Raw genomic sequence first — 144179 nt, forward strand, 5'->3', positions numbered from 1 at the left:
AGGAAGGGGGGAGTGAGTGAGTGGCTGCGTGGTGCTCAGCTGCCGGCTGGGGCTAAACCATGACACTGAGGAAAAACAGATTCTTTCCCTGGTGGTGAAGAGCAATTTGATATAGAAAACACCCTTTACACTTGTTTATTGCTCTTCCAATGGGTAGATTACTGCTACACCACATGAGCCAGTGCTTGGTGGCATCTGGTGAGTCTTATATGCTCATAACTCCTGTGATTTCAAGAAGATAGGTTACCAGGATTTCAGTGTAACTTCTACAGCACGTCCCCACATTTTGGGAGGATTGCTTAGCATATCTTCACGACCGCTCAAGCTCATCTAATCACTCATCACTGGCAATCATAGGTCCCTGTTGTTCCAATACAAGAAAAGGACAAGAAATTTTATGAAACATCCTTTTGTTAATAAGCATAGTTGCAGCCGAATTCAATTCTTTTAGGCTCCAGCCACTTGTACCACAAGTGTGTTTTTGCATGGCTTAGCTCTTGATCTTCTGCTGTTTCTGTGAATTACTTGATTGGACCTAAAAGCATTTCAGGTTAAGTTTCTTGGTGAGTGCACGCAACAAAACACTGTATCATAATCAATAAGTAGATGTCTGAATGCTGAGATAAACCTCAAACTACTCTCTTTAAGACCTTTGGCAGGAATTCTCAGGGAACAAGATCAGATAAGTGGCATTTATCCATTCTGCTCTGCTGAAGAAAAAAAACGCATCTGCGAAATCTGTTAGAGAGGAGCTATTCAAGTTCCTCTTTTTCTTCCTCTCCTTCCATCACCACAACAAAATACATTAAAGTAGCCTATTAAAACATGACTGTTTACAATACTGCAGTGGGAATTGACCAAATGAGGCCGTTATCCACTTAGGCTTTTCTGCAGTATTCATTTTTAAAAACCCAAATGTTTAAGAAAGAAAGGCAGCTTCAAAACCACATTCATCTGGCAGTTCTCTTTGGATATTAGAAAGAGAAGAGCAGATAAACAGAATAATCCTATTCCAGTCTTGTTTGACTTAAACAAAAGACTCCTTCTTTAACTGTGAGTATCCTTTTGTAATCTGAATTTCAAGTATTTCCTGGCAAGTAGTTATACAGATCAAACTATCTTGATGATTGTTGGTCACCTTACAACTGGTCCAATTATAATAACATTTATCGTTAACATCATGAATCTATCCTTGCTGTTGATTGCAATTAAACATTTACCTGTATTCTGGAGAGTGCAGTTCTAGCTTTTTGTATACAGGTTTATCTCCATGTTTGTATCTTTGCATTTCCAGATACATATTTACATAACATATGGATTGTATTTTTAAGCACTCCTTTCAGCAACATATTGTTTATAAGAGAAAAAAAATTTTTTTCGTCATCTTTCCCACCTGTGCTGTACTTCACATTTGACTTTTTTCTAAAGAAAATAAATCAAAGCTTAGAGTCATTTTTCTACCATTTTTTGTTCTGTGAAGATGAAAACATATTGGGTTGGGGGGCGGTGTGTGTGACAGATGATATTAGAATTCAAAGAAGGCACTTTTCAAAAGCATTTTCATACCTCAGGTATTAGTTGCAGAGCCATATCAGCAAAGTTGTTTAAAAGTGCAACTACAAAGCCTAACTGTATAACCTAATCTTGGCTCTAGACCTGAGGCTTTGTCCCTAAGCAAAAATACATGGAAGTAAAAGGTAATTTGCCCAAGCCAAGACTAGATGAAAATCAAAGGACTGTCCCTTTAAGAAAAATATATTATCCTTTATCACTCTGAATGATTGCATTACAGCTCTGCTACTTTTGTGCTTCAGTTGAGCAAGTTACAGATATTAAACAGAATGGCACATCACAATAGGACATGAAATGAATTATAGCATAATGAGTGAACACGTCTACTGTATTATTATACATAGTCACCTTTTATGTATTATGTAAAAGAACCCAACTTGAGAGATCTAGCTCATTTTTCATTTCAAAAGAATTTTGTACAGAACAGTTATAGTGTCAATTACTTCAGTATCAAATAGCAGATTTTTTTAGAGCTGTGAGGTGCAGGAGGGCCAAGCAGAGGTAAGTACATCACCAGTCACTTGGACAGCACTCACCTTAACACACAGCAACAAAAAGCAACAACGAATTTCAACCCTGTTTTGCTATCCTGCAGCATAACTGCTCTGCTTGGGATAAATGGCAACGCAATGTCAGGGCTCTGACAGGCTACACAGAGGTCTTACCAGTGTCTTGGGAGGATCTTCACAGTTATACCCACCATCCTGTTTTACAGGTAGCTGCCTGCACTGATGAGGGGTTTTTATTCAGCAAAACTGATGTCCTGCGGAAAATAAGGCAAAGCAAAGTGGAACAAAACATACCTTTCCAGGAGGAAATACTATTCCCAGTAGCAGCTTGCAAAAATAAAGTTGCCTGCAGCAAAGAGGGAGGCAGGTTAAAACTGATTGCATCCTTAAAAAGAGATGACAATGTTTTCAGGATTTTGTTACTTCTTCTCAGAACAAAGGAGCATCACAATCTTTGACTATCAGACGCATGTTCAAGCTAATGCCCAGGCTACCCATAGACCATCCTGCCCAAGCTCAAACCTATGTCCATCAAAATTTGCAGATGCTTATACAGAAAATAATATTTTACCTTAATTTCCTAAACCATAATGGCTCATATGACCTTGTGATGTTTCAGTTATTAAAAAAAAGTATTCAGCCATAAATAAGCAAGCCATCAGAAAAAGGTAACAAACAATGGAAACTGTATGCTATACATGGTGCCTTCAAATGAAAATTATAGCTTTTTTTGTTGTTGTTCAAGATAAAATATTTGGTTTATACATGTCATTCCTTTGTAGCTTATCTGCATGTAACTGAAAGGACTATTGTATAGGTGAAACTTTAAAATAGGCTAAACATTTTTATACATCTGATAGTGGTTTAACAACTGCAAGAAATACAGTTCTCTTTAGAGGAATAACTTCATAACCTTTTATCTACTGAAAACCAAATACATTTTAAGGAAATTATAAATATTCCTTTTATCTTACCATGATAAAGAGATTTACTGCAAACATTAACGTACCTACTCACCACACATAATTTATGTGAAATGCTTGAAATGCTTTTATGTAAACAATCATAGATTTTCCTATGGTTACTAAAATGCTGTTTAAAACTCTTTAGTAGCAGGGGACCTTGAAAAACACTGTTTCTAGTAAACCTCAGTGTTTCCTTTAACTTTTGCAAAATATTTACCCTGCTGACACCATTTTTGTCTCAAATCCTTACATAAACAATGTCTGTAATAAAAACAAATATATTTTTACCAGTTTCATATAAAGCAGGCCTTGAAATAGAAATGCAAACAAAGATACTGGTGTAAATTAATGGAAGCATCTTCCAACTCCTAGAGCTCATCAAGTACCTTCAAACACCTCCATGCACAGAAAATGCCACATTTACCCTAACTGACAGAACAGAAAATACACAGGACTCCAAATGTCATACAACAACGAGATTTCCACAACTACCATTACTATAACTGATGAGCAAGGATGCACTCGAAAGATAAAAAGAGACACGGTTGCACACTTGCTCTATGCCCCCTATTCACTTAACAATGTCTAGAGAAGGCTTTCAGCTATGATGCAGTCTTTTGTCAAAGTTCACCCATCCAGAAACTGGGTTCAGAAGAGGAGAAATGAGACTCCAGTTGTGATAATCTATTTATTAGAAGGATGTTTTGAGACTCAGAGTAAGCTTAATATTTTAAGTTTCTGATCTGCCTAGGAAACTACTACAACCCTCCCTGTTACATTAAGTCCTCCTAGAAGACTAGTACCTCCAAGAGTAACACCATACTGTGCAGCAAACACCAACTGACAGACATTATATCCCTCAGGGATGTACCTCATTTTATACATGATTCTGCATAATGAGACACAACATGCATGCCTTCTGGATTCTGAAATATCTATAGATGTGTCAGGTTTTCACACTAGCCTGTCTTTTGATCTCAAATTTCCTGAAGCTGATCAGTTAAAAATATGTTTCTTCCCTTTATGTAATCTTTCACAGAAATAATGTTACGTAGTTTATAAATGAATCCCTAAGTAAAAGATAATAGTTACACTTCCCACTTCTAATCCATAGATATCAAAGTGTCTCATAAAGAAGCATATTTATCAATGATATTTTAATAAGGGATAAAAGCTAAGTTAAAGTAGCTTCATAGAAAAATTTCTAAGGTTTCAATGGAGGGCATTATCAGAATATTTGATTAGGAGCCACTATAGAATAATCGATCCGTTACGGCCATTACAGAAAAAAGGAATATGATTTACATCAGAGTCTAATATCCCATACTCCAACTGAAGTCACAGCTGTAGGCATATGTAATGTAACAGAAAGCAACATCAAACATGTTTTTAAGATCTTCTAGCTTGGCCAGAATAGGATTGTAGGAGTTGATATTACATCACCTAATGCCAAGACAGCAAAAAAAAAAAAAAAAAAAAAGAGTCCTAGACCCACCAAAACCAATTGATCTGAAAGTTTATTAGAACAATCAACTGTAAAACAGATTAAGAATCTCTAGAGCCAGGAACCAGGACACAACTTTATTTGTGTTCTGATGAAGCACAAAGATCTCGGAGAGGCTCAGGCAGTGCGCACACAGAAGAGACGGCAATCCTCGCATCCAAAGAGGCTGCAGCCTCGGAAACGAGATAGGAAAACACGGAGACACACAGGTATGTATCTGATGGCTAGGGTCAACAGCCTGCAATGTTGGCCATAGCCAGCACACAAGCTCCAAGTTCAGCAGAGCAGGGGACTGCCACCCACCTCACCCAGGATCATGCTGCCCAGGATGCCCCTCATGCGGAAAGGGAGCTCTTAGTCATGAGAAAGCTTCCAGATGAAAATTTTCCATTTTAAAAAATGAATTAGTGTCAATTATCTGAGGTTTTCCAAGAAGAAAAAACATAGTATTTTCCTTGAGGTACTTTTAGTTTGTTTGAGGGGCTTTGTTTTTTCTTTTTTAAGATTTTAACTGGCTGCAATTTAGAATCAAAGAATCATATCATATCCAGAATCAGAAGGGACCCAGGAGGATCATCGAGTTGAACTCCTGACTCCCCACAGGGCAACCTGTAAGTTAAACCATGTATCTAAGAGCGTTGTCCAAGCACTTCCTGAACACCCACAGGCTTGAGGCCATGACCACTTACCTGGGGAGTTTGTTCTAGGGCTTGACCACCCTATCGGTGAAAAAACGAGAAACTGAACTTCCCCTGATGAGCTTTAAGCCATTTTGTCATGTCCTATCATCAGACAACACAGAGGAGATCTGCACTGCCTGCTCCACTCCCCCTGATACGGAAGCTGTAGACAGCAATAAGGTCACCCCTCACTCTCCTCTTCTTTTAGCTGAACAAAACTAGTATCCCCAGCCACTCCTCCTAAGTTATGCCCTCTAGTCCTTTCACCATCTTTGTGGCCCTCCTTTGGACACAAAACCTTTCCTTTATTAAAGTTGCAAAATGAAGCAAAAGACCAATAATAGAAGGACAAACATTCATCTAGTTGGGCTAGTAGATAGGACTATGCAGCATACACACTGTGACAGAGTAGCTTGAACAGTTAATCTGGAACATGAACTCATTTTTTTCCTAATGAATATATTACCAGAAACCAACACTTGTCTAGGGCCACGTAAAAATGTGGGGTAAAAGGCAGAAAAATGAAGTATTTTCCTTTACCTCCAATCCTTTGAATAAATTCAGTAACATTCTTAAAGGAATTAACTCTCTTACACTCTATAGTTCAATTATGCCAGTCCTTACAAAAAGACAAAACAATAATGAAAAGATTTCTACTTTTTGTTGAGCTGCAACTGCAGCAAACCCAGAAATTGCCAAGCTGCTGAGAGGCGTTGGTTGGACACAATAGAGAGCTGTCCCAAGAAGCTGAGCAGCTGCCTACATCAAACTTCCTTTTCTTTTCTTTTTTTTTTTTTTTTTTTTTTAATAGAAAAAAGATTATCAGGAAGGGATATAAAAGACAAAATTCCTTTCCTGAAAGACTCACTGAGACTATATCTCAGAGAAAAGTCATGGCTTAGATGAGGTGGTGATGGCTGGGAGAAAAGCCCTTGTAAGGACTCAAAGTGCTCCCATTTTGCAAACAATCCAGGCCAAAACTCTTTTAGATGCTTTAGCGCAAAGGAAGACTTCCTTGCCTCTGGTGCCATTCCCACAGGGGTGGGAGTGCTGGCAAGGTTGGAAGTCACAGAGCTGGTGAGGAGATGAGATGCAGTGGGAGGAGATCACAGGATCCTGTGAGGGTGAAAGCCGTGCAGTATGCCCCAGCAGTCAGAGTCCCTCTGTACCCAGACAGCTGGGATTGCCAGGCAGGAAGGACTGACAGTATGCTCCTTAAATCTCAAATATTTCACTGCCACCAAAGTGGGTCAATATTTCAGTAAGAGATAACAAGAGAAACCTAAATGCTCCACAATTATTTCATGTCCTTCCTTACTGCCACAGTGTGAACGACGGGGTTGGGAAACAGATGGTAATGAGAAGGGATTATCAAAACCTGCTCACATGATCAAGTGCATCATGGAACACATCCCTACTAACAATAAAAAGTAGCTATCCTGTATTTTCAAAACAGTATGGAGTTACTTGTCCCTTAGTGTGTATGCTTCCTCAGCTAAGTAGCTGCTCCCCACCAGTCCAGCAATAGCTGCAATTCAGCAATAAATAAGTTTTCCCTGGATTGTGCCTGTGGTTTGTCAAGTGCACTGGACAAAGGTGCTATATAAATGTCACTAGTTATTTTAGGTGACTCCCTAAGGGAAAGCTGCTATAAATGATGTCAGGAGTAAGTGTTACCACATGGTTAGCAGTAGTCACATTATCCTTTTAGGTCCCCAGAAAAGTCTTCAGCAGTCTCCTCTCATAAACCATTGCAATAGAGTGATGAAACGTTACACAGGAGCAACCAAGCACGGGTGCCTGTGCTCTATCATGTACATTCAAGGTGCAGGAAAGCAGAGGGTTGTTCTTGTCTTTTGATTTGTTGGGTGTGGGTGGGGGTTTTTTAATATGGCAGGTACAGTCAGCCTCATGACTATTTTCTGCATAAGAAAATTCAGCCATCCATTTGTTTTCATTTCTTCTGGGTGTTTCCCTACCAATTTGCTGCATTCTAGTTCGGTACCATTCCAGGTACCTAGCTTCAATTGCATCAGACTTTTTTTTCATACCTAAAACTGGTATGAGACCACACAAAACTCAGTTCAAAATTGTCTTGTGTGTTATTATCATTGCACATTGGTACATTAAACAAGTTCTTTGAAAAGCTATGCAGGATGGCCAACAAGGATTTCTCTGGCGGACTGATGTTCAGCTTCAGAAGATGAGGAGAGGAGAGGAGAGGAAAGGAGAGGAGAGGAGAGGAGAGGAGAGGAGAGGAGAGGAGAGGAGAGGAGAGGAGAGGAGAGGAGAGGAGAGGAGAGGAGAGGAGAGGAGAGGAGAGGAGAGGAGAGGAGAGGAGAGGAGAGGAGAGGAGAGGAGAGGAGAGGAGAGGAGAGGAGAGGAGAGGAGAGGAGAGGAGAGGGGAGGGGAGGGGAGGGGAGGGGAGGGGAGGGGAGGGGAGGGGAGGGGAGGGGAGGGGAGGGGAGGGAGGGAGGGAGGGAGGGAGGGAGGGAGGGAGGGAGGAAGGAAGGAAGGAAGGAAGGAAGGAAGGAAGGAAGGAAGGAAGGAAGGAAGGAAGGAAGGAAGGAAGGAAGGAAGGAAGGAAGGAAGGAAGGAAGGAAGGAAGGAAGTTGCTATGAAACAAGTCTTGTCATGATCCATCAAGCCTGTACATGCACATACACATTCTTCCAACTGCAGACTGGCCCGGCCCAAAATATACAAATACTTGTGGCAGGATCAGAAATTTTCCTTTTGCTAGGCATGAAGAAAAGAAATGCCTGATCTAGAAGACAAGGCTGGTAAAATTTAGCCTGGTGTCAGAAGGATGCCTGTGTTTCACATGGAACAATTTGGGTTTTAATGCTATTTTCCCTTCTCTTCCTGACATGGTAAGTGAAGGGATCCTTGGCAATCCTTGTCCTAAAGCTACATCTCTCACAGCAGTGCACAGTAGCAGCCAGTACAACTGACTACGCTGAGCTGTAATCATCTTGCCTCCCTCCTGTGCAGCCAAAATCATTTTCCCTCTCTTCCCTTGCTGTTATCCTGAGCAGCTTACAGCTATTCAGTCTGCATAGCTGCAGTCTGGTATACTCCACTGAACCCAAGTGCTAGGGACGTGACCAGTGACAGACATGGAGGAGAAGCATCGGCCACATCTCCAAGCTCAACAAAAATCCAAACACTTTGACTTACAAAAGAAACCAGATCACCTGTCTGGGCGGATAGAATTCAAGCACAGTGAGTCTAAGTAGGCTGGAACATGCTGCATTAGAGCTTGAATAATGTGTGGTTTACTTTTTAACTATTGTTTTTAGATAAGCAGTGTCATAATAAATAGACCTAGGGAGAAGTGCTCGTTTTTCAGCTGCAGCGAAACACTCTGAATGAGTGTTTTCTGTTTGACAGCCTTTCTCTCCCACTCTCTTCACCCACCTTCCGCCTCTCCCTCCCTCTACACCAAACTTTTTTTCAAAATAAACATCCCTTCATTTCATTACCATTGTACATCCTTTATACATGCAGGTCAAGCACGTAGGAGGGACTGGAGGAGACCTTATGGGCTATGGATGCCAGTGCCTGGCTATCACACTCACCTTGTCATAGATCTATCATGCTCCGTCTTAAAAGCAGTCTGCTTTTTTCTCAGCGGTCTCTGGATTGGAAACCCACTCCAGGGCCTCCTTGTTCTAACATGAGCCTCTAATTCCAGGCTACACTGTTTTCCTCACTTGTTTTTCATGCTCGCATTATCTTTCAGTTAATACCTTTTCACCCTTGATGAATAGACATTTGAAGCATTTTTAGATGACATTTGTATCTGCTCTTGGTCTGCCACTTTACTAGATTAAAAGGATGTAGGCTTTTCTTACATGCCACGTTCTCCATCCCCTTGATTTTCCAGTCTACCCGGTAGACCCTTCTCCCTGTCAGTCCCATTTTCAATTAAGTTTTTTGAACACAGGTGACCAGGTTTGTACTCACTATTCCAGGCAAGGTCTCGCCACTGCCTTGTATAATGGCAGTAATACTTTCCTATCTCTGCCGCAAACGCCTCTCCTGACACATCCTAGATCACATTTGTCTTTTTCATGGCTGTCTCCAGCTGGCACTCCGGGCCCAGCTAGGACTCCCAGCTCCTTCTCCTCCTCCGTCATTTCCAGCTGATGAGCACCTGTGAAACTTGGTAAAGCAGAAGGGTCAGCGAGACAGAGGACTGCTCCTACTGCATCTCTTTATTTAAGACTGCTCAGAGGAAGAAAGAGGCATAAATGAGTCTGTAACAGCTGTCACAGCAGTTGTTTCAGCCAGCCAAATCCTGTGAACGCTTTCCATTCCCATTTGCTGAGCAACTCCCGAGATCAAGACCAAGCCACAAGCAACAGCATCTCTTGAGCGCTGAACACCAGGTTCTCAGTCGGGGAGGAAGGAGTGAGAAAATAACAACGGCATCACACACAACCCCCAAAAAACCCTAAAATTGATGTGACATAGAGAAGCTATTCTGATCGCATCTTAAAAGCCTGAATGAAATATGCTAATTTGCAATGGAGGTGGGAATTTTTTTTAATCAGGCAAAGACATGTGCATAGGTAAATGGGAGGATGACATTAATGTTGCTTTGGAAAAAATATTTTTGTTCAAATATTAACATCACTGTCCACAATTAGGAGATTATACTGTAAAATGAGAAGACTTTTTTGTATAACACTGCTTCACATGTTGGAGAGAAGAAAGCGTGGTAACTATCCTCATTCTTTCAATGTCATTATTTTTTTGTAAGATTGCTAGCCATGCCATCATTAATATCACAAGAGAATTCACGTTTGTTTAGTCTAAAATGAAAGTAAATTGGACTTCATACCTAATACCTTAAAGCCATGCTGAAACACGGGAAGTCTATTATCTTTATACCATGTATTTTAGGATTTTTTTTCTCCCCACTCCAGCAGAAGGCTGACAGTTTATAACACAGCAGTGCAACTGCCTCATTTGCACACTCACAGTGCTGGATAAGGGGTTGGAACGCTTGATTCCCCAGAGGTCCTCCTTGTTTTTTCCCCAACAGAAAACATCTCCCTGTATTTCAATGCAGCTGTGACAAATTTTTCAAAATAATGGATATCTAGCCTTTAGATAATGCCTTTCACGCAGAAGAACGTAAAAACGCATTACACAGGGCTCATGCAAATCATTTCACTACGCACCAGGCAGCAGAGAGGGGAGCCTGGAATCAGGAGAGGAGCAGTCCGTTCCACATGGCACCTCCTGCCCGTGGCCCTGGGACCTGACTCATCCCTGTGCACCATTTCCTGCATCAAATGCATCCTATATTACAGTTTAAAAATCAAGAAAGAACTGTCGAATCTCCTCGAAGCTTCCCTATGCCATACTGGACAGACATCCAAACACATTCAAATATACTGCCCAATTGCTTTTGCTCAGGAAATGAGGTAACACCTTCGACCACCAAGTCATGCTGACTTTTTGTTATGTCAATAGCACTGTCTAAAACCTGGCTTTTAATAGCAGCTATATCACCCATCTCCATTTATAGCATTACTGTGGATTGTGCCACAGCACATTTGTTATAAAATTCTTCAAGAATAATGACAATAAAACCAAGACAATTACTCCTCCAAGCACTAGCGTTGGGGTATTTTTTAAAGAACAGATTTGATTGAAAGGTAAAGATTAACTTTAAATTCCTCCACCCCTTCTTTTATTTGAATATGAAAAGAAGGTGTAATACAGATGCTTACCTTGATATGACATTAAAAGACAGTTTGGGTCAATATAATTACTGTAGAAGAGCAGAATTTTTTTTTTAATCCTTAAATATTTGTACTTACTGATTTTACCCTTCAGATGCATTTTAGTATTCTGGGGTAATCAGCCAAGTCCAAACCACAGATGCAGAAGTAACTACTAGACAGTCCCTCCCTCAATGTATATATTGTGCATACAATATCACAGGTTAATCCCCCCCCAAAAAAACTAGAAAAAATTTATTTCTGCAACAACATTTTAGAATGTAACCATGTCAGTCAAAGTGACCCCCAGAAGAGCTTCTGTGCACTTGACGGCAGGTTTATGGACATGTTGTAAATGTCAGCCTACACCATTTTTAATAATAAAAAAAGACACTATAATACTGTTTCCTTGTATCCAGGACAGAAAATCATTTGGTAAGAGTAAGAACATTTATTGGTTTTGACATAAAAATTTCTTGCTGTGAGGTGGAAATGCTGTACTCCAAATACCGGAAGAAACGTGAAATCTCAAGGGTTATGTTCAGTAACTCTTGGTTCAAAAGCAGACGCTGCAGGTGCATTATTTAAGAGCTTGTCAGAGATGATCTTCTACAGCACACTACTCCAGGATGCATCTCTTGCTACAGCTGGGAAGGGGATTCTCATGTAAATACATGGCAGAGCTGGCTAGCTGCACATCAAGCCCATGCTGCCCAACCCTCTTCAATACCACTGTGGTCACTATAAAATGTTAGTATCAGAAAAGGTCTTCAGTACTGAATGCAACTACTCCTCCCATGTACCCCATGTAAGAGCAGTTCTTTGGCTGAGCTCTTCAGAATGCATTTGCTCTGAGAAATTCAAAGCAACATTTTTCTCAGTAGCCATACTTGATGTTCTAAAGTGTATTTTGTATTGCTGTATTCAGTGCTAATTTGGTGCCACAAAGATGTAGGATATTCAATGCAAATGAGAAACAGTTGCAGCCCAAGCTACACCTTTGAATTTCCCGACTCCTGCACATTCAGAAACTTGAGCATATTTTATTTAAACTTTTTTTTTTTCTTCATTTCTTTCAGAGCATAAATCCTTGAGTAGAAAGTAGTCACATCAAGATTTCAGTAGGGATGATCACAAACATGCTAGTAGAAAACCAGAGAGGCTCAAAGGACCAAACTGTTAAAAACCAAAACAAAAAAACCCTAATCCAAATGGGTTGACTGGGTCCTCTATGCCTATAGCAGTGAGCTAGATTTTCAGCTGTGTAAGCCATGGGAACACTGTCCTTAGCACAGATGAGCTCATTTGTGCAAAGGATCTGACCTGTGTTTCTGTGTAAGATACTCCAGACATATGTAAACCTGCAGAGCTACCTTCCTGTTACTCTTGCACACCCATCAACATTTCAGGAAGAAGGAATTTCCTATGCCTTTTGGGTGCCAGAGTGAAAACAAACACAAAATCCAATTTGAACAATTCCAGTACAGACTTAAAAATCCCTCACACAGGAAAATCACAGCTGGTAAAATATTTTTTTTCTTTTTTACATAAATGAGTAGCTTAGAAAGAAATAGGAGAGAAAAATCACTTTTGGCTAAAAAGAAGCAGGAGAAATACAATTTTAAATTCCATATTTTTAGAAAATGCTGTTTTGTGAGAAAGTGCTCGCCTTACACATGTTGATACTGGCCAGTGAGAAAGGATACAAAGATTAGAAAGAAATGGCTTTCCTAATGTATCATTGCACTAAACAACATTTGAGAGCGGAAGAATACAGAGAAAGCAATGGTTGTGCCTTGAATATGGAGTATGCTGACCACTTTTATGGCACAAAAAACATCTGTAACAAAACATTTTGCACAAAATTGTGCTCTGCAGTGGGGAGGGAAACTAAAGAATGAAAAAGGAAGGTGACCCTATGTATGATTAACTGAAAAAAAGAAAGTAGCTCTGTATCATCTCTCTCTTGCACTGAACCCTGAAGGGAAGAAAAATTAGGATGATTACACATTTAACTGCACTAATCCTGGATTAAAGCATTTAATTCCTAGACTGTTTACAAGCCATCAGTACAAACATTAATAAGCAGATATATGGCAGGCTGCTTTAAAAGTGTATTACTTTGCTGTCAAAACTAGCTGCAGTATGAATTCAGGAGTATGCAATGTTTTATTCTTTTTAAAGGCAGGCTTTATCTTAGGGGTTTTAAGTAATCTCTTATGCCTCAACCACTACATAAAAATATTACATCTTCTGCAAACATTAAGTAGGTGTTTTCTCTTTTGTTAGCAAATGGAGTACACCCTAGCCTTTTAAATTTTTGAATGGCTTTGAAAATAGAAGGTGTCTCCAATATAATACTTGTAACAGGTAAATTATATCTCTTCAGTCAAGAGTAACAATTAACAGAAAGCATCTACCATGTTTACCTTTATGAAGCATTATTGTACTAAGTAGCACAGAACCTGAATGCAAGTGAAAATTTGCATTATTCTGGGGGACATCTGGAAAACTTCACCGTTAACTCTAAGGAAACTGATAGCTCTGAGGGAAACTTGCCTCTACACTCTCCTTCATCAACAAGTATTACCCAGTCACTCACGGTACAGGTGCACAACCCTATCTGCTTAAGCCTTGTTTTGGCATTTCAAAAAACCCCAAAACCTTTCTCAGCCTGTGTTCATGTGCCGGCAGCCACCACGGGCTGGCACGTCACAGCATGACCAGCTTTCACGCCTCGGAATTTCCAACGTGCACCTTGCTTTTCAGAAATGGGTTACGGGAGAGAGATTTAATTCCAGTTTCCCCTCAGATTTTTTCCATTTATCCTGTTATGAATAGCACAACTCCTCCCACCACTCCTCCCCTCCCCAGTAGTGTATAAATTCATTTCCCCTAGTTCACTTTAACTTGTGTTTTAACTCAATGGAAGCTGGGTTCTTGATCTAAACCCAACTATAGTCAAGAAAAGTCTTTCCACAGGCATTAATGGGTTTTAGCTCCGCATGGGGAAACCCAGGTGTGACACTGCAGTGCAACACCATTTAATTCCATGTATTTCTGCAGGCGCAGGAGCAGGAATTGTCCCAAGTTTCACCCTCTCTAAGGTTTGGGATAATGCAAAGCTTTGTATCAGACGGGAAACTACACAAACGCGAGGTGGAAAACTTCTAGGTGACAGAATCGTTGCAGTCAGGTAACTTGGGAAACAATAAATTCATTGATTTCGCTAGCTCGGAGACATTTTGTGAAACTCTACATTGTCTCTCAGTGGCAAAACCGCAAAGTCTCTGTAGTGGCATGCTCTGTGATGGAATGCCCGTTGTTCTCACAGCATTCTGCACACATAACTGAGATTATCACGCACAAAAAGACTGAGAGAGGGGAAAAAAAAACAACAGAAAAAAGGCATCTTAGAAGTTACTTATGTTTAATGCTTAAAAGTCTGAATGCACAAACAATAATCTACCATTATAGAAGTACTGGTGGTCAATACAATGCATTAGAACTATGTACAATGACACAGTTTAGTATCAAAATCTTTCTACAATGTAGAGTATTACGAAACTGTTAATGACATCAAACACTAAGCACTTAAGACACCATTTTTTGCTACCACATTTTGAACTTCAATGAACAGTCCATTTTAACTTGCAGCATCAATCCATTTCTAGTATGAAATTAAGTAATTTTCTACTTATACAATAAGATTTATCTACACGGGTCTTTTGATTTTGATCCATAGCAGCAAAGGCACTGTACATCAGCAGATCCACAGACTTAAAGATTTTTCTTAAAGCATTCAAAAAAAAAAAGTCACAGATCATAGTTTAACAGCAACAACAACAACATAAAAAGATAACACGTTGTCTCTGGCACAATGGCTCAGTCTGCGTCCGTTTTAGGGACATCCAATCAAGACTTGGATTGAACTGCTGGCGAACAAAGCAAGTCCTTATCCCAGTAAGTATCCATTCCTTTTTGTATTTTGGAATGAGTACTCCTGTAAATCCTACCTTGGAGGTCATTGCTTTTGTAGTTTGTATATTGGTAGGCATCCATTCTTATTTCAGTGCAGTTTCCAAAGAACATATCAAATATTTTTCATAATCTCTTGTAATTGAAAAATTGCCCAAAGACACATATCCCCATTTTCAAGGAAACATTGCAAAAGTTTCCAGAAGTAACAAAGGTGATTCTTTGAGGCAACTTATTGTACTCTCTACAATATAACAAAGAGAGGTGTTTATATTAAAAAACCTAGCTTGACACCAAAATGCTTTATGTCTATCAACAGAAAAGCATTGAGAACAAATCTGTACACAAGATGCTATTTTAACATTGCAAATATATAAATTAGCACATTCTTACTTAAAGTGAATTTAATTTAGATGTGAACTGAATTTGCCATTCATCACAGGCATGTAGATTACTGGCTACAGTTTGCAATTTCCTAAGTTTCCAAGACTGTCTAAAATAGTTAAGATACAGCATCTTCCCACCAAATAATTATACTGTAATAACACTTAGAGGTCTCATCCAAGAACAGGACTAAAAAATATAACAAAGTTTATTTTTTTTTAAATAGAAACTACAAGTCTATTTAGTGTAACTTTAACTATCTCCTGAACATCCTTCTCCAAGATCCCCAATTAATCCACCTGCAAAAACACAAAGTATACAATGCACCTTTCAAACTAAAGCCGGGCCAGACAGCTTTATTTAGTCAGTTCATTGTTAGAAAGCCTTCTTTAAACAAAATAAATACATTACATGTATAATATATAATTAAAGAGTCAAGTTCACTGTTAAGTATGCTTATTCCATCTTCTTCCAAGTAGATATCTGACAATTTGGTATCACAAGTTCTTAATGAGCAATCACAAATCAATAGCAAGTTAAGAAGGTAAAAATAAATTCCACAACTGTGATGAGCATTTAAGTTCTCAGTTTAGAAAGAAAAAAAAAAGGAATATACAGCAAAGTGCTAGGAGAAGGAGTTCTGTCTGCATTCAGATTTGTCTCTAATAAATAACTTCATAGACTGTAGCTTTCTTGTCCCCAGAGCCAGTGACAATGTATTTGTCATCCACAGAGATATCACAGCTAAGCACAGATGAGGATTCTTTGGACTACAAGAAAGAAAAAAAAAAAAAAAAAAGAACATTATGTCTTTCCAATCTTTCAATCTAGAATGGCTTGAAGATTAATTAGAAGAGTTTATAGAAAGGGAATATACCAAAAGCTCATTTAAATATCAGGTCTGTAGTGGCAGCTTTTGTTACAAGACTGTTTCTCCAAACTTACTCCACCTAAAGCACTATAGCAATAAAAATCAGCAGCGGAAAGGGACGTGAATGTTATGGACCTAGAGATAATCTATGAATCAAACAAAAAGAAGGAGTCCTTTCTATAGGCTTTACAATCAATGAGCATTTCTTAATATTTTAAATGTTAGCTTTTGCATAAAAATGAATGAAAACCCATCTTCTTTTTCCCTCCCTTTTTTTGCCGTAAACCAGAAATCCATATGGCGAAGCACTACAAAGCCCTACCCACCCACAGGTATGAAAGAAAGAGACTCCACAGAAGTAAGTGTATCTCCTCTCTCTATTTCCCGAACACCGACAACTAAAGCCTTGCACAAAGGAGGACATTATTAGCGAGGATGCAAATATGAAAAGATACTGTGGCAGAATAGGATGCGCAACAGCGTACAGCAGGTGAATGGGAGACAGGATACACCAGGATGCAGTAGCTCTGTCTCTCCCAGCTTTTCTGACTTTTCTGAGATGATGTGTACATTTTACATGCTGGTTTGGTGCTCGTTTTCTTTATGTAACATTTTTCCACATTCTTTTCTGCCTGTCATTGCAAGAGCTAAGAACTTCCCAATCATGCTATGTTTTTGCCAAGAAACCTCTGCTGCACGGCACAGGAAGTTTCTTTCTCCAACCCTCATTAGGAAAGCTGCACAGGGGTTTTAACATCAGGTTTAAGGCAGATGTGTTCTTGATTTGGGCTTTCTGTGGGAGGTGGTTCCGGAGCGGAATAGTCTCCACTAAGAAAACTCAGACCTTTCTCTTGTCAAGGCAAACTGCGCTGTCCTCAAAGACGGAGACATGGCAGGGATCAGTACAGGTGAGATCTGACCATTTAAACCAGAACACCAGTTAAACTAATTCAAGAAATTCCCAGCCTAGAGGTACCTGGAGGTGAAAGAAGGGAGGACATGCCAAAAAATCCTACTTTTCTTTCATGGCACTGAAGTGCCACTAAAATTGGGCACTGAGGGTTTAAAGACTATAGAAAGATTACAACTTCCAGTTACACTCCGCAGGGCTCCTCCATAAGGATACACTCTTCAGCTCAGGAGTCCGCCTGTTCAATCCACTGACTTCATGCATCTCATCCAAGAAAAATACACATGTTGAATATGACTCACTGTTTCAGCTACACTTTGGACCTTCAGTGAATGCTCACCTAACCACATGACTTGGGTACTGTATTACAGCAATATGCACAACAAGGTGAGAAAGAAGGGTATTAAAAACAATTTTGGATGAAAGGGTTACTTTATTGTAAGAACTAAATCACTCAAATGTTAGAAAGGACAAAAGCATATCTCTCTTTAATTACAGACAAAGTCTTAAAGGAACATAGTAATTAACCAAGAATTTCCATTTAAAAACTCCTTAAGCTAATGACAGACCCTGAGATGTGCAGCTCTACTGCACTGTAATGTATGTGGAAAATAGCTTTTAAGAGATTATTACCTGGAATATACTGGCTCCATAAGGTGTTCTCCAGGCATTAAGAAGATTATCTTTTCCAGTGCTCACAAACCATTTCCCTGCAACAGATTGTTTAAATATTATTGTTGCATTGTTTTCAAGGAATGCACCCCAAGAAACAGATTAATCATAAAAACAATGCATTCACACATTAATGGAAAACATATCCGAAGAACAGTCACATTTTCATCGGGTTGCACTACGATGTTTGATCACAACATAAGCAGTTCACACAAAAAAGCAGTCGTATAAAATTTAAAAAATTATTTTAATACTTAAATTTAGTATCTAATTTCTAACTATAACCTTACTTTCATTTAAAGGTAATCTTGCACGGATTTCTGATGAGGAAAAACACTAGCATAGAAAGATTTGCTTACCACAGTGAGCAAATTTGAGTGACAGCACACAGCTCTCATGAAGATGCAGCTGATACTTGTCCGGCTTAGTAACATGCAGCACCTCGACGTTACTGTTCTCCATTCCTACTGCCAGCCACTCACCAGTTGGACAATAGCCCAGTGAGAAGATCTGGAATTAGCACAGCACATGCTTCAATCAAGTAAAGGAATGAGCTTGAGATATTCAAAACCGACTCTTGCTACGCTGTTAACACTATGCAAAAACACATTTTGGTCTACTACAGTTTTAAAAACATGATAATCCAATTACTATAGTAATTGAGATAAATTAGTTCATGTAAACAAAGCTCAATAAAAACTGTGATAGTAAAACACTGAATCAAGCTATAAAAGTTAATGTCCTAGCTAATCTGACAGCATTTTAAAATATTTTCATATAATATTTTTTGAACAAAAATCTACAGAAAAGGGAACAGATTGCACACAGGAACACTTTAATCTAGCAATTCTTTAATAAAAAGGATTCTCCACTACTCTCATGGGTAAAGTACTAATCTGTCAAATAGTCATAATCCAGAACGATTTCTAACTGCCACATCAAACAAACAAACAAACAAACAAACCAACCGTGAGACTAAGTGAAAAATTCTTTGGAGTTCTCTTTGAGCGTGCTTTTTTTACTTTAAAAAAACCCCCAAAACCCAAAAGTGCTTGTTTTAGAAAACCATGACAGGTTTTTCTTAACATGCCAAAGCTTCTGAGACTGAACCTGTGATGTGAAGTCATGCTGCTGCAGCTGTCTCCCTTCTCTGAGATCCCACGATCTCACTGTATTGTCCAAGCCTCCCGTCCAGAGTTTGGTGCCATCATTAGAAATGTCAATACAGCTCGCTCCATCTGTGTGGCCCTGGAATTGCCTGAAAGTATTGAAAGAAGATACGCGCGTTCTCACACTGGAAAGAGTCAGTTCTGAGCACGTATACTAAATACCTCCCTTTTCTTTCAGTCCCTGAAACGCAGCCATTAAAGACAACAGTAACGTAGATTCCAATAGCAATCTGACATTAATATAAACTCTGGGACAACCACGTGAATTCTGTGATGAATTGATGAAGCAATCAGTCCAGACAGCCAAGTGCTAATCTGATTTCAAAACGCACGCTTTACGAGTCACATACTCTGGGGATCTTTGCTGCTGACTGTGCGATGCCCACTATTTGACTGAAAATACCCCACTCCCTCCAAAGGAACGTAGAACGATTGTCAAAATTCACTTAGTTTAAGAAGAATCTGCAGGTCACCAACAAAGCTGGAAAAAAAAGAGCAGTCTAAATGGTAACATGAGGGAGTAAAAGCCTGCCTTTACATGCAATACTGAAATATTACATGTAATAACATACACACAGTACAGTGCACAGAGAAGCTCTGTATGACTGGCTCCTAGCTTATTGTACATGAGTGTTGAGCAGCAACCCATATGCCCGAGACGCTAAGTTTGCAATGCAGTAATTTACACACATCTTTACACAAGACATATTTGCTGGAGCACTGATTAAAGAGATTGGAGCGTGAGCACAGTGTATTGCATGGAAACAAAGAAAACCATATGTTCAACGAACATACAGCAGTGTCAACACCAGCTGATCTTAGGAAATTACAGTTACGGGGCTGCTCAACAGGCCTGAAACTCTGAAACTCCGCAAACCTATAAACAATTATATAGACTTTTGTCAAGGTATTACCACAGCTATTGCCTAGCAATGACATACTGGAAGCAGCTATGCAGACACTGTGGAGAAAATAGCATACGTACGCAGAAGAGCACGTAAGGCCTTGTCTAATTAATTCTTCACAACCTGATGAACCTACCTCACTAAAGTCTGGTTATGTAGATCCCACACTGCAATGTTCCCATCGCTGCAGCAAGAGAAGCAGACCTTGGAATCAGGGCTGATAGCTAGGGCATAGCAAGCCGGAGCAGAAGACGTCAGCTCTGCTTTGATGCGAGGAGTTGGAGCTGCCAGGTCCCAAATGGATAATGTGCTGGCTTCCCCACCAACAATCAGGGTGCGGCCGTCAGGGAGCAATCTGCAGGAACGGATGTAGTTATCTCTGTTCTGTGGAGACAGAAGCCATCAAGAGATTACTCATGAGGAAAGGAAAACAGCATTAACATGAGAGCAGAAATCCATAAAAGTATTGTATTCCCTCCTGGTTTTAATGAGCCATTTATACTTATGACAATGATAAAGTGTATTAATGCCAGAAAATTACATGACATTAGGGAAGTACTTAAACTTGATCTACAAAATTCAGTAGTGAGAGATATTTAATCTTAATTAGCATCAAAACGCAAAGACCTGAACCCAGCCCAAAACAATTCAAGATAGCTGTATTTGACAGCTTGTGTAGAAAGTTACATTTTCATACTCTGTTTATTTCAGCACATTAACCTCTCGGCATGGGGGAGTACCAAATTCCCTACACACTCCCCCCCCTCTGTTCCAGTGAGACTTGCTGCCACCATCTAGAAGATGTCAGAGGAAAATATTTGGGCAATTTTCTTCATTTGTGTAGCAACTTGTGTAGCAATTCATTATATGTCTACATGTGCTGCACAGCATTTTACTGCCTCTGTAACAAGAAGCAACATTTTACCAAGAACTAGTAAATGACACGAGAAAAGCTGCTAACAATGGTTCATCTTGTTAGCACATTCAAATAATTTGTGAATAACACTCAGAGATATTTTTAATTGTCACATTAAGACAGGGCAATGCATTCACACACATACACAGACACAAAATACGTGACACAGTCTTCAAATATTCTCAGAGAATACAGCTGCAAGACAGCAATTTTTAGCATGATAGGATATCAAGTTTTAAGATTGCCAACAAATGTCAAAGTTTATAAACAATATTTGCTCTGCTGTCTTTGATCTTTCCCCCTACCAATACAATTTTAGGATATTAAAGACGTTTTGATTTATTGGGGGGGGGGGGGGGGAACCACAAGGAAAATACTTCAAACTCAGTTCTAAAAGAAACAACAAAATTACAAATGAAATATCAAGCTTGATACCAATGACAGCACTCAAATAGCCACTGTTTTTTGTACCTTAACGGTATCATTTCAATCTTAACACAATCTGCTATCTTCTTCTACTGTCGTATGCCCGTGTTCACCTACCAGGCAGTCCAGCTGAGAGACAGGGCTCTTGTTGCCAGGGTGGCTGATGTCCCAGACTTTGACGCACCCCTTCCCGCCCGTGTACACATGTCTTGTGGGGTTGCTGATGGTAACTGCACACACAACTTCCCCGTGGTTCAGAGTGTTGATCTGACGGGCATGGCGAGGGATTCCCGGACCGATGAGGGCGTCAGGAGGGAAAGGAACCGGCTGCATCTGACCATCTGCACTTACATGAAATGAGTATGCTCTGAGGGGAAAGAAAAAAGATGGGGGTGATTTAAGAAGTTCTTCAAGCCTATTTAAGAAAACAGAATTAAAGGTGTGTTTCCACTGTGGGCATTCAGGTTGTGCACTCAGCTCCTTTTGCAATCTTTTTATCATGTGAAGAAGAAATTATTTATTTATCTATAGCTTGGCCCTCAAAGCATAAACTTAGGTACTCTTTTTTAACATGGAAAGTCAAGCACCATGTACCAATCAACCGAGCTTTTACAACTCAGGCAATGATGACTGCTGGCATGGGTGAGGATACACAATGCTACTCTTAAACTTGGGGCACGGGGAGATCACCGCATGCAGAGAAGGGAAGGAAGGTCGGGTCAGGGCCCCCTGGAAGACAGAAACAGTTGGCTGGCTGTGGCAGAGCACAGCGGGTAGTTGAGTACCCGAGGGGGATATTTGGTTGCTCCCTTACTGACTCTAATGTGCAAACTTCAGCTGGACTGCTGACAAGCTGCTCCAAACGCACCATGGGTCCCACGCCCCTCAGGTTAAACTCCAGGAATGCTTCCTGACGTCTGACAGGATAGACCAACAAAAATTCGCTGGAATTTTTTTTCCTTGTTTTTGGGCTTGCTGTCTTTTCTCCCTGCCCCCCCACTTTTTTTTTTTGTGTGTGTGTGTGTGGACCTAACACAACTACAAATCCCAATTTTTCTTGCCAGAATCAGGGCTCTCGCTGAGAAAGAATGTGTGGTGTGACTGCAGTTATGCCACCTGTGAATAACCTATCAACAGCTTCATCTCAAAATATTTTCCAGGGAGAACAGTTAGGTTGTGAAATTGTCTTGTTCTGAGATGCTACCTGACACATCACATCTATTACAAGAGCACAAACTTTATAAGACGGTTCACCTACACATACCAAGCTATGCTTAACGGAAGGCTTTAATTTCCTTAGACCTAAAAAATCATCATAGCAGTCATGAAAAATCCATTGTCACAATGGTGGGATGAGAAGAGCTCACAAAAAAAAAATCTTTTTATGAGAATACTTAGGAAGATTGCTTGCTTAATTGTTGCTTCAAAGTCACTGAAGAAGGCAGTGTCCAGGATTCAACTATTGAATTTATTATTTAATATTCATAGTGCATTAGCACTAGAACAATAATTTTCAGAGGGACAAAATGCAATTGCATTTTCACCTTTCTGCCCTGTTCCCAGAGCTTTACACACTCTTCTCATCCTGCACTGTTTCCTGTTCTGGCAGGTCTGAGTGACAGATCATATCATCATTCTCCATTTTTTGACATTAAACACATTCAGAAAAGGGTAGGACAGATTTCTGCGGTTGTCAGAAGCAGCCAACTGCCTATATGAGCAGAATCAGGGTTTGATTATCACTGCAGACATTGGAAATATCTTCCTCATTATCTCCCTAATTCCTGTTTGCTGCAGTAAAGTACTGAAAGAAGCAGCTGATGGTCACAAGAAATCTCTAACAAAACAAGTGCAGCTTCATTATCATCTTTTCTGACTTCTGTATGCAGCCGCTCTCTGCAGAGCCAAGTTGAGCACTGAGTGCATGATACTTTTATCAGCCAAAGTGATTTTTAGCACGCTTGTAAAGTACATAGGGAACGTATTTAACAATTACAGAAATAATGCTTAGATCTGGACTAATCAGTGACTACATTATTCTCGCTCTATCCATTACTCCATACCAGCACGTATGATTAAACTGTTGCTTTGTTGTTTGGTTTTGTGGTGGTTGAGGGGTGGGGTTTTTTTCACTCTGAGAACTAACACTGCATGTTGCTTATTTGAAGTACTCTAAATATCTTACAAATATCTGACACTATAGACACCTGGCGAGCACTTTTTTTCTTCTTTTCACATTAGCTACCTTTTTTATTTATACATTGTACAATCCTCAGCATTTGATATATCTCCAAAGTGAAAAGACAGTTATTATGGGCCAGATCCCCGATGTGCCACACGCTGCCCGCTCCATTTCAACAGACACTCAACAGTGCAGAGAATTTATATAATTTTTGCTCCACAGGGAAAGGAAGAGTAAATGAGAAAGCAACAATCCCGAATGATAGCTGTGAAAAGTACTGCACTTAAGATGAAGAAAAATCAATGCAATCATGCTAAAACAACCACAGATTTCAAAGGTTTCAGGCCCTACAGCAGACAAATGACAGTTACATTTAAATGTTTTAAACTGTCATCAGTATGTCAACAACATTCAAACCCCTTGGAGATGCACCAGTATTGAACCAGTTTTATTTCAGTTCGCCTCACATTTTATTCCCCCCCCTCCTCTAACACAAGTGAGATGTGAGCATGGAGGTCTCAGCCACCCTGGTATTGCCATTTTTCAGACCACAGCAAGCAAAGCCTGGTAGAGCCGGTCATTCTTCCTTCTGAGTGACCAGCTCCACCAAGGATGAACTTGAACCCAGCGAACATTTGAACATTAAGTCAAGACATTTCTAAGTGCCCACTGCACGTGTAGATGAAGATCTGTGCCACACAGAATTTTTAATGCAAGCAGCTGGTCTGGAAGCTGTTGCACACCAATTTCCAAACTCGCTTTATGCACCCACCTAACAGGGCAGCGTAACTAGTACAAAAGTCAACATGAGGTGGTAACTAGTGTGTGAGGTCTGAGAGAGCTGGGCATGGTTTATCATACGTGTGACACATATGTGCAAGAGGAGTTACAGGCACTAGGATTGATCGCTTGTCACCACGATATGTTATTAATCCTGCATGTCCGTAAGCTCACTGGCAGGCAAGCATATGCATTTACTCACATTGTGTGCAAGTGTGTGACTAACCCCAAACACTCCTCCACAAACACGTTCATACATACAAGAGTGAAAGAAGAATGGCACAAACATCCCCTGCCTGTCAAACTCTTCAGTATTAGCTGGTCACAGTTTCCCATAAATGTCATGAAAGAAATGGAACTGGAGGACCCTTACATAAAATCTGGATCAATATGGTTTGCATCGCTGCTTTTTTCCCCTCTCTAACTCAAGAGGGATGTGAGCACAGAGTTCTTCATATCTGTGTAATTCTTTTTCCGAGGCTCACAATAAGCGAAGCCTGGTAGAGCAGGTCACCTTTTACGGTCAGTTCCATCAAGGATGAATTTGAACATTATGATACAATAATTCTTTCCAGTCTTTTCAATCAAACAAAACATTTCAGTGTTCCTTTCTCTGCACACTGGTGTTCATAGCAGCTGATAAGTTTGCAAGTAATTGCAAGGTTTTTGTGAACAAAGAAATCTTTTTTTAAAACTGAGAAGCAGAGTACAGTAGAGATGGAAAGCCGAGATCCCATTCCAGTTTGCATTTCCATATAAGACCAACCAGTCAGATTCAGCATTTAACACCTCAAAGTTCAGCTCCTTTTTCCGTTTATTTCTGTCTCCTTTACTCTTTATCACCCAGTCCTTCTCGGCTGCTATTAGCCTTCAAAACAAATTTACAAATGCAATGTTAAGATTAAACAGTGTTTCTCCTGCCCTTGCCAAATAGCTATATTTATTTCTATTCACAGAATAGCTTCCAGTAGCTAAGGGGAATTCCAACCAGCAAGGGAACACAACTTCAACAGATGATTGACTTTTAAAGTTGAATGTTTGATACTCACGGTTTTCCTCCTGGGATGCCTGTGAGATTGGGAGGGATGCCTGGGACTCGCATGTGATGATGTGGATCAAAACCAACCTATAGTTTTCCCCAAGTAAAAAAAAAACTGTATTAACGAAAGAGTTAGGCAAAGGAAGTAAATTCATGTTCTCCATAGCATACTCCTCAAATTTCAAAGAGACTGAACTAGATTTAACCCCGCAGGTCTTACATTTAACATAAAGTGCACCCAACACTGAACGCACTAGCAGCAAACACTCACCACCGGAGATCTCCCATAAGCTGCCGCTGCTGCTGCTGCTGCAGCTGCTGCACTCATTTGAGGGGAAATATTGTGTAGACCAGCGTAGGCAGCTCCAGGGCTGGTCAGCTCCCCATTCATACCAGCATGTGGCACGATCCCAAATGGAGTAGGATAAGGACACGGCACTGCCATAGGTGTCCTTAAACCTGAAGCTATTGAGTGGAGAAGAAGAGAGAAGTCACTCAGCCAGCCCAGACCCATCAGATGAAATATGAGTCTGGCAAACAGTAATATAAATATACACACACACACACACACACACACACACACACTGCCTGATCACTGTAGATTTAAAGAGAGCCTGGTTAGGGACAAATGGCCACCGTTTCACAGCATCAAAATATATGAACACTAACCTAGTGGGTCCACACCTGGAGGTTTGCCAGGCACTGGCCTCAGTCCAGGAGTGGTGTTGCTGCCTGGAGTTGGGGCATCGGTCCGTGGAGTTGGGGTATTTGATTTAGACACTGGAGTGGTAGATTTCTCATTCTAATCGCCAAAAAGGAAAAAGGAAGACAGTTTGTTAGTTATTTTACTTTTTTAGCTAGTGGTTGGAAAGACAGCCAACGACAACCAGAGTGTATGTGATTACTGATATTTAGCTTTGGGTTCGAGTTTCAACAGTCCCTGGCAATGAAGAGAAGCTGCAGAGACACTGAAAAAGACAGAATGGCTTTGGGAATTAACTACAGCCTTCACAGCTTTCCTTGTCGGGGCTATACATATGATTCAGAATGAGGTCAATGACTGAAAATCATTGCTGTCCGACAATTACATTGGCACCATATGTGAAATCTGTCAGTGGTCTCACACTGCTCATGGAGGACCTGCTCCTATTATGATTATGAGGTTCTGTGAAAGGCCACTGCCAGGTGGACAAGAAGAGCGAAAAAAAACCCCACAACTCACCGACAACTCATGCCCAAATGAGGTGCTGGGAACACAGGATGGAGACAGTGATGGGTATGAAGTCAGGAACTATGCAGTGCCACTCCTGTGACAAGCTTGTTCATCAGACCAGCCACTGACTCCTGGGCCTGAACCTGTCATTCCATCACCTTTCCTGAGCACTACATTCACTTCAAGCTTTCTTTTTATTTATTTTATTTCTTTAAATAATCACGTACCCTGACCTGTGAAGAACTGAGAGGGGAATTACTGTGCAGCTCAGGAAGGTGATTAACTGTGGTCACAAACAGGAAAGGAAAGAACATCCCCGACTTGCAGGCAGCTCTTTTTTTTGCATTGTGATTTGCGATGCAAGTCAAGGAAGGCTCTTGTAAATGACAGATTACTTTTTAGATAGAAAATAAAAATTATTGTTGTTGTATATGGCCTGGTAATTCAAACAAAGCTAACAACCAAATCACATCCAAGCAGAGAACTGAATTTGCTGTAAACCACAGCACAGCAAAACAGCTCAAGGAACCCCTGTGTACTTTTATTTATTCTCAGAATGACAGTTTTTCATATGGGGGAGGAGAAAAACATCTCTCAGCACAATACATCTATCATCTACCCACACCACCAGTGAAAATAACCTCTTCCTATCTCAAAAAAAGGCTGTGAACTTTCTTCTTACTATTTTATTAAATTCCCTTGAAGAGATAAATTAAACAAATTTTAAATTGATGCTGCATAGTGCTTTACTGATAGCTGTGGAAATCCAAATTGTGTCCAGACAGAAATACAGTAAGTATGTGTTTCAGCATATGATCATGGGTCAGGAGCATTTTGAAGCACTTACAAGGCTAAGTTCTTTGGATTTGGAGGAAGGAGTACTGCTGGAGGATGCAATAGATGCTGGACTAATTGGTGCATCTTTCTTCAGCAGTCGAGTCTTGTCCAAGCCATTCTCCCGTGGAGAGTGTGCTGGGCTCCCTCGAGGAGAGGAAGGATCCTAAACATGAGCAACGTGGGTTAGAATAAAAACTTCGTAATAGCCACTGGTGCTTGTCTTGAGCAATTCGCATTTTGGAATGAAGATCTGTCCTAAAAAGTGACATCTTCCTTCAGTTCTTAATTGATTTAGCTGATAAAACTGTAAAATCAAGATGAATAATGAACGACAACTTTTTTTTTTTAAAGAAAGTTTTAAAATTTGATGCCATTAACCATGAAAAATGTTAAAAATCTATGAAACAGGCAAGTAAATCTCATTTTCCAGGTGACAGATTGAAAAGGTTTGAACCTGATAAAGTTCACAAATGAAGTCATGGCCAGAGTGAAAGAAAACATAGGTACTGTTACAAGCTGCATCCTATCTGCTGTGCTGGGCTGTCTTCAAATATCTCAAGCAGACTTTTGGTTCATACAAGAAACAAAAAGGTCCTTTGTAGAAATAAGTGTTACAGACCTGATTTGCATTCTAAAGAAAGATGACCTGACTGGATTCCCTCAGGCATTTCAAGCTCCTTTATGAAGGCAAAGGCTGTAATCTTATTCATATACCCAATATGCACAGAAACCACTGAAGACACCACCACAGCTGTAAGGTACAAAAACCAACATTGTGTTTACCTCATTGGAAACATCAACCACCAAGTTGTCATCGCTCTTTTCACCATCACTGTCCTGCAATGACACATCACAATGTGTTAAAAACATTTATTTAATATCCCAATGTCCCTTAAGCACTAAGAAAAAATAAACCAACGAAATGCAAGGCTGCTCACAACTATGCAACAGAGCATCTACTTTTACCAGGCTTTATGTGGTAATACAATTGTAATATTCACATCTGCTACAGGGCTTCTGCTTAACAGGTTGCCACAGCTAAAGCGTTCTTCCCAGTTTTCACAATGGTGAACAAGGACACAGGATGAAGATCGTCATCCAGAGTTGTGCTGCACTGAGAAGCAGAGTCAAGCTAGAGTCCAGATCTACCAAGTCCTCTTCTCACACACCTTCCAGGTGCTCTGTATTGTTAAAAACACTATCAATCCTACACACCAAAGCCTTCCATGCAGCATAGATGTCAGAGGCAGGCAGTAAGAACCTGTTAAAAATTTGACTCTCTAAATTTTAAAATTAGGTATGCAGCAGGAATCAGGTGAAATTACAGAGGAACATTTAAGTTCGACAACGCACAATGTAGACAATTTACTCACATAACGAGCTGCTATTTCCTTCTCTTCTGTTTTCTGTTTTTTACTATCTGAAGAATAATCTGCTGAATTCCTGTGCTTTTCTGCTGTTCTGAAACTGGCTGAGGGAGATACAGAAGAGCTCTGAAGTCAGAAAAGAGATGAAGAAAACACCATCAGATGCTCATTCAAAACAGTGGTTCGCTTGTCACTATCCCTCAATACAACTTAACCCGGTAATATGATTTTACCCCGATAATATGATTTGGAGCTGTTCTCACAGATAACACTTTGGGTTTTAATCAGTTATAGCTACCCAGCAAGTGTCTTGTATTAAAAGTGCACAATGCATTGCAAGAGACAGATAAAGGCAATCAGCCGATGGATCATAGTTGCTATCTGCAGTGTCAACGGTATGAATGTAGAGCTACTTGGGAGCATTTTATGAATACCGTGCATTGGCCTGGTTTTAGCTTGTTTCCTCTAAAAATGTGCAGGGTTAAATCAATACTCCCAGAAGAGGGGTGGGGTGGGGTGTATATGTGTGTGTTTGCCTGAGTAAATCAAGAAGAACAAAGTGGCTCAAGGTAGTCACACTTCAGCAAACATTTGAATGAAGATTTCTAGCAGAGAAGCAAGCAAGTTTCTGAACAGTCACGCAGCAGAAAAGAACAGGGGAAAACACCTATACTCATTTCACTTTGGCACCTTTTGTAATTATAGGCTGCGCCTGCAGTAGATGGAAACACAATGCAATGGCTCAGGATTCTTTTGCCAACCTGCAGCCCTCGCTTCGTAGTGATCATTAAAGAGCATGCATATGGGACAGGAGAGAAAAGAAGATAATATGTGCTACCATCCAACAATTTTTCTCTACTCCTTTTAACAAGGCAGGCGACATTTATCAACTCCTACCATATTTCCAAAGCTTGGTGGACCCTGTACTTTGGTAAACAAAAAAAGAAAGTAACGAAAGATGCAAAGTTCCCTCTAGGATTGATTTTAGCAGCAGCAGCAGCTTTTGGCCCTAGTTCAACAAAGCATTTAAGCATGCGCTAAACTTTATCTCACACTGAAGTCAACAGTTGAACGTACGTAAGTAAGGATGTGTTCAGGCATTTTGCAGAATTGGAGCTGACAGGAATGAAGATGAAAGTAATTCTCAGTTGAAATCCTGCTGACTGTTTCTATCTCTCTGTCCTCCTTATACAAGGAGGTGGGAGGAACAACAACCAAAGAAGTCCTTACTGCCAGATTTTAGATCCTCCCATTCATCCAGAAACTTGGGGTTCTTCCTCCACGCACTACAGACAACACAGCAATTTGGTTTGGGGGTTTTCAGTGCACACCTCCCTAGGTTTATTTTATAGCTACTACCAGGAATGCAAACCAAGAAATTAGCATTTACATTATGCAATTTCTGTTCCATCGCTATCACCAATTACTTTTTTTTCCTTATTACACCACAAACTTCTGGTAAGGATTAAGAACACTTAACCACAGAAGTTCAGCTATGTTCATTGCCCAAGTCACATGAGAGAATATGTCTCCCTGCTGGGACAATCAGGTCCTCCTCTCCACTTTTCTAAATTTCCAATTATTGCCCACAGCAGCTCAGATTAATGAGTGGTGGAATTTGCAAAAATCTTCCATCTTTTTGACTGGTAATTGTCAATTACTCTCTAAGTACACCAAGTGGAAACAAAAATTTTAGAACAAAGCTAGTGCTGAACACAGTCTGTACCCTTCCCATTTGCCTGCCCGCTTCTCTCTCTCTCCCTGATAGTATAAAATAGGTAGACAAGGATTTCCCACCCTGATCAAATACATCTTAAAATACTTTCACTGATTTAGCTTTAAAACAGATCATTAATCAACTATTATACTAAATGACACAAACTAACAATGCTATTTTTTGCTCTGAAGAGACAACACATGTTAAGACATGAGGAGACAGTACTGGCAGTAGGCACAGAAGCTCTTAAAATAAAGGCCAAGTAGAAATGCAACATTAAATGAACTGACGGCTTCAAAAATGTATTTGTTTACTGCAATGACATAGCATAGTCTTTTGCAAAAGATTTTAATAGTATGTTCCTATTACATTTATATTCATTTACAATTTGGGAGGCAGTAGCTTGTAATGTGAATTCAATTCATTATTTCTCAACTTCACCCTACAGAAAGCAATTTGCTTTAAAACGAAGAAAAATAATCACCAGTAAACTACAAATTAGAGCAGTGTCTAAAGAATTAAACTACTGCACTTATTTAAATAGAAATATTTTCGTAAATTTGAAACCATATAGTTTCATTTTTCACAATCTAGTTAGCTATGTGCTATAGATACCATTTTAATCTTTGATTTCACTGCTTAATAAAGTAATAAATTAAAGCTCCCTACTAGAATGATAAAGTAGCTAATTATCACTAGCACGTAAAGGATGAGCACCACACTGGGCATTGGGGCAATACACATTGCTTAATGGTTTTATTGCTTCAAAGATGGATCAGACCTGATACCAATATGAAAAGACCTTGCTGTGGTATCTCACCTGACATTAGCAGAAAAACAGAGGCAACTCATCTATTGACAGCAGGCAGATTCTCATTTCCCAAACTGAAACAGGACCAACATTATTTTGCCACAAGAGTCAATGACTACAGAACAAATCTGAACATTTTACCTGTCTGACCCCTTCCCTTGCATGGAGCCAGTCAATCAACAGCCCTGGCTTCTTTTCCCTTCAACATGTAGTGCACCTGCCACATAAAGATCTCCAGCTTCATGGGATCTCTGGTACTGGTGCTGACAGACCTAAATTTATCTTTTATGCTAAGTAATAAGGATAAGTCACATATACAGCCAGTGAGCTATGGTCTAGATCTTCCTATGGACGTAACACCTAGTATTTTCAGTGTGTGAGGGACAACATTATTACCCATACCAAGTTACCACTATTGTTTGCAATAACTTTTCAGCCTATAAACACTTGTAAGGATCTACCTTCAGTGAGAAATGCCGGGTTGTAACAATGTCCTCATGGTTTCCACTGACATCAGATTCCTACATATAATCCTGTACACACCCACACCTTGGTTCCTGGGTGTGCAAGCCTACATACTCCAAGAGAGGTCCTTGTATTTGCAGACTGTGCAAGAAAACCTCCATCGAAGCACGCTGTTTAGCTGTCAGACTCTGCCTTGTGTCTTGATTAAAACATTGGTGCTCTCCTAACAGCTGCCTTTAAGAAGCTGGAATAGGATAGCTACTTAGAGAAATTAAGTGATTCAGCATTATGACTTGGCAGGCTGTAACTTAATGGGCTGGAGTCCTCATTTTAGTAACTATTAAAATTTATAGAGAAATAAAGTCTTTTCACACCGCTGTTTTCTTCAATCAAATGCGTTAATCTACTAGAGAGTAGCATTTTCCTACTAACCAACACTGAGTTTGCTCATATATAATTAGATGAGACATAGAAAAAAATACTCTTTGGTGAAAGTAGGTTATATTTAGTTTCTGTTTTAGCAAAACGTACTCATTTTTCACATTCTGCTTAGGTAGAACATTTTTACTCATGTTAAATACACCACAAAATGCTGACAAAAAAACAACTGAACATATACATTTATAGAAAGGGTGAGACTATTGCCTTGTTCACATAATTTGCTTAAAAAGTGGAATAGTGTTTCTAGTGCTGGACCCACAGTACATTTTGCACTAGGCTGTAAAGCATGGCATGCTATTCTGCAGTCTCTGTTTTGGGCAGTGCGGAGCACAGTGCTAACCAAGAGGATCTCCCCCCACAAGGACCGCTCTGTTTTCTCTGCAGCATTGGCAGGGTGCTGCTGCTGGTGGAGTACCAGTGCCACAGAGGCGCAAGTTAAATTAATGTGAAGAGGGCCATACAAGCTTCTTAGGCAGAAGTAAAATTATGACCAGTAACAGAGCAAACATCAGCGTGCTCGCTGTGTATTTGGGATAATTGATACTTCAAATTGCTAGGAAAAGAAAAAAAATTAAATTTACCATTTTACTCTCAACTTCCACTGAAAGTTACTTGCATAACATAGATGACTCACACTGTAACATGACAGAAAAGAAATCAATACGGTCAGATTACACAGCCATCTAACTGCTCTCAAATCCTGCATCCCAACTCCCCATATGCTAACTCCTGCAGATGAAGACCTGGCCTGAGCAGACTAAGTGATAATTAAATGAAATCAGTGTTAAAAGTAATGACTAGAGATGACAGGATGAAAAGCCCTCCCACATGATAAAGCTGGTAACTCTTTAAAGCATTCACGAATATGACCATTCCCCAGCGTACCCTTACTACTATGCCAAAATGATGTATTTGGAGTGTAATAATTAAAACAATAATTCCCAACAAAGTGGGAATTACGAGATAATTGACCATCCTGAAGTATTAAGCAAACTGCAGTAAAAGCCAAGGATGCTCGACGCTAAGGTCAATTACGGTATAATTATCTGAATGACATTATTGCTATTATAAAGTCTGCTGAAAGTATAAAAGAAACTATAAAAATGGTTACCATATGCATCACAGGGAAACGACCAGGCAGTAATGCTGCTTGGTTGGCTGATACCAATGTTATAAATGGATGTACCAGAGCCACAGCTTGGACTCAGGTTTTGCTCCAGGCTTGGGCTTGGAGCACTGAGCTCTCTAAGATAGAACCGTATGCTTAAATTAGAAAGGAAAGAAAAAGGAAAAAAAAAGGTGCCGCAACTTCTAACACACCAGGGATGGGATGGAGACCACTCTAGTGAGTAATGAGCGATATGAGGTGGGAGAGGTCCCACAGGAGAGGTGACAGGATAGGGAGTAAGAAATACTCAGGCGAGAGTTAGGCAGTCCAGCGCAACCCAGCAAGACCAGGGAGAAAAACTGTAAACAAGAGCTCCCACACAGCAAACCTCCTGCAAGGCTCTAACTATAAAGCGACATCCATCTGTCTACAAAAATGCATTAATTTACATACACCCATAGGCATAGGTACATTACTTTTATTAAACTGAGGGAGATGATGTGAAAAGTTGTGGGCTGCTCTGTAGACAACATATGGAGTGTTTGCACAGTGGTTGTACTCCTGAGGTCACCCACACCTATGCTGCTGCTACAGCTTTTTGTTGTTGCTGTTGTCATTATTACTATTACTACCATTGCTATTACTACCTGCCAGTATCCACTTCACCTCACAGATTATATGCTCTTTGCTTTAATTTTCCAACATCGCCCCTCTGTTGTCCCTAGTTAGGCAAGCAGCTTTTCCTCACCATGCTGTTCCCTTTATGTATATGCAATGGTCATGATCAGGCTGACACAGATCAGGCTGACACAGTCAGGCAGTACAGTACAGCCCAGAGAACATCTCTTCAGAAATCGCTTGCCAAAGGAGAGGAGGCTGGTAGCCAAGCATTGTTCTCATATCTATATCGCCGGTCACAGTGAACTTTGCTAATATTTTTTACCTTGCCTTTTTCCAACTTGATTTTCTACTTATCCAAACTGAAACCCAACTTCGACTCAGCCACACCGTGATCAAATTTTTATTTTTTTTTTGTCTCATTCACTGCTTTTTCCCTGTAGCTGCATTTTCAGATACCAAAGTCTCAGTAATTGTTAGTGAAAAATGCTACTAACTAGCTAAGAAAGATACAGAACAAAGTTGGTTTTAATATCACATGACCCTGTCTGAGCTAACTGGATTGAGTTTAGTAATCAAGCATGTGATAATTATTTTTAATACAAACTATGATTAAAATGCAAACTTTGAAGTTTTATATAGCATTTTTACCCACTAATTAACTTCACTAATTGCAAAATTAATGAAGTTAATTAGTGGATAAGAGTGTCATAAAAAACATCAAAGTCTAGATGTGCAGTGTTGCTGCAAGAACGAGACAGGCATAAAGAAGTCCAGAATAAAGAGAATGTGTAGGCTCAGCACTTAGTCTTTGAAACACAAGTGTTCTCAAAAGTTTTTGTGAATAGAAGTAGATATGTACATAGATTATGCATATGTGTGTGTAATTTCTCTAAAAACATCCGTGTAACTGTTTACACCGGTGATCTGCTTGCCCTGGTGGTACCACTGCCATATGTAAGCTAAGCTAATTAAAAGCATCAAAGTCTAGATGTTATGAAATGGGTGATAAAATGAACAGTAAACCACTACGGTTGTACATGTTAATTCCAGTCGTGTATTTCAACATACACATCAATTTGCTGGAAAAGCTAAACGGGCCACACAGCAGAAGCTGGAGATACCTAGTAATTTTGACGTATAATCCTATCAGCATGTGCTGTTGTTTCTCCTGTCTCTCCTGGAGTAGAGGTACATGGTGGCTGCAAGAAAAGTAGGTGTTTTAAAGCAGCGGTGAGGGCTGCTGGCTAGCCTTTCACAGATGGATTTTTGCAATAAATCCTTTAAAATACAGTTTCTCCAGTAATCACTGGCTGAGGGACATAACACACATAAGGCCTAATCACTACTGACACTGTGAGGGTCAAAGGATGGAGAGAAGAACCGATGCAGCTTAAGTACAAGCAGTGAAGCAGTAGAGGAACACAGCTGTGAGGCAAAAAGGAAAGACAGGTTTAGGTTAAAGTATATCTTAGCACACGCACATGAAGGTAGTGAAATCAAGGAGTGTGGCAAGAATAACAAACACCCTTTGGTAAGCAAGACAGTTTGAACAAAGGACCTAGTTTCAGCAGGGAACAAAAGAAAAAGAAACAGATGGGCAGGAAGAGGAGTTAAACACTTCTGATAGGTTTACAGAAGCTTCAAAGTTCACAGATTACATTTACCATCAAGTCTGCTCCCATCCACATCTGCCAACTCGTAAATATTGAATTTAATTGATGGTAACAGGACCCAAGCGCTGTCAAACATCTTCCCCTTTAATCCACAGAGCAATTCACCTGATTCATTTTCCATTCACAGCTCCGCACTTCAATCTCCTCCCCTCTGAACAGACCCCAAACTAAGACCATATGCTTCAGCACGCAGCAGAGCAGGTAGCTCAGACAGAGTGAAAAGATTTGCGAGAAGGTGCTAAGGCACAAATTGCAACTGGTAGAGGCAATACAGCGGGCGAGCCTCAGGGCATATGCAGGCTGCAAAGGAGTTCTGTCCCTAATGAGACCTGAAAAGATGACTGCTCCAACGGCATAAGCATGACAATGCTACCAGTCAGAGAAAAACATGCAGCTGGCATTTTAGAAAATAAATTACAGAATCCGGGACAAATCTGCTTGTTAGTCATCACATCATACAAACCCCTAAATGTTACCTTAACCAAAATCAGACACTCTGAAATGGAGGGGTCAAAGGCCACCGAGTTACAGCGATTCAAAAGGACTGAGGATAAATATAATCGTCTTCAGAAATCTGAGGAGCAGAGCAGTGCTGAGGAATCATGGAACTACAGCTCTCCTCTCCCCAAATATTTATTTGGGGTTCCAATTACTGATGTTTCATGCTATTTCCTTCAGCAGAGACCTGAAACAGTTTGAGCAGCTCTAGCAAAATAGAAACAGAAACAGAGAGGAGAGTATTGGGAGTTAACTAGAGAAAAAGAGTGAGGGATAGCACGCAATCACAGGCTAAGAGAAAAAGCTCAACCAGCCGGAGCATTCAATGCAACAATTTAATTGTGGGCTCACCACCATGAAAGGGAGAGAGCAGGATAACCACCAGCCTGCAGTACAGGCTTTGATTCAGCGGCGTGCCGTGACGCAAGGAAAAACAGCAGCGCTCTGTGAGTGTTCTTCAAAAGCCGATGACGGACTTACAGAGAAAATTCCCAGCATCCAACATATCTCCAGAATATTAACACTAATTACATTTTCATAGCGACTGAATTTAAACAGAACACGCAAGGTAATTTGGTTAGCTTTCAGAATAGTAAGAAAATGCTAAAGAGGCAATGTTTTATGATAGCCATTAAAGGCCTGTGTCAGTATGCTTTACACTTTGTTAAAAAATATCTGCAAGAATCACGAAATCCCTCTGAAGAATAACCGGCTTTTGCTTAGAGCCCTCTTTTCAGACTGAGCACCACAGTAAAACTGTTATCCTTTCACTTTGCACAGTGATTAAAATGGACTGTGCGGCACCGAGCCAAGCTGAACGCAAACACTTTCCTGCAGCGGCTCAAGCCACGGGGGTTATAAAAATCTCGTCAGCACGAGCAACAGAGGTTAGGAGGTAAGGAATACACACACCTACACCCCCCGTATTTTCCATGTTAAAGTAGTAATGATCAGGCTTTAAGAGTGGCCTTCTCCAGGGACAGCTAAGTGGATTCAGTTTTCATGTGACAGGTCCTAACAACTTTCTCCTGGGATTTACGTTCCCTATCTAATTCTTCATTTTGACCGGAAGGACATAACCTAGCACTAATTAACCTTTTTTTGTTGCTTTAAAACCACAGAGATCATGTCTGAAGATAGTCCCATGAGACACTCCATTTAGTTGCTTTCAATCAGATATCATGACCCAGTGCCCCACATTTTTAGTTCTGGTTACATCTAACGTAGACTATATTCATGGCATAGGCATCAGATTGGAGTTTTCACATTTCTGTTCCCTTCCAGTCTATCCATATGTATCAACCCTTCAGGGAAAAACATTTTCATTTTCTTTCCTTCTGCCTGTTTGTCTCTAAAGGATTTTATAGTTGGTTTGCTGCAGAGATGACCTCGAAGATGATAAGAAAACAAAACAAATTATTGTTTTAACTAAATATTTCACAGATAGAGCTGATCATCTCTTTCCACACTTTCTGACTTGTTCCCTCCCTTCCCCCCCCCCCCCCCCCATTTTTAATCCTACTTGTTCCTGACTTGATCAGTAGAAAAGTGATGGGACAAAGAGGTAGTCATCAAGGAGGTACCACAATTACAAAAAGCACCCTAAAATTGAATAGAAACATTCACTCCAAATACCAATTACTTCAGGAAGCAGAAACATAATCAAATGTTTTCTCAGGTCTTAACTAAGAGACTGGCAATTCACTCGTCTCTCCCCCTGTCAGATCTTGTGTGGCTTCTGAAGACTTGATATATTTTATGCTTTTCTAGTACCCTACATGATTTAGGAAGCCAGAGCCACTGCTAAATGCCCAGTGAAAACAGAATTCATTATCCAACCCATCTCTTATTTGGGCAGGTGGATAAAACATGGCCAGGTGCTATTAAATATTTGCAAATTCCAATTCATGCTGATTCAAAGCAAAACATTCTCTCAACCATCTATAAAAATATCTTCCAGAAAGAAATCTTTGAGCACTACCGTTTGCGCCTCTGCCCAAATAACATCCAAGCCCATTATATCTGCCTCACTTCATCTACACTCACTTACTTGTGTTCCCAAGACCCTTGTTCAGGAAATTATCCCATTTCCTATTCAGGAAAGCACTCGAGCAGATGCCAGATTTGAGGCACATGCTTTGATCTCAGAAAAGTCACAAGGCAGATAAAGAAATCAGAGGAACGTACATATGTGCTGAACTTTAGATGCCTACTGCACACTACCCTGAATCTGGACCTCAGCCTGCTGCGAAAATAATTGTCCCCTCTCTCATTCTTCAAATCAAAGACTCTGGTAAGTGGAACGGATGGAGGAGCGGTGGGAACACAGATCCTGCAATCAGCCTTAAAGAAGTTACATCAGTATATAATAACACATTATAAGTACAACACCTACTTTGATGACTGGAAAAATAAAACACACAGTCCTTTCTGCCAGATTTTTAGATGCATTACAACTCCTGAACATCCTAGAGCTTTGCCAAGAGAAGCAGCAGTAGCTTTTACTTTTCTGGGGCTTCCATTATTTATATTAGACAGGTCACGCTGTTAATTTTTTAAACGTTAAAAGCACAATCAAATACTAACTTCAGGCTAGCTGGAAATGTTTTGATGTCAGCAATGAGTAGCCAATACATTTTTAATTCAGGCTAGAGGAGAGGAAAAGCAAAAATCTCCCTCTTGTACTCCCCCTATACTCTGCCAAGTAGTTAAGTGTGATAACTGGTGTACACACACATGACCTTCTGTTCTATTCAAATGAGTTATCTTAGATAATTTGTGAAGACTGTTCTCTCTCATTTAAGTACTTCATAATACAATCCATCTTTTCCTTTGCTTTTCTTAAGGGAAGACTACAGTAATCCCCCTAAAACAGCATTCTGGCAAATGCTCCTAAATTATGTAATTCACTAGGTTCAACTCTACTGTTACAATCATTTTCAAGGAAGACGGGTATAATACATTATCATTATAGCTATACAATCCTGAGTTGAATTTTCCTTGGCTGGATTCCTAACCCTTTAATGCTGAAATTGATCTGTTTTAAAAACATCATGTGAAAGGTTTTTTAAATACCATACACGCTCAAGCTCTTTATTTTAAATGGTTTAGAAATGAGCTGGTGGAAGCAGAAGACAAAAAAAAAAAAAAAAGAAAAAAGAAAAAAAAGAAAAAAAAAGTCTTATGTTCTCTAATCTAGCATTAAGTACATTTTAAAGAATAACAGACATGTTTCCAAACAAACTATTGCAGTGTACAAATTACACAGCAGGGATAGAGATAACAATACCTATGGTGTGGGTTTAGATCTGAGAAGATGTTGACATTTTATCAAGGTTGTCTAGGAAACCATTTTTAAAATTTATTTTATAAAATAAAATGAAAGATGTTTATTTCCATTTGGGATGCCTCTAGAGAAGCTGGCAAGTAAGAAGTTTATTAAAATGACAAGTTCAAGGTACTTTTCTTGTTGACAGTAAATAATCTCCCTGTGAACCAATTAAGAGTGTGGAGATGAAAGGCCCAAGCAGCACTACAAACCCAGGAGTTACACAGTTATTGGAAAGCCTCCCCGAGATTCCTCAACACGGAAAATTTCCTCTAGCCACCATTCACTCTGCAACAGCAAAGACAAGCATTTTTGCTTTGGAGTATGTTGAAAACCAACAACCATATTTTAACGGACACTCAACCAAGCAGCTTGATTTATGCACAGTCAGGAATTATTTTAGCTGTTAAAGACTGATCCAGATGAGACTGAAGCAGCTAGACGGTGAGAAGGCAAAAAAGGAGCTGGGAAGGATGCATGGGATAACTTGTAAAATGGGTTTCTCGGTAGGGAAGCCTTATTAAATCCCAGATTGCAGCAGTTTGTCAGTGCATTTCTTCTCCTTAGTAGCTGTCAAAACCATGGCTTTTCAAGGCAGAAGTCAGAACAGCTAGCAACATGTCTCCTACTGCAAGGCTTGACTACTATGATGATCTCTGCACACACCATCTTAAAATTTGACATCAACGTAGGGCCTTCTTGTCCTGATGAGTGAGTGGGAACCTTAGATCAAATACACAAAGCACTGCCAGCAAGTCTCTCGTTATAATTTAAGGGGCTCAGTTGTAAGTCACACCACTATTTACTAACCAACATCTGGGCTGCTTGAGCAACAGCAGACTCTGCTTCCTTGCAACACCACCTTGCTTGCTCTCAGTAATGAGCTAAATTATGCCCCAAGACAGCAAAAATCTTGAATTTTTAAGTCCGTCTTCATTACTGCCTCCTACTATGATGGGGTCCATCCCCATCCATTTCACTCTCCTTCCCTGCTCCTTATATTACAGGGTGGGAGGTGAAGCAAAGGCCTTCAGCATTTGATGTGACTGGTAAGACCACCAGACTGCCCATTGTGCCTAGATTTTAGTTCTGACAGTAAACGTAAATTTCCACTTAAAGACACCTAGAGCACCAGATGGAGCCCTCAGAGTGAGAAAGTGTAACAAGCTCTTTCACAGCAGGCACAATTGTATCAGGAGCTCCAGCCCGCAGATGGAAATCCTTCTTCCCTGCCTACACGCTCTCCCCACAGGGCAGTTTCACTACTGACAAAAATCACATTCCCATATCCACCCCTGGGGCTGCTCCCTCTGCAGCAGCATGGAAGGAAGCCTGGGAGAGTCCTCCAGCAGCCCGCACCAGACACCTTGCTGGCTGAAAGCGGAGCACTGCGCCGACAATCCTGATCCACGGCCGAACAATCTTGCTCCACGTATGGGAAGCGGCAAAGCCCTGCTAGCACGGCCCCGGGCCAGAGGTAACACGATGGGGAACAGCTCAGGCACAGCGCTGGGCTGTCGGAGTCATGCTGCTGGTGGGTGGTGTGCTACCCAGACGGGTTAGGGTTAGCGTTAGCCCCAGGGATTCTGCGGTGTGGTTGTATATATGCTATGTGACAGCTGGTTAGCCCGGGGGGCACACTGCGCACGTGCTCCCCTTGCCGTGACCCTCCCAACAGCGCAAGTGGGCTTCCAGCGATTCTGCTACATCTACAGCCCCGTGCGGTGTTGAAAGATCTACACCACACACAAGAGTAATGTTATCAAAGCCCCAGGAAGGATGAAATTTCAACCAAAGCTTCTCTTCTGAAAAAACATACAGAGATTAGGTAGTCAACTGAAATCAGAATTAGCCCAAAAGGACTGAGCTGGCAAACTAGCTGCTACCAGAAAGAAGCGTGCGTGCGCTTGCCATGAAGGGGACTCAAATCCACTGAGAGGTTTCTAAAGGAGGAATTGAAGGTAAGGCTGATGCCTGAGCAAAAAACTAAAACTGGGAAGGATGGAAAACTGTGTTTATATTTGGGAAACCTAGGTTCAGTAGTCTGCTCTTTTATCTGATTGTGTGAAGCCAATTAAGCCTCTTCATGCCTCAGTTCATTATCTATAAAATAGGGATAATTTCAGAAGCCTAGAGAGCGTTTCTTTTCCTTGCAGGGTTGTTGTGAGGATTAATGTATTGAAGATTTGGAGGTACTCCAGTATCAGAGGGATGGATCCACTAAATACGCTAGATTGAAATGGAAATATAAGGGAGGAGGGGAAAAATAAAAATCAGTCTCCCTTGTATCTGCAAAAACACAACTAGATTACTAGAGCAAACCAAGTACTGTAACAGAGTGCCTGCCTATACTAAACTCCAGAAACTAATACGTCTACAAATAATAACTTTAGCTCATTCTTAGTTTGCATAAATCCGTATCACAGAGACAGAGGAAACGTAAAAGAGGTAACACTTTTGTATCAGATGTAAAACTGTCATCAGCTAAACTCACAAGAACTTAAAGCCACTACATCCGAGATGTAACTAAGTTAATACTCTGAACAAAAAATCATGAATAAAATACTGCTGCTGGTGGTGTGGTTGTTGTTGTTTTTTAAATTACCCATGGGTAACAGGATTAACCAAGAAATGTGCTATCTGCAAGCCTGCCTTTGAAATTATTTTTTTCTCAAATTAACCTTATGTATTTGAAATGTGAACAAAGCCAAACTTGCAGCTGCCTAATAAACTCAAACCTTCAAAATGTGTAAGGCCTTCTCAAAGACAGCCAGATGTCAAATAAACCTCCCTGATTTCAGAAATGCAGAGCCGCTCTTCCCATCATCAGTCCTTTTACTATAACCCACCAAGTACACAGTCTTTTATTGCTTTGTGCTATGCAGTGTTTGCACTTAAAGCACTCCATAAATAAGAAAAACAAACAGGGTGTGTGCTTATCTGATTAAAATCCAATGTAAATTATATGCAAAATAGGTGCAGCCCACTGGCTCATGGCAAGTTGCCAGTAAAGACATTCTGTGCTGAAGGTTGTGCACCACTGATTTAGGGCATCATCTCTCTGTCATACTTCTACATCTGCCTTATTATTTTACAGTTTCCTGTGCTACATTATTGAATGCTCTTCCCCATCTCCACTCTTATTCCTACCTAGCCAGTTTAGCACTCCATTTTCTTACTATCTCACACTAGACTATGCAAAAAAAAATCTTGCGCCGTGATGCATAATCACTTTATGATTTGGCAAGTTCAATCCGATCTCAGCCAACATAGTATGCCACTTCTCTGTCTTCTTTTTGCTCCTGTAATCATTCAAAACTATTGTTACTCCAATGCAAATTCTTTCCAGAAGCACTTTCCTACTTCCAGCTTTTAGCTTCCTGAAACGCGTGCCTTCTTCTGGTAACGCACAGCTTGGGGCCTTCTTACAGGTCTGCAAGCAAAGCAGATTAGCCTAAAGAGCTAACTCTGTGTGACCAAGTACAGGGGAAAGTGCATTTCACATGAAATCAGAAAACTACCCAAGCTTGATTAAAAAAGCATCCAGGCAATGCCGTAGAACATTCACGAGCTATTTCTTCCGAATTCTCACACAATTCAGATGATCCAAAACTGGTTTTCCCAAATGCTGTGCAGACATGATTATGGAATATATTTGTTTTGGTTGGGCTTTAAGTCCCTACTTTTCAGAGATTTCTCATTTTTCCTTCATTCGAGGTTGAAATTTGCTATGAGAATTTCTTCAGCCCCCTGTACAATTCTTCAGGGTATTCCCCAAAGAGGGAGACAAAAAGAACTGGGGATTCATCATGCACAAGCTGATATTTACAGTAACACCACTCCCAGTACATGTTTGCTGGAAATAGCATGATATTTCTTCACTTTCTTTTAATATTTGTGGGATTAATAACAAATTCAGGCTCTTATCCCACAGTATTTAACATCTGGGCAAAACGCTTCTTGCTGACGTCCACAGGGCTGTGGTTTGGCACAACAAACATGCTGCGTGTTACAAGAAACCTTAGCAATGGCAGCAGTAAAAGGCAATTTCATCCTTATCTCTTTTTGTGCTTCTCTTCTTGTTGTGAAGAGACTAGGAACAATATGGCAACCATAACAAAGGGGAATAAAGAAAACACTCACAGATGATTGCTTAAAGTGGGTCCATAATCGCCACGATTACTTTGCTACTATGGCGTATGGTTTTAGGATGATTCGAAGCTGCATGCAGGTGCTCCGAAACCCTGTGGGCACCTCAGATGCCACCAGATACACAGGCTACAGCAGAGGCAAGGAGTATCTTTGTATGCCTTCAGACAGCAATACAAAATCGTGCCTTCTCCTTTCATCGCAGTGGTGTCTTCACCCCTGTGAACTCTATTTGCCACTTTCCAGTTGACCAGCACAACACTCTGAGGTTGATTGCTACAAGAAAACTATAGCCAGAGTAACAAATACAAAGCATCTCTCCTGCCAAGCGGTAAGACCTTCCAGATCATACACTAACTTCCTCCATGATTGGCAAGGTAACCATATTTCACAACACATTAAATGCATTAAGGGTCCCAAGCAAACAAAGTTCAGGCACAAAACTCAAGAGCCAGAAATGGCTAGAACAAATTTGCAGCTCCTCCAGGGCCAAATCTGCCTTTTCAGCAAAGATATCCTGATGCAACTCTATTCTTCTGCCTCTATGCTCTGCCATCCCTCAAGAGAGACTAGAAAAGAAAGGACAGCTGGCAAAAAAAAGAAGCAGTGACAAAACCGTGAGTCAGACAGAGGTAAAAAGGTTAGTCTCCAGGAGCAAGAAACCACAAGGATAGGCATCTCAGACACGTATTTTTAAATGTTTTATTTCTCCCTCCTCCTTCTCATCCTGAAAGACTAAATGCAAAATGAAATAATCTTACAGAAGGACAGCTGCTTCCCCCTGTGCTCAATCATTCCAGTCACACTATGTTGTCCAGTAACCTGCATTGATAATTCCTCATGAATAAAATGCCAACATTATCATCCACAGCTATGTTGTTGACATGCTTTTGCTATTTCACTAAAAATACCATTAATTTTCTGGCTTCACAACAGCTGAGCTACTCCCCATTTGAATATACAAAAGAGTATTTTGTTTAAACCAAATTAAAAGCGTTCCAGTAAATGACTTCAATTTTGCTGGCTATACTACTTAGTGTATACTGTTCTATTTAATCCTCTCTTTTCTCAACTCTAACCCTTCTACCTCCCCCTTCTTTTCTTTTTTTTTTTTTTTTCTCCCCTTCCCTTTTTATACTTAATCCTTTCATGCCAGGAACTGGATTTGCCCAGCAAGACATCCCACAGCCAGAAAGAGCTACAAGAACGTGGTGCCAAAGAGTTAAGGCAATGGTGAAATTGCCTCCACTCTGTTTTTATCCACCTGTGTTTGCCAAAACATATTTAGCAGTAAGGAAAGGAAGGCAAACGGGAGAAGGAAACACACGAATGCTGAACACACCTTCCATTTCCCTTCCAGAGAAGTGTCGACATTCCCCATTTAAGTCGGAATGAAAACCACCATTACTGCCAAGCCCTCCTGGCATCTCACCACTTTATTTGTTCCCATTTGTATCTAATGCTTTTGTCAACAGTTCAACAAAAGTCAAAGCAAACAACTCACTACAAACACTGGGGGTAACAGCAACAAGCATGAATCCTTCACAATTATCCAGCCCAGCTGCTCAGTGCCTGTCCAGGCTGCTTTCATTTACAACAGTGTCAACAAAAGGCTGAAACCCAATAACTAGGTGGGTCAATACTACCACTGTAAACCCTCCGGAGAAGGAAATGCAGTTCTCCTGCTCTACTGCTTCAGCAAACATGCAGAATAATTCAGTTAGATAGACAAGTGCTTGCCTAATCATTTGTTGTGTGAATTATTCAAGGCTTTTCCCGTAAACTACTAAACGATGGCTCTTCAAATATTTCCGAGGAACCACCAGATGTCCGACAGGAGAAAAGGAAACATTAGGCAAATTCTGACACATCAGAGGACAATGGTAACCTATGATCTGGGAAAGTGTTAACGCTCAGAGGATTAACGCCTTCCTACGCCTTGCTTCTGGTGTCACTCTATAGAGAGCAAACAGCTTTTAACATACAAGCGCTAGGCACGTATCGGTCTACTAGCTGCCTGATCTTTATACAGCATAATCAAGGCTGCTGCCTACGATTTTTCTTCCTCTTTTTTTTTTTTTTTTTCTCCTGCGAGTGGTAAAAGAGTTCTCTCCTGAGAATATGCAAAATGTGGATAAAAATAGGCACAGTAGTTAGTCAAGTGGATGCAGAGAGGAAACATGCATTTATTCCCACATCTCTCTCTTCCTCCGCATCCCCCCCCCCCCGTACTCATTTGATCTTAATCACCCGCCTTCACGTTTCTTTCTCTGCAGCCACAAGGCGAATGCTCAGGTGCTTTTCTCCAGAGGTTTCACCAGGGTTCATGTTTACACTTTCAAAGAGCTGTGCAAACCAGTCATACAGCATAGAACCAAGTGCTAAGCATTACATCTTTTACTTCAATTGCCTCTTTAGTGTGGGAAACAGCCACCTCCAGATGTCTGCTTCCTTGTTTTTGTTGGCTTTTGTCACAACCATATCATTACATTAACATATTCTTTTTTAAACTTTAAGTAAACTTCAGGAAAACGGGCAAATTAGATCACAAGTGGTGCTTGTTTTGATTTAATCTCACTATTGGCAAGAACAACCCTGGATAGGAACAAATGTTTTTTCCCAAGACCAGTTTACATATATAGCACGGTGCAGTGTTGGACGGATACATATATTGAGCCAGAACACAGTATCAAATACACTTATAAATATTTTATTTTTGACATCTACAGTAGCAGTTGTGCATGCTGACTAACTAGTATTCCAGAGAGAATCCCTGGCAGTTTTAAGACTTAGCAAAATAGTAAGAGAAATTCTGTCTGTATGTCAAATTAAAGCACATATTTTTGTTTTTATAATTAGAATCTGAAACACATTTTGTTTGTAAACCAAGCCGTTTTACAGTAATTTCACTGTAGCAATCTCTGGAGTCGTGTGTTGTCAACATAAAGAGCCTTCTTCAATCAAATAAAGTATTCTTCCTCTTTCTGTCCAAAGCAATTACGAAACACTTGTCTACCAAGCAGCAGCAGCTCCATCACTTTGTGATCAATGCAGCTGTTAGTACCCATTGCAACCCTACTCCACTTGGTGGGAAACGTCAGTTAAATTCACTATAATAAATCTATTTATTGCTATTTGCCATGCTAAGTTTGTTTATCAGTATTAGCAGGACCGTTACAGTCATTAGCAGTATTTGCACAATGTTTTAGGGTTCCATGGAGACCAAAGGCACAACAGAGAGGTACTACAGCACAGAAAACATTTGATTTGATACCAAAAGGGTTGCAACTTGCACAGATTAACCGGGAAAAACCCACACAGTTTGATACTAGATACTCTAAAAAGAACAGGGAAAAGAGACGACACCACACAAAAAATATCCCCTCTTCTTCATCCCCTGGAGCAGGAAGAAAGGTCCAAAAGTGGCACCTCCAGCCTTTGCCATTGCTGAAAGCAACACAGTTACCAGAAAACCTTCATGAAGCGCGCAAGAGTCTTACAGAAGGTCTGCTAAATACTTAATTGCTTTCAAATACCTGTGGTGTGATATAAAGCTTTTAGGCTACCTTGGTGATGAGCATACAGCGCTTTTTATAAAGGCACCAAACTGACCCCGGACAGGCTGCCTTTGTGCTGAAAGCAGGGTGCCTTTGCTACTCTAATGCCAATTATGCATCCTGACAGGGCACTTGGAAAGATAGCGTACTTCAAGGGAATGGCAGAAAAAGGGTTTCTCTCACCCCACAAGGTTTACTGTAATTGATTTTAAAGGGATTATTTTACAATTATCCAGACATTGAATTCCTCTCATATTTTGCAGTACGGGACAGCAAAGCTCATTACAAAATAGTATTTGCAGGTCATTGCAAGACACTTTTCTCAAAGCAGGGGAGGAAAAGCAAGACATTCATTTCCTTGAAGGCTAAAATAAATTGCAGTTTGGTATTTTTAAAAGAAATAGAGAGGTGGGACAGAAATACAGCATCAACAGCTATCATTTAAGTAAACATATCAAGGAGAGTCAAGAAATATAAACACACAGCTATAATTACTGCAAGCCAAATACAATGATTTCCTAATGCCCAGTGTTGTAACATCACAAGGCAAAGCTTCATGTTATTTAGGTCAGCATTGGCTTTTCAACTACAATACAAGCAATTATTTGTATATAGTCTGGTCACTTTGTTATTAAAATAAAATGAGCAAAGGACTTCAAAATATGTTGGTGTAGCTGCCAAGTTTTGTGTTGTGTGTGGTTTGTGCCAAACTCATACCACACAACCCTTCAGACAACCCTTCTTCTAGGGATAGCTGCAATTGGGAGACACCTCTCCTAGCCCTTCTTCCACTCACCTGCACTGCACCTCTGCAGTACACACCAGTCTGACAAAACAGGACACCGCCAGTGAAATCAGCGTTACTATTTACGCTTTCAAAAAATACAGTGGCTTGAAATATGCCAGCTTCACTGCACGGAGAAGCTACAATAGACCACTCACCCTGCTAACGCAAAAAAGGAACAAACCGTGTCACAATTTTTCCCTTCTTCCCCCCGCCCCGCTTCACCCCACTTACGCTAAGTACGTATTAAGTAAACTCCCACAGCTGCATTCACCACCTCTCGAGAGGCAGAAAACCAGAGGTACAGCTGTGCCTGCTAATATTCGTATGCAAACAAGTAGCATCCGACTGGCTGCAATACCTCACTTAAAAAGCACCTCGGTACTCTTTGATAAACTTGCAGCTCAGAAAGGAGTGATACAGAGCAATCTGCCGTCCTCTTAATGCAATTAGCAGATTAAAGCGGCATTTCACTTCCAATACCTCATTAAAACACTGATTGCCTCCAGCGTTAGCTGATGATACGGCATACACAGTGTTCCCCCTACAGTCCTCCCGGAGACTCGGTGCAGAGCAGCCAGCGGCCGGCTCAGCGCCCGCACCGGGACACGAATCCGCACCTCGGCGCGCCCGGCGGGGGGCGAGGGGGGGCAGACGACCCGCGCACCGGCCGGGGCGCTGCCGGGACCCCAACGGCCCCTGCGCTGGCTCCTTGCTCCGGGAGCCCGTGGAAACTACCGTGCCCGAGGCTTTGCGTCTCCCGAGCGCAGCCGGGCCGGCTGTCACACCGCTGATTTTTGTCAAGCGTCTCCATTTTGCGGTTTGCGCGACAGCAGCTACCCCTCGACTTGTGCTGCCGCTACAGTCCTGTGAGAGCAAAGCACCCGAGTGGTGAAGTCCAGTAAACTGTGGTGCGGAGACGAGCGCTTATTTCAATTTTTCCCTCACGTTATTATTTTTTTTTTTTTTCACGGCAGACCGACAAGCCCAATAACGCCTCAAATTAGGAGAAAAAAATTTTTATTCGTTCCCCCGTGCAGCCAAAAGCAAGCTAACAGCATCCCAGCAAGAGCGCCGTCAAGCCGAGTCCCTGAGCATTCCCCAAGAGCGCTGACAGGAGGGACCCGGCTTCACCCCCTCTACCAGGCGCTGGGGGCATCCCTGGAGTCCCTCCAGCTCAGCCCTCGCTGCCGCCAAGGAAAGAACCAACCAAAAAAGATTAATTCGCAGATGTTCATGCATTTCACACACAGGGTGCCCTGTGGTCCGTTGCCAGGGCAACGGGAGACCACCGGCGCGCGCTTTATTGGCTTTATGAAGTGCGTCTCGGGGGCTATAGTCCGAGAAATGCTGCATGATAATCGTCAGGCTTTTCAGAAGCCTTGTTTTGTGTTTATCCACATTTAACCCTCTGAGTGTTATTAAGAGCATCACTATGCACTTCTGGTGCTGCGAGGAAAGCGGAGACGGCGAAGGGAGGAGATGGGAGGGAGGGGAGGGACACGCACCCGGTCTCCGCTCCCAGCCTTAGAAACCCTGGAAATCGGGTCCTTGGCACCTGTCCTCGCCTGCCCGGCGCTCAAGTTTTCGGCCACAGGTAAGCTGGTCCCCAGGCTGTGGTAGTGCAGGGCTCAAGCACAGAGGGGTCTGGGGACAAAAGTGACACGGTCAAGTGCAAAGGCAGCACAAGTGTCGCATTAGACTAATGGACTACTGACGGCAGGCACAACACATTTTCTCAGAAACTTCAAAAGAAAAAAAAAAAAAGGCACACCAGCTTCCTAGGCACATTATGAGAAAAACCAATCCCAACATGTGACACCAGGAAGCTGGCCACCCCAAAATCTTTACCACAGCCCCTCCAAAGCTGCGGTCTCTGTGAAAAAAGGAAAATCCCGGGTCCAGACAATGCTGGGTCTCCCCGTGCAGAAGGCTACATCATCATCTATAAATTCACACAAACGAGCTGGAGCGATAAGCCGCCCAGGACTCGGCTGCTCCGCCTCCTCCATCCTCTCCTCGCTCCAGGCCAGCATCAGACGTCTCCTCTGGCTGGCCTCCCTCACCAGCCACGGCAGGGCTGGGGATGGAGGGACGGGGGGTTACAATCACAAATGCCACAACGCCCCGAGCAGCAGCCGCCGCTGCCATCAAGCGCTAATCCAGCAGGGGAGGAGAGGGAGAAAGCGAGGGTGGCAGAGGGGATCAACAGAAGAAATGGCTTGCATTCAGGCTCGCAGGAGAAAGAGCACGGAGAGACAATAATTTCCTGGGAAAAGCTAAAGCCTAACGAGAATTTACTCTGCCTCCTTTATTCAGACAACCAACCCTTTTGTGGCAGGGGCTTCCTGAGTGACAGGAACCCAGGGCCCCTTAATAGGATTTCCATATTATTTCCAACACCTGCCTAGAAGTTATTTGTTTACATTGAAGGAGGCGAGATTTTCAAATCAGACATCTGCTTCTGGTTCAGGCATATCTTAGGAAACCATCTAGAAAGAAGCTTTGTTGCTATGGAGACATTTTTATTTTCTTCCCTTAGTTGGCTGAAAAAAATTAGCATTTCCAATTTTTTGTTCTTCAAAAGGCCAAATGTCGCTCAAGAAAACACAGAACTTTTCAAATTGCTATGCAGAATAGGCTAATCGAGCTTTAGATATTTAATTAATTATTGGACTCAATTAGACCTGTACCAGAGAGAGGCGGGAGACACGGTGTAGCTTTCCCGCAAATTCCCCTCAATGGCCGATTCCTGCTGGTCAGCCTAATTGCTTCTTCCCTCAAAGCACAGCTAAAACTTTGTAATTCATGATGCACTCGACAATCTTGCATAATAACTTGGGAATCAGTCAAGACTACTCATTTCCTTCAACTTCTTCTAAAAATCAACCTAAGACACTGACAACACTTCGACTAGAAACATGCTTCTTTCTCAGGGCCAGGAAAGAGACAGGAAGAGCAATACAAATATTACTACAAATATTAACCTACTACTACCCTTTGGTGACTTTAGCCAGAAGATAGAAACTTCTAACACGTCATCCATGTCGCTGATACCAGAAGGTAATCTGTCTTGCTTCCCTCCCTTCACCAGATAATCAGCATGCCCAAGGAATCCATTGATTTGCATAAAAATAAGGGATGTTTCAAGTTACTTTTGATCTAAGAGTTTTAAGGACAACTCAAAATCAAAATGGTAAGTGCTGAATACAACAAAAAAAGAAAAAGTATCACATCACCAAGAGAAATCTGTAACACAAAAAGCAGCCATCTAGTTTGTGTCCTACTTTGACAAAAAATGGTGAGTATTATTTTCTCCCGTTACTTTGACTAACACCTATTTAACCTAACCTGCAAACGTTCTCCATTCCAGACATGTTCACCATGAGTAAACTGGTATAAGACATGAATGCCAGTATCCGAAGTATGACTTTAATTGCACACTTACAATGAAGAGAACTTCAAAAGAGATAATAAACAAATTAATTCCCTCCCTTTACTTCTTTTACCCCAGCTATTACATTGTCAAAGCCTTTGCACTGGAGGAGACCTTTCCACCCACCTCCTCACCCCAGCAAACTTCCTCTTCCTACTCTACAATGTGAAGTCATAATCCTGTGTTATCAACATCACAGTTTGTTGCCTTGGAAATAATTAGTCATGACTGCTCAGATTAGAAATTACAGCCCATGTAAGCGTTTGCCTCCTGGGTGAAGAGAGCATCTGGAGAGAGAACATTTGAGACACCCTAAATCACCAAGTGGCAAAGTTTCGTAGTGAGAAGCAGTGCAGGAGTTTGTCCAACTGTGGTCACACCACCATGTAAGAGTCACCCTGCGGTAACCGGCAAAAGTGTGCAAAGTAGGAGGCTAGCGTACAGTTAATATGCAGAAGTGGAAACAGCTATTGGGTAAAGGAGGTGAAGCCATTAAAAATGGCAGGAGCAGCTAATTCTTTGATACTAGAGTATACGCTGTTATTTTCATATGAATACACTGAATTCAAATTCCCAGATGACCACATTAAAAAGGCAAATGATGTGACACTGAATGAAAGAAATGTAAAACTCTGTTTGGAGGGGGAGAGGGAAGAAAAGGAAAAAATGCACCAGGAAGATATATGTACCTGAGGTTCAGTTTAGTGTTCTAAAAATCTGTTAAAAACCACAGGGCTTGAATGACGTGCTACACGTCTAGCCATGAAAAGGTTATTAAGAAAAAAAGCAGTGCCAAAAAATCCGCTCCATAAGATAGACCGAGACAACAAACAGGACCCTGCTAATTAATATTTGTTCTGCTTCAGCAGACAGTTACTGGACGAGACTGCAACAAACAAGCATGTCTCACCCAATCACATCATTAATCCATTCACGTTCACCACCTGAGGACCAGCTATGCCCCACAGATATTTATTCATCTGTTCCACAAACAAACAATTACAACACATTTTCTGGAATTAGGGCACCTGTTACATTCGGCACAGCTTACATGCCCAGAGGCAGATATCAATTAATACTGAAAAAAATTATTCTATCACAAGCCAACAGAAGTTACTCATTATATTTTGATAACACTACCCCCAAAACACCAACAAAGATCAAAAACACAACTCTTGTGGAGCAAAGTTTAGTTCAAATATGCTCAGCTTAAAACTACCACTTCATGATTACAGAAAGCAAAATACACGCAATGCCTTATTTCCAAATGGAGAAAGGCATGAGCAGAATCCATGACAGGAGTGTGAAATGTTTGGATTTTAACAGGCTTTTCAGCTGAACGGTATTAAAGTGGCAAAATAACAAAATGATCAGAAAATAAATTCTGTAAATTTCTTTAGGTGTGTAACAGATAACTATGTTTCTTTGGCTCATTAAATACATACTGAATGCAAAGACATTTGGCAGGACACTCATGCCATTGGAGGAAGTCTCAGTTAAAAGGAACCTGACAATTAAGACAAAGTCCACAGTAGTACATCGTGGCAGTTTATGGGGTGTTCCTCTACCAGCACAAGAACAAAGTCTGAGCATTGTGAGTACATTTGACAATATCCAAAAGCATTATATGTTGGGCATTTTGATTTTAAACTACCTTGTTCTTTCCAGAAGCATTACACTCACACAACTTTTTTTATTTTTTTTTAAATATCAGATTACAGCTGCAGGAGTAAGCAGCTTACGCTTACTTACGTACTAAATGAACAGAGGTCTAAACACTTAATAGTGGCTAACAGCTCGAGAAGCAAAACTGAGAGGCACCGGAGCACCTGCCACCACAAATGTACATGGAACGTGGGAATCGCACCCGTCCGCTTTCCCTGTATCTGCCATATGTGTAATTATTAGCCTTCACATAGATTAAGGCAAAAGTGATCTTATTGCTAAACCCACTTGAATTTGCCCAGACAGGCTTCTCCTAGTTCACTAGCATGTTGGACAGAAATTCACCCCTAACCTGCATTTGATGCATTATTGCAGATCTTTTAATTTAAAACTTTTTTTTTCCCAGAGGAATCTCAAACAAGCTATTTTATTCCTGCCACAAAACTGCAGCTTTTAATTACTGGCACTTGTTGCTGCTGAAACAGTAACTCCCAGCATCAAAATGAACAGTATCCACTGCATTGGCAAGTCTTACTATGGGCACGGTCTCTGCCCCAAATAATTTACAATTCACGTGAAAAAAAGAAAAGAAAGGCAACACACCACCTGAGTATAAAGAACAACATACCTGGATTAGCAAAAGATGCAGTAAAAAGTTAACATGAGCTGAATCCTGTGCGCGAGGCAGTGAGTCAGAAGACCAAGACTCCTGAAGAACCTGCTTGAGGACACGCTGGCTACCTCTGGCAGTCCCGAAACCCAGCCAGCATCTGGGGGCTCCTTCACTCCAGCTGCTGCAGCGAGAGCCACAGGAAGAGACTGCTAGTGCTAGACTACTTTCTGCCAGGTGGTGCTTTCGCACACAAAATGCTCCCCTAGCTTCTTCACAAGGTGTGTTTTACAGAAAGGGCTTTGTTAGGTACCAGAGAAACTTTGGCCACATTTGTCCCAGAGAGGGTACCAGGGCTGGGAAAAATGACATGTCTCCTGCATCAGCAGTTATTGCAGGAGGTGGGAAAATTCTTGTGAGGTGCAATTAGCAAGCAAGAATACACTGCAGAATAATTTTATTTTTTTTTAAGAAGTTTTACTGCGTTGAAAAGGGGACATACCAACTTCTCTGTGAAAAGCTGCTCAGCTAACTGCAGAGCTGTTTGTCTTTCTGTCTAAACACATTATATTCCCTCAGAGCCCTTAAGCCAGGGCTGCACTTTGAGCACAGCCCTGGCGCTTGCCACCCTTCCCTTCCCTTTGTCTGCTCCGCAGCCTTGCCGCTGCACAAAGAGCGCTCCTGTGACCCAGTTTGCTGCATCTAGAGTTTTCCCACACTTCAAACTTTGCAAAGGATTTGGAGGACTGAATCCAGCATAAAATCAAAGAGCTCCCAAAGCCACCCTTCTCCATGGCACTCACTGTGCCAATGCTGATTTATTATTTAGGAACAGCTCCTGGACAACCTCATGTTATCTGGAAGGTGACTGCTCGGTGTCGGCAGTGAACCGCTCACTCTGGGGAGCTGCTGGGAAGGATGCGAGTCTGGTCTGGCCTGCCAGGCAGAAAACATCACATTTACAAGAGTGATGCAAACTGCCTTTTCCCTGGCCTGAACCAGGAGGAGAGTTGCGACCAGCACACCTAGAGACAGTGAATTTCACCAGGACAACTGCCCACTAAATCCAAAGCGCTGGAAGTGGTGGCAAGAAATGGGACACTACAGCCAAACTCCTTTCTTTGTGGAAATGGGTAGGGTACCTTCATTATCTGAATTGTACACTAAAACGTAAATTTAGACTTTATGAGCTATTCTAAAATCTGCCCTGCTTAATAATCTGTATCAGCAAGAAAACACTTTAAAGTGTCTCTCACAATTAAACTCAGGCACAACCTTGTATAAATCAAAATTTTGCTACCATATCAAAACGTTACACTGGGGCTGTATAACATTGCCCATATCCTCATTACATGCTACACTAATTACTACCAGCAGATTCAGAATTTTCTGCACATTAGAGGCTTTTAGAGGAGCTATAAAAAATTTCAGGCACCATTAATTTAAATTTGTATTGAAATTTCCTTTTGACAGATGGCCAAAAATTACTTACTATTTAGAGTACCAGAGCTGCCTGTTTGCACATTAGAAGAGGAAAGGGAAAAATTAAAAGCAAGAAGGAAATTTATGTCACGTTCATTACCTGTTAAATGTTAAGGAGCATTATCCTGCATGAATAAATTATTTCATACAAGCACACAGACTGCAGCTGCTGGCAACTGGCACGTTCTGGCTGACAAAAATCATCTCAAGTCACACAGTAGACAATCATAAAATGCCTCTCTTAACCAGGAGCCACTTAAGGGAGGACAGATCGATCGAACAAGCAACTAACTGCTACTCTGGGCATCACTGAAAACATTTAAGGAAATTAGCAAACTGTTTCACCTTGCAAAGCTGGCAGCAGGCCCCATAATGCTGACACAAGCCAACTCACAACCTGAACACTGTGCAAGACAAACATCTACTTATCATTTCAAAGTAAATTGGCACAAAGTAGTGACGCCCTCCTCTGCCTCTTGAAGCTGTATGAATAACAGTGACTTTGAATCATTCCCAGACAAAACCAGCCTTTTTGGTATAAACACTCCCTGTTACACCCATGCAGGCATAAACACCCCAACATCTCACAGATATTACAAAAACATGACTTGCGTATATTTTGTTTAAAAACAGTGATTGGCATTTAGTAGCAGTTCTCATTTACTTTCTTGAGTGAAACATTTATGGTTCCAACTGTACAGGTATGTAGACGTGCTAAAGAAACCAGGTGGGTTTGTATTCCACATTTAGGTATCTTCCCTACTTGTACTTTGGGTGCAGGGAAAAAGAAAATGGACTAAAACTACCCGTTCGCAGCGAACAGGGGGGTGTTTTAGGGAAGTTATTATTAATCTGTGCCCACCTTGCCGCATAATACAATAATCCCAGTTTGTAGCCCTCGTGACAAGGAAGCTGAAGTGAAATCCGATGCGCCGTTGTCCTATGTCGGCAGATAGACAGCTTCAGTGCCTTTGCTGCTCACAGTGAAAACTGACAGTTCCTGTCAGCTCCCGGTTGTTATGCAGAGCCATGTGGGTAACAGCAAAACTGACAACCATCGGCTCAGCTGCACTCGGCTGGGACGTGGCAGAGTTGCCGGTGGCAGAACGGGCGCGCTGGGGAAGGCTACAGGACACATCCCCACCTGGAGCTGCCGGAGAAGCAAAGGCATAGCTCCTTGCACAGCAGCCCCGGCCAGAAAGGTCTCTGGTGGGGCAAAGCCTGTGCCTGGCACTGTGCTCCTGCCGACACCGTCTAGGGCACACCCGTAACACCTCCCTGGCAAGCTCCTGGTAATCTTGTCTAAGGCACCCAAGACTCGTGCTGTGAACACCTCTTCTGCCATTTGGCCAACCCCACAAATAAATTACGTCCTCCTGAAAAAAGCACCACTAAAACCTTGACAAATTGGTTGTAAGTGCTTAATAAAGTGAGCATAGGTTTTGCCCTTTGTAAGAGAAGCATATCTTTAATTTCACACTCACCATCACCTGAAAAGGCTTAATCTTATGCTCCTGAAAATTGTGCAAGCCACTCAGGCTCTACTCTGTAACTACATCCAGCTACCTGGAGCTGGGCAGGTAACTGAGTAGCTGGTAACAACTGGGACTGCTGTGAGTTGGTAAACCACCAGCAGCAGCCAGGAGAGACTGATCCAGGAGAGGGCAAGGCTAAGATGCACCCCTCAACTTGCAGCACTGAAACTCCAGGAGCCTCTGAGAGACTCTGGTGGCCAACCAGTACGGACAAGCATCCAGGCACATACGCTGAATCGTAGTCGTATTCATCACTGAACACTCAAAAGTATATGAGCTGCAAGATGTGTATTATGCCTACTTATAAACACTACCATGCACAGGATGGTGCACACACGTTCACTGCAGTCATTCACAGCCTGAAAATTAATTTTGGAAAAAGAAGGCAGGATCCTCAGTGCAAGTACCACCTTTCGTTGGAGTAGGGAACGGCAGCTTGGTCCTCTCCAACTGCTTCGGCAATGACGGCAGGCAGCACCCCACCTCTCCCCTGAGAGCAATAGAGCTCTCCTTCCATAACTGCATTATTAGGATATATCGGAATTACAGTTTACAACCACCGAATGACTTAAAACTACTGGCTAATTCTTTCTGTCTCATAAGGTTGGGCAGAGACCCTGGGCAGCCCTTTCTCTGTACCCAGGAACAGCCTCAGTGCTGTTCCACCAAACCCACTGGGCAGCACATCACCTGCAATCCTGGCTGCCCCGCTACCAGCCACTTTCCACGTGTAAAACACAGTCTGTGGCAGGGTTCTGCTGAGCAACAGCAGCATCACAACCCGGTTTCACTTGGTGACTTTTTCCACCACTCTGGGCCTTACTTCAGAAAAACACAGCGCGCAGCTCTTTCGAGCCACCCCTTACACCTATGAAATGGAGTCCTACCTTGATGGAGTCTCTGTCTGCACGCAGAGCAGCCCCCATGCACAAGGAGGGGAGGAGACGGTGGCAGGGGATGGGGAGATGAGGGAAGAGAAAAAGAGAAAAGTACTAGTTAGTTTATATAAAATTGTACATTTATCATACTCGGAAGAAAGAATCCTGATGTCTGTTAAATAATAAATTGCACAGATGTTAACTTTTCTGTATAGTTAATTATTAATACTGTACAGCCAGATTTATAAAAACAGATTTGTAGCATTTAAACACAATTTCTGGCTACCACTAGGTAATAAATATGGAAGCAATTAGCTAGGAATTCTTGTGAAAATTCCCTTTTTTGCCTCCTCCCCACTTTTTTTTAAGAGAAGACTGAAAAAAAAAAAAAAAGAAAAGATGAAAAGAGAAACCAATGAAGCTACACACTCGTCCAGCAGTGCCTACCTCTTTGGTGATCGTTATCATGGTGCTTCTTCTCGTCTTTAATTGGGAGGTGGGACTGCCCCCCCAGCGCACTGGACAGTGCCAGGAGACCAGCACTGCTGCCAATGGGTGGGATGGTTGGAGGCTGCAAGCCTGAGGGGTGCGGAGTGAGCGGCACAGGAAGACCATGTCCATGTGACAAATGCTGGGCCTGGAGTTGTTGCTGCTGTGAAAAAATGAAACAGATATTGAATTTGTTCAGGGAGCGGGGGGGTTGTCTGATCAATCATGTACATCAAATGTGATTGATCAGATCAACCAATGCATCTGTTGAATCCAGATATCAACTCTCAGAAACATCCTGACGTTTTAAAAATGTCCACGTATTTGGATGCAACACAATTGGTAAACTTCAGGCTGAAGTAAAAGAACAACAAAAAAACAAAAAAAAAAGACTAAAGGAAAGGAATTTTACAGTTTTGGTGAAATTTTTATTGCTCTGACAGAGGTATTACATTTTACTCTTTCTAGCAGAAACGCACCACGTGCACATCTAATCAAAACATATGTAACTATAAAAGCAGTTATATAATGAAAAAAAAAAAGCTGAAAATTGAGAAAATTAGTGTTAAACAGTTCTCCCAGCGCTACTGCACAGCATGCAGTGAGAGTTAATTTGAAAGAGAAAACCTGAATTAACAATCCAGAAAAGGAAACTGGTTGCAGCCATCGTTTTAAGCCCTTTAAGTGTCCTCAGCGGTACTTGAGCAAATTACTAAAGAAAATCTAATGTAGCAAGGCTGGGGTCCTCCTGTAGGCTTGCTCAATAATGCTGAAATAATTGGGCACTCTGTGCACGTTTAGTGATGCTCGAATGAAAAGCTAGAGGCCTGCCCTTGTACTCTTCTCTAGCTGCTGACTCTGTGTTGTGACAGGTTTATTTGAGTGGGACTGTGATGCATGCACCAGTAACTGCGCTGACAAGAGTTTAAAGTCATTTTTACCAGTACACTGGCAACACATAGAGAAAGCCCTTGAGAGGTTCGAATTGGAGTGCTTGACCTCAACCAGGGCTGCATCAAGCTCTGTGCTGTACTAACCATTGTGGGTAGGTAGATTGCTTATTTCTACTCAATGGGAAGGCAGGGGGGGAAAAAAACCCCACAAAAACAGGTGAAAAAGTTATGTTACATATATCCCAAGAGAGGGTCTAAGGTTTGCCATCTAACCGTCCAACTAACTTCTGTTCATACAGTATCTAGATTAGCTCTGAAATTTTTGTTTTAAAGCAGTCACTCAGGGTAAATTGAATCCTAAGTCCTCTAGGATTGCTCTATACCCCGTGTACATCTGTATAGAGGACTTTGGAAGAAGAAGAAATAAAAACTTAACTCGGTTCACATAAAAACATTCCATTTTAAATTCCTTGTTGCAAAGATTCAAGTCCTACTTTTGTTTGTACCTAAATTCGCTTCCTACCCTGCAACCCAGCTCTTTACTCAATCAGGAGATAACATGCTGTTCACTTGATTTTTCCTTCCCTAGCATGAATCTTTACATAGAGGTGAACTGAAAGTAAAAGACTGCAAGTCACATACAGCACCCTAGGTAACTTGTGCAGCACACTGCACGCACACCTCTGTGAAACCCCACACTGTGAAAGTACAGATCCTTCTTTTATTCTTGGAAAAACAATCCAGGTGGTGGAATCAGAACTGGTAGTGGCACGCACATGTCATCTGACCCAGATCAGTAAAGGAGGTGAACGATCCAAAAGGAAGGTGAGAAAAAAAAAAAATTAAAATACAAAAAATAGGGGAGGAGAAAAAAGGCACCCAAAAAAAAAAAAAATCAGAAAGATGATTCTTCCAGGTGGAAGAGGAAAGGCTCAATCTTTTCTGTGCTTGTGAACCTGTGCCATTCCATCAGGTGCTCCTTCTTGTAGAAAGTATCAAACACATTTTGCTTGCCTATGGAAGGATGCTTCGTTTCTTAGAATTTTAAATTAACTACAACAAAACGAAGCAAGTGCCAACAGTGTATTGTTTAGCTTCAGGGTTTGAATTGGGCAGCCTTACAGCAAGGGAACAATCTGGCACGCCTGATTTGGGGAGGGAGGAGGAGAGCGAGAGAAAGAAAAGGAATGGCCAAAATAATCTGTGTTCTGGAGTCTCATTTTAAACAAGGAATTTCCCATTCCTGTTTGAGAATGTGCTATAAACCACTGCAAGAAGATGTCTGCTTGAATCTGCCAGTGGCTTGAAGCAAAGCCTTTAAGAGCCCGAGAACAGCAACAGTGACAGAGCTTTCCCCTTTTTAATTATTTCACTGTTGAGCGGAGTGTACCAGGTAAGGGATACTCATTGCACAGTACTGTACAACCCATACAGATCTGCCTACTGACATACACGACTTGCATTATATGACCTCCTCTATGGATACAGGATGGTTTCCGAAGAGCTTGAAGAAATCTGCAGTGTGAATGCAATTCCCTTTTTCACTGCTCTTTGTTGGGAACCTCTCCACATAGCTCAGCAAGACAGCAGCACAGACTGCACCTTGGATGTACCGAACATCGTTACTGCCTCCCAGACATCATATAGGCATTAGGAGTACTACGGGTAATGACACCTCAGTGCCTAGCAGCTTGAGATCACCCAGAACAGCATAGCTGGCCCAGCACCTCTTGGCTGAGAACTGACACGTTTTCACTGCAAGTTGAATTGCAGAAAGCTCTGAAAATAACTGGAGAGAGTAGGAAAAAAACCCCAAGCCCATAGCCTTCCTGCCATAGAGAACTTTTCTGAAGAGATCAAGCTCTTCTATGGAAAATTATGGGAAACGTGAAATCTGGAAAAAACACGGCCCCCACAGTCACGAAAGTGTCACTCCCTGATACAGCAGAAATTTGGTGCAATTTAGTCCCATTGTAATGGCACAAAGAAAACACTTTGGCATGAAAACGAGACTGTTAAATAAATCTAAGCTAACACCCAAAATTCCAGTATAGCCCCACGTGCCTGTGCCACACAGTCACGGGTAATGTTGTGTGTGTTGCTGGACTAAAAGTTCAGCACAGGAGGAGGATCATGGACCTGGATTGCATGACTACAGGAAAGGACCATGAGGTCCTCCAATGCGATGAGCAATGTTGTACAGCAAAAGTGAGGCGCTGGCTCAAAACCAGAAATGAGAATAATTCAACGGAACACTGGGCAGGCTTTTGCTCTCAGAATATGAAAGAGCAAAAGGAAAAAAAAGTGTATGATCACATAATTAAGCGCTGTTTGCTAACAGGCACACCCAAGATGGTAAAGGTAAAGTGACAGTGCCTCTCTAACTGAGGCCATTTCCGGACTTTTGAAATCTATTACTATATTCAAATGCCCACGACATTCACAGCTTGGTTTTGCCCATGAGTGTCACTGGTGAGCATCAGCTTCCCGGGTGGCCTGTACACAGCTGCTTGGTTACAGGGAAAGTTACAAAAACATGGGCAATTTCTTAACCCACTGGGCATCAGGTTAGTGCTACAAAGTGGTAAAAAAAGGTGGCCTCCTTTAGTCATCAAAATGCCAAAGATATGGAGGAGTAAGACAACTGACAGATATTCTCCCCACAAATAAATATTCCACTATGGAAGAAAGTTTATGTTTGTTTCTGCCCATACCATGAATTTAGATCATAAAACCTGACACAATTTAAAAACTTGCAAGGAAAGCCTGAAAATGAGCCAACTGAGCAACCACATAATTTTTTTGATGTTGCTGTAATGCTTTCACTTCGCACTCCTCCATCTTCTCTTTAATTTGTTATCCTTAGTCACGTTATTTATGAACTCTTAGCGTGTGGTTAACTTTAGACAATCCCATCACAGCTGACTACAGTATGCATAAAGTCAAGCATACATTTTCAGCATCGATGCATAATAGGTGAAAACTTGCAAAGGCAGTACACTAGGCTTTATTATGCTGTAAATTTTCCAGAACTATTTAAAAATAAAACCAGCAACAGTTAGGTACAAAAAAATATGCCCTAAAGAATTGCAAAATAGATTGCAGTGTTTTTAAGAAACAGTGAACGCACAAAAATATAAGGGCAAGGGTAAACCCAGCAATCAGAAAGCAGCCAAAAAAGAAGATGACATCCTTTTTGGTAATAACTTTAGGAAGATGATCATTTAAATCAGCTCAGTGGTAAAAACTGAAGTAAAACTTTCAAGACATATTAATACATGTCAAATAAAGATAACATCTGGTTGCTATTAATCTGTTTTGTCTTTTTTTTTTTAATTTTCTCTATATTCTGCTAGACAGTCTACAGTAAGGACTAAAATAACTCCAAAGCCATGTCCCAAAGCCATGGGTTTGCAAAAGGTTCTTATCTGAGTATTACTATTTTTTACAACTGCATTTCTAAATATTGATGCTTAGCTTAATTCTTTTCCCAACACATCTTAAGAGATCAAATTTGAAGTAAAATGTGATAATAAACTCACTAACAAATTAGCTTCTAATGCTCTCTTGTTATAGTCAGCACATTCAAAGCCTATTTTCCTGGAAAAGGTTCAAGTTTTTACTGGATAATTTCCAAGCAGCTCTCTGTAGCAGTAATCTTCTAGTATTCCTCTTACAGACCCTGAAAGCTCACAGTCATTACCCGAACAACCCGAACACACTCCTCTAACCTGAAGACATTTCTGATGTTAACAAACTAACATCTCAAAAAGATATTTTATATCTATACACACGTGTGCACTACCCATACCTGCAATATTACTGGGAGGGGACCTCAAAAAATCTGGATAAAATAGCTTGTTTGTTTGAAATTCATTAGATGAAGTGATTGATTACTCCAGTGACTCATTAGTAAGATAGCATACAGATAAAACAGTAACCAACATGAAGAGGAAATAAAGACATAAAAACAATGGGTCGAGAGTACACAATATCAATGTCAATGGTTTAAAGACCAGCGAGAAAAGGAAGTCCTTTGGCACACAGAGTTATAAGTGTGCTCAGAATGATATAAACACTTTTCAATCATGCTTGTTCACACCCCTGACATGGTGTGCACTGTTTGTACTTCCTTTATACAGTTCTCTCTCTGATGGCACACTATTATAAAAAAAATGTTTTCCTGATGTTAAAACAGAACACGGCAAAACAGCCTACAAAGAGAGCCATGCAGCAATTCCTGTAGTGGAATGGTCCTGGAGCTATATGCATTTATATCACATGACTGGTTTGTCATAAAGAGACCGTGGTACAGATGTAGGGGTAGAGCAACCTACTGTCCTTAATCTTTCAAGGGAGAGCGATCATTTTGCAAATGAAGGTGCACAGTGTGAAAGAAAGGTATCAGAGATTGACGGGAACTCTAAACCCTCATACCCAGCTGATCTACTGGAAAACACAGATGTCGTTTCTGTTCACAAAGGGGAGTGAAAGCATAGGTTAGAAAAAAATCTAGGAGAAAGAATGAAAAGCAGTAAAAAAGAAGACAGAATAAGGAGGAGACTGATGATAATAATAAAAACCTGGGAAAAAAACCCCAAAACCCTAAAGAAAAAAGGAAATGCCAAGCTTCTTAATTTCTGAGAATCAGTGATTTCTGCCTTTGAGGAAGCTGAATCTACAGAAGCAAAGCAAGCCTCACTGAGAAAACTATAGGGGGGAAGGCAAACAAAATCAATAGCTGTCATTAATCAGAAGGAGAGCATTTAGAACTCCCACATAAATAACAAAGAAACTATCAGAATTGTATCTCTACAAATTGCCTCAAAGATCTTTTAAGTGATCTAGGAACAAAAAGTCATCTCCCGAATCATATTGTGGGATGAAAGGCAATATATGCAGAGCACATTTCCGTTCTTAATCATATATATAAGAACATCTGTCAGGATACATGTTTCACCGTTTGTCCTTCCTTCCCCCCTGTAACTATTTTTCCCTCAGTGAAACAGTGAAGCCAGAGGACAAAAGTTAAAAAAAAGAAATAAAAATACAACCCACTAGCAAATAAAAGATTTGTGGTAAAAAAAGGCCAGCATTTTAATAAAGGGAAAACCTAGTCCCCTGCAAAAGGCCAAGTGCACCTTCTCCCAGAACCTTGGAGTTCAATAGTTCCTTCTTCTGCTTGCAGCACACTCCTCTGCATCTCGATTTCACACTGGGGGCGGAGGGAGGAAGAATTAGGCTCTTTAGAATCACCTTCTATTAGCATTTAATAAAGGGCAGAAATTCTTGCATAAATCATGCCACTTAAGCTCTCTTTTCCTTCCCTCTCCCTCATCAATTGCTACCTAGGAAAAGAAAATCCACGTCTCTTGCAAGAGAAGGCAGAAAGCACCAAATGCAAGTAAGCTCAAGGCCTTACCATACAGAGCACCGGTCGCATGAAATATGCACACATACAAAACCTCCACTTCAAAAACCTTTTCACAAAGACCAATGCAGAGAAAAGAGTAATGATGGCAGCAACTGGGTGTCTTCTGTTACAGAGGAACAGATAGCAAAAATCAGCTCTGGATAAGTAGGTGCACACTGGTTGAAGTACCTTATTTACCAAGTGCTCCCCTCATGTCCTACCCACAGACACTGGGGAGAGATTTTTTTCTCCTCTGGACTGACAGTAAGAAAATGGTGTCCTTGTTGTGACCTTGTGAATCTTGGTCCTTCTCTTTAGAACTAGAAAATGAGAGTAATGCCTACGTTTTTCCCAGCGGAGTCCTAAATAACCTTCTTCTACGGTCCTCATATGAAAAAGTTTCTGAAACCCTAGGCCACATAAACATGACTGAAAAGTGAAAAAAGTACCATTTGAGATGTATAATGAATCAAATGATAGATGCTAGAAGAAAAAAGTTAACTAATGCCACTGGTCACAGAGAGTTACTAAATCTATAAGCAATTCTATCACCAGAGCTTTTAATGTGGCAACGATAACTCACTTCTAAGCTTCCTCACAACATATAGTTTAAGAGCCACACAGTCTCACCATAAAAGAGATGCATGTTATGCATCTCACATGTGCATTTCTGTGATGTATCTTTTTAAAGTCAATCCTTAGCAAGTCAAATTTCTGGACAGTAACTGCTGAGAAGCATAGGCTCCATAACTCTGTAAGAGGTCACACCAAGTTACATCATGCTTACAACACACAAACACACTGTGTTGGATTTCACCAAGTAGTCTTTGCTTGGGATAAAAACCTGGGTTGCTTGGATTGATTCATTCTTTCCAACTCATTCTATGTCTTTGAAGGCTGCCATTTCTGGTGCAGCTCCGGTCCCGTGCAGAGCACTGTAATGCCTGCTCTTCTCGGTGGTGAGCTACCTTTTCCCCACAGGTCAACGTTAGGTGCTAGAACACATGGATACTATTATCTCTCTCCAAGCAGATTTCATTGAGACATGTAGTGTGGTGTCTCTTTAATGTAGTGCCTATTGGTCAAATAACTGAAACTTAAAGTAATTTCTTTTTCTTTAGTGCAGTTTCCCAGTTACAGCAGCTTTGATAAAGGAAGGCCTTGACAAGGATCAAATCACCTGGATTTAAGTCACGGCTCTGAGACAGCAGAAGGACCACTTGTTCTCTTTGCCTCAGCCTCTTCCACAGGTAGAACAGGGAAAGCACTACTCCCCTGTTTCAGAAACATTACTGGAGTAAGTTCATAATGCACGCTCATAACGCATTCATATACTAAGGAAGTGTTTGTGAAAAGTTCACCAAACAAGAAGCAAGGAACTGTCTCACTAACAAAAGTCACGCACTCTGAAATATCAGACAACTTAAAGATTTAAGACCTCTTCAATTCCTTCGTCATGGATGAATAAATATCTGGAAATACTCTCTTTATGAAGTGCTTTAGTGTCCATCGCAGTTAAGCACTAAAGCCCTTGCTTTAGCCTATGTTTAAGACACCAAAAGAACTACCCACGTACATGAAGAAAAGCAAACGTTTAACTGATCCACTCTGTGGAGTCCTGGTCCTCATTCACAGGTGTAGGCAACAGCCTACAAAGTGTGGCTGGGAAGAAGTCTAGATGGCAAAGACGAAGCCCTGTTTAGGGGTGATATCAGAACTCTGTGGTATGAAACCATGACACAATAATAACCATCTTTAGGCTATACTGTACACTAAGGGTACATATTTAAATGGGCTGCATCTCTAGTAAGTACATAAACATTGCCGATTTTGCAATGAAGGATTTTTGGGAAATCCCTACCTTCACAATACTTCAAAAACAAACAGATCCTTCATATACACTTTTTCTTCTTTTCCAAAGCACCGGTATAAGGCTATCACTGAAGGTAATATATAGCTCATAATGGACCAAGAGTCTGGAAAATCTGTATTTGGTTGGGTACAGCTTCCATGCATTGAAGTACAGATCACCTTGGCAGCAGTGTTTTCTCCCTTCCACTGGGTGCGAAGTGAGAGCATACAAAAATAAGTCAGAAATAAAATATTGCATGTGTTCATGTTGCAGAACATGAAGAAAATTCTCCATACGACTCCTCATATCTGCACTGATTAATCCTAATTTAAAAAAAAAAAAAAAAGATACATTGGTCACATAGCTTTGGTGCCAGGGTTTGGAAAACCTTGAGAAACATGGAGGTAGAAGTCAGCTCTCCTGCCTGATCAGATACAGTATGTGAGCCATAACACTCATGTCATATGCACTTACTTAAGCATAACGAGCAGGGCCTCTGGCATCAGCATACTGGCAGTGAGATGTAGTAAGTGGTCTGCACTTCACACTGCAACGTTACTGACTGCTCATATAGTGATAGACTATATAGATATACATTCAGTAGATACCACAGCTACTGAAAACAGGAAGAAAGCAGGAATACGGTGGCAGCCCATTCCAAGTGTAGCAACACTATTTAAAATCCATCCTCGGAGCTTTTTTTTTTTTCCCCCCAGTAAATATGGAACCTGGAATTATTTACATTCTAACTAATTCCCTCAAAAATCCGTAAAAAGATCCTGTGCCTCATTTCCAGCTTCTTTAAATCAGGATTATGCTACATATGGAAGAGATTTACTTAAATTAGGCCTCACCTGCAAGGCACACTCTGAAGCTGGGACCTGGGAGTAAGGGGAGAAGAAGAAAAATCCCTACAAAACACCTCTTTCCCCCTAAAAAACAAGGTGTCTTTAACCTAGCTAGACTTCAGATGAATAATTCAAACCCAAAAGTGCTCACCCCAAAGCCTTCTATATCTACAATTCCTTCTACAATTCAATTTCAGGCACTGGGCAGCGTCCAAAAATTCGCAGGACCATATCATCACACATCCTCAATATACAAACAGTAAACAAGAGTAATTAGATGGGGAGGAATGAATTTCAACATTTCTTTAGGGTGCACAAATAAACACAACTCGAAGCACATACTAAGTCAAGCTCCTCTGCCACCTCCCCACAGTAACAACCTGTACACAACATACAGCAGGTGGCCAACTTGTTTTACAGCATTTAAGCTTCAACCACCGCTTAATACACCTTTAACAGGCAATACAGAAGGGCTGGAAAGACAAGTGACTGTTGCCCCCACGCTGCAACACACTTTCTTGCTCTACCGCCCTTCCCCATCCTCCCTGAATGTGCCGCTCCTGACCGCACACAATTGCCAGGAACGACTTTGCCGTACGAACCGGAATCAAAACATTCCCCCTCAGTTGCACTGGTTCAACCAAAAAACCCCTCGCTCTTCCTCGCAGTGCAAGCACACACGAGGCGCGAAAGCAACCCACCCTCGGCGAGGAATGGGAGATACCCCTGTACGTTAAGCACCAACGCAAAAAAGTGCCTTGGCATTTGGCGGCAGGAGCCTGGCTCACCGGCACCGTGGCAACGATAGCATCCACTGATGCCAAGTTTTCATTACAACTTGCGTACACTTATCTGTACCACACCACTTTCAAAGGTTTCTGCACCTGCAATGGCATACTATTATTTTTTAAACAGGCGTTGTTCCCCACAGCTGTAAAATGGACTACTCGCTTGAAAGCAACCAAAAATTACACACCTTTCAAGATGGGTCAAACAAGCGCCTCAGCCTTAAACACAGGGTAGACATTGTGACAAGCAGCATATTAAAGAAGGAACTTTATAGCTTGATGATTGTGTATGGCAATACAGAAGGAGTCCTTTCTTCCAGTAACTGCAATTTGCTTATTTTTAAGCAAGATAATAAAAGTGACATAATAAAACAAAATACTTAAAAATTAAACCAAAACTGTTTTTGTTTTGTTTTTTTTTTCACTCAGATGTATAGAATGGTAAAGGAAAAATAATTTAAATAATTTCCTTAGTAATACAAGTAATATTTAAATAGATTTAATAGTGCTGCTCCAAACCAATGAATTATGAGTTTAAAACCTATTAAAATGTAATGTTTTTTTCCTGAGCTGAGGGGAGAGAGATTTAAATCCACTGAATTTTAATATTTCAGCTTGAGCTGCGGGAGGTAGAGAAAGTCCAAATGAACTATTCCATCAGCACCATTCAAGCATGAACATTTTAATCAGTTTTACTTCCTTGGAGTTCTCCAACACAGTTTACGCTGTCATTCTGAAAGCACTTAACACAGAGGGTGTGAAAAACCACCAAGGCTTGTTATTGCCTTCACAATTGATGGCAAATAATTTTGCAGACTTCCTATCATTAAAATGTCACTGCTAAAAATTGAGGTTCAGCATTTCTTGTGCTAAACTGCATTTTCTTTGAACACCATCACATACCTGTTCTTAACTTTTTGGTACATTTATCTCTCTCTGTGTGATAAACAGGCACACAAGCAGTAGCCTCCATTTCTGCCTTACTACCCAACTGCAGTTAAAAACTGACTATTTTAAACAGAGAAAAAAAACCCCACACTCTGATAAAATTCTTACAAAGTTACAAGTTAATTCCCTGTTTCCCTTATTAAAACGTAACCACATTCACACAGCATGTTCTGATTATATAGTATAATGGATTAAAAAAAAAAACCAAACAAACCAAAAAACCCACCCCCCCAAAACATTTTAAGAGAGTTAGATGACTGAATTTAATAATACAGGAAATGAAAACATCATTCCTAATTAGATCGTATTACTGATTTAAGGCTACAATTTGCATGTTGTTCCAACAGTGTGATCTTGCAGATTATAATTTAAAAACACAGCAGTTATGACATATGACAAGATCAACTGGATATATCACAGTGCTCATCCCGATACACCCAACCTGGAAAGGAGCTCTGGATGTGGACTACAAATTGCTCTGAGCAAGAATGATGTAGCAATACTGTTCATGGCAAACACCAGAGGCAGAGCCTGGATGCCTGCAGATTCACAGTCCTCCTGCAGCACGCTTATTATACCTAGTTCTGGTTTAGTTTTTCTCCCTGCATTTCTCCAGAAGAAGATAGATGATATTTAACTTGTTTCAGCCCGTCAACAGTTTTAAACTGAACATGACCTGTGAAAGAAGTCATTATAACTGTGTTTCATTCCATTAAACACAACTAGTTTATTGTCAGGAGAACAAGCAGTCTCTCTGGGTTCCAGGCTCACTTCAGTATTTTGCATTTAAACTGCACGGATCAGTGATTTGGTTCATTTACCAATGAAGATAGAATAATATTGCAAAGTTAAAAGGTGCTTCATCAGATTCCATTAAATCTGAGCACATTCATACAAAAATATATACATGTGAAACAGAGAGAGAGACATGTTTTGTGCACATTCAATTCTTCCCTTGTGCCATGCTCCATTCTGGTAAAATCCATTTTAAACTCAAACCCAGGGTTTCTCTGTTAGAGCCAAAGGGATTTAGCATGAATGAGGGGAACTGAATAGGGCCCCTCAAAGCACAGGGAAAATTAAGTTACAGTTGTGTTTCAAAGATTCAGATACTGCTTCTGTCTTCATCTGATACACAGCTCACTGAGTAACTAAAAGATACTTTTTTAAAACTGTAAAAAGCAAATTAACTTCAGAAGCTTTTAAAATATCACAGGGTTAAAAGAACACAAACTGTCAGACTTTTCAAACAGCAAAGTAATATAAGACAACATAATTAGAGATACAGAAAAGCCATGATTTCTAATTACATTCTTTGTTTTATTTTTATCGGTATTCACCTGACAAAGTATGACAAGCCTTTTCTAGTCCCATGCTATGTTTTCAGACTTCAAATCTCTCTAAGTGCAGACATAACATTATCATGGGTATTCATGCAACTAGAACTTAAGCTTTTTTGGTAACTTGCTATCCTATTAATTCCATTTTTTAATGAGTCTCTTAAAGATTGGATTGGATTACTTCCTTTTAAACCTGATGAACACAAAAATTTTCAGTCTGTATTGCTCCTGTTTCTCTAAAACTAAAGAGAGGGCTACACAGCATGTCCTAAGTCAACATAAAACAGGAGAGTGAAAAAAAGGCAGTAAAGCAAGGTAAAAATCAGTCTTCTGAGGGAGGTGAAAGCTGTCCCATTTTAATGTACGAAACCAAAATTCAGATATGATGAAAATTTGAGGCAACTGAATTTCAAGTGACTTGAAAAGATAAATCCAGACAGGAACAAACAAAACAGAAAATCTACTTCTGTCTGCTGGGGTAAGAGCAACAGAAGTTACTGCCAGGCTCCCAGACAAGTGTCTAGTCTGTTTATATATATTCTGCGTGGTTTAGTGGTTCATGAAAGCAGGATAAACTTAAATAACGAGTGCAATAGCCAGTATCTGTAACATCAGGTTCTTCATCAATCAACTTATTCTTTACTATAAAGCAAATAGCTTTTTGCAGTCTCCTTCATACATGCAAAGGTGAATGGCAAAAATGTACACAAGTGGGCTGTGAAGTATTCATACACATGCGTGTGTACCCCCCCCCACACACACACAAACAGTACAGGCACATATACGCACACGCTACGTATGCACATGCAGCGCGCACACATAAAAACTTCCTTTACAAAGAAGCCAACCTTTAGGTACTTACTTTATGCAAAGAATGTTAATAGAAGGCAATATTTTTGGTTAGGTAATGAAAACTAATTGGGAAATTATTCATCTCCCACTCTCCCCACTGGAGCGTAAAAGACATACAACAAATGTTATTCATGATTCTACACGACTCGCTCCGATTCACCTCCTTCTTCCTAACGGGCACTTCAGAGGAAATAAAGGTTACTCTTTTCCATTTATATCTTCTAATTGACTACCAGTGTTTTCTCGTGGTCAGAGGGATACAAAATAGAGTTAGAAACAGCCTATTAAAAAGAAGCTACAATCAGAGGGCTGCTCTAGACTACCGTCAGCAATGATCAGAGAGTCCTGATTTCCTTGTTAAAAGACAGAGGCATAATTGAAGCAATATCTTCACTTCAGATTGATTATTTGGCGACCCTTATCCACATCTTCACTCAGCAATTTGAATTTTAATGAAAGTAAATGGAATAATTAGCATTTCAAAGTGTGTTTGATACACTGAATAAAAAAAAGGAAAAGACTTTTATGTATAATCTATACACAAAAGAAAAAGCATTTGGGAGGGCGCAGAAGATGGGAAGTACAGTTGTAGTGTCTTCATTAGAATAACTTAAACAACTGCTTGCACCAGCTGCATAATTATACATGTGAATAATGTGCTACTAAGCTATGACTTCTCACCTTTATTTTATGTAGTGTGAACAGCGACAGCTTTCGTTGTTATGCCTTTCCTCTGTAGCTGTAAAATGTAAACACTGTGACTGCCCACACCCATAAAACCTCGCAGGACTGCTATACCGGGCTAATACCACTGGCAGTAAAGCTTTTACAAGAGAGGCTCCCTACACACGTATTTTTAGATGACCACGAGCAGGGTGCCTATAAGCACACGGGTTATGAGTCGTTTTGTCATCGATTTTGGTTGGTTGGTTGCAGATTTTCTTTTAAAAGTAACTGGTATTTTTAATGTAAAAATAAAAAGTGTGGCAAATATTCATAGTCTTGAGCCACCAGCCAGAAAAAGAAGTGGGCAGCAGGAACGGGAAAAAACGCTCCTGAAGTACCGCATGTCGCATGAAGGCTACCTGTTACAGTGGCTGCAGAAGCAGCCTGGCACGCGGCACGCAAAGGACACCAAAACCACAGATACTGACCCAGCATCAAGGAATGGATACAACACAGACTTTAACTACTTTGGTGGTCTTCTCAGCACAGTGCAAGCAAAAGTTTTCAGGTAGTAACCTACTGCTGTTGAACTTTACTGCCCACAACTTCTGCCCACCAGATGGAAATGAGTTCATACAAGAGAGAAAGAAAAAGAAAAGCTAGTTACAAACAGTATTAGAGCTAAAACAGAAAGACCACGTACCCCAATGATTGCGTTCAGTTCTGCCATGGTCACTTGCTTGGCACGCTCCACAGCCTGCACCACTTGTTGCTGGTGCTATAAATGAAGATCAAAAACAGAATAAAATCATTTGTTTTCTAAATTATTAAGAACAGATTCTTCCTTTTATCTTTTTTCTTTGCTTTTCAAACACATGCAGGGCTTGAAATAACTGTTCTCTAGTAGACAGTCACATTCTGCGTTGAAACTTTTTGATTTAAAAAAAAAAAGGCATACTGAAAAATAAAGGTATGTATTTTCCACAGTGCATGGCACCCACATCACTGAAGGATATACAGATTCTCCTTGGTACATTTCAAAGCAGCTCAACCGTAAGAAAGAAATTTAAAATGCCATTCACAATTCTGTCAAACACGTGAAAGAGAACTAATTATTTCAATCCCCAACATGTAAATTTTAATAGCTTTAAAAAGTCCATCAAAAACACATGGTCTAATTAACAACACAGTTTACAAGCTTCAGTGGTTATATTATCTCAGTTTGAGTGATACTGTATTCCTGCAGTAAATTCAAAATTGCTGTATGCTGAAAACTGATTGATATTTATTTGAAAACATCAACTAGAAATAAAATAAGGTCCTCATCTTGCAACCAGATCCATGCCTGTTCAGAGCTCCACCAGTGGCAAATTCATCTGCACAAGGCAGCCTCGCAGGATCAGGAATACACGCGACAAATTGGTGCAAGGCGGGGGTCAGGGAGAATTGCGAGTAAGTTGTGCAGTCTGCACTGGGAGCTATTCGTCCCTGATTTACAGCCACAGGTTGAACACGGAGAGGAGTGAGCTTTTGCTGATCTTGAGAGGTGCTGAAACCCTAATGATGAAACGTCAGCTCTTTATTGAAACCAACGTCTAGATGTTCTCTGGCACAAAGCTTCAGGAAAGGGCTGAGAGGGTCTCTTTAAAGCCCCCGGTTTGCCCCACACGGCTGTGTGTACGGGCCAAGCAGAGCAACACCTCCCGTGCATCCTTAACCAGAGGCAGGAAGCTGCATAAGGTGGGAACCCAAATCCTCAAGACTTCCTCCAACATAAGAGTAGGTGAAGAGCATCGGAAAGGGTCCCCAGGCAGCACCCCGAACCCCGCTAGGACAGGGGGCCGTAAGGAAGGGCTCTGCTACCTCAGGGGCTTGGCGGTCTCAGACTTGCCAGTTCTCGGTGCAAAGCACAAACAAAAATGGCATTTTCACTTACAAACTTTCTCCCACAGAAGCCCCCATGGAGAAGAAAAACAAGCCTAAAAATCCACCCATAACTGTAAGAAATGCTGATATTAACTATGAAAAATGGATAAATGCGAATAATGAAGGAGGAAATTTAGAAACACTCTTGGAAGGAAGTAAATGGTTTTAAGGTTTGTTTGTTTTTAACCAAAGAAGAATTAAATGAAGAAAATGCTAGGAGAGCAAATAACATACTGTTGCAAACAGAATCACAGCAGTACCATTTAGAGTTTTGTAAAGCTACTGTGTCAACATAAACCAAATCTGTCACTTAGAAGCAGGCAATATAAAGAACAAAAAGCAGGCCGAACACAAGCAAATGTATTCTTGGTATTCAGAGAAAAAAAATATAGAAAATGCAGTGGTGTACCACCATCACAGTAAAAAGGAAATTATGATACCCAAGCCTCAAGTTCCTGATGATGTGTTATCATCTCCAGGTCAGCACATGTTAAGGACAGGGATGGCAGAAAGCCTGGTGACACACGGCTCTATACGGCAATGAGGTGATCACAAAAAATACACTACTATTTTTAGTGGCGGTCAGCCACACCACAAATGGGTCATAGCATTTTTGATCAAGTCATCAAAAAAATACCTCAACCAAAAATGGGTTTTAGATATCTTTAAAATGGCTTTTAAAAAAGAAATAACATAATTTACTTAGAGGTTTACAGTCATCTTTGCTTTCCTACCATTTCCTAGGCAATTCTTTTTGCACTGAGGTAAAGAAATGGACCTAGGTCTTGATTTGTATATATGAGCATTCAATTCCAACACCTATTTACTTAAATCCTGTTCTCAGGGCCATGGGCAGCAGAAGAAAAAAAGCTTCTGAGACACTTGCAGAAAGCCAGACTGAAAACATCAAAGTTATTGTAAAAATTATTACCATTTTCATCCACGTTTTGGAAAAATAAGTCACCCCACAAGAGTATGAATGGTTTCCTTTCCTTTAAAGCAAACATACAAAGAATGGCTCTGAGAAGTATTTGGGAAAAACATGATTTCACTCCCAGGAGATGGGAAGAAGTGGAAGGGTAAGTACCAAAATCTCACTCTAAGATTTCTGCTGGAACGCACTGTAAGACAGAAATTCCCTAAGCAGCCATACAAGGCATCTTTCATTGATTCTAACAGGTTTGGGATCAAGCCTTCATAGAGAGGAGAAAACCCATGGGCCTTCTAACACTGAACCTAAATTAGGTATGGTAGTGACAATTAAAACTCTCCTACTGCTAGGTGCTTTAACATTGATTCAATCTTCAATGGCATACTATGCAGAAGACCCAAAATAGACGCTCTGTAATTAGCCTCTCTGTCACTTCCACCTCGTCGCAGCAACCGAGCAGAGTCCCGCTCAGCTCCCCAAAACCCCACGGGGGGCCTGCCCCGAGTGACCCCGGGGCTGTTTCGAGTCACAGGTGCAAACCACACACTGCGGTGGATAAAGACACAGGAAAGCAGAGTCACCCTGTGGCACGGCAAAGCGCCGCGCAGGGTTTGAAGAGCCCACCGGCTGCCCCCAGCGTTTCTGAGCTCAGGGTGGGTGGGGGGCTCCACACTACCAACCCCGGCTCTGGTGATGGGTGGCTATCTCTACACACTGAGAAAGAGCCTGACTGGGCTACGGGGACCCACTGCAACCCAAAAGCCAGGTGAGGGTCAGGGGCCCACCGAGCAGGACAGCAGCTGGCTGGCCCAGCCCGCGCGGGTACCCAGGAATGGATGGCTCCAGCGCTTACCGTGTGCTTGGATGCCTTCCCTGGCCAGCGTGCCGGTAACAAGCAGCATTATGTTAAAACCAGGCAGTATACATTAGCCTGCCCATCAAGTGATCACATAGTGATTTACAGCCAAGTAAAAACAGCAACAACAAAAGAAGGGTTACTTTTTTCCCAATCAAATATAGACACAGGGTCGAAGCTTTCACACACATTTAATGTTAGTCTCCCTCTGTACACACAAGAAAATGACAGACACATTTTCTTCAGTTATGGGAAAACAGTATTTTGCATTGCATTTAACAGGCCTGAGCAATGAACACAAAATCTTGCCCTACCTGTCGTGCAGGCTAGTATCGTTTCTCCTTTTTAACTTCTTCCCCATCTCTTCTCTTCACCCCTTCTGTAATAAGCAATGTATCTACACTTGCCTTGTGTTAGAAGATCACCCCATTTCAGTCTCACGGTGGGTAGCAAAAGAGATCACAAGAAGGATGGAGGCTTTGTCACCATGACATTGTCTCACCACACTGTCCTGTCACCTAGCCCTGGCTCCTGCAACCAGCTTGTAGCATAGTGGAAAATACTTGGGCTGTTTTTACCATGTCACAGCTCCCCACGGCTCCCAGGGACGGGGGAGCCATGCCGACAGCAACGAAGTGGCCGAAATTCCCCCTGGTGCACACGCACAGGCGCTGGTGTTAAAAATGCCGAATTTCAGCATGTCTCCAACACCGCCAACAACATCCAAAGCAAAACTCACTGAACAATTCACTTTGCAGAAGCAAGCAGGCTCTGCTGTGTTTTATTCATATTATTTCGTTGTTGTTGTAGTATCTCTTTAGAGGGAGGACAGACCAGGCTTGCTTAAGAACTGCAGCAATGCCATTCTGAAGAGCCTGATCTAGAGATGGCATAATATGACGACGCTACGCCAAAGACACTAGTGAGAACTGGAGAGCAAACACACATTTACAGTGGAGTACAGCACACACTTAGAAAACTACAAGAGACCAGCAGGGTCACTGCATCCAGGCACCATAACTCAGACAAGATATAATAACCACTTCATAAAAACGTAAGAACGTTATTAGCAATATATGCATAAATTGCTAATAAGATGCCCTCCTTGGTAGAAGGATTACAGGTATCTGACAGCTTCCTTGTACTTACTGTTTCAGCTCTGGTCTGGGGCAAGTCTAAGATGGAAGAAAATAATTTTGTCTTTCAGCCTCTTACATCTCAGACCAACAACTATTTCCTTCCGAACGGCATGAAAGGACTCCCGCTCTGCTTCCATCTAATGGATCTCACTCTTCATCCAAATTTACTGAACTTCAGAAGCATCTCTAAGGAATGTATGTACAGAGGACAGCAAGCACGTTATGGACTATACCTGTCTTGTAAAAAGAAAACCATCAACTAACATTAAAGTGTTTCAAAGGAAAAGACTGTATGCAGCATTTCCTTTTTGTATGTTTGTTTGCATGTATTCACGCCAGTGCTTGCCATTTATTGTACTTCTAAGTATACTGACCACCTTAGCGTGCACAGGGAACTGAAGATCTCTATTAAAGAGCAATCCTTCTAGCTTGTTATTAGCTAGTTCACTGGCAGTTGGAAGGGAAAGTGCACCTTCCTGCAGCCTATGTAATGCCTGCAGTGTGGCATGGAAGCTGACAGGGGACAACACTGTGAACATTCGTCTGGCTTCTCAAGCAGCTTTTGCAGGTTGTGCTGAGCTCCAGGTTGCCACAACTACATCGTTAGCTGTAAATCAGCCAGCCTGCACGTGTTTCATGAACATAAACACAGTCAGTATTTACTCAAAAGAAGGTAACTGCGATATATGAGTATCTCCAGCCACACTGAACAAATACCACTATCCAGCACATGATGTTGTTCAGCACTCAATAGCCCACAGGGTGCCACAGCGATAGCCAGAGGCTGCAGACAGCCACACACACACCACCATGACCAGACAGGAACCAGCCCCAACTTGAAAGCCGCAGGGTTATGCAAGTGTCACATGGTGCTGCAGCTGGTAAATTCAGTTGAGAAGAAGCATTAATTAGCAAAGGCATGATCTACAGCTTTAGACCCAAAATGCATTGCATCTTACTGGCTAGATCATTCAATGATGTGAACATCAAACTATCTATACCAGCTGCAGCAGATTAAAACTAGGTTATCAGAGCGCTAACAACCTCCGAGTATTTACCTACGACCTTGCAGGCACTCCCTTCACCTTATGCAATATGAACTACTTGGAGCACACTGGTATCTCACAGCATCACAGGGAGGTGGAAAATGACTGTTGCAACACAGGAAGACTACAACCACAGCAGAAACTGAACACACGTTGCCCCTGAGGTCCACCTCATGCCTTGACCACAAAGTCACTCTTTCCTATCAAAATGGGAAGCTAGTATTTCTTGGTGCTGTTTTTTACAGTCTGCCTAAGTCAGAGTCAACATAAAAACAAGGTACCACTTGGCTGCATATTTAGGCAGGTTAGGAACTTTGTTTTCAATATATGCTTAGATGATGTACAACACAGTAAAACTGACTGAAGCCTGGAGAACTTCCTGAATACTTTACTGGATTGTGCCCTGAAACAAAGCAGGCACTAGTACACAGTAGGGTGATGTATTATAATTGCATCCTTCTCATGAGATCTCTAGCGATTTTGACCACGATTTCTTACTTCTAAGTGAGTTATCGCAAGCCATTGATTCCTTACAAAGTTAACAAGCAATAAGACAAGTTAACCTGGTGCTATTATGAGGCAATAATATTGCCATCAGAGCATGTAACCACTGTATTTTGTTCATTTTTCCCTCAGGCACAATACAAAGGAGCCTGATCACATTTTTCAGCCACTATTCCACAATTAGAGTGTATACAAAATGCATAAACAGCAAAAGTATGCTGCAATTCAATTCTCTATTAATCTAGATGACGAAATAAAGAAACTTCCATTAAGACACTCACTTTTGAAAGACACAAATTAGATAGAAAACAAGACTAGCAGAATACTTAAATCTGGAGACCAGTTCTCTTTTGCCTCATCAGCATATGCCAATATAAACTGATGTAAATAAGTGTTTCTACTAACAGAGGTCAAACAGTTATTAGGATTTTCCTAACCCCAATGAGAAAACTATCACAATCAGTGGCACTGTTGAGACACGTGAAAAGTTTTTTTGTGTTTCCCCTTTCAATCCCTCTCTGCTGTCTAGTCCCCCTTCCCTCTTGCTAGGTGAGCTGAAAAGCACACTCACTTCCACGCAAGACAAATGTGTACATCAGCTTTTTGGAAGTGCTCCTTTTTGTCTTCATCAATGCATGTAAAAATGCTGAAGTTGTGAATTTTTTGACCTCTCCATCTCCTCCGTAGCCCTAAGGGCTTTCACACCGTGCAAAATGCACAGAGAAGCTGTATGACTTGGAAAACAAGACGTGCAAACAGGTGAAGGAAACTTCATGGGCCACGGATTTAAAAAGCAGAGGCTCACTAGCACAGAAGCCATACGAGAGCCTGCTTCCAGATCTACAACTGTTTAGCTCAAAGCTCTGATCTACAACCTAACAAAGCAAACAGCAATCATTAAGCACACTGATGCTGGTGCATCAAAGCCCTCATTGGGTGGTACTGTACCCACGACAGAAGTGGGACGATATCATTTTCTAAATTTACAATCTGGATCATCTCAGTTGTCTACCTACATAGTTCTTGCAACTAGCACATTAATGACAAGCTACTGCAATGGCTAAGTCCAGAATTACTTCAAAATTGCTCTCTATGCCTAGCTTGGAGGTTGTTACACAGTGATCAGGGCCCAAGGGCTCATAGTTCACAAGTTGGATAGATCAGGGCTCATAGTTCACAAGTTACTGCATGTGAGCACCACGTGGGAGATTCTCCTCGATGGAAGAAAAAAAGGAAGTACAATGATGTGCAACCTTCACACTGCCTCCTCCCTCTAAGGCAGGGACTTAAAATGTACCATTATCAGCTTTCAGGAGAATGTCTCCAGGGCAATTTAGCTCCAGGGACAGGAGAGCATGATGCATACAGAGCAGAGAAAAAGGAGAGAGCCTGTGCTCACTTGACTGGGTGCTCAGAAACCTACAGCCTTTATTTTTTTCTTTCCTTCTCAATTCCATATGAGTATATAGAGGTGGTGGAGGCTAGGATTTCCAAAATCAAAGGCCAAAATCTATCAGTCACTGTGAATCAAACACATCTTTCTTCAAGTGCATTCTAAGCCCACGTAATCCCTTTGCTTGTCTATTGGCAAGAAACACCTACTGCAAGAAAGCACATGGGCTGGGTTTGTGGAAGCAGAGCAAGCAGAGCAGTGTGACTTGTGTACGGTAATAAAGTTGGGAGGTTTTTTTGCATTTCAGCTGAAAATAGCAGTACCAGTACCAGCACCAGCAGCAGTATACTGGTACAAAGTTTCTAACCACAGTATCGCATACTCTAGAGAAGATGCCTCTGTCATGGAAATGCTGATCCTATGTCTTTGCCAAGATCACAGCTTTGCCTGCCAAGTACTCGCCCCTGCCTTTGTTTCAAAATTGTGTCATTTTAGTGCTCACTTTAGCAGGAGTATGAATCAGCTTTACACCTCGTTTTTATATGCTGTGCTATTCCTGCACAGCAAATAAAACCCTGTAACTAGATGTATAGAGGTTCTGTAGCAATCAAAGTACAAAATCAACAGCTACTCATATTAGATCCATGCAGGACTTGAATTCTGGTCCCCCAGCGATGTAACTAGATCATTACACATCATTTAGTTTCCACACATCCATCTTTATAAGCAGAGGGTACAGCGGCCTCATGAACATTGTCAGGTTCCAGTTTTGATAGCGTGATTCTCATTTCAAACACACACAGATGCACACGCACGTGCACACGTGCAGTGTGTTAGCCGAATGCTAATACTGAGCACACAGCCTCTTGTTTGCAGCAGGATGAGCAGCGCTCTTGAAAAGTGACTGCACTTTACAGAACAACTGAAAAGGTGGGAGAAAGAATTGCAGCCTTTTCTCAAGCACAGTGTTTTACGGATGCAATGCACAGGAACACACCTTCCAAATTTGACCTCTCAGCTGCCAGTTCTACTGAAATGAAACCATGCGTTAAATAGATGCATGCCAGCCTGTGCCAGCAGACCCCAGTCTCCAGCCCCCTTCCTCCAGCGAGGTGGGCAGCAGAAGCCGTTGTGCACCCAAAGTCTCCTTTCATGAACCACACTTTCATTTTACTTCACAGATGCCTTTGGTTCCTAGGCCCCCTCTCTACCTCCCATCAACTCCTCCAAATCCCAGTACCCCTCAAAGCATGTACAATGCACTGAAGATCATACCAGCAAATCATAATCTGGAGAAAATTAACGCTTAGAGAAATTAGCTCACAGCGAGTTTCAATCTTCTGTATATATTCCCCAAATACACAGAAAACATAAAAGGATTTAAGGTAATAAGTAATCTCGGATGCAGAGGGGAAAAAGGCAGAAAAAAAGCTGCATTTTTATGCTGTGTTGGGCGTCATTACTCAGTATACCAAAATATAAGTTTCTGATGAACTTTAATGCCTGCTGCCAAGAATGTAGCACAAATCATGCCTTTCTAGCATTTTTGCAAGCTATCCTCTGATTTCAGACTGACAAAGTCGTAATTGTAAGAAAAACTGCACTGTACATGACAGCAAAATATTTAAGCAACTTAAATTTTGCTTAGCGCATTACAACACATTCCATTCCATAAATATATTTAAACGAAACAGGCGACTTCATTACCCAGGATATGGAGAAGGCTGAGGTACTCCATTATTTTTTTGCCTCAGTTTTCACCAGCAAGGGCTTGGGCTACACTGTCCAGGTCACAGAAGGCAAAGACAGGGACTGGGAGAATGAAGAACCACCCACTGCAGGAGAAGATCAGGAGAAGATCAAGAATACCTAAGGAACCTGGAGGTGCACAAGTCCACAGGACCTGATGAGATGTATCCGTGGGTCCTGAGGGAACTGGCAGATGAAGCGGCCAAGCCACTCTCCACCGTATTTGAGAAGTCCTGGCAGTCTGGTTCCCACTGACTGGAAAAGGGGAAACATAACCCCCATTTTTAAGAAAGGAAAAAAGGAAGACCTGGGGAACTTCAGGCCAATCAGTCTCACCTCTGTGCCTGGTAAGATCATGGAGCAGATCCTCCTGGAAACTATGTTCAGGCACATGGAAAATAAGGAGGTCACTGGTGACAGCCAACACAGCTTCACTAAGGGGAAATCATGCCTGACAAATCTGGTGGCCTTCTACGACGGGACGACAATGTTGGTGGAAAAGGAAGAGTGACTAACATCATCTACCTGGACTTGTGCAAAGCATTTGACACTGTCCTGCATGACATCCTTGTCTCTAAACTGGAGAGACATGGATTGAAAGGATGGACCATTCAGTGGATAAGGAATTGGCTGGACAGTCGCCCTCAAAGAGTGCTGGTCAACGGCTCGATGTCCAAGTGGAGACCAGTGATGAGTGCCCGTTCCTCAGGGGTCGGTACTGGGACCGGCACTGTTTAACATCTTTGTCAGCGACATGGGCAGTGGGGTCGAGTGCACCCTCAGCAAGTTTGCCGATGACACTAAGCTGTGTGGTGTGGTCGACATGCTGGAGGGAACGGATGCCATCCAGAGGGACCTTGACAGACTTGAGAGATAGGCCCGTATGAACTGCATGAAGTTCAACAAGGCCAAGTGCAAGGTCCTGCATGTGGGTCAGCGCAATCCCAAGCACAACTACAGGCTGGGCAGAGAATGGATTGAAAGCAGCCCTGAGGAGAAGGACTTGGGGGTGTTGGCGGATGAGGAGCTCAACGTGTGTTGGCAATGAGACTTGCAGCCCAGAAAGCCAACCATGTCCTGGGCTGCATCAAAAGAGGCGTCACCAGCAGGTCAAGGGAGGTGATCCTGCCCCTCTACTCCGCTCTGATGAGACCCCACCTGGAGTACTGCATCCAGCTCTGGGGGCCCCAGTACAAGAAAGACATCGAGCTGTTGGAGCAACTCCAGAGGAAGGCCATGAAGATGATCAGAGGGCTGGAGCCCCTCTCCTATGAGGACAGGCTGAGACACCTGGCATTATTCAGCCTGGAGAAGAGAAGGCTCCGGGGAGACCTAATTGCGGCCAGTTCCTGAAGGGGGCCTACAGGAAAGCTGGTGAGGGACTGCTTACAAGGGCATGCAGTGACAGGACAAGGGGTAATGGCCTTAAGCTGAAGGAGGGTTGATTTAGATTAGGTATTAGGAATAAATTCTTTACTGTGAGGGTGATGAGACACTGGAACAGGTTGCCCGGAGAACCTGTGGCTGCCCCCTCCCTGGAAGTGTTCAAGGCCAGGTTGGATGGGGCTTTGGGCAACCTGGTCTAGTGGAGGGTGTCCCCGCCCATGGCAGAGAGGTTGGAACTAGATGATCTTTGAGGTCCCTTCCAACCCAAACCATTCTATGATTCTATAATGAACTTGGAGAAGATAATGAAGTTACAGTGGTAACAGCACAGTGTCAAGTCATCTACAAGCACCAAGACATTCATAAGGAAACAGTCTCAACACAAAGTCCTGCTTTTCTCATAGATACAATGAGGCAATCGTTTAGATCAGCATCAGTACAAACCACTACGTACCTCTTGGGACAGGAAGGGAATGACTTGTGCACATATAGCATTCAGCCTCTTCACAATTTCCGCCTGCAAGTGACAAGAAGAAAGAAGCTCAATTACACAAATTCTCATATGCGATTGTTACCCATGAACACAGAAGATACATTTGTTTGGGGTTTTTTCATCTCTAGTCATCCTCTGGTGAGGACAGATTATCAAAATGACAAAAGTATTTGTACACCAGTTCAACAATACCTAGGACGCTAATAATTTCTGGCTAAAAAGTTTTCCTTAAAAGACACAGTTTAGAACTGTGAAATTTAGAACTGTGAAATTTTAACTGTGAAAGTTAATTCTGATTATGCAATCAAAGGCATTTAAAGAAAAAATCTTCAGGATATGTAACATAAAAAAGATAAAATACTGTGCATCGAACTAAACTCTCTCCTATGAGGCAAAAAGAAGGGTAATTTCAAATTACAGTAATGCCACTGTAAGCGAAGTGAACAAACAAACCAATTGCTTCTATACTAACACTGCATATGATGAGAACATTAGCAACACAACATACAACTTCACTGATAATCGTTCTACCACGTATTCCAGAAAGGAGTATGACAGTTTTGTGTCATATTTATGCTGTTATCAAACCCGAGATTAGTAGTAGTTACTTTCATGTTGCAATTGTGATCAGAAATGAGTAATACACAATGTGTTACTTCCATACTGAAGATCAATTCTTATTCTGTGTATTTAATCTGCAAATCTCAATAGAGACGGCGGGATTTGGAGAGATAACACAAGAATTACAGGTCTGGAAAAAGAATGTTTAAAGCCACATAGACCTTCTTACAGTAAATCATAACCTTCTTATAATAAATTGTAACCAGGGTCAGTTCCTCATTATATGGTAGGACAGAATGCTCTTCCTCCTGCAAAGTCAGTAACCATACAGCGAAGACATACAAGCGTTGGCAACTTAGGCTTCCTTCTTTTAACAGCAACTCTCCCAGCCTTTTTGCTATCCTGTCTTTTAAACTGCGAACGCTTAGAAAACAGTCTATCGAGCAGAATGGCTCAGGACTAGCAGTAAAAAAGACAGAACCCCACATAAAATAAACCTGGGTGCAAGGAATATTGCAGTTACACAGGTACATAACCAGAAGACATGGTCCACTAGAGGTGAGGGTACATGTGAAACTAACTCTGCCCCCTTGTGCATACTGTGATACACTCGGGTTCACACTCGCTACTCCGCAACACAGTTTCTTCATTCCTCTGAATTCCATCTCAGCTCCTGCGGGTTATTTATGCAGTGATTTCTATGTTACGCTGCCCCAGTATCTTCCCACTGGTCTTCACTGTTTATGCAAGTCCTCATCTTGTTAAAGTTATGCATTTTAATGCACTTTTTACATTCATCTACTACAATTTTTCTGTTTATTCAGCAGCATAGCTACCTTAGAGGACACTTGAGAATATGTTCTTTTCACCACAAAGCTAAGCTACCTGCTAATTTCAAAGGTCTATATGTGCCTGTAATATTGGTTATCCCACAATGTAAAACTTAAATATCCCTTTAAACAGACAGTGTTCACCGTATTAGCTGACGCAGAGATTTATGAACTGCTTGTTACACCGAGCGGTACAGGGAGCGACAAGATGTGTGCCTCTCCGCTTCAGCCAGAGAGTCTGCATGATCCAATACAGCATTACTTGAGAAACAGTATTTGATTAAGGAATTGTAGACTGTAATATAATGCACAGCTGTGAAGTACCTGTGCTGTAGTGGTTCAAGCACCATTAATTTAGTCATTTCCAAATTTTGAGTCCTACCCTCGCTGCTATTTCTTTTTTTTAAAGGAATCGCCTGAGTACTTTAAAACCCAAGAGAAAACTACACGTCCTGCTCTTCGAGGATTTTCCCTATGAAGAGAAAACTCAAAAGTGCCGCCGTCTTGACTTGAGCTGAAGCCCCTCTGACCTGCCATTTAGCACACATGGGCCTTAGCTAAAGAAAAAGGCATGTGATGCTCTCCTCCCCTGCAAAACAACTCCTCCTACTCATCTTTAAAATGCCTGACGCAGCCATACCAACCTCCCGCTCTGCTCCTGGGGGAGCCTTTGCCTCGGCTGCGCTCAGCAGACGACCACTCTTATGACCACTCTTCCATCACAGCCAGGTTAGCTGGACGCCTCAACGGCACCGCTTAGGAACTGAGGATAAAACTAGCTCCAAGTGCCATGCTGGAGTTCAGCGTGTAATTTTAAAAGGCTTGTAGATTCAGAGATTTTTAAGGCCAGAAGGGACTGTTACAACTGTCTTATCTGACCTCCTCAGTAACGCAGGCTGTAAAACTTCACCGATTTCTCCATCAAACCCGTAAATTCTAGTTCAGCTGGAATATAGCTTAGTCAACAAAAATAATTTTATTCAACTCACTTTGAGACATTTCTTCTCAATTAAGGTACGCAACCCCAGCCATTTCAAGCTATTTCAGCTATGATGTTTTTCTTTTGATCACTTCCCTCCCTCCCCAGCAGAAGACTTATATGTCTCTCTTCTACTGCTCTTCTGGCCAAAAAAGTGGTTGAAACTTATTTGCGCAATATTTATACAAAAATTCACCTCCGGCAGATTCTGAGCCTGGGAAACGTTAAGCTAGAAAGCATCCTCCAAAAAGCTGTAACTGAGAACAGGTGACTGAATATGAACACACTTGATACCAATCCCACTGGAGTGCAGAACAGCGAGCCTTTCCATGCTGCGCGCAGGAAGGCGAGCTGATGGAGACAGCACCCAGCTCAATCTACGGAGAAGAAAAAAAAAAGAGCTGGCTAACAGCTTCGAGAGATGCCAGGACCTTCCCCAGCAGCATTTCTCAGCTAGGCAAGGGGCTCACGGGGCCAGTCACAACAAAGCTGAGAAGCCCTTGCTACGCCAAACCAGGTCTTTACACTCTAAACCAGTCTTCACTCCCCCAAACAACCAGCGTCCCCCGTTGCGTGGCTGTGTGTATAGTTGTGTTTTATCACTCCCAACACTTGGGCGGCAAGGACATGGCCCGAGCGAGCAGCAGTGGACCGTGGAAGCACAGCACGGCCGAGACATCAACTGCCCACCTCTGGAGACCGCAGGCAGCAGGAAGGCACGAAGGAAAAAAAGCACAATTTCATAGAATCAGGCAGCCAATTCCTCACGCAGAAAACCAAAGTCACCTCGGAAACACGGCTGCTTCCGCGGTTGTCTGATTTTGCCTCTGTTGTCCCATGGGACCAGGCTTTGGAGAAGCATCATTTATTTACAGGCCTTTCCACTGGGCGTCGGTTATCGGCCAGTAATACTGTGGGCACACACACACTTCTAATGGCCTATGTTTTGAAACCAAGTCTAATCTGATGGCGCAGCGCCCAAACTCCTTTTCCAGCATAGCCATTAAAGGATGTAGGTTATTGCTATTGTCACCATTGATATTTGTCATTGTAATGTAATTAGGGCCCTAAAATGATGCATTACAGCCCTTGGCACAGCTTCTATTAAAATCTTTTCTTCTGCTCACTGAACTGCGACCTGCTTTCTGATGAATAACAGACAGACAGCTTTAGGGTGAGGAGCAGATTCATCAAAGAAGTATTTTTCAGCTCTGGAAATAAAATAAATAAATAACAGAGGGCAAACTAAGAAGAAAAGCGCAAGGAAGGAACAGAGAGGGGAGAAAGAAAAAAAAAGCGCACAGCGCATTTGAATTTCATCTGACCACTTGAAATTCTGATTGCATCTGATGAATCTTTCTTAGGACAATATATTCCCAGCCTGTGAATCACATGGTTAATCAGGGCTCTAATCTGCTATCCATCAGCCTATGCCAGCACTGTAACTTCCAATCAAATTTATAGGTTATGTGGGTCACGCATCCCTGAACAACTACATTCACGGATATCCCATTTAAACCAGCACAGACTCTAAAATGCTGTTGTTAGGGTTACTGAATGTTATAATACTATTCAAAGCTTTATGAAAGCTCCTGATAAACAGCTGCTAAATTATTGCCTGTGGATACAGCGTGATGCTCTGAAATAGCATTAATGGCCCAATAAAAGGGCGATTGTTCATGCCAAAATATAAAAAGGATAGCTTTTGCTGCCATAGTTTGTCAAATATGTTAACAAACACCGACACTTCTATTACTCCTTTCCCTAAACACAAAAGATGTTTGGTTTTGCATAAAAACACACCAGCATAGAACCAGAAAAGATGAGGAAGAGGCAGGCAGGGAAGGCTCAGGCTGGAACTGTCTTTTTACTTAATCTAATGCAAGCTTGTATTGTTTGCATCCTTTGGGCAACACCTACAAAAGACACTATTTTTAACAGTTTTGATCTCTGTTCCTAGCCACTTACGTGGAATCTCTTTTAAAAAGAGAAAGATTAACTACAGAGTTAATAACTTTTCTGTTTTGTTATGCATATAAAGAGATAACCATAAAATCACTGTGCCAGAATTGGACCCAAGTAAAGGAATGAAGACCCATACCAGCCAACAGTCCCTCAGCATCACTGCTGGGATACTGCACAAGAGCAATAGCTTAGGTCCCCGACTCAGCCAACAAAATCCGGTGGTTCAATGGTACTTAATTGCCTAAATATGCCTAAAAAACCTACCTTTAAAAGCATACTGAAGGAGATAAGCCTGTGGGCAAGGCTACGCCTCAGGTCTGACGAGGTAAGCCAGCCCCTGAAGGGGGCTCAGCAAAGTTGGTCCTTGGGGTACAACCACAGCCCCGCAGCTACCAGCTGTACGCAGAAGGGAGCATGTGACGGACCATTAGACTCCTAAATCCCTTTGAGGATGGCAATGTAGGGGTTTAATTCAATTTAGCCTTGCCACACACAGCTAAAATAGGACATAAGCACACGGTAAAATATGGGAATGTGTTTAAGTGCCTTGATAAGTATGTTAGCATATGTCCAAATTCTTAGCACAGATGGGGACTAAAAGAGAAGCAAGAATCATATAAACTCCAGATATTAAAATATTCAGCAATGTTCTAATACATAAGGAGTTCAGAATCAATTTGCTGCTTAAAAATCTCCATTTGCATTCTTTTTTTGGCAGAAGGAAAAAAGAGAATTGGAATTTTATTTATAGTATATAAACTTCAGGAAAATATTTCCACTATATTTCACAAAGTTCCATAGTTATTACAATTATAAAAAATTGCTGGTAAAGAATTACCACTGGAGGCTGTAGGTCTGTCAGTGGAATGGAAACAAAACTACTATGTATGTATTGTTGAAATAAAACAGAATAATAAAACACTATTGGGAAACCCATTTCAGCAGCCAGTAGGAAAAAGAATATATGCAATTACACTTTCAGAAAAATAATCTGAAACAACTGTTATTTCAGGTTTAATTTGTTCTACACAATGCAGCCTTTGCCAAAAAGATCAATCTAGTTTATTAAGTGCTTACCAAGAACACATGCACACACCCATAATATCTAAACAAGCATTTCAAAAATTAGTGCGAACAAAAACATTATTACACTGTACAAGACATATCACAATTCTGAATGGAGCGAGCAAAAAAGCTAATCTTAGTATTTCATAGAAAATTAACTCTTCTTTCATAAAGAAGAATGTGTTTTGTTTTAATCACAGACTGTTGCCTGGAAGTGCTTACTCCATTTCTACAGAACTGGAGGAAATACCGCAAGCCCTGAATATAAAATTTCTCTTCAGCCCTAAAGGAACGGTGTTTGGAAACTGAGCCACAAACAGTCTAATCTTGTAGTCGAAGAGAGTGGAGGGAAAAATTCTCTGGTGAGAAGGATATTAAACAGAAAACAACTTCTTCACCAAGCCAATTGCTCAAGTTTAGGAGATTGAATTTGAGCAATGAAAGTAAGAGTTGATTGAACACAGGCGGGACCACCAGACTTTGCTGAATAACCATGGGTACATTCTCCACCTCACTTTCCTATCAACCTCCTTTACAAACATCCCAGCTAAGCTCATGAAGTACTGTAAATCTGATACTTACCCTTTGTAACTTAATTTAGGTGCTTATTTTGCACAAAATACTGCAGACAGCAACATAAGCAATAAACCAGAGTGGCAGAATTTTCAAAACCAATTTTCTAATGTACATCCCAATCCGTGGGCTGCTGAAGTGAACTGATAAGACATGGCTTTTATTTAATGTCTCAGGAACCACGTGGAGCTCAACTGAGCAAGAAAGGGTACATATTGAATCATTCATGATTAAGACAATAAAAAGCAAGTCAAGTAAGGTGACATATAAACATGCCTCAAGACTGTCACTTGAGGAAGTCGACATTTTTTGTTAATATCGACTTCTACCAGCAAGTAGGGGAATAGAAATGCACAGCCTGGAGATCCCCATAGCCTTTCATTTGTTCAGGCTGCCAGCAGGTAGCAAGCTGTGCCCTGCCCTGCCCTGCCACCAGCACCTACACAGCATCCAGAAAAAAGGCTGCAAGTGAAACTTGGTGGCAGAGACTGGCTTCGATTTCCCTTCCTCAAAGGCAGCAGTAAACACTTGCTGGAAAAGCAGACAGGAATGAGTAAGAAAGGGACACTGCCATGGGAGGTGCTGTTTCCATCAGTAGAGCTTTGAAGTCCTCCGTAAGGTACTGTCCCTTCACCTACCAGCAATCCTCAGAATTTCACGGCAGTACTTGTTTTGTGAAATACGCCCTCATAACATAGGGATGAGAAATTTCCACTACTCTCCACCACCTGAAGGAATCTGACTTCATATCAAAAAACTCCCAAACAAACAAAACTTTTTTTTAAGCTTATAAACCTGTGGCATTGCACTAAGGCAGCTGCAGCTCCGAATTCAGTCTTTTGCATCTGTCTTCTAGCTGCAATTAGGTCAGAATTTCCCATTTTAATCTTTCTCATTAACAGCTGAAATACGGCAGCACACACACAATCACCACTCTCTTACCACTCGATTCCTCCCCTCACACATCCCTCCAAAACTTCTGACCACAGTTCTTCAGTGCCTGCTGGAAACGACACAAGCCAGTCTGAGCCTGTCCTTGCAACTATATGCATACAGTGGTTGTAGTGCACAGTTTTAATTTAAATGGATGTAGAAAGTCCTCTGTTTATTTACACCGCAATTTCATACTCTCTTTCTGAGAAGTAGCAGGAAAAGTAGTCAGAAAGAAATACTACGGGTCAATAGTTTCAATGTATACATCGTGAAAAACTGGGGAAAAACAAGGAAAAAAAAAGGAAAAAAAAAAAGAGAAAAAAAAAAAGGTCAAATCCTGTTCTCAGTAGGCTTATGTTTAACTTGAGGTGTCCTTAACTGCCCTGGTAAACATTAAGGAGGGAGTATTTCAGGAAAAACCCAAAAATCTCTAGCAGGTGAATCTAGAAGAAACATTTTTTTTTTTTTTAAAGTTACATATATAGTACTTAGAAAAGGGGGTTCTGCTGCTCTTTTTAAATGTTACCACAAAATAAACACTAAAATAGTTTTCCCTCTGCAAAGTAGAGCTGTCAGTGCCCAGTTCTGACCCCCACCAGCACTCACCTTTCATTTACAAATACAATGAAAGGAAGACTCAGAAGTAGCTGTAAGCACCTCATTACCTACGCCCACTCTCTGTATCATGGCTACAGTGCTTACTCTGGAGCAGTATGCTCCAAATGTTAATCACCAAGAAGCTGATAGCTATCACGGCTGAAAACTGTGAAGACTGTGCCAGACTTCCAGCTACATCTACAAGGTGGTACTGTTAGTCTTGAAGCTTACCTTAAACACTGCAACCAATGGTAACATCTAAAAGTCTGACAAAAAAGAAGGAAGGAAATTTAGTTTGTCCAGCAAGTGTGGTGGTGTTCCAGGTTTTAAGAAACTACATAAAGCTGATCAATAAACTTTTAAAAGTGTCTGTCAGAAGTCCCCCATAAAAAACAGGAAGAGCAATGTGACTGCTGAACTAAATTTATTTTCTTCCAGAATCATCTGGAGGCCAGGAATCAGCCCTTCTGCATCAGGAACAAGGTTACTTCTTCTCTTCCACCTCTGGATTCCTTTGCCTCAGCCCTGCAGGTCATGAAAGGTGGAGCCCATCGATTACGTTTGCTTCCAGAAAAGATAAATACTAGGAATCAGCACATTGATCTATTCAGTGGAATTTTTAGGTCTGGTTACAAGAATTCTTACAGTGTTTGAAAACTTTGTCATGTTTCGCCTTCAGTCTCTCATCTCTTCTTTCTACCTAGCAATTTCATACCACGTGGTGAATAGCTATCAATTAGCTTAAGAAATCCAGCAAAAAAACCCTGGTATTTATTTCAAGGAAAAGTAGTCTACACAAAGGAAACAACATTTTAACTCCTTTTCCATTGTGACTTCCTGTTGTACTATGAAAATGAGCAATACTCAGATGCAATTTCCATAGATTAAGGTAACAGATTTTTGTATATGACATAATAGCCCAAAATCCTGCCCCTTTTAAGCCAGTACACAAAAGCGTTATTTTTCACAACACCGTGAAAGAGATGAAAGAATAGTGTAGTGGATTTTGTAGCAATGCTATAATAAAGCTTCAATTTTGGATCCTTGCAATCGTACAAATTCAAGTAAAGCATGTTACTATCTCAACTTTTAAACCATTTGGAAGTATGATACCTGTTAATTCTTTCTGAAGATAAATAAATGTTTCATATGCCTTGGTGGTATTTATCAAGTCCCAGTTTCTGGAATAAAATGATCATCTGAGAATCAGATTACATTTAAGACATTTTTTGCCTTTTCCTACCTAGAGAGTTGTTTTTTTTTTTTTTTTTAAATCAACACTCAACAAGTGAATGTTATCTAAAATAGTCAGGTGGTATAAGGAAGGCACATTTTCTTTTACTCTGAATTTAAATGCAAGTGTCAACTTCAGGTGCTGACTCATGGTTTCTTCATGCTTTGAGGTGGCAATGCCACACTCCTACTGAAGCACCAGCCATGGACTTCCATCCTGCAGCACCCTACGGATGGGCACGCTAGGATGAATTGTCACCAGCCTTGTTGCCCGGGGCTTATCCCGTACCACACAGGACAACACAGCCAGTCGGGATCCCAGTTCCTTTTCTTTGGAGCAGGTTGCCCTGAGAGTTAAGAGGGACAGCACCAAGGAGCTGCAGAACGGAGTGCATTCATCCAGTGAGGAAGGACTGGAAGTTCCAGCCTTTCACACATCTCTGCCGCCACTCAAGATTATATTGATTCATATTTGTATTTTTTAACTAAAATACTTGCTGTGATGACTAGCTCATCAGGAAGGGATTCTCGATGCAGCAGAATGCTGCTTTCCTGAGATCAACAACAAAAAAACAGTCTATAGTTCTGACTCCCATTGAGGAGAAAATATTGATATGAATTGTCATTGCTCATAATTTCAGTCATTGTGGATCATAACTACCTCTGCTGAAAATAACTGTTCGGATTTCAGCATTTCTGCAACTGGGGTTTCTTGCCATTTTTTCCCTAACTGAAGGAGGACAAGGAAAGAACAGGTAATTTTATCCTTCAACATGTGAATATCTAACAAGTGGTAGTTTCACCAGCAAAATACATCTAAAATAATGTACAATTATCTTTTTAAACTTCCTAAGAAGACACATTTGCAAAGCAAATGCTAAGACATTTGTAAGACATGCATGCTTAATATGTTCAGGAAATTCACTTGTCCAAGACAGCTGGATACACTAAGTACATCTTGATGTTCAATTCATTTGAATGGTATTCCCTCAGTAAGACTCCTGCCAGGACAGACTCTGAGTTAAGCAACACTAAATGGCATTTATCTTTAAATTACATCAGTATTATTGAGGTTTTCAAATACTCTTCATCCAAGAGGGATTTCAACTTAAAATAACTTTTTAAAGAAACACAAAGTTTAAGAAAATGCCATAAAAAGAACAGGAGGCATGGAGCAAAGGAGAACTCTCTGCTTGGGAAATGCAGATTTCATAAAACCTTTTGCAGTGCTCTAACTCCCTGTGAGATCACACTTTATGTGGAGAGCTACTATGAACTGCATTAATTTCAGACAAATGCTCAAGATGCACCATATGTTAAGTGCGCTCTTCATCATACCGCACCTACAGACTTTAATAAAAACATCTAGAACGTGGAAAGTAGATCAAATGTTAGCAAATGAAAGGGGTAAATAATCAACTTTATAAACAGATTAACCGTGTGATAATAATATCAACACATTTCTCCTTAAATGTTTTCTTATCAAAAAAAGGCATCAAACAGGATTCCATCATGAAGTTGGTCCAATTTCGCACTCGTGATCCTCTTATGAAGATGTCTGGGCCAGAAATACGGATTACACACCCACCACCTCTTGAGACAGAGAAGTCTTTTGCTGTAGCTTCACATGCACTTTAAATTGGCATAAAAACAGGAACTCTCCCCTGATCCAACTACTCCTGCTCACCCCACCCTTTTGCTGCTCGCATTTTTGTGGGTATGTGGTGAGCTAAGCAATGAATTTATCAAAGTTAAAACCCAGATCCCCACAAATCTTTTTTCTTTTAAATACAAACATCATCCCAGACCCAGTTTACCATGGAGTTAACCCAAATGCAGGATCACCCCTTTCATTACCAATGCCACCTTCCTCCTGCCTGAAGTGTACGGAAAACTTCAGTCTCAGACACACAAAACCTCTAAGCTGAGGCTTTTTGTGAACACTCCTTTGAGTCAGAAAACAAGAGCACGGTTAAGAGAGCAAACCACACAGCAGCACTCCGGGCAAGCTGCTCATTTCGTTACAGATACTGATACTTCTCTGAGCATACGAAGGCACTCCGTTTCACTTCCTCCACTATCCTGCAACCAAGACATATTGCTATCAACCACATCCTAAACTTTTCACCTCTCGGGTTAGCATCATGATCTGGTTTAGCTGCAAGTTTCAACCAGTCTTTAGAGCCACTTGTTAGATCATCTGGTAAACCAAATCACCAATACCCAATTGCACAGTGAATTCAAAACAATAAATAAATAAAAACTAGCGTACATTAGTGGTGGACGTCCTAGCTCGGTAGTGGTCAGATGAAGAAATTAAATGCTGTGGTCAAAACTGTGAAAAAAAAAAAACCCACTCATAAAACAGTGTATTTTTTTTCAGTTACAGCAGACAGCATGACAGACAGCAAAACCACATTTCCATGCCTTTTTTTTTTTTAATGGATCTCTGGCTTTTTGCCATAGAATAATTCTATGGCTTACCAAAATGCAGTCTCTGAACTTGTTAATTTCGTATTTAGTTAGCTAGGTCTGTAATCTTGCCGCCCTTTTAATCAAAAAGGTTTCAGGCAAGCATTGATATGAAAAATACTCATGCAAATACTAACATTTTTACTCACAAAAATACACAGAGGTTATATCTATTTTGGTTTATGAGAATCTGTTTTGCACAAACTATTATAATTATTCCTTTTCATAATAGCAGCTTCCCATGACAATTAGAGGCTAAGCTGTGCTATTCTGTTTGCATTAGAAATTTGCCAAAATACAAGAAAGGAAACCTTAAAATCATTGAACTACCTACTGACTGTTTGCAAACCTGTTTGTGTATAATCACTATCTGTTTTTCACAAAGACGACAGAAAAAGCCGGGGGGAGGAGGAAGGGAAATAGGTTTGATGACTAGTGGATAGCTCAGATGGTATTTCCTTTGTGTGAGCTTCACTGAAGATAAAAGAATAAGTTGGAAAATATTAACCTTTAATATAAAGGGAAGGCAGCTCAAAATGACTGATTTTTTTATTGAAATAAGTAAGTTTTCACTGCTGTAACATACCATGTTGCGTAGGTGAAAGCAAAGGAAAGAGAAGTGAGAAAAAGTTTTATTTTTTAACAGCCACCAACACGGGATACCGTGAATTTACCATCACAAGTATAACTTCAGCTCATGAATGCAAAACTGAAGTCGCCTTTAAACTAGCTGCAGAACTGCCCAAAGAAGCTGGAGAAATACTCAGCCCAGTAAAACCTTGCCAACTTCTCGGTTAGCAGGACCTGAATGAGTCTGCTCAATGGTGGTTAAAGCACACTGGTGAGTACTTCAGTCACATCCTTGAACACCATCCACATGCGCCAAAAAGTACTCTATCTTAACTCTGTACCTGTAAACAAAGTTTTAAAAATACATGCCATTTTCCACCAATGCAGCCCAAAGCAATACAAAATTACTCTCGATATGCACCACAGGACCTGTGTAGAGCTCACTTGATATGTTTGTAAATTAGGATTTCTCCAGCTCTACTGACTAAGCTAGACTGTACACTGAGAGATATCATAGTCTTGTTAAATTCACAGCTGTTCTGCCTCCAAAACTGGCACTCTTCTGAGGAAGGGCAACCAAGAAAGGTAGCGCCAAAGTGATGCTCGGTAGATAAACTGACCTACTTTACCATCTAAATCCCACTGCTTCCCCAAAGTGGAAAAGCACAGCAGTGTTTCAGTGGAGAGCATCAGATATCAAACCTTTCTCCTATCTTATGCTGAAGACAGCCCTCAGACTAGTATTTCTTTTCCAAAGTCCAACTTCCATTTATGGTCAAAACTAGATTTACAGCTTCTCACACATGTGGGGTCTTCACATGCTAAAGAGTGAAGATTCAACCAAAGCTGTGATCCTCACTGTTGAATACTAAGCTGGTTTGCCTAATCTTTTGACAACTCACATTGTCATTATCTTCCTTCAATCTCTGCAACAATAAATCAAGACAGAGCCTTCTGCAGATTCATTGTCTAATGGGCAGGTAGAAATTCAAATGAGGTTAAAAAGAGACTGGGAAACTAGCTACTTGAGATCTACACCAAGAGCCTACCTCAGACGAATTCTGCATAGAACCAGGAGGCACAGAAAGATTTAACAAACCCTGTATCTTCCCTAACCTTACAATGTTAATTGCTTGTACCAGAGAATCAAGATACCATGGTGCTGCAACCACTGCACACAAGCCCCACCTCCGGCATTTGCCAAGGTTTGGGCATGCAGCAAGAAGGTAGTGACATGCTACTACAATGTAAGAAAGTTTGTTTCAGTTTTCCCCCCAAAATCCCGCACAGGTAGTATTATCCCATTTTCCAGATGGGGAAGAGAGGCTAAGAAGATAGATTACCAAGGGCAAACTTCCTTAATACAAATCAAAGTGTTGACTGCATTACCGCTGAAAGGTACATCACTGGAGCATGCTAATTGCAGCTGGGATGGAGAAGACAGTAGAATTCACATGGGAGACAAAATGGGGAACAAAACTGTCTTGAGAAAGAGCATCCTGCCCCAAGCATCTTACAGTCTAGAGAGATAAACATAGCCACTTCTGAGTGACTCCCATGTAATAATATCTCACCTCCCATTTCATTTTTGCTCTCCAAAAACTGCTCTGTGGTAAGGGTTATGCTTCAGGAAATAGTATTACTGCCATTTCCCAGACAGAGAAGTGAAGCAGTGAAAGCCAGAGGTGAAGTCTCCAGAAGGTATGTAATGGGATTTTTAAAAATGCCTAAGCAGACTAGACGTGTAATTCAGGCAGAAAGTCAGCAACAGACAAATGCTCATGAAGATTGCCAAGAATTCCTAAGCACAGGGGGGCACTTACTCATACCCAAAGACACATAAATGTACCTTTGCATCTTAAAAAAAAAGGCACATCAAATATAAATGCTGGAGCACCACAAGCGTGTCCTGGCAGCACCAACTTTGGTATCTCAGCGTTCAAGCAGTGAGAGACTTAAGACACACCAGTGACCTCAACATTCCCTTTGAGCCATCCTCTGTACGTGTTGGATTTCTGTGGCTCCATGCCGAATCGCTTCACTCGTCCTACATGCTGCAAGTATCACTCTGCCCTCGTTCAGCTGGCCCTGCAGCCCAGCAGTGCAGAAGTGCCCACAGCATCGCTCCCGTCTCGCTGCAGACAGCAGTCAAAGCGGCTTATCCGAGGTCTCACAGGTAGTCTTTGACAGCATAGTCCAGAAACTCACACCTGGATCCCCCCAAGCCCTGGACCTTGGTGGCTGCATCTCATCTGCCTGGGAGCTCTCTGCTTTGCTGCACATTAATACAGAGAGGTATTTCCTGTGTCTACAGATTTTCAGGCTCTCCAGGTTCTGTCGCAGGCTTAAATAAACCTCATGACCCTTAATACAGTGCATACTTACAGCAGCATTTTTCTTTGAAAATGTGTAAACGAAGATTATCCCAGGATTCTTCTCACCCACACAAAAAGACTTGTTCAAAATCAATGCTTTAGAAGAAATACACACCTGAATGCCGGGCAGAACACAGAGCTAAGTAAATAGCAACTAAACAAAGGACAAAATATCACCATTTCTTACATTCACAAGGCCTGTATGCCCATTTGGCTGAAGGCATATTTGAAAAAAAAAGTTGCATATGCCAAGAAGCTGGACATTTGTATCTGCAAAGGAAAGTCTTATGTCTTTCCATAGAGGTAAGTTTTGAAAGCGTCTAGTAACATGGCTACTAATGTTAGCATGAAAAGCATCTTGTATGCATGTTGGAAAACTCGTCTTCAAGCGGAAACCTACAACCTCAGAAAAAAACCACCCCACATGTTTGTGGAGGGGGGGGTCTCTTCTTGTACAATCTTGTGGTGCTGTTGCTCCTTACATCTCTATCTCCATGATCAAACCAAAGAACAAGAACAATTGTCATCCTCAGTCAAATGTGGTTTCACAAAAAATGTCAGAAACAAACCATTCCCCAGAAATTTCCAGGATGCCACAGGCACAGAATTGTAATACTCTTTCTTACGCTGCCAACAAGTGAAACAGGATGCATTTTTTGGTGTTACCAGTCTGCAGAGATAAACCAGGGAAAGCTGGGAGGGGGAAAAGAATTATTTGTCTTGTAGAGATGCATGGAAAATGTCTTTCTCCTCACGTTGTCCACATTAATGACACATTATTGGCTTTGTTTTCCTTAATCCCATCTTTAGAAGCATACGGAAGTGGAAAGATACAAAGGAAGCCGGTTGTCACTCTCAATTAAACCAAAAGCTTATATGCAATTTACTTTTCAAGAGTAACACCTCCATATTTACAGATGGACAAATACATAACAAGTAACTAGGACATAAAAAGACCTGTCATGTTTGGAGGAGTTGGTGTCTCTTCCACGGATAATGCTTTAGAGCCACAAACGAGCAAGTGACTCTCATCAATGCTTGGATTTTGTTGTTGTTGTAGTTGTTGTTTAGGACAAGACTGAGAAAGCAAGCATGCAGTTTGTCCTCAGAAATTAAGAAGTACTGATAAAAACTGCAAATAAGCAACATGCTCACACTGTAACAGCTTTCTGCAATTAGGACAGAAAGCCTACTGGTAAAAGTGAGTATAAGAATACACAATCTATCCTTTGTTAATACGCTGACACAAACATACGGGGTGTATTTTATGCACAAAGTCTTTCCAATCTTCTTGTGTTATTCAAACACTAAGGACAGATATTTTAAGAAGAGGCATCTACTTTGTATCTAGTCACATGCTTTATAAAATTACAGAAAGCAGACAGTAGTGGTGCTGTAGCTGACTCTCTCTTTACACAACAGCACAGTGCCATCTTTCAAAGCAGGCACTGTGAAAGTGGATGGTTGTCATACAGAGTGAATGGTACTGCAGGGAAATAGGAGATGTGAGAAGAAAACAAATTAATGAGCTTCCTCCAACCGTTCCTTGTTCTGCCTCCTCCCTCAAACCAAAAATCCAGCGTACGCGTTTTGGCCAGCTTTGGCCTTATTCTCTTTGCTTTCCTTCTCCAAATGTCATCACAAGACCAGCCTTCCCCTATTTCCAACTTTTATCTCCAAATGCAATTAACAAGAGTAGCAGGCAGGGGGATGACTCAAGTGTCTTTAGTGTTATGTTCCAGTAACCTCTGGGGCATAAAGGACAAAGCAAATCCCGTAGCAGTTAAGGCACTGCCGGCCTTAGTTACACAGCAGACAGGGCTTTGGAAGGAGTCCTCTTCCCTCCATAGCAAACGCGTATTCATTCAATCTTCCGTGATTCTCTAGAGCCTCTCATCTAATAATGGACGTTAACAAATTAAATCTTACATCACTCTCCGTCATGTAAATACCATCACCGTTTCAGAGAGGGAGGCAGAGGCACGGAAATGTTGAGACTTTCACAAAGCGCTGCAGAGCGCGAGCTCTTGGTCAGAGAAACCACAACTGCAAATTTGTCACATGCTTTAAATTAAAAATGGCCTCTTCCCCAGGCCTGAGGCCCCTGGGTAGGCATCTGCAGGTATCCAGAGGAGGACACAGAACAGAAATCAACGCTGACTTTTCTCTGCAGACCTACAGCGCTTCACGAAGGATGAGTACTGACCTCACACCCTTCATCCCACAGCCACCACAAAAATCCAGCAGAGCCCCACATCCCTCTCAAAGCCAAAACCATGACGTAGCTTGGCTCAACTCCTGGCTTCAAATGACCACGCAGAGCCCACGCAGCCACTGGCTACTTGGCTGTCAAGCAGCTAGATGGTGGCTTGTCCACCTCAAATCCAATGCAGGATCTTCCAAGGCAGACAGGAAGCCAGAGGCACCGCCAGAGTTACTGAGAGAAACCTGGCTCTGCACAGCCCTTGGTGAAGCGGCTTTCATGAAAACACGTGGACAAGCATTGCCAGGTCCAACTGTGCCCCTCTCCCAACCCTTAGCTGGGCTGCACTACAGTTTATTTTGTCTCCCTTGCTTCCTTAATAGGAAAACACCACTGTGTTTTCAAAACAAAGTCCAGAAGTGTTTCAGCTATGAGGCATGGCTGAAAACTCCTTATTTGTCCCTCTGAAAGGTTAGAAATGGGAAAAAGTGGTTGTCCAAGATAAAAACTTTCCTCAGGGATTGCTCCACTTTCCCCATGGTTTTAAAAGGTAAAATTTGAATGAAATGCTAAATAGGAGTAATTGGTTGACCACCAAACAGAAGTTACCGAGATAGACAGGTTAACTGGATATCTGGATATATTAACCTAGAAGCCCTCAGTTAGCTATCTTTGTTATAAAGAATGAGCAAAAATGAAGTTCCACCTCTCCTGCCAAGAAGCAGAGACACAAGAAGCAAAATGAGTGATCAAAATGCCTTCTCCCTCGACCGCTAGCTAAAAAATTCATTCCAATTTGCCTTACGATTAATTTTAAATAATCCTGTTACGTTAACACGGAAAATGATGTCTGCAACCACTGAGCAACTGTCAAGAAGACCATTCTACAATCCAGAACGCCCAAACACTGAAGTCCATTCATGAAGTCCATTGTGCCATTACACAAGCCTCCTCCCAGCCGCGGCAAGGGTAGACCCGAGGAACACATCTCTGTGCCAGTTCAGTGAGCTTCAGGTTACCTTCTCTTCCCTCATTCCCTGCTGAGACTGTCATCGTAACCACACAGGCACCCTGTAATTAATTTTGAGGGAGTTCTCTGCCTTGAGGACACAACAGACCCAGGCTAGACCTATTTGCTGCTGTTCTTGGGTTTAAAATTTTCAGAGTCAAATTTCAACAGCATTTGCTGTCACTCCCTACAAGTACCAGGATGCTGTATTAAGTATTTGCAGAGAGCATGTGTTGGCCCTGCTGTGTTTTGATTTGTTGATTTTGGGTTCAAAGTTGGAAAAGGCAAGGGGAAAGCAGCCCCTTTGCTTTCCGAAGTAAACTTCTGCCATAGTAAATCTGCATCACTCTCTATGCCTGTAATTGAAACCCCGGTGATATCTCAGCAGCAGCCTCCCCATGCCCTCTGTTACAGTGCTACTCCATCACCAGCTACCCAGGAACCGGGTCAGAGGGGGTTTTTTGCATTGGCAAATTCTCCAAAAGACCAAGACACTAAGAGAAGCCAGGCATATGAGCAGACAGAGTAAATACAAGGGGAGTTTATTGTATTTAAGATGGAGGAAAGAGCAGCTTTTTAAAAAATTAAATGCTCCCAGTGATCATACACAACATGCGCACAGTACACGACACATGCCAAACAAAATCTAGTGGCAGGACCTATTGTTACGCAGATTCTTTATAGCATGAAGAGGACGGATTTTGACTTCTGCTCAACTGTGAGATGCTCTGCTGAGGTTTTTAAGCAAACACAAGAAAAAAGAAAGGCACACATTCTCATTGCCAGTGTTCCACATCCCAAACATAACAGTGAAAGGTTTTTCTCCTTTGAAGAAGTTGAAACTCATCCAGCAAATGTCAGAAACCTCTGGCAGTATGAGATCCTGCAGAGAAGCCATTTAAGCAGACCAAAAGAGAGAGGCCAAATTAGAAGACTTCCTCTCAAAACTATGTCCTGTGTTCCCTCACCTTCTAACACAGAAAGGGGAATTTCCACCAACATATCTGTGCCATCTTAGGATATGTAATCTGCAAAAATTTAACAAGCTACAATATATAATCCACAAAAACTTAACAAGCAATTCTAGAAAAAAAAATGTATATATTTTTAATTTGTTTTGGTTTGTTGTTTTTTTTTTTCTTAGGAGAGTACACCTCACACAGTTTCCGAGAACAGGACATTACGACAAAAGTTGCCGGCTGTATCTCATATCCAGGTCCTCTGTCTTTATTCTGAATCTTGGGACGTTTCACTCCTTACTTGCAAAAAAACGATTATGGAAGAATACTGGAGGGAAAAGTCAGAAGCATGAGCCAAGTGTGGTTTGACAGCTTAAAATTAGAAAGAAAATTAAAAGAACCCCAAATTTATTATTTTTATCTCATGATTAATTTTAAGCCAATCTCATGATTTTCTGGTGACTGGCATGATTTAACATTTGGAGTTGGCAATACAACATACCTTACAAATACATAACCATAAAGAGACCAATTCTAGCTTACTGTAGGGACTATAACTTTGACTTGCCTGACACCTACACATTTAAACGTCTTAGCCACAACACCACAGTGCTCAGTACCAAAGCATTACATACCTGTCCTGGACTAGCAAAGATGATTCCTTATGTCTAAATCCTATCCACGCGGGCAAGGCAGCACTCTGTAGAGTTCTGTTTACTATTTGTGACGTATTTCAGTTATATTTAAAAAACATTATTCAAAAAAAAAAGTTATGGACACCTGCTTTTGATATTGTGCCAAAACACTGCCTGCTACACTGCACTACAGAGTTTGTGCCATCACAAAGATAAACGATATCAAGGGAAAAAAAATTACAGTAGTAGTACTTCAAGGTACCAGTTGAACTGTAAAAGTATCATCTCAAACCAAGACAAAACCTGTAAAAATACACAGATAAACTGAGATACAAATAGGTATTCTTAAAACCACTTCATATTTTTGTATTATAAAACAAAGATTAATTTTTAATTCAAACATTCAGATTTTTTTCATAGAATAACATTTCTCCAGTATAGACAGGTTGAGTTTCAAGTATACTGTCATCTGTTACTTGATGCAAGTATCGGTTTATACATCCTGTGTTTCACATTATCATCTTTGTTCTGCTCCTGCTGTGCCTTGTGGCTAAATAGGTTTTCTGAAAGTCAGTGGCAACAGATGCGCTCAAGCTGCAGACAGCGAAAGAAGTGACTTCTGTATCCATTATAATCACACTGTTCACAAACTGGCCCATGTCTGTGATAAAACCAGTCCTCAAATAGTACATCATATCTCCTCATAACAAAAAAATATAAAAGACCAAATTGATAATTCTGAATTCTTAACGTTTGACAGCCTTGGTGTTAAGAGTCACAGAACCTGCCTCCCGGCTCTAGCGCACCGAGTCCGTGGTACACACCGTGATTCACCTGTGTGAGCACTCCCTTCACTTTTTGTAACATAAACTGAAACCAGAATCCCCGCCTCTCGGAGCTTACAATCGCAATTATTTCACATGCCTGAATCCCTATGTTTAAAGTTATTTCAGTTGCCGAGCTAAGCAGCCAAACATTTTAAAGCCAGATTTACAATTGCCTCTGCAGCCTTAATTCTACTTTCCTAATGTCTATTTTGTGCATTGAAAGAGGTCCTCCAGGAAAACTGGTAATGAGATCAGCGAGTGTGTAAGTAAAAACTGCAGCACGAGGCACATACATACACAATGGGGCAGGATCAAGCTTGCACAAATGCTGTAAAGCTTGGGCGTCCCAGCATCCTGACACCTCACTGCGAAACCTGTCTGCTAATTAATGTTTCTTCCTGTGCTGAACGACCTCGGCACTTCTTTTTTGCCCCGAAAAGGAAGGCAAATCTCACCACACAAAATGGTGCAAAAGTTATTATACACAAAATGGTGACACAGCTTCCCTCTCCCGGCGGGCGGTAAGCCCTGACCGTTCAGCAGGAGAACTTACGCCGGAGTCGCGTTCCCAGTCGCGTTCCCAGAGCCAGCGCGGTGCCCGGCGGGAGGGGGACACCCGCTGCGGACCTCCACATCACCTCTCCCTCCGCTTTCCCTCTCCCCCACCGCTGCCCAAAACGGGACGGGGGGGGGTCCTCTTCTCACCAGCGCGGTGTCGCCGACTGCAAACAGCAAAGGTGATGGAGTTTTCTCGCATTTAGAAAAAAAACATGCAAGGTTGTGGGGTTTTTATAGGGGAAGGTGTTAGGCAACCCAAACCACATGGTCACCGCTGGCCCCCTCTGTAATTACAAGTGGGCCCATAAACTAACACAGTCAGTGAGGCAGCATCACGGCAATTAGCATCTTTCAAAGAGAGAAAAATGCTTTTATGTTTAAGCACTGCAGAGCACAGCCTTTTGCCAGTAAAAACAGAGCGTATGTCTTAATTTAAAAGTTTGCTCAGCACGTTTTGTGCTACTTCCTGTGTCTTAAGCATCTGTCTGAACTGCCGAAACAAGTGGGGGAAAACGATGCTTTCCTTTGCTTATGAATGAATGGCAAAACCAGGGTGAAATAAAAGTTCTTGTCCTCATGCGTGTTACCCTGCAGTTGTGGGGACCGGGGCGGGGGGGGGGGGGGGGGGGGGGGGGAAGCGTATTTCAACAGTAACTCTCGGAGAAGCGGCAGCAACAAGCTTCCCAGTAATTAACAGGACCCCTCCGCAGAAAGGCTAACACCTACACCATGAGGAAAAGAAAGCAGAATCTTGTTTCAGAACTTAGCAGTTATTACCACGTAAAAGGTTTCTGGTTTAACTGCAGAATAATACATTTTCTAACTTTTCATAAGCTTCCAAGCTTTTCTGCTGGCTTCAGAGGCTAAATAACCTAAAACTGGGACAAACAAGCCTCAGTTGTCAAACTGATTTGACAGCCTATTTTTTACATTTTGCGACTTTGATGGAAAAGCCACTTGTTTTTCTCTTCCTCCTTAATAGTCCTGTGTGAGCTGCAGTCTTCAAAATTTCACTTCTAATCTCCCTTATTTTGAAGTTTTCCAGTTCAGTTCTGACTACCCACTGCCTGTATCTCTATTAAATCTTTCCTACTGTTTATAATGGAGAACAAATTCAGCCGGTATAATTTTAGCTGGCTCTCCAGCTAGTCTTCAAATGGAAGACAATATACACTCAACTACTGACTGTGTTAAATAAAAAATGTGCACACATGCATGCACACACATTCACACCAAGCCCAAACCACTGCCAAAAAAAAAAAAAAAAAAAGAGAAAAAAGAAAACAAGAGTATTTTTCCATTACACAGGTAGCGCATATACAAACCAATTCTCTGTGATATATGCGGTTTATGGCCGTGAAGATGAAAAACGGTCAAAACTCTGCTCTAAATTAAACAAATTGATTTCCATTTTTATCCCTTTACCAAAATAATTTACTAAGGCTTAAGAAGCAAGCAGACTCAAGGCTGAGATGTTGTACGGCCCATATATTAACTCAGTCGGCAATAAATCTCCCCTTACTCTCCATACTACTTTCTTAAATAGCTCACTATAAAGCGCCAACCTAATTAAAAACAGCTTTCTCGGCAACACTGGCCTTGATTTCACTTATTTACACATTAACTGCAGCCTCCGTTTGGCCAATCCAGTCTATTCCCTGTACCACGCAGGGCCTTTTATCTGCCCTGGACAGCATTTTCTCCAGCAGATGAAGTAGATGCCGATTGATTTGCTGTCGAGCATGGTAAATTAATAGCAACAAATTGCTGAGGGCCCCATCTCGCTGCTCCACCATGCTTCGGCAGTTTTGCTTTATTTGCTCCATGATGGGCAGCAGTCAGGCCTCTTCAAGTCAATTTCTTCTTAACAACCTGCAATACTTTTCAATGGTGAAAATAGAGCCGTTCCTTGTAAGTCAGAAATCAATATCCTATTGCCCTTAGAAAATGCTAAACAAGCAGTATTGGCAATCCACTTGGTACTAGAGGGTATCAGATATAATGCAAATCCATACTGCTTCCCTCCTCGTAGTTATTACAGTTTGCTAAAAGGTTCCTAATGCCATTTATCATCATTTACCATCGACTACTGCAGCTATGATTATGATATCCTATCAGCTAGCAGAGCCCTTTCATTTCTATCCAATTAATATTTTAGCAGCACTCAAATGGTTGTTGCCCAAGTCTTGTAATAAAATTTACATGGATTGGACTGAATTTTTTTTTTTTTTTACTGTGATCTTAAAAAGTCATTTCATTTATTTTTTAATATCCAGCTTCTTAAAAGACCTGAATTTTCTTTCAAAAATGCTGAAATCCAACATCCTAGCATGTGAGTCAATTCAAAGACGGAGATCTAACCAAAAAGAGCAACTCAGAATTTACATATTGCCACCTCCAAAATACATAATAGAAGTAAAAAGTGAATGCTGTGTCCTATTTATGTTTTCCATCAGTCTCATTCACAAATATCTGTTGTCTGCAGCCAAGTACAGACATTTATTTTAAGTGATAATTACAATTCTGAATTAAAACCTTCATCAAGCATGTTTGATTACAGCAATTTAAATAAACTGTTTACCATAACATTAAAACAGCCTAATTTCAGAAATTAAACAAAATGACCACCACCATCATCAAGTAGCAACAGTATATTAGAAACACAGAGCAGCACGTCAACTACTCATTCATAAACTATCAGCTGAGCCTCTTAAAAACACATGTTAAAAAAAGCAACTTAGTAAGACATGGGCATCTTCGGACCACACTCAAACGTAGGTATGATAATATTGACATTTAAAACTGTAAGGAAGTGTCTGTTCACACTGCAACCCAAAAGCCCCCAACTCAATGCCTTCTTTTTTTTTTTTTTGAATATGTTTATTTTGAAACTCTATTGAACCTAGTACAGAAAATCAAAAATTAGTGTAGTATTTTAGGCAATAACACTGCATGTCATAACATACCCCACACTTGTCTTTAAAAAAAATACAAATGACTAATTCTACTAGTCTAATGCTATTTACTCAGTTACCAAAATTTAAATTAATTATGTTCTCAAACATAATTGTTAAAAATTGGCAACATTATGCAGGCTTAATTAAGATTAAATCCAATTTACTAAATGTACTTTAATTGGTACTAATTACATTAGCTTTCCTTTCAGAATGACAAATTCCCCATAGGTTTCACTTTAATAGTCTTCTATCAAAATCAACACAGGATGACTGATGATGAGCATCACACGAGGGGTGGGAAAAGAAATGCTCTTCCCCCCCCTCTCCCCCCTCCCACACACAGGCCCCGACGCACAGGCACACTCACTACCGCTGCTCTCTGCGCGTTTATCCTTTTATCAATTTGCTAAGTCACAGAGTCATGACTCCATCACAGCCATCATTTTCTGTTCCAGTGAAAAATTTCTCTAAAAATAAATACTCTGTGGCTGGGAGCAGCCAAGAAGAACAGAAGCTTTAACAGAAAAATACACAAAGGTTTCAAATATCAGGGCCACCAATTACTAGGGTACTTCCAAGGACTCCAGGGAGTCCTGCTCTTGAACCCTTTGAGAAGCAAATCTAATAAGTGAATAAGCCTAACCTGATCTTGAGAACTAGGCCCAATTACGCCGAAGGGCAACTTCACTGCATTATTGCCTGCTTTCCATTACAAGGGCATCCAGCGAGTACATCTGGAAAAGAACCTGAGAGGAACCAAGGCTGTCTGCCCAGAAAAACAAATAAAGACAGATATGCCTCCGTGCTAAAGTGAAAAAAAGAAAGAAAATATAATAAGTAGGTGGTTTGCAGGGCTGTCTGTATTTCATAATGTGATAAACTGCCCTCAGGATTTTTGATATGATTGAATTTAGAAAGCTGGGAGGGGGGGAGAAGGAAGGGGAAAAAAAAAAAAAAAAAGGGTGAATCGCTCAATTTCATCCAAGTAAAATTCAAAGATGTGGAAGGAAGGGAAGGGAATTTAAGGTGGACGACTAAAAAAGCTTCGCACACATCAAATGAAGCAATCAACACTATCTACAAAATATACCAAATTGGACCCTAATGCTGAGATTATAAAGCAAGATGAGAAATATTTGGCAGTTGCTAAAGGAAGAGGAGAAAGGAGAAAAAAAAAAAAACAACAAAAAAACCCCTTGTTCTGGCAATAGAAGGGGAGGCATCATAGATATGAAATTGATACCAAATTTAAGAATGATAGCAAACAAGTTTCTTAGCTGCAGCTAATTTGAATCAACATCTGACAAAATATTTAAGTGTTTTGCATGAGAGTACGATACTTAAACTACTAATTTGAACAGATTGAACCGTAGTGGGAAAAGGTGTTTAATTAAGACCCAATCCTTTTTAATCCCCACACTTAGTTGTAACTAAGTATTTAATTTCTCCAAAATATCACTGACGACTCCATCGCCATAACTGCATACAATTTCTGAAGTAAAGCATTTAGAAATTAAAAGTTAAGAGAGCTTTTGCTGTGCGCTTTTTTCCCCCGACTTAATTTAATCACACATTGCACTTGCAAGCTGATTTTGTCCTACAGAATTTTGTGCAGTCACTGTAAGTTTACATACAACTACTCGCTGTAAAAACATGGTACCTAGAAATATAAACAAGTTTGGCTGCAATGCGTGCTTTCAAACGCCTGTAAGAATTTGCTACGTAGGTGGCCTGTAAGGACTCTGGTCTTTGTGAATTGTTTCCGTATCTACTACTTTACTGATTGGGGTGGGGTTTTTGTTTGGTTTAGGTTTGGGGGTTTTTTTGTGTGCATGTTGTTTTGTTTTTTTTTTAATGGGACCTGAAACAATCTGGCTATTCATTTGAGAACAGACCCAACACCTCTGAGAGTCAATAACCAGTCTTTCCACCAGCACCCGTGACTCTGAATCAGGTCCAGAGAGTCACCACGTACATACAATCTGACCAGCTGCAATCACAGCCTTTTTCCTCTCAGCCGTTTGTTAAACGCACTTGTGGAGTCTTCATGGTACCTGTGAGCAGGACATCTGAATTCAACAGGTCTACATATACGTCTTTAAGTAACGTGTATGTACAAGGTGCCGTAAGTTTGGAGAGGTGGATGCAAAACGCTTTGAGGCAGGAAATCTCACCGTCTTCGTATTTGTATGCCATCTAGCACAAATGGCCCTAATCAGTACTGCGGCATTGGGATGCTAATGGAATACAAAATATAATAAATAATAAATAACATGAAAAAACATTTGACTTCTATGTCTGCTCTCAGCAAGATAAAGAAATCCTATTTCCACAACCCAGAGAAGTTCCAAATCCCTAACTTTGAACAGAAATGCATACAAACCAATTTTCGGATGGTCTTTCTTCTCCCATCCAACCATTTCTTTATTTCTGCAGTTTACACTCCCCAGCAATGCTGGTGAATTGCTCAACCATTTGCTAAAATGAGTTGTCAGTATTAAACTCCACTATAAAAAGTTCCCTCACTGGAAAAGAGGTCAGATGTTTAATTCATTCTCCTCTAGAGAAGGTTAAAAACATGCATTACCGAATAAGAAACTCTGATTTACACTACCATGCTCCATCTGACTAATCTCCTGCTAATCTTGGCCTAAGTGCTAGACTTCAAGGCACAAAACCGAGCATGCTAACATCCTCGCTGAAAGCTCATTTACTCTTTCGTGTTTGAGATGCTAAGACACTGGTTTTGGACAAAGGTCCAAGTAAGCAGCCTGAGGGAAATAGGAACATGGCTGCGCATCAATTGTTTTTGTAGCTCCAGCTTAAATCATTCCAGGTTAACCGAAGAATATGCAAAAACAAATCCCTCAACATCTAATATGTATTCGTGATACAGCTATCATCCCAAAAAAAGTAAACCCCGAAGGTTCGAGGTCAGACAGATCCAAAGGTACAACCCACACACCATCCCTACTCACATACACCCTCCCCATGCAGTACAGGACCGTGGGCATACGCTGAGATTGGATGTAGAAAGTCAAACAACACACGACTGGTAGCCAAGACCATAACCTACGCAGAGCCCGTTTACCACACAAGATGGAAGTTTCAGGGCCAGGTTAAGTAGAAAAAAATTTCTAATGCACTCTAATGCACACGCAATTAAAAGCAAGTCACAGAGAATACACATCTGGTCTAAGACTGATGGGAGAAATTATACAGAGCGTTCTTACACAAAATAAATTATCTACCTACCTGTTTATGCATCTCTATATTCAACCCATAGGACATCTCGTAATACTAAGAAAGAAAAAAATTACTCTATTAGACCTTGCAATTGTGAAAACTATTCCAAAATTCACTTTGACTCAAACATCATCTGTACAAAAACATACAGACCTAAAACCATTAAAACATTTATTGGCCTTGAAGAGCTCCTGGAATTTGAAACAGCATTTCACAGCAACCTTTCTTTTTTTTTTTTTTTTGCTTTATCTACATTGCTTTGTGTCAAATTTACAATGAACAGTCATAAAACAAGGAAAAAAACAGACAACAAAAAAATAATGAAAAGTAATCACAACCAGAGTTAAAGACTAGAAGCAGAAAAAAAGCCACACAGAAAATGCTCAAGATTTTATTCCCTAGCACACATAAAAGATGCCAAAAAAAACGCCTGAAGTGCTTGAAGCCAGACACACATATAAATCAGCAATGTCTAACAGACCGGTTATTCAATATTTTAAATTAAAAACACAAAAAAGCCGCAATTAAATTGCAGGGATGCAAAAAATGAAAGAGCATGGAAATTCAGAGCCAAAGCAGATACACCAATCTAAGTATGTCCTGCTGTGCCCGAGTATTGCAGGGAACCCAGTGCAGTGTGTAATGTTAGTACCAAATAGTCTCCAGGACTTAGGCATGACAAAGACAACTGTGATCCTTAACATTTGCTTGTGCTCTTGGTTAAGAATTTTTCAAGGTTATTTACTCTTTTTGTAAATACAAGAGTGTAATTTGTCACATACGTATGGAAAACGTCTAATCCTTCACAGATGTACAAGAGAACAGACAGCAAGACCTCCTCTGGAGTTATCGTGATCCATCACACAATTATGTATTTAGAGATGTCTTCCTATGCCTGTTATTTAACCAGGCAGACCACGACCATTGAGGAAATCCCTTTCACTGCTGAGATCCTTGCCATTCTGAATTTAGTGAAACAATGAACCAGCTGCCCAGGTGCAACAGTTCTTCTAGGAAGTAGGCTTCTAGTTTGTATGTGTACGTGTACAATTTTGGCTTACTCCCATCAAAGGAAAAAATATTATCTCGAACCGTTTTACAGAGACACGATCATCGGGAGAAGTCAGCAAAAGTGAAAACATCATCCCCAGGTACGCTACAAAAGTTGCATGTGGCTTTAAAGGGCTGACAACTAATCTGTTGGCATTTGGAAGAAATATCCCCAATTGCTTAAAAGGTTAAAAACCAGGTTTCGCCCGCAAACGAACTGCTGCAAACAAGTTATAAACCCCTGAAACTAAGGGGTTATAACAGAAGCACTGATGTGACCTCAACAACAGCAGCACCACTGTAATCTTTCTGTTCACCTCCAGCAATCCAAATGTATTTCGGTCTCAGTATACCAAGCTAATAGACATTTTGAATTTGTTATGCAGCTTGCTTACCATGACATAATGTCGCTGCATCTCTGTCTTCTCACTGGCCAGTTTTTCACATTCTAGCTTTAAACTGTTCAAGACATAAAAAGGAAGAAGCATGGGTACTTCATAACACAAAACCGACACTCTTTTGAACACACGCTAATGCCCTTTTCAAGCATTTCTCCAACACACAAATAGAAATGTGCATTCCAGGTCTTGCTTAGGAGTTCAGGGTGGGGTTTGGACTTTTCCTCTTTCAGGAGATACTGTGCAACATCCTCATCTCCTAAGCGAACTGCATACAGCCCACAGCAGAGTATTTTTCTCTGACAAAAACCCACCCCAACACTGGTTCACAGAAGCAGGGTGCAGGGGTTCACACCTGTAACGCTTAAGCTTGAGAAGCCACTTACAAATCAATAATTTGGGTTCTGGAGTTTTTTACTTAGAAGAGTTTTAGAAACACCTCTTGCTTTCACTCAGTCCACAGAGGAATCAAACACGCATCACCACTTCAAGGAGCAAAAAGTTGCTGCATTTTATGAAGGGTTTTTTTGCTGCTACTGGTAACGGAACTGCAAGGGAAATACCGCAGGTAATTTAAGGAATACGGTGGTAAACACGAACACCTCCGCTGTTTTATTTTGTTTGTTTTCAGAAGCCGGCTAAGCAATCCTGCCAGAAGTCACTTCTCACTTTGAGGACGCAGTGCTCTTCCACCTAAGGATAACGAAACAGCTCGCCGCCTCACTTCCAGGTTATCAGCTCTTGACATGTCAACGAAAGGCGCGAGGGGGCCGAGCCAAGACAAGATGCGTGTCCTGAGCGGCATTTTGAAGAAACGCAGAGGACGAGCCCTGCCAGCCACATTTTTTTCCATCAACTCCCATCTCCACACACGCGCACACACCCCTCCTCCCCCCCCCCAAAAAAACCAAAAACCCCACACACACACACAAAAAAAAAAAAAAACAACCAACCAAAAACCACAACCCGGAGCGTGGGGAAAACAAGAGGATGCGCTCGCACCGCTGGGCTCGGGGCCCCTGCGAGCCCCCCGCCCCGAGGGAAGCGGCGGCGGCGGCGCCGGGATGCGGAGGGGCCGGCGGAGGAGCGCCCGGCTGGGCTGGGTCCGCTCCGCGCCCGGGCTCTGCCGGGAGGTCCCGGCGCTGCCGCCCCGCCGCCCCCACGGACAACGGCGGTGGCAAGCGGCAAGAGGCCAGCCCGCGCGGGGCTCGGGGGAAGTCGGCAGCGTTACCTGTGGTACTGAGCCTGCAAAAACTGAAACTCCTCCTTAATCCGATCGCAGGACTCGGAAATGGTGAATTTAAAGGGCTGCGCTGGCTGGTGAGGAGCCTGCAAGCAAGCAACAGCGGGTCTTTTAATCACCCCCTCTCGCCCTCCCGCGGATCTCCGCGCCCGCCCGCCACCCCCCGGCCCGCCGCCGCGGCCCTCGCACCCGGGCTCCGCGAAAGCGAAGCCCCCCCCCCCCCTCCGCCCGAGGCGCCTCGAGCTGCTGCCCCGACGGGGCCGCCGGCGGTGCGGGTCCGCCGCGGGGGGAGGCGTCGCCCGCTCGGACCTCCCGCACCGGCCGTAGCCGCGGGACGGGGAGCGGGCGCCGGGACCGCCGCGCACCAGGCGGCGGCAACTCGGAGGAGCCAACCCCGGCCCGGGGCGGCGGCGGCGGCGGACAACAATAAGAAAATGGCTACAACTCCGCGGTGCCCGCGCCGGAGCGCTGCCCGCGGGGCGCCGCCGCCACTCACCGGGTGCCGGGTCTGCGGGTACATCTTGCTCAGGTCGCGGATCATCCACGCCGCTTCGTGGGGCGCTGACGGCCGGAGAGGCGGGGATCAGGGCAGCAGGCGCGGCGGCGGCGACGGCGGGCAGGGACGCCCCGGCCCCGCCACCCCAGGGCTGGCGGGGCACCGCCGGCAGCAGCGAGGCGCGGCGGCGACGGCGGCGGCGGCGTCCGCGGCGCGCGGGAGCCGCTGCCACATCCCCCGGGGGCGGTCAGCGGGTGGCGCCGACCGGCTTTCCCGAGCGCCGCCGCTCCGCGGGCTCCGGCGGGCTGCGAGCCCTGTGCGGCGACGGGCGAGGAGAAGGAGGGCGGAGAAAGCCCCTCCGCCGGCGCCGGTGCTCGCTCCGCCAGAGATCCCCGCCGGCAGTTTTCTCCGCTTCTGCAAACTTTTACTGCTGCCGGCGGCTCTCCCGCCCCCGGCGCCGAGCGGAGCGGGGCGCGGAGCGGAGCGCCCCAGCGGGGAGGGCGGGCGGGCGGGAGGGCGGCTGCCCCGCGGCGGGTCTGCTGCCGCGGAGGTGCGGTGCGGTGCGGAGCCCTTTTGTGCGGCGGGCTGGTCCTCGCTCCTACCGGCCGGACCGCATCTGCCCCGCTTGTGCTGCTTGGCCGCCCTTTTTTCTTTTGTTTTAATTAAAAAAAAAAAAATTAAAAAGAGCGCGATAAAGATTAAAAAGAAGATACGGTCCGGGCTGGTTTATTTATGTCTTTTTTTTTTTTTTTCTTTTTTCCCTCCTCGCCTTTCGAAACTCCGAGAAGTGGCAGCAGCGCCGGCGGCGCCGCGCAGAGAAGAGCGGAGCTCCGTGCTCTGCCCGGCGGCTCGGCTCGGCCCGGTCCGGTCCGGTCCAGCCCAGCCCAGCCCAGCCCAGCCCAGCCTAACCCGGCCCGGCCCGGCCCGGCCCAGCCCAGCCCGCCGCTCCGTGCCGCTCCCGCAGCACGCTCTGCCGAGGTGACTCCTTTGACCAAATTTAGCAGGGGCTGGTCATTAACATTCTGATACATATTCACAGCAGCCGGAAGGCCGCCGCCCGCGGGGCACCCTGGGAGCCGCAGTCCTGCCGGCGCCCTCTCCGCCCGCACGCGGCCGCGCCCGGGACTTCTCCTCCCGTCGGGCACCGCGACGCCGCCCGGCCGCCCCCCCTCGTTCGCCCCCTCCGCCGCTCCGCCCATGAAGGGCGTCGCCGGCGACCAATCGGCGGCGGCCGCACATTAATCGCCGTTCTGTATTAATGCCCATCATTTCGCCGCTGACAAATGGGCATACGGGCCCGAGGAGGGAGGGGGGGAGGGGGCGGCCCCGGGCTTAGGCCCCACGTGGGGGCCTGACGGCGCGCGGGCCCGCAGCCAATCAGACGGCTCCCCCTGCCTCTCCGCTGCTGTTTGCCCGCCGCCCGAGGTGGAGCCTTGAGATCGCTGGCGTTCCGCGGCGCCGGCGTTCGAACAGGGGAAACATTTGTTCAGCCGTCAATCAAAGTAACGTGGGCCGGTGTCGGCTGTCGCTGCCGCCGCTGCTGCTCCCGCCGCTTCCTGCGCGCGGGGCGGTGGCGCGGCGGGAGCGGGGGGCGGCGGGGGGGCGCCCACCCCCGCCTCCCGCCCCGCCCGCGGCCACAGCCGGCCGCCGCGCCGCCGGGGACGCGCGCTAATTAGGGGGCAACGGCTCCTTAAAGAGACAGGCGCGGCGTGCCCGTACACCCCCCCCCCCGCCGGCCGCGCCGGTCCCCGGCCCGTCGTGGGGCTCGTCGGAGGGAGTCGGCGGCGCCGCCGCCGCGTTGCGCGCCGTGAGGGACGGGCGATCCCTGAGAACGGCTGTCGGGGCGGGCGCTGTCCTACCTTCGCCTCATCTCCCCTGCCCAGGCTGCGCGGGGCCGGGGCGGGCTTCCCTTCGCAGCGGCCCGGTTTGAGCCGTTTACACGGGGCAGCCCCCGGCCGTTTGACGTCTCCTGCCCCGCTGTCCGCCCCCGTGGCCGGTGCCCCCGGGCCCCTCGGCGCGGGCGGTGCCGTGTTAGAGTCGCTGAAAGGGACGTGATTCAAGGCTCTTTTCCTGCCGGCTTTACTTAAGGGACTCGGTCTTTACTCTGGGAAGCGGTTGCGGTGCGAAGGTGTTTTTCTCGGCTGCTCGCAAGAGTAAGGCTTAAAGGCGTGACCTTTGAGTGATATATGGTAAAGGTACGTTGGCGTTCGACGGGGCACTCTCTGCCGGCGTCAGATGGGAGGAGGGCGGCCGGGTCCCTGCGGCCCGGTTTCCGAAGGCGCAGTGACCGCACCTGGAGGTGACCCGTGGAAGGAAGGGCCGGGTAACTACAGCCGCCTCTCACGGAGCAGCCTGGCTGCCGCGGTCTGCAGGCTCCGGGAAATGCCTTCCCAGGCCGCCTGCCTGCTGCACCGCTGGCGAGCTGTAAGGTGAACGCCTGATTCCCCCCCCCCCCCCCCGCCCGCCCTCCCAAAAAAACCCCAACAACCCACCCAATTCTGCACCTAGTGGTGCTGTGTCCTAAAAAGACCCCAGAACAATTTTTCTGCCGAGCCCCGCCGCAGACAATGCCGTGCGGTGACGCACACGTGAGGGATAGGCTCAGGCCTTTCTTTTTTTTTTTTTTTTTTTCTTTTTTTCCCCCCCCTCTCCCTCTGCCTGTCATGCTTAGATTTGCCTTCAAGCAGTTTGTATTCCTGATGAGCTGCAGTTTAAACCTGCATGCAAAAAAGATGCGGTTTAGTCACGTCATTTTTGATGCCTGTATCCCAAATCTATAGTCTAAAAGCTTGCGGTCAGCAATTAGTGCCCTAATGATGGTACCTAAATTATATATACTTAGATTTTTTGGCCGTAAATTCTCTCTGCTGCCCACAGATCTCTAAGGCTAAGGCCTGCGGCTGCCGAGCACCTTGAAGCCTTGATGGGGCATGACAGTCCGGTTTTGCCACCTGGGTTTTGCCTTGGTTACGTGATCTCTGAGGACTGGGGCAGTAGTCAGGAGCTCAGGACTCTGAAGCAGAGCAGCAGAGGTGCTGATGAAGGTGATGATGGCATCCATCTTCCACCACTGCCTAGGGCTCAGAGCTCCAGGAGCCAAGGGATGGAAATTCCTCCTATTTCTGAAGTAGTTTGTAACCAAAATCTGCTTCCTCCATGGCAAGTGCTGTAACCACTAGTATCTGGAGTGTTTTGCGGCAACTGATTCTGAATCCTTTTGAAGCATTTTTTTTTTTTTGCCTAAAATGGCAAGTGGTCCGCTGGGAAATGGACCAAAACACGTCCTTCTCACCTTCTGTTTTTATAACATCAAAAATGTCTACACATTAGGTATCGCAGTATTAGCCTTCAGCCTACTTGCAAATGTCGGTTTCCGCTGGAATTTTTGTATTTACCAAGTTCGTAATCAGTGTTCCAGTGGGATTTAGACTTCTAAATATTGTTTAAAGATTTGGAGATAAAACACCTGCCTCATTACAAAAACACTGCTTGTCGTGTATCTAAATCTCCCAGCACCAAAAATGCTTTTAAAAGATTGGTCATGAGCACCCTCAAGTAGGCAGTGGAGCACTTCCAACTCCTTTGAAATAGAGGACTTTCACCATGTGCCAGGATCAAGTCTTGACATTTAGAAGTATGGCTGCCAAATCTGCAGATGCTTAAATGCCTGTCATCCAAGTGCTTGAAAGCTGGGCAAGAACAGAACAACTCGCTCTGCAGAGCCGCAAGCATCTCTGGAAACGTGATGGGCGAGCTCATCAAATCCACGTCCTGGAGACCAGTTATAAAATAAACACTATACCTGAAGAAGTTGAATTCTGAAAATAACATCAGGATTCTTTGTTCCTTGTCACCCTGCATGAGTTTGGCGTGAGGTACATAGCTCCAAACGGAAAGGTATTCAACCCCTTAGAAGGCAAACTCATACAGCTGTTTGGTCAAAGCAGTCCCTCTTCTTCTTTTGGAGGGCAGTTTACCGGCGGTGTTCGTTGAAACTTCAGCAGTGTTCGCTCTTGCTTGTTTATTAGTCTTCAGTGAATTTGTGTGGCTAGAAGTAGGGCAGAGTTTGGTTTGCTAAGCTTTAGCAAGATGTATATGTCTATATATTTAACTCTTTATGTAACTAATCACTGTGGGGTTTTGCACAATTTTGCAGCATTCTGGCAAGATCCATGAAACCCAGAAGTTTAAGAGAAAGTGCACTATAACTTGCCACTTTTAAATGATGTGAATTAAGATCAGAATGTCAATGTCATTCTATTTTCCTATCTTTTGTCACTTCTGACACAGCCTTGATGAGTCTTTAAATATAGGCTGTTTTGTATTTAAAGTTCCTTGTTTTTTCCTTCTTTTATGAGAAATCTTTTATGGTAGGTTATATAACCTGTACTATTATCTACCAAGTTGAGAAGGTAGCTTTTAAATGTTTTACACATCTCGCTAAAGATTTCTCCTAAGTGAATCGACTGCAAGAAATATTTAGGCAGTTTTATATGCACAGTAAGTGTGCTGAGTTTTGACTGGTGTAGAAAAACCCTTACGAAATATCACGGAGAAGCCTGAGGTTGCAAAACATCACATCCGTTCTTTTTCTCATTATCAAGAAAAGCAACTGATTATTTGAGTCCTATTAATTTGGAATTAGTCTGCTTTTTCACATTCAAAGTCTAAAGTCTGAGATGAACAGAACAATGTGTGCTTATATATGTATTTTACAGGAGAGGTGAAAAAGAAACTCTGTTTCCCTGCTAGGATTTTTCTAACTGACTTTCAGGCTCTGGTGATTTTTTTTATAGTCAAGTCATAACCTTAATACAGGCATTTATCAGTGCCAGAGGACCTTTAATAAAGGGTCCAATCCCGAGGCCATGTTGTATGTAACCCCACAGATTTCCTGTCTGGAATGACTGTAGCTGAAGACTGAGAGAGTTGTGCCTAGCACTGCAACTTGTTATGGTTTATTTTGGGACCAAGTTACTAGGTCACAGTGCTTGGTCAGCTGTGTACTCAGACACACACACACACACGCAAAAATAAAGGTGTTAAACTGATAATCAATTTGAAATGCCTCAGAGAAAATCTTACATCAGTACGTATATTTAAGTGCACTGTGTAACAATGCTCTTCTTATCTTTCAAAAAGATAAACTCAGTGAGGTTTTCAGTTTAATTGTCAGCCAGTTCTCTCTCCTTAAAACTTTTAATTATGGTGTTAAGGCAGGTTTAACTGGTAGAAGAATGTAACAGCGTGACATACGGTTTATGTTCTTGTGTTTTACAAGTGCTATCAAGTGACCCTGTCTCCCTACCTACAACTTTCCAAATTAGTCATTAGTGACCTTAGGGGTATGTTGTAGCTAGTAAGCACATTAAGAGAATTTATTATAGTATGTATAATACAATGATTTATATGTAGCTCTCTCACAAAACAAGAGTTTTGTGTGTTCCAAACTATTTTTCAATTAAATCTTTACATTCTTCTTTAACATTGCCGAAGTCCCATTTTATTTAGTTCTTTAATAGGCGTTGGTGTTTTGGATTCATGGTCTACTTTGTTTGTTTCTGCTTGATTTCATTACATGCAAACTTCTTGCAATGACACAATTCCATTTATAAGAAGCTCACTTGGGATGTGGCAGGAAAACCTTTGTTAAAGTCCACAGAAGCTTTTTCAGTGAGAAGGATAGCAGTTTAGGGCCTGTCATATACTGGAAGCTGGATTTGCAAACTAACGCGGTGCAGAATGGCTTAGGCGGGAATTTGAAATTAAAGTAATTTTTCCTAGACAATGCTGCCATTCTCATCTCTATGAACTAGCAATAAGGAAGATTGTTTTCCATGGCAAACCAATGACAAATTTTTTGGGAAGAAAACTTTGCTCTGTCAGAGAAGTTTCATAAAATCCTGTGCTATCATTAACTTTGACTCAAGATTTCTCAGATGCAATAAATATTATTCCACATTTTTCAAAACTTTAGCTTTTCAGAAGTAAATACTAAGTTGAAAAGGGGAATTCTGTTGCAATTTTGATAAAAGAGTATCACTGTTTGGAAATTAACATTGTCAAATTACTTATATTTTGTCATGCAAGAAAACTATATAGACCACTTTTAATTTTACAAATTCAAGGTACATTAAGTAGGATGAGGAAAGCCGTGCTGAAGGTTGAGAGGCCAAAATAAAGAAAAATAATTTAAAATGTATGTAATATATCTTTAGTTTAATGTTCTTTATATTGACTCTATTAACACTTCTGTACTTTGGCTGGGGGGGGCCTCAGAAAAGATTTTTAACTTATTTTCAGAGTGTAAATAAGATTTTGAACTTCCCTCTTTTCCATCATATACTGCAAATTTCCTGGTTGCTCTGAAAGGGTAAAGATACCATTTCTCTTTTAATCTTCAATTATATATTGAAGTTGACTTGCATGCTGTCATTGTACTGCTGACTCAGTGAGCACATGGAATCCAAAGTTTAGACACTGTGTACTATGAAACAGTTTTATTTTCTTTACACCTTCTTTAGGAGTAACATTCATGATTAAGGTATAAATACCTCAGTAGTTATGGAATTACTATATAAAAAGATTAATGTGTTTAGCAGAGACTGATTTCCACAAATAGCTGCTGTATATATGTTTATTTTTTTAAAATAATGCAAAACTAATTCGACAGCACTGTGTTTTCATCTTACGAACAACCAGAGTTTCTCTCTAAATACACTTTTCCTTCCTAAGGAATAGGGGGAATAATTCCTCTCTGGTTATTACTCACAATGGAAATAGTTGAGATGATGTGCTTCAAATTAATTTATTAGTTGCAATATAAACTTCCTGCTGTCTTACAGGAGTCCAAGCAGTTTTGAACTTTGAGTGTATTTCAGCATTGAAACTTTTAAACAGTAGATGGATTTCAAGAACCACTGAATACATTCTGCTTCTATTTCTGTGTTTAATGGATTAACATACACTGACTATATATGGACATGGACATATTCATGGAGTCAGCAATCCTTTCTTCAGAAAATGGTCAACATTAGGCTTTTATGGATTATATGCGTATTTTGGGGTGATGTGAAAAATACTGCCGTGTCATCAGATTATGTCAAAGCAGCATAGAATCATAGAATGGTTTGGGTTGGAAGGGACCTCAAAGATCATCTAGTTCCAACCCCCCTGCCATGGGCAGGGACACCCTCCACTAGACAACATTGCCCAAAGCCCCATCCAACCTGGTCTTAAACACTTCCAGGGAGGGGGCATCCACAACCTCTCAAGCATGTGAGGTTACCTTTCTGTTATCCCTGTTAACCTGGCTCTGGAGGTCTGACAGTTCATGCGGTCCTAGCATGAATTACATCATCATGTTGCAGCCTTGCCGCCTTTGTCCTTGAACACATTTTTCTTTCCTGCCCCCAATACCAGAGAGGAGGCCAGTGGGGAGTCCAGAGTATCTTCTGTGGGATGGAGAGCTGCCGTCAGTTTCCTGGAGTGGAGCAAAATGGATTCTGGAAGTGGTGAGGCTCTGTCCTCTGTTCTAGGTATGATTTATAGTAGGGGTCACAGTCTGGTCTCCATGAAAAATGAGTGCAAAGAATGCAATTCTCTTCGCTGGGTGCTGGCGAAGGGACCTTCGCAATCCACAGTTAAAGAGGAAATGATTGTTGTTTGAAGGACTGTGTCTGTCTGTGTAAGTGGGTGCAGATGTAGTGATCCTCACTCCAGGTACTCCAGGTATCAGCTAGTCCTTTAACCCACACCTGTATCAAAGGTAAACAGTGACGTTTTTTTGCTGATAACTAATCCTTTTGATGAGGCAGTCTCATGAACCTCTGTAAAGTTTACTTAAGGAAACAGTCAATGGGGATTTACTCTCTTGTTGCTTGTAGCTCAAGTGACTCCATCAGGTTTAATGGCACTGCTTTGGATGAACCCTGGTGTGAAAGAGAGAAGGGATACAACCCACAAGGTTAAAGTGATTGGGAAATAAACTTGAGGGGCAATGGAATTGCTTCTTTTCTGAACAACCTGCCAGATACATTGGGTTGAACTTGATGTGAGCTGGCTGAAAACAAAACAGGGAGTAGTTTAGTAAACAAACTTTTTTTTCCCTTTTTTAATTTCTTTTAAGGATTGAAATGGTGCCTGCCGTAACAGAGTCCCTATCAGAAAAAGGATAGAGTAAAGCTGAAGATAGCAAATGAATAGTACCACCTTTAACAAGTCAGTCACTTCCTGCAATCAAAATCGTACTAGCATGTGGCCTGTTCAAATAAAAATTACTGGACCAGAGCCAAACATGAAAAAATAATTGATAATGTGGTTTTTCAGAACCCACCCATCCATCAAATGTGTCACTCCTCCATAATACTTTATTGCCCCTTCTGAAGAAAGATCTTTAAAATTCATTGTGTGCACTTAAAAACAAAGTGTCCTTGTCCTGGTTTATAATGATTCTCTTTTAGTTTGGGTTTGTTTTGTTATTTAATTACATTCTCTTCTATCGTGCATTTTTGTACAGATAGTTGCTGGAAATTTCTGCTGCTCTTAAACAAAGAATCTTTTGTGCTGTATCAGCTTGCATTTTCCTTGGATTGTGTTGTGCTGGTGTCTTTTCACTGACTTCAGCACTGGAGTATTGTAGTCATAGCTTCACTAAGTAGACTGTAACAAACAGATTCATTGGCCCTTTCTCTGTGCTGCATCTTATTAACTGATCTGTGGGAAATGCTCTTTAGGTTGTTAAGGCATATGCACTATTACTAACAATAAATTAACCTTAACTGGAAGACTGGAAGAACTGCTTTGAGACTCCTAATACAGTAACCTAGCAGAAACCAGAGTTTATAAAAGCTTTCTACCTACCAAATTTCATGGATATTTTTGTCAAAATGCACTGTACCTATTTTCTACAGCAACCTTTTACTATTACCTTTACCACACAGATATTATGAATAATGCTGTGTAATTTCTTATTACTAGATAGCAAGGGAGATATAAATACTAGATTCATTCAACTGAACTGATATATTTCTTTTTTCCCCACAGTTAAAGAACAACAATGAACACAGTTGTAGGAAGATTATTACTCTGAATTAGAGGGCAGTGTTCACAGATCTGTTGTACCAGTTTTATAGGGGCCGCTAATGATAACCCTCAAATTACTGACCACAATCTAGTTAAGAGGTGAAGTACTGTGGTGCTAATTAATTCATAAAGAGCAGCTTTGGATTCTGATGTTTAGACTGCTTTTTCCTATTAGAAAGTGTTAGAGCTCACAACTTGTGACGCAGGAGTAACAGCATCTTGAGGAGGCAGAGATGAGGATGGATGTGCAGTTCTGTTAATGGAGAAGAGCTAGGGGCGTACGTGAATGAAGGCAGACCCTCCCCACTCCCATCAAATGAGATGTGCATGGTGTCTGGATCCAGAAGGGAGGAGTTTGTACTCACACACTGTCTCTAATCCATCCTTTCACTTTAGGGAATTCTTTAGCTACAAATTTGACAAGCATTGGAGACTGTCCTGCACGACATCCTCGTCTCTAAATTGGAGAGACATGGACTTGATGGATGGACCACTCGGTGGATAAGGAATTGGCTGGATGTTTGCACTCAAAATGTTGGGATCAATGGCTCGATGTCCACATGGAGATCAGTGATGAGCGGTGTTCCTCGGGGACTGGTACTGCGACCAGCACTGTTTAACATCTTTATTGGCGACATGAACAGTGGGATCGAGTGCACCCTCATAAGTCTGCTGACGACACCAAGCTGTGTGGTGCAGTCAGCGCACTGGAGGGAAGGGATGCCATCCAGAGGGACCTTGACAGGCTGGAGAGGTGGGCCCATGCAAACCTCATGAGGTTCAACAAGGCCAAGTGCAAGGTCCTGTACATGGGTTGGGGCAATCTCAAGCCCAACTACAGGGTGGGCGGAGAATGGATTGAAAGCAGCCCTGAGGAGAAGGGCTTGGGGGTGTTGGTTGATGAAAAGCTCAACAGGACCCAGCAATGTGCACTTGCAGGCCAGAAAGCCAACCATATCCTGGGCTGCACCAAAAGAAGAGTGACCAGCAGGTCAAGGGAGGTGATTCCACCCCTCTACTCTGCTCTTGTGAGACCCTACCTGGAGTACTGCGTCCCACTCTGGGGGCCCCAGTACAAGAAAGACATGGAGCTCTTGGAGCAAGTCCAGAGGAGGGCCACGAAGCTGATCAGAGGGCTGGAGCACCTCTCCTGTGAAGACAGGGTAAAAGAGTTGGGGTTGTTCAGCCTGGAGAACAGAAGGCTCCAGGGACACCTTATAGCAGCCTTCCATTACCTAAAGGGGGCCTACAAGAAAGCTGGAGAGAGACTGTTTACAAGGGCATGGAGTGATAGGACAAGGGGTAATGGGTTTAAACTAAGAGGGTAGATTTAGAGTAGATTTTAGGAAGGGTGTGAGGGTGGTGAGGCACTGGTACAAATTGCCCAAAGAAGCTGTGGATGCCCCCTCCCTGGAGGTGTTTAAGGCCAGGTTGGATGAGGCTTTGGGCAGCCTGATCTAGTGGAGGGTGTCCCTGCCCATGGGACCTTTGAGGTCCGTTCCAGCCCAAACCATTCTGTGATTCTATGAAATTTACACCATGTTTCTAAATGAAAAAGAAGCGCATCACCTACTCCCCTCCCTGGAAACTAAAGGCCCAAAAAGAATGGAAAAGAATTTTACAGCTCCTCCACCTAGGACTGGTTAGCTAAAATGCAGTAACCTCAGCCCAAAGTCTGATTTGTCAAACAGAGTTTCTAGATCTTTGAATCAGATACCAAATCAAAATAGGGAGCAAATAAATGGGTATCATCAGAAGTGTGTTACCAGCTCTGCCACTCACTGCCTGGCTTTCGACAATTTATTTTCAGTTTTGCTAAGGAAGTGTGATAAGACTTGCTGTAATTAATATTTGTACAGGGCTGTGGAATCTGTAAATTATTTATTACATTTCAGGAAGAGGCTCCAAGGTTAGTACATGTAAATTAAGGGACCCCTGCAAAGACATGCAATTTGTGTGCCCCTTGGCTTTTACAGAATTGCAAGGGTGTCTTTGACATCAACACTTGTTCTAGTCTCACAGTAACTACAAATCTGGCAGTGTTTGCGAAGCTCTGATCTAATAGTTGTTACCGAGTCAATAAAACGCTTTAAGCAGTTTCTTAACTTGGAGCCCATGAGTTGTGTTGTTAATTCAGTGGAGCTAGTCATTAGATTAAAATTAAGCTCATGCCTAAATGCCTTGCTGGACTTTTACCAGATTGTTAGGTCGTATCTTTCTTAAACTTGCTGAGATCAGATCTCCTGATTTAAGAATTTCTGGTCCAGCTGAAAGTAGTGGTGGACTTAGATTTCTGTGAAAGTCAGTTTGGGGCAAGAGATCTCTCAATATTCACAAGTACTTACATACTTACCTAAACGTTGACTAATTTCTGTTCAGTTATCTAAACTTTCCAAATGCTACTGCATACGACTCATGCTCTTGTAGCTCATATGTTTTATTTCTCTCAACGCAAGGTTAAAACCTATAGTGCTATAAACCGTCATGCCTCAGGCAACTGCAGTAAGGCTACTGCAGTTTACACATTTGAAGATCTGGCTCTTGCTCAATACTACTTTTAGTGTTAGTGTTACCATTCCTAGGACAGTACGTAAGTATGCATGTAGAAATATATGCTGGATCTTCCACTTATGGAGCAGTCTCAATTAATTGCAAGGAACGTATTGCAGATATTGGGCACTACTGAACAGTGCATATTGCCTTGCAGTATCAGGCTTGTAATCTGTATTTTAAAGCTGAAAAATGAGGCTTTTACTTTAAAGTAGGTATTTGGGGGCTTATCTCCATAAAAACAAATCTCTACATAGCTGTAAGATTCCAAGGTGTAATTTAAAACAATATAAGGTAATAAGTAGCAAGAAGTGGTTTTTTAGGTAAAAACGATCTTCTGGTGCTTTACCCAGCACCATTCCAAGCAGTGGTCTAAAATTTACTATCACGAGTCAATATTCAAAAGATGAGTGATTCATTTGCAGTACGGGTTGCTTTGTTTCCGATTGAATAGGTAAAAGTGTAGACCATTGCATGTCTGTAATACAGGAATATTTGTCCTGGAAAGGTGCTGCTTCTTTTAATTACCACATTAAAATATCGATCACTCGGTATGCTGTAGGCAATTTCTACTTCTCTCTGATTAGCTTATGGGAATACATTATTTACATTTGATATGACAATTTAGTTTTTAAGAAATGTGCAGTATGGCAACAATGAATAAAAATTTGTTTCAGTCTTTTGGGATAAAGGGTTTTATTATTATCCTAAACAATAGAATTTCAGTTAAAAACAGAATAGATTTTTTTTTCCGATAGTAATCTCATTTGAGTGTTTTGATTTATCAAAGCATTTCATGTTTACTTAAAAAACACATTTTCTGCTCCCTGGAGAAGTCCATAATGCACTCAGTAAAGATTAAGCATCAGAAAGAATGCACTCAAATGACAGAGTAAAATTCAGGAGAATACTGTTCTGGTTTTACTTTCATAGATACACATGTTGTTTAACATTAGTGATATACATTTTATGCTTATGTTACACATTTCCTTTTGTGGTCATCTGAATAATGTACCTTCTTTTATTGAAAGTATAGCATGTATATTCTCTCATACGAAGATACTGCTGTGTATTGTAATATTAAAAACTGAGATATTTTAACTGAAGAAGTACAACTTTGGAGAACCATAATTTTTTTCACCAGTGAAACTACCTGAGAAGTTACATGTGACTAAACTGGAGTTAGGGCATTTTCTTAATAGTTAATTTGATAAAATCCGGATAGTTTATGATGGCTTAAGCTTTGCCTGACTGGAAAATGGCATTGTTCAGAAATGAATAGCAAATCTACACAACAGCTTAGGACAGGAATTGAAGAATTCTCTACCCATATGAAATTACAGAGGAATTTAGAGAGCTAAAACACAATTATTAGAACTGGAACATGGCCAAGATCCTTGGGTTAACTTCCCTGTTCTTATTAGAAGCTATATATTAGATCCCATTTCTTGTCTGTCTTTGCTGTACATTTGTTGTATTTTTTTAGAAAATTCTGAATTTTTTTTTTTTTCTCTTTTTGTTTAAAGAGAATGCCATTTTCAGTGTCTGGACATAAAAGTTTAAAAACATGTAGGTATGATTGGTCTTCAGCAGTTTAGCAACCTGTATTTAAACAGTAGTGCCAGTTTAAAAAACAGTATTACGGAGAAGTTTCCAGGGCTCTAGTAGACAGGCTGAAATGAATGGATATGGTCAAGACTTACACAGTTTTATATTGCCTCTAAAAACCTAGCGTGAAGTCCTAAGCCTGTCAGGTCCTCGGTAAAACTCTCACTGACCTTGGTGAAGGGAGGATTTCAGAATGATGCTGTCGGTGCTTACAATTTTAGCACCAATCTTACAGTACTTGGGATTTTTTTATTATATTCTCAGCTCCGAGTCTTGTTTCTCATGAAACTCAACTTCATTTTTAAAAAGTCTGGTGCTAGGGCCAAATCTACAAAATAGTGCTGGCCCCGGATTAAACTCAAAGGTTTGGTGCCCTGTGAAGACACATTTGTGGATCTTGATTTTAGACAACCACACCTTGTATCTTGCTCCCCCATTAGTTTCTAAGTCCACACTTGGAATTAGCCGAGTACTTGCACAGCTAAAGCAGGAGGTGTCTCAGGTCCCCAGGTCACCCCAGCCAATGGTATACACACCTCAGATGCACCAAGAAATACCTCTGTAATGGCAGATCTAGACAAACTGACATGCACCCTCCACCTAAACTTGAAAATTTCTAGAGTAACTAGAGCTGTAACCGAGAGAAGCAATATTTAGGATATTTTGGGTGGTTCCCACTAGTGTTTTTTTTTAGACAGCTTTGTCATACCGGCTGTTGTGAATATCATCGTGGCCAAAGCACATCTCTTCGGCAGGTGCAGAAACAGCCACCTTCCCAAGCCAGAACTACAAACATAAGGGAACATAGTGCAAGTTCAGCTCTGGAAGTGCTTCAAAAGAGTGCTGAACTGTGCTGAGTACGCTGACAAGTCGGGGTTGGTGTGAACTCAGGATCTCGGACTCATGCTCCCTTCCTCTAACCCTCTCCACATACTGGAGACTAAGGAATGGATCCAGAGCTGCGGATCTGCTGAAGTGCCTGCAATTTTTTGATGGATTAACCTTTGATTCTCTAGTTGCAGAGAAGTTTACACACAACCTCTTAAGCAAGAGGCTCACAAGGCATCTGAAAAGAACCTAAATTGTGCATTTGAACAAAGACCAAAAAAATTTAATTATGTTTAACACAGGTAAAAAACTTTTTTGGCCCAAGCTATGATTTTTCAGTGCTTAGCATGCAAAATATGGACGATAGTTATCTCTATGAGGCTGTTCCTTTTCCTTGAGCAGAAGGTAGAGGTGTTCCAGTGCAAACTGTCTATAATGAATGTTATTGGCAGTAAGCATCCCTAAAAAGTTTTCCATCTTAGTACAAACAATCTTACAAGATTTGATGGGAACAGGAAAAAGTTGGTACAATATGTCCAGTGGCTGTATTTTTATTGCATCAAACCTTACTTTTGGCACTTGTGGACACTAGGAGATTTTATATCATTATTACACATCCTTTAAAAAATGAAAGTTACTTTCATCTTGCTGCACTATTGCGTAGCCCAGCCCTATAGCAGAAGAGTGCAGGCCTATATAGTAATGTGTACATCTAGCCACTAATGAAATCCCAGAATATGTACAGGAATTACATTAAAGGCTCAGTTCACTAGGCCAAAATTAGTTGCTTCCATTTAATCCAGTTATCTGTATATGTATTTTTCCTGCACTAATCACTAGAGTGCCAAGTCTGAGTGTTTCTGTGATAACTGAGAGTATCTCCCTGGAGTGCAATCAGGTTCCTACCATTGATATGCATAGCTGAAAGGTCCTGAAGTTTTTAGCTTTCCTGTAGTAAATAGTTCACTTTTAATTGATACACATCTTAGCCATGAGAACACTCAATGTTTCTTGTTTAAAGAACAGACAAAAATGAAGGACTGAAAACTAAAGAAAAATAGAAGCACAGATTTCTTTATACCTTATTTGAGTGAATGTGTATGGTTCTTTGATCATATCAAAAGAAAACTGTTGATGACATGTGCTGAAAAATAAAACAACATAACATATGGCTGAAAGCATATCAGCATAGTACTTCTGTTTTTACACCAATTTTTACTGAATTTTCCTGAAGCACTTTTGTTAATATTTTACAAAATATATTGAACTGTTCTGATTTTTGCTATTTGCTGTTATGACAGCTTTGGAAAGAACTAATTCTTTTAAGAAGTAGTCTACTGTTGTCATACAATTTTTTCAACAACTTTGACACTGAACTGCTTGCTGGGTTAATTGTGGAAAGTACTAATTATAAACCAACTTTCATAAAATACAATATATGCATTTTAAACAAGGTATATAACCTATACCATATTCCAAGGAGTGGCTGGCTACAAAAGTACAAGATAAATTCAGACACAGTGATATACCTTTCCATCTTTTAGAAAGGTTTATGTGATAAACACTATATGATAAGCTGGGGTGTTTCACACTGTGGTGCTGGAGGTACTAATTCCTATGGAAGTGAGAAGCAGACTGTTCCCAGTCACGGTGGTTAAGGACATCTTTACTCGCTCAAGTGGAAAGACATAGCCGGAGTCTCCAAACTCTGTGTATGGTAGCCTGGCCTGTGACTCTTTAAAGGCTATAGGTTTTTTCATTTTTATATTGTTCTCCCTAGTCCAAAGACCTTAAATAATGTGCAGGGTGAAGATCACAAACATACTGTATTAACAGGCGCTTTTTAGAATCAGTCACCACAGTAGCAGAATTTCCAAGACGCATAGCTTGCAAGAACAGGAGCAAGTTTAGATGATAAGTTAATTTGGCTTTACTATGAACTTTAAACTTATGTAGTATAAGTCTTTTATACACTTAAGCAGAAGTGCTGATCTAAATAAATTGTACATAATTATCTGCATTTAAATTCTTATTAGCGGTAATATTTATTATTATGAATTATTTTCCAGTAGAAGTACTCTTACGGATGTCAGTCTTTCATTTTGGAATCAATCTAACCTTTTAACAAGTAAATCCAAGTTTATTTCCTCAGAAGATTTTAAAACATGGACGAGTGGTGGTGTTACTATTTGCATAGCAGGGAACTAGCAATAGCCAAGCAGAATGACCTGCTTGTGGCAACGTGGGGAGCTAATGGCATAGCCTGGAAAAGAAATGGAGCATCCCAAAGATCCATATCCTGCCCTGTGGACTCTGCTGCCTTCCATTGTTATATTTTCCATCTATGAAAACTATTTTTTTTCTGATTGTTAGGTTAAGTAGTAGTCGGGAGTTATTAAAGAAGCAAGGAGATTAAAAAGAGGGAGAGTTTAAATTTTGCAATGGTTGTGCTTAAAGGCTGTATGTGGAGGAAACATATCTATTTCATACTCTGCATTTTAAAAAGCCACAATACAATGACAGCTTGTACCTTTGTGCGATGCAAGAAAACTAATAATTGAAAACCTCTGAAGGGCTCATGTCATGTTTTTAATGTATTCCTGTTCAGTGTTCTGAGTAGAAGTTTTGTTGTTGCTATGGGTAGGGGATAGATTGAACTGATTACATACTGTGTTATAAATAAGTGTATTTTGTTCCCTGAGAAATGATTCTTCCTTCAGTAATAGGAAAAATAAACAAAGGAAAAAGGGTACATTTAAGGTTGCTGTCAAATCTTAGCTATTCCTAGACTTTTAGATTTCTGTTCTCAGCTACAACGTTCTAAGTATAAAATATTTTCCTTTTAGTTTTAAATCCAATTTCTAAATGGTTTAAGAGACTTCTCCAAGTTAACCTGCAGCTATACAATTGCTGGATAAGCCCTTTGTCTGCCTGAACTGCAACAAAAGGTGGGAAAAATGTGTCTGGAATCTACATTTGTACTCCTGTGATTTTGGGACTGGCAGGAGCCAGATTTGGTTTGGTATAAATTAGAGCCATCTCAAACTGTTCTGTCATTGCTGACTACCTGAGATTCTATGGGATCACTCATAACTGAAGGTCAGGTATAGTGGGCCACATTCTGGCAAGGTGCTTTAAAAGATGGGGAATCCCTAGCAAGCCAGCTAGATTAGTTTTCCAGATGGTTTGTACCACTTGAAAAGAGGCAAAAAAAAGGTCACACTCCAGGTGTGACAGCAACTTTTCCAGAAACACAGAGTTCTGCTTTGAATAAACTTGCTTAGGGAACAATTAGTGTTGCTGTGGCTCTCTGGAGTTCAGTGCAAGGTGCAAACCATGGGCAAATGAATGTGGTTAATGCCTTTAACCAGCTGAAGTTCACATTGCTGCAGCTACGCTGCCATTGAGATCAGAGTTAATTTAAATCTAGCTTAACTGCGTTAACACAAATTGCAGTCACATCCTGTACCACGGTATAGACAACTCAGCACTGGTCATGCAATATCCACTGACTGTCTATTTTTAAATTTTTTTTTAATTTTTTTTTTTTTTTTGCTAGACCACTCTTGCCTCTTCAATTGAAATGAGCAATTGATCTTGTTATCTATTCTGCCACTAAGAGATACATCACAACTCGCGTAGTGGCTGGTAATGACCATATAAATTCGTGTGACAACCTTACAGTTAAATCTTAGCTGCAGTCATCACTAATTATCAAGGGAATTTCTTGGTGTCTTTTCTCTTATTCAGAATTTTTAGCCTTGCTTTTTATGTGAACAGTGTCTTCATGTTGCTGGTAATGATAATGAGTAAGAGAAAGTTGAATTTTTACAGCCGTGTTATCTCAGTGGGCTTTTAAAGGTGCACAGCACTTCAGGGAAACCAAACCAAACCAAACCAAAGCCAGAAAAACATGGAGGGATATTATTAATCTTTAATTTCTCCACTGAAATGCAGCCACAAGTAGCACAAGACAAAATGTGATAATTATTAAGCCCCACAGAGGTGCGCTACATGGCTGTCCAGCATAGAAAAGGAAGCAAAGAACAGCGTCAGGCAAACCACACGGGGAAGTTTAGGTAGACCTCGATGCCCAAGCTGCAATTTAGCCATAACGCTGACTTTCACAAACATCTCCTTGGAAAGTACCGTAATGTCTGTAGTGACCACAAATACATATATATTTTCTCTCAGCTAAAAGGCAGTGCACCCAAAGCAACTGTTAAGAAGTTGAACAAAGGAACTGTTTACATGACCAGCTATACCATTTCCTGCAGCGTTTCAGTTTCTATTGATAGCTCCTTAAAGGATTGTGTTTATCAAGATGAAAAATGGTAGTTACATTATTTCATTATAAAGAGGTAAACTTCTGTATCTGAGCTCATATTAACATGTTCCTGGAAGAAGAGAAAGAGATACCACTTATTCTTTGCTATGTATTTGTTACATATGCTCTCACATATACTATGGCAATGCACAATACATCCAGTTTGGACATAAAAGATACAGAAATATTGTGCAATATTCACAGACAGTGTGAAACTAAATGCTTATTTTTCAATCATTTAGGCATTTGCTTCATAGTGTTTTCCTCAGTGGATCTTATGTAGCATTAACATGATGCATTCCCTGCCTCTGTCTTTTCCTCTCTTTTGAATGTTGTGTTATTTTCTTATGTGTATTGCCGAAATTGCCTAGTTCTAATGCAGGATCATACTTTGCTTCCTCACTTGCCCGTTTGCCCACTTTGGGCTAATGTTAGTAAACATCCCTTAAAGACAATCGCTTTTAATCTTGTCGGAGATGCCTGTGTTGTGAGGGTGAAAATTAGTTATTAGCTTAGCTTTTCATCCATGCATAATAGGATGTTAAAATCAGAGATGTTTGCTTGGGGCCATGAGAAGCATCCCACTCTGAGCTTACAAGTTCTGAATTTATAAAATGCAACATATTTAAAATAAACAAGCAGAAGGCAAATGCCAGTTTTAAATGAGAAAAAGTCTGTTTTGTATATATTAGTCTTTGTGCAAGGAGTTTAAAGCATCTTCTTGACTGCAGTAAAAGAAGAAAAATATGCTGAATCTTTGCTGATTCTCATCCCTCCCACCCACCCTTGTTATAATAGTTGATCAATGCAAAAAACTATGCCATGCTCTTCTTACAGTGAGGACTTTCCCCCTGAATGGGGTTGGCATCAGCTTGGTCCCTGTAGCATTCAGCATCCTCAGTCCTCATGCTGCACCTTATCAAATTAAGCCCTGGGAACAAACAATACCAAGACAAAAGTCAGCCTGAAAAAAACCTGAATGAAACCAGTCCCTCACAAAACAGTGGCAAAGCCTCTCTTTACACCTGTATTGCAAGGTAAAGCTGACGTCATTTAGAGAACATATAACGTGAAGGGCCTTCTCTTCCTTCCGCACTGGAGCAGCTGTGGCAGGACGGAGAGCAAGGATCTCTCTCTGCAAATACCCACAGAGCAGTGACAACTTCCCATTTTCCTTCACTCTTATTCCACTTCAGTTAAATCAGCCGGAGCAAAGGATGTAGAGTAGGTGATAGTTCCCTTGGGAATATCTATGTTAGAATCATAGTAATTGGCAATGAAAGCAATCAGTGAGTTCAGACGCTTTCAGGGAGACCTCTGAATGTCTCAATGCTCTCCTTTGTCATCCCCAGTACATGCATAATAAAAATGGCTGTTGGAGAAACACGGGTAGGCATCCTGGCTCTAAATGGGTGTATAATATAAAATGCAGAGTTGTACACCAGTCTGCTGGATGACAGGCTTGAGTATTTGGATTGCCTACCAAGTGTTGATGAAAAGCCACACAGATTCTTAATTCAGAAACTCCAATTTTTCCTCTGTTCCTGTGTTCATTTTCTTTATCAGCAGGGGATGACTTACACTTTCAAAACTGATTAACATTTTAAAACTGTGGGAGCACTTTGTGTGGCATTTCAAATTATTTTAACCCTTTAGCTCTTTGCTGGAGCTCCTCTTTGTTTTGTTTTGTGGGGGTTTTTTTTCCTCTTTTTCCTTTTGTTTCTCTTCGGAATACAGGTTGTGCCAGCATGTCAGCACTTCCAGAAAGTAAGCATTTTGCACTATGCAGAAGGCACTGGAGACATTGGTTACATTAACTAAATTTTGGCAGTACAAACAGGTGGAGGTTTACCAGCTTTCACCTAGTCTAACCTACCCTCATGGGTGAAGGAGACAGCCTTGCCCCAAGACTTTGAGAAACCCAACAGTTTCCTTAATCCTTTCCCACGTCCTATTTGTCCTCAAAATAATGTCTCTGATATGACTGTTTAAAGGCCACAGGATGTATCCTTTTTAGCACATTTCCCCTTCAATTTCTTTTTACTGTTATGCCCTCTCTCAAATGCTTGAACACATTGATGTACGGGCAGAGCAGGGACTCGCCAGTACCCAAAGATCCGTCTTCCAACTGTGCTCAGCTTTGCTCTCAGGCAGTCAAAGCTCATTCTAAAGCATGGCCGAGGAATACTAGTCACTTAAAAATGCAGTACTTGAAGACATTTTTCCATATCCACAGACAAACGTAGCTGCAATGTACATAGGATCATTTGCAGCTGAGGAAAATTATTAAGCAATGCCTACAGACCTGTCTTTAGTCCACTCACAAGCGCTGCCACCTGCGAATTAAAAAGGTCAACATCTGTTCAAGTCCACTAACTGGGTTGATAACATGCCTACAGATACGTAGAAAGGATCCTATTCCAACGTCATTTGAGTAAGGACAATCCCCATTGACCTTGGTGGGACTTGCAGTCAAGGACCCACGTTGTCTCGTGACTCCAAACAGGAACGAGAGCACTACTCACCAGCTGCTGCTCTGCAGAGCGCAGCAGCAATGCTTAACACTGTAAATATTAGTTTATTTTGCTTCTTACTGTTTTTTGGCAAACAGAAGTCCAGTAAGAGGAGAGTTTTCCTGCTCTCTTATAGTTAAGAATGTAGGAACAAAACTACGTTTCTGTTTTTTCTACAAGATACTGTGAAAAAAAGCTGGGCACAGGTCTCCTCTTTTACAGCTTATCAGTTTTAGGAAGTCAGAAAAGTTGTGCATGGTCCAGTAGTCAAGGACAGGAGAGGAGAAAAGACAGAAAAGGCACATTACGTCTGCATCCAGAGACGAAGTATCCATTTGTCAACCTACAAGTCTTTTAACCTTTCCCGCTTTCACTTCACAGCTCTGCTTTAGCTGAGCTTCACTCCCAAGTGCTGAGATTCTCCCGCAGGATTCCTTGCTTTGGAGATTGCTGTTAGCCCTGTCCCTGCATTCAGTCATGGGGATGTTGGTTTTAGTATGTGAGTAACTCATTTGGTAATGACCTGCGACCGTTCTTCAGCATATGTTAACCAATGGGTATGATAAACAGAAATTCTTTACAGTCGTGCCAATAGAACAAAGAAAAATGGAAAATGCAAACATTGTGTATAACCAGTCAGGGATGTACTTAGTATTCTCAAATTTGCATATACTTTCTGAAAATGTAACTATTTTGACAATTAGTTTTAAAAAGAAAACTCTTTTGGTTTTATGCTTTTCCTTAGAATATACAGCGCATGACATTTCAATCAGTTTATCTTTGTTTCATTAAATAGGGTCAGGTAGAAATAAGAGGAAGTAGAAAATCGTGCTTGTAGCACTGGAAGAGCTAGTGCCTTAAAAAAGTCTTCCAAAATATGAAAAGCTTGAGCATTTCTCGAAAGACTAATTATTTATTACTTTATCACATAACTGCTACTCTGAAATACTAATAGCTTTGCGAAAATTAGTAGCTTTTTTGGACATATGATTAGCAGGTGCAAGCAGCACTTTTTCAGGTTTGGAGGCAGGTAATTTACAGCTTATTGTGGCATAAATGGAACAAGAGGCAAGAAAAATAAGAACGTGTCATCTACATTTCTTCCCCTTTTCTTGGAAAAAATTCATGTTAATATTCAGGAACAATTTCCTTTTTTTAATGTTCTTCCACTAGTCGTATTTTAGTTAATTATCTTGGTTGTCCATTGTAAATAAAAAGTAAGAAATCTGCCAGTTCCCTTTGATCGTGGTTCTGTTCTTTCCCCCAACAAAACTCACACACAGGGTTTTTTTCTTTTCCTTTCCTACAGAGGTGAAAAGCATTCCTCATTAGGAAGAGCAGATGTATCCCATCGTAGAGGGTTGAGGGTTATAGATTCTTTCAAGCAGTTTCCTTTCTCTCCAGGTACGAATTGTTTAATTCCCAAGCATTGTCAGTGTTCTGAGTGTTCACATATATAGAATACAGTGTCATTGGAAGCTCAAGGCAAACCATGTGAAAGAATAAAAAAATGTATAAAAGCATGAAAGCTAATGAGACCATAGTGCAAATACTCCTCATAACCATTGCCCAGCCTGGCTTCCTCAAGGGAGTTAGACTAAAGTAGTTACATCAGGAAAACAGGCACACTACAGGTAGATACCAGTATTCTCCTCCCTTCATCCCTGCATAAAATAGTCAAAAAGAGAAATACAAAACCCAACAAAAAATTCTTCCTGCACCTTTTTGGTAATTTTAATTTATTTGAAAGAAGATATGAACCATATTCCTTTTCACGCTCATTCATATTTTGAAAGTTTGTTCTGAAGTACTATTCAAATTAAACACATTTCCTGGGGACATACATATCAATTATTTTGTAACTCTAGAAAAGCCAACAGTACAAATATCGCGGGCATTTAATAAACACAGAGCTGAAACGATATACTGAAATTATTCATCACCTGCATATCTTGTCATAGAAGATCTTGAAACAAGGGAAAAATTCAGAATTATATTATACTCTATTCAGAAAACATTCTCTTGAAGTTTGCATATATCTCCTTTTATTTCCTTGTGAAGTTTTAAAGTTCCCTACACACATACACTTGCTTGGAGCCTTATGAAACTGAAATGTCAAGTGAGAGTTGCTTTATATCATGTTCTGTCAATCAAAGTAAGCGAGGCTTTATGCATCTGTTGCTAGTATATTGGCACTTTTTGAAGAGTGTTTCGGAGGGAGCGAGAATAAATAAAGATCCTTCAGGCACTTTCTCATTTATGGATGAGGAATCAAAGCAGTCTGAAACTTCATTTTCAGCCTGATACCCTGAAGATTGTTGGCTGATAATTCTGGATGGAACAGCTTATCTGGGAGGATTAGGGAGAACATGGGCTTCCTATTACTGCTGGCTTCAGCCTATTCAGCTGGGCAGACTCTGTCACACATTATCTGTGCCTTTACATATGTCACTAATCTTATCTATATCTTTTCAGCTCCTTCTGTTGGAGCTGTGGTTTCCTGTACCTAAACCTCCCATTTCTTCATTACACCAGCTGTATAGGCATTAGCCTTCTCTAACAGCCTTTCTGCACCGTGTCATTCAGTAATGGCTAGTAATGCAAAGGTATGAGAAGGTAATGGTAGTGCTTTATCTCAGATCTTACAGGCCTCACATCAATATATTAAATGCATACCTCCCTTCCCACCAGCATCCTCAATCCTCCCCCCCCCCACCATTTTTGACCAAATCCGCTTAACAAAATAAAATCACCTCAACAATAGAGTATCTTTGCAATCATTAAAAATAACGGAAGCAGGCGATTTGGGGACAGGTATATATGCTGGAAAGGTCAAAGTAGTTTGTAAGCAGCAGAACAAAAACATCAGCACCAGAACTAATCTGGAGCTTCTGCCATTCTCTCCTGAGTTGCTAATTGGTGTTACAAACTTAGTGGTGTTGTTCACTTGGACAAAGTAGCTTAGAAGAAAGAAAGATTAAACTCTCTGAGAGCCTGTGCCCTTTTTAAATTTTAGATGGAAACTCCTTCCCCACACCTATTCTCAAATACTTCCCCAGCTCCAGCTGGCTCCCTGCCTGCTGAGCTAAGCTCCATCCTTTCTCTCCGATTCTGCCTTTGCCTTTCAGTCTTCCTGCCACACCACCACTCTGGTGTCCTCTTTCCTTCCTAATTAATTTTCTCCTGTTTCTTCACCTCTCTCAGCCATTTTCAACTTAACCTCATTCCCTGTTACTGTAATAAAAATGACAATAAATGAATTTTTAAAAGTGGAGGAAATGGAACTAATGAGATACCACTTTGCCCATTTATTTTCTAACTGTTTTTGACTGTAAGGTCTTTTGGGCAGGGGCTGCTCTTCTTGTAGGTTTCATTGTGCCTAATACAATACACATCAGAAAAAAGAAAAACTATCCACTGGTCCTTATCTTGATGGCTTTTTTGGGTACCACCAGAGTGCAAACTAGAAAAACACATGTCACTGATTTCTGACTAATAACTCACTCAATAGTACTATCTGGCACTTTATTTGCAAATAGTAATTCAGCCAGTTCTATATATGATTAATTTTAAATACATTTAAATACAATTTAAATAATTCTAAAGCAGGGAAATTTTCCTTCCTGTTTTTACTGCCTTCACATTTTGTTTAAAAATTGCCAAGTTATTAGGGGATCTGTATCTTGTCTGTTCTCTCAAGGTTGAAACAATAAGCTTTATCTGAACCTGACAAACATAATTTCTCTTCTTCATAAATGAATGCCTTGAACGTCATGGTTTCCCCACCCCGCAACCACAAGCCCAGTCAGGGCCATGTCATTTAACACAGACCCATTTTTTATTCTGTGACAAGCAGGAGCAACAAGAAGTGTAACCTATATCCCAAAGCTATACAAATGCTGCTGAATTATATAGGCGAGACAGCCAGAGAGAGTTGTGTTTGCTCCAGCAGCGCTGGCAACTACATGAAATAGTGTGTTGCGGCAATGGAAGATTTCTTTGACTACTTGCAGTCTTTCAGAGATTTGGAAAAGCTTTTCACTGAGGACCCTGCAAGAACTGCTGTTTTTCAGCATACAGAGGACATTCATAGTTACTCAAGGACGTAAGGAAGAACTTAATTTCAGATGCTCCCTGGGAAATTGTTTTCACTCTTCTGAGAAATCTGGTTGATTTGTTCTTCCCTAGGCTCTCGCATATGGAGTTTTTCAACAAGCACGGGGATAAACTGAGCATTTGGTATAGAGTTCACTTTGCCCATGCAGTTTGGGCAGCTATGCATGTCACCAACTAAAAAGCATAGACCTAAAGAGGGCAAGGCTAATTCTCAACACTAGAGCAGAATCCAATGTTTCATCAGGTGCACCTGGACACCTTGATGATACATACAGTATAAAGAGATATATATAAAGAATCTCTTAAATACTTAATTTATAGTCAGCCCTTGTCTGAGTATGTGTCATTTATGAAAGGATAACACGTGGCATGTGGACTCATCATTAGCCCAAGGTAACAGAGGTTATGACTTCTAATTCTGTTCTCAGCCTTGCTACAGAGTTACTACATGACCTTGCACAAATCACTTAACCTTTATGTGACTAATTTTATCCATCTATAAAATGGGGATAATAAAATTTTTAGCTACACACAGCAGGATGATGAGAATTAATTAATGCTGTAAAACTCCCTGAGAAAGAAGGCTTAATATACAGGGCCTAATTCCACTAGTATTCACTCTCTGGCTCTGTGTCTTGAGCAGTTACTTCTAGCCGAGCAAAATTAGTGTAAAAACTACCATCTGGATTTGTTAGCATTATTGAGATTCACTGCACTTAGAATGGAGCTCACACAAAACACTGGAGAATCACCTTAAGAGAAAGCTCAAGTGAATCATTATTAATATTAGTTGTATATCCACATATACAGAGTACAATCAACAATGCTTGAGCATTCAGAATTTCATAGCGGGGCCTCCAAGTCAGCATATGTAAGAACAGACATCTGATCGAGAGCGCCTGCCTGTGCCACTGAAGCTGCAAGCACCCATCGGGTGGCTGTATGCCCACGCGCATGCGGGAGAAGGAGCGTGCGTTGCTCATGTGGTTCTTCAACTTCTGGCTTTTAAAATTTGACCCTAAAACTTCACTTCTTCTGGATTGTGGAGCAATTTTCTAAAATAAAAGCAATATAATTTTTGATAGAAAACTCAAGTTGGAAATGTAGTATCAGGTCACCTACTAACGTGCTGGAATTCTATGGGATATGACTTCATTCAGCGTGAGGTTATAAAACACACAGCATGAAGAGCTAGATAATATCTATATCTAGTAGTTGGAATGAGGGGGGAATGGTAGACCGAAGATAACCATCCTCTCTTCACTCTGCTACTGGCATGCTGTTTTACAGCGGGCAGTCTGAATCAGTCCTAATCAAATTTCCATTCCCGTATATCGAAACATAAAGAAACCTCTATATGGTATAGAACAACCAGTCTTCAGTATCCTAATCTATTGTTTTACCTACAGTATGTATGGATTTATGCTCAAAACAATCACTTTATTTCTTTCTGCCGCTAAGGGAGAATTTTCAACTTACTGTGATTATTGCAAACTCCATCAAATTAGCAGTATAAATGCACCCAAACCAGAAGATCAGTCTGAAGTTATAAAACTGCCAAGAAAGCAGAAAGCACCAGTCTTGCCTGTAGAGATCAGTAATACAATTGCCTTATCCTAGACTAGCAGCAAACCAACTGATTAATGGTTCAAGATCAGGTCTGGTGTAACTTGAAGTACTGCATGGCAGGCCCTATCTCAAGTGCCCTTTCAAATTAACCTCAGAAGATTCTTCATCATAAGGAAAAATTAATTCTTTATGCAATGGAAGTGATTAACCTTGAACCTGCAAAGTCAAGATGATTGGAAGGTGTGTGTTTGGGGGTGGGGGGGTGTTCTGCAATCTCCAAGATGTTTTAAAACTGATACATCAGGGAGAAAACAAACACAATAAATATGCCTCTCTCCTTAGTTTGCTTTTGCAAAGCATTCCAGCGTATTTTGCTGTAAAAATCTTTTCTCTTTTAAATGATCAAAGCAGCATGTGATCCAATCAGGTAAACAACTGCAACAAGCCAGAACAACACAAATACACTTAAATGTCCTGTTTACTGAAGATGTTCATTGAAGATAATGATGCACAGGTCCCAAGAGATTTAGAGAAAAATAAGTACATTGAAAGTAAAACTAGCTTGATGACATCTAGGATAAGATGTGTGGGGTGGAAGGAGGGTGGTAGTGTCATTTTTCTCTTCTGTGTTTTATTAGGACTAAGAAATTTAGGGCAGAGGGACTTACTGTTCTAAATTTTCTACTTATAAGGGCTGACTTACTGTTATGAAAGTCTGAGGGCTAGATTAGTTGCGATTGTAGAAATCTCTGTTGTGAGCCAAGAAAACTTTACTTGCATACTACTAAAATCCTTTTGCAGCTTACATACTTAGGTTAATATCAGCAGAGCAGAAGAATATAGCAGAAATGGCTAAACATTGACAAAATAGCTTACCTCTAAGCATACTCTCCCCTGGGTCAGACAAAATAAATGTGCTGTTCCTGGAAAAAGAAAATAATGATAATAAACTAGTAGTAATAATAATGCAGCACAGACTATTTCTGTAAGAAACAAGCAAACCTAATCCATGAAGAATTAAACGTACGGTATTTTTAGCATGTTTTGGTTTTGTATGTTTGTTTTGATAAAATAACCAAAGCATATAATTGCATTGAATAATTTCTTCTCTGGCTTCTCAATTTATTCTCTCTCTCTGGCATCCTTTATTCCCTGTATCCCTTGACCCATTTCAAGAGAGGACTTAGGGAGGTGCTGATTATTAAAGCAGATGAATTTTCCCATTGACTCCCATAAAACATACACAAAAGCATTTCTGATGTGGGGTATGTCATCTGTGAGGCCACCCCAAGGAGGCACCAACCGGCCGGCCTTGCATTAAATTCTCCTACTCCCACTCTATCATGCCACAGCCTGAGCCAGTCTTCTTAGTTGTTTGTACTGAATCACTCAAGCTCAATGAAGCAGCTGGTTTTAGGTCTTTGGTAATACCTTCAAACTGTACTGCCTCCAAGCAAAGCCCTGCAGCTCTAGAAATTCCCCTTTTCTCCAAAATGCAGAGAAAGCAGTCCATCTCTTCTCACCCTTTCCTTGCTCAGGCTGGTTTGCAGTCCCCCCCACTGAGTGCGGACTTGTACAGCGTGCCCCTACAAAAGACAGGGAACTCAACAACTTTGTTCATGCAGGTAGTGATCAAGAGACCTACCACATCATGCAGCCTATAGCATGGACATGGCTTATCTCTCCTTGGGTTAGGTTCATTTTTAAAAGTTCATTTTTAAAACCTCTAATCATTTTAAGGGCATTTTCCTGTTTGCTTTGGTCCTGACACAGTCTCAGCAGCAAGTCTTTTGTAGCACACTGAAATGCAATTGATGGTAGGATATGTTGTTTGTAATACCCTGAGGTGTATTCCAAGGTGCTTGCCACTTTATGTGGTGAGCCAGAGAATACAGGTGGTGCTGAGTGTGCCATTCAGCTTTTTATTTTCGTCTTAAAACAACATTTTCTTAAGTTACTACCAGTCAGCCTTAGTGAAAATGAGTCTATCTGAAATGATCATTCATATATGTACGTGTGCCTTGAATCCAAAATTAGTAAGACACATTTCTGTATCATTAGATGCCTATTTTCAATTGCCTCATTTTGATAATTGGGGCTTATTTTTCTTATTATGAGTCAAATAGCAGAATCACTGAAGGTGGCACAGGGTGAAGGTAACCCACCCTACCTGAGGTCTCCACATGCACTTGGTTTTTATAGATGACAGTAATGAAATAAATACATTTGAATGCATGGGTGAGTAAGAGGCCAATCCACTCTGCACTCAAGTGCCTGGGAACACTGCGGCTGGCACTTAACTGTGATGGCTGGGAAAGATGCCTTTTCACTGCTTAGAGATCCTGGATGTATCTAGGCATGTGGCCTGCATCTATCCTAGTAAATGCAAACAATGCTGGCCTAGATGCCAGATGTCACTGTCAGTAAAATGTTAGGAAATCTTCAACAGACACAAGTGAAGGGAATAACAAAACACCCAACACAACGGATCGAGCGTTATAAGCCCTCTTCTAGTATCCACATCTGGTAAGTTACTTACTGTTGCTTTAGGGTTAGTGTACACACTATCAGTGTCTTCCCAAAAATTTAGCTAGAAGTTTTTTCCTGCATCTTCCTAATATGTAGATTTCAGCAGCCACATTTCTGAAGAACTGTGTGCGTGTCTGAAAAATTGTGTATATTCACAATGGATTGCTTTAAAATACATTTCCATATCCTGTAGCACATTTTGTTTACTATTCACTAATACTGGAGAACAAACAGTACAATTCTTTGCATGTTTTATAAAAAAGGGTGATATTATTCTGTTGAATCCATGCTGTCTTTTCTATCACTGTTTCACCATGTGCAGGATTTCTTATTAAAGAAGTAATCTTTAAAATGATCTGCTGGACTTCTCTAAAGAAACCCGTCTCAGAAGGCTATCTAACCCCCCCATAAACCCTTTTTTAGGCTATCATAAACTACAATCGCTTCCTATAAAGAGCGCAGGAAATTATGTAGCCAGACTTTTTGTGGTGAAACTTCTGCTGCAGAAAACAATCTGAGTGCTGTTTTAGATCTGAAATGTCAACAATTGTATATTCCACTATTTAGATATAAAAAAAATCACCAAAAATAGGTATTCTACTTATTACAAAGCACCCGAGTTGCTTGCAGTAGGGGTTATCTGTGTAGTTGAGTCATTACACTATTAGATTCTGTAGGAAAGTTCCCAGCTATCTTTACATATTTAAATCATAGCAACTTGGGTAAAGTTTTGCCCAAAACAAATAGCCACATGTCCTGTATGACCACAGCGTATGGTGTGTCTAAGTGTCCTCAAATCAGGACTTAGTAGAATTAATAAAGCTTCTATATGTGTCTTGGAATTATCTTCTGCAAATAAAAGAGCAAATTAATCCTAAAAAATTAAAAGGATTATTAAACTAAATTAGTACTTATACAATATTTCCTCCTACTTGCATTTTTTAAACGAATATCAGAAAAGTAGGATAGTTTTCTTCTTTGCTATTGGAATGATGTGTATTGGGAAGAAATTAAGCTACGTGTTCTGGGAAGTATGAAGCTATGTGCAACACTAAGTCGTCTTTGAAGTGAAGCAATAAAACAGAAGAGCACAGATCTATTGGTAATATAGATTTGCTTTAACTGCTAAATAATTGTTAATTCAGAAAGTAAACATTAAGTGTGTAGAATCTTTCAAATTCATGAATATATTTTCATAGGCAGAAATGCCATGACCAAAAAAAAAAAAAAAAAAAAAGAAAGATGTAGCAGGCTCGGTGAATTTTGTTGAATGCTTGATGAGTTTACAAATCTTTTATCTTAACACTTACTACAGTTTGAGACTGGTGAATAATTCACAATGAATATTTCATCAGACACATGTTGCCTTCTTTTTGCAAACAGAATATCTGCAAACAGATCATAGTTTTCCAGATTCATTTGTTATTTGAAATTACTTTTTTAAAAAAGTAACCATATAGATTAATCCAAAACCGTTATCTGCAAATATTTGACAACTCGGTTGGGCTGGTTAGTTGTGATGAGCCAGATAAGTCACATGGTATTCTTTCTATTCATGCACTGGAACAACAAGCATATACTTCTGGAAGAAATATTTACACATGCGAGTATGACATTTAGTTTCAGTGAATACCCCTGCATGTGATAGGGGAGCATGTGTTCTGTGACCATTTGTGCCAGTAAAAGGCAATCATTCAAATGTCTGTAGAAAGCAAACACAAAAGGGGATTGTGATTATCACGTAGCCAACACAAAATACAATCCCATTTTTAAACAGGGGAATGAATTAACAATATGCTGTTGGTAGGGCAGATAAGTGACACTGAGGACACAAAGACAATCCCAGTGGCAAATATTTGCATGCTATTTGTCTGTCTCCCCTTTTTGTAATTGTTTTATGCTCCCGGGTACCTTTTGTTAAGATGAAAAATAGTTCCCAGGCAGTAACAAATAGGCCAATGACAGTAGCAACAGATATCCAATAGTCGTCCTCAAAATTGATTTTGTTCCATGCTGTGCTGGCTAACCATTGTCCTCAGGGTTGCTTGAGGAGGCGGAAATCACTTCTCACTTTCTAATATACTTCTTCTATGACAAAGGCTAAAAGGAGCTGGGTCAGAGAAGCAGTTATGGGGGCCTTAAGTAAGTGGAGGATCCTTCTAACCTTTCCTTCTAAGGAAATCTCCCATAACTGGATCAAATCAATTTATAACTATTAACCTATTAGGTGCAAAATGACTGTAATCCAGCTTAGAAGCTGGCATCTATTTTCATAGAACAATAACACACTAAAACCTGTACAAGATTAGAAATTTGTCCCTGCTTGTACTTTATTCAAGTCACTGATCCAAAATGAGCAATCCTCGTCATTGTCTTCTCTTTACATGGACAGGCTTCTCACCCCAACAGTCACACTTAACACCTAACAGCTCAC

The 144179-nt window shown here is 41.4% G+C and overlaps 1 protein-coding gene and 1 long non-coding RNA gene across 3 annotated transcripts; one reads left to right on the plus strand and one right to left on the minus strand.

Moving 5' to 3' along the window:
- Positions 1-14379: 14379 nt before the first annotated feature.
- LOC104635200 (TLE family member 4, transcriptional corepressor) lies at positions 14380-113527 on the minus strand. Of its 2 annotated transcripts, none has more exons than XM_075740033.1 (20): positions 112622-113527; positions 112114-112211; positions 110880-110943; positions 109444-109488; positions 82849-82911; positions 72168-72242; positions 57823-58024; positions 57385-57401; positions 28624-28743; positions 28034-28087; positions 27261-27413; positions 25870-26002; positions 25472-25665; positions 25211-25287; positions 21317-21566; positions 19994-20241; positions 18894-19041; positions 18143-18293; positions 17745-17821; positions 14380-16100 (listed from the first exon to the last, which is right to left on the minus strand). In XM_075740033.1, exons 1-20 carry the CDS (start codon positions 112664-112666, stop codon positions 15993-15995), a joined length of 2322 nt encoding a protein of 773 aa, XP_075596148.1. In that variant the 5' UTR covers positions 112667-113527; the 3' UTR covers positions 14380-15992. The 2 variants fall into 2 exon arrangements, with proteins under 2 accessions (XP_075596148.1, XP_075596147.1); XM_075740032.1 differs by having other exon boundaries at positions 57823-58027.
- An 850-nt stretch (positions 113528-114377) lies between these two features.
- LOC142599424 (uncharacterized) lies at positions 114378-122360 on the plus strand. The gene is made up of 3 exons (XR_012832986.1): positions 114378-114816; positions 120044-120159; positions 122102-122360. It is a non-coding gene; the product is annotated as an uncharacterized LOC142599424 (long non-coding RNA).
- The last annotated feature ends 21819 nt before the right edge of the window (positions 122361-144179 follow it).

Source organism: Balearica regulorum, chromosome Z (genome assembly GCF_011004875.1).
Source record: "Balearica regulorum gibbericeps isolate bBalReg1 chromosome Z, bBalReg1.pri, whole genome shotgun sequence".
Classification (NCBI taxonomy): domain Eukaryota; kingdom Metazoa; phylum Chordata; class Aves; order Gruiformes; family Gruidae; genus Balearica; species Balearica regulorum.

What these genes read in the sequence shown, in the direction of transcription:
- LOC104635200 (XM_075740032.1), bottom strand. Translation starts at nt 112,666, where the DNA reads ATGATCCGCGACCTGAGCAAGATGTACCCGCAGACCCGGCACCCG. An exon ending in ACCCGCAGACCCGGCACCCG is followed by an intron (nt 112,212 to 112,621) that starts GTGAGTGGCGGC and finishes GCTTGCTTGCAG; the next exon opens with GCTCCTCACCAGCCAGCGCA. An exon ending in ATGGAGCCAGTATATTCCAG is followed by an intron (nt 16,101 to 17,744) that starts GTAATAATCTCT and finishes TCTTTCTTGTAG; the next exon opens with TCCAAAGAATCCTCATCTGT.